A 144,179-nucleotide genomic window follows, 5' to 3' on the forward strand; every position below is an offset into this window, starting at 1 on the left:
GGCACTATATAAATAAACTTTGAGTCTAATTCTTTGCCATATTACAATGGTTTAAAACTAGAGTAATATATATATATATACATACACAGTTTGTGTTGCCAGAAAGATTGGTTCAATTTCACCCAACATTTGAACCAACAGTTCAACAAAATCTTCTCTCTTTGTTCACCATCCATTCTGCCATGTTCAACGAGTCTCCATTAAAAGAATAATAGAAATCAATTAATTAATCCTGCATGTTTTTTTTATCCTGTGAAGAAGCAGACAGAGTTAATCAAATAGATGCCTACTGTAAATTGTTCATCATTGCTCCGGGCAGAAATGTATACAAAACCATGACTAGCTCTACTTAATATTTAAAATGTCAAAGCCTTTCCTCTTCTAAATCCTGTGCCCTTCTGTCAAATGTAACCGTTACTGAACGATTACGATCTTGTTTTACATCAACACTTGCCTTTTGAAAATAGTGTTTTTATTGATTTGTCACAGGACTGCAGTCACAGTAAACATAGCCACGTACTTATTGCAACGTTGTGCTTGTGTATAGCACATCAAAATGAGGAGAAGATAATGAAGATGATCCTCAGGAACGGTTTGTTTGTGGCTGAATGTGTTTAAAGCTCACAAGAAGTTCAAGCGGATACTCCAGAAAATAGGCCGTGCTTGAACTAAGAGAGGAATGGAATTCTGTATATGCAGAGATTATATTCGAATCGGAATTGAGTCAACGTGGGGTCCTCTGAAGGTCTCGCACAATGGAAATCAATTGCTGTATCATTTAAGACAGCGATCGCACTGCACTGAATCACAAATTATCAGAATGGAAACAGCATTTGGATTGACTGATAGATTTGCCCTGTGCACTCACCTGTAAAAGAGTCCATCCTTTATCCCTGAGCCTCACGCCGTTCTCTGAGGTGTGGAAGGGGGCAATTGAATTACCTCCACCCTCTCTGGCCCACAGCGCGTGATATGGGACTGGATTCCATTACACAAACTCTATCTAACCCAGACTGCGGCCTATCTAAACCTCATATCCCTGACAACGCTCCATACATCAGCCACAGGGTAATACACTCTAATAGGCAGCAGCCTCACCCACAGATTTACCATATGACCCGGCTCTCTTTCTCGCTCACAGTGGCTGCCATTTGTTTTGCCTTTGACTTGTAGCCCTGCTTGTATTTCTCACACTTTCTGTTGGCCTGTGTGTCTTTCATCCTTCTTTTCATTTTTGTTTCAGTTGTTGTATCCGTTTATTCAGTCTGGTCTCTTCTTATCTCTACCACTTCAGTTCACTCCCAGTTGCTCTTTTTCACTCCCCGCTCGATTACTGTTCCTCCATCTCTCACCACTTATCGTTTTCAGTGCACTGAAATCCTAAATTATGAGGATTAGTGGATGCTTCTCTTTGAAAGGGTTGTTCCCTCATCCTCACCTACAATATACTTGTATACTATTCAAACCATGTCCTTTTCATCATTGTATGCCTGGTCAGATTTGCTATCTTGTTCAGATAGTTCCATGTCTAAATCAAAGTATGGTCAATATCGGATTATTGTAAGTTATTGTATGGCTGCAACATTTAAAGTGGTCCTCAGTTGGACTGTAGCAAGTAGTGGCAGTTACAGGATAACAGAGAAATTAGCGCAGTGGATTTGGCTCCATGGTGATATCTGTATAAAGTTTGCTAACATTAGCCACCATCCGCTACTGGTCATTCCAGTCCAAAATAAGCCTGTTGAAGCAAAACCACTGAGGGTATGTTTGAAGATTTCCTTTGTTAAATGGAAAAAAGCTTGTTGTGGACGACATCTATATTTAGCATAAGATAATCCTTTATTCATTAGCATGGTATAGAGCGCTGCAGGAGTGACGTATTGTTATAGACAAACTCCAGAAGATCGCATCGCACTGGTTCCCTCGACAAAAAAACGAAGAGATCGTTCCATTGGATTTTGGATCATTGCAGAAAATAAACTCTGTGGCAAACACGAGTTTATGATGCTTGCTCAGCAAGATGACCTTCACAAATGAACACAGCCTTTATTATTTTAAAAGTGCAATCAGAAGAACTAGTTTTTATGCCACTTAAAAGCTTTAAATTCACGAAAGGGGTATCTGCTGACATTTTATATTGTAGAACAAAATGTTAAAATATCTTGAGCTTGTGTTAACCACAGACCTTATTTCAGGCATTTAACCAAAAACCAACTAAACAAACTCATGTACTTCGAGGCTATGGAGAAAGAATGTTTCAGCACAAAAGATTGCTTTGATATCGCTTTGGTCAAATATTGGCATTAGTATAAAATGATGCCAAACCATACCCACCCCCTATAAATAAACATTAGCTTTGCTGTCTGTCTGTGTGCAGGTGTGTGAAAAATAATAAAATCTGTACATGACATATTTTTTGTGCCCCAAACCATCCCTCTTTTCTTGCCTCCACCTCTTTTCTTCCCCGTCACTCCTCTTTTTGTATTCCTCCCCCTTCAGTCCTCTCCCTTTCCCAAGATCCTTCTGTTTCCTTCCAACCTAACATGCCTCTCTCTCCTCCTCCTCTCTCGGTCTTTGATAACATCAAAGGGCTGTGTCAGTACCAAAGCTCAGCTCTACAGTGGAGTGGTTGACCTTGGACGCTCGCTAACAACCCGGGAGAAAGCGAGAGAGTGAAAAGAGACGATGAAGAAGAGAAAGTGAAGGAGAGAGAGATCACACATGTACAGGAATACTAACTAGGGCCCTTTGACTTCCAAGATCAGAAAACACGGACGGAACCGCGGGATTCGATGATAAAAGTGGAACCAGCTGTAAAATGCGGAATGTCGTGGAATTTGCCTAAATAGGAAAGCAATTTATGAAAATCAGGGTTCTCCCTGTACCATTGTAAGCGTCTTTTCACCGCACTTGAGCCAAATGAACAGAAAAAATAACGATGACGCTATGTTGAGGTTTAATTTACCGGCACGCTGCTTCTCTGTGTTGGTGTGTTACCGAGGGCAAGGCCCAGCTCCTCCACACACACACACACACACACACACACACACACACAGTCATGTCGAAGAGGTCCTCTGAAACAGCCAGCGTAGTTCACACTGCAAGACACAGTGTTAGCCGCTATTTTTGGAGCTTCCCAACAGAAGCCCTAGATCAGAGGCAAATTGCCGTTGAATCAGCACTCGCTGGTCAAAGACGCGAGCCGAGAGGCTGTCCGATGTGTCACCTTGCAGGCTAAATAGCTGACTCGGCGGGGAGCTGCAGCCAATGAGAGAGTAAGACACGTGTCGAGGAACTTCTTTGATCAAAAATAAATAAATTGCGCAATGTTGAATTACATCAAATTCATTGATTTGATGTAATTATGAATTCCACATGATTAGAGACATTTTCTGATGACAAATGGGATTAAATCATGGACACAGAATTCAGGATAATAAAACAGAAAACACTAAATTTAGGAAAAAAAGAAAAAGGCCCTTACCAATCTTAAGGCTGGAACATGTGAGGCGCACATGCAGAGAGGGCCGTAAACTGCGGTGAACACACAAGTCAGAAGAATTCACAGATTCATTTGGCAGAAAATATCTTTCAGGCAGTGATTTTTGATTGTAGGATGCCGTTGTCATTGGTCTCAAGAGACCATGTCTGAAGACAGGAAAACAAATCTACTTCACCATGAGGCTGTGGGTTTACCTTCTCACAATAACAAGCTGTCTGGATCTCTGTGTGTGATCGCAGAGGGCAGAAGGATAAGTTCAAATAACATATCAAATGAAAAATTACAAAAATCTTCATTTGTCCCAACATCTATAAAAAGGGTTGTTTTACAAGATTGAATATATAGTGGACGAATTCATCTTAAAAGTCTCAAAACCTAAATATTCAGAGGGTCGGTTTGTTTGGCATAAGTGCTTAAATCTCTGTGCATTTGAGCCAACTATTTCACCTGACACATCACCAACTTTGTGATGAAGTGCTTGCATCCGTGTTGCATCATTAACAAGTAATACACACACACACACACACACACACACAACCACAACCAGGCTTATGTACACACACATGCAATAGTGTGTGTATGCATGCATGTGTTACGGTTAATAGTTACAAAATGAAATGAAAATCCTGAATCATAAATAATGCACCTACATACACTAACGAGCCAAAAGTACTACGTCAGCGTTCTGCAATATAGGAGGGTGCAAGCAACGAACAAGATGTACAGCTGGGGATACATCAGCTACAAAGAAAGAATGATACTAATTCATAGAAAACATCAAACATAACAAAAATACAAATCTTTTGGATTTTTGGACAAATCCGGAGTGAAGATGTTTCTCACTTTTTTTGCAGGATAGAATGGAAGGTATGACTGGCATGAAGTGCGCTCAACAGGTAAGTGTAGGCGGTGTCAATGTAGAGAGATAGGCATTAATCTGCGGGTTTTAGAGAAACTCATAGTTAAAAAGAGATACATTTGGAAAAAATATATATTAATAAATACCTCATATAATTTACAACTCTTTAATGGCTGCGAAGATGCAATAAACTGAATTTAAGTGTCCTTTTAAGAATTGTATCGTTTATCGACAACATACTAAGACCAGACCAGAGCAACATGTTATTCAGATGTGTGGTTCAGGTACATTCGACTCAACACTTATAAATAAAATACATAGGAAGCACAGTTTTGCAGTCTTGTATGAAAGTTTTAAGAGTCAGATGCATCGGGAAAAAGCCACCTTCAGGACAAAAGCTAAAGAGATCCATGGACAGAGCAGTGTGCATGATGCTTTTTTAAAAATCTCGCTTTGAAGAAGACATTGTTTTTCCCCCATCTCCTCCTCTCCTTCCTTCCTCTTTTCTCCTCCCCTTGATGTCAGTGACTCCTCATCGGGGACCACATTAAAACTCAATCAATTACACACATACACACAACTGTCTCTCCATGTCATCCCTGGGCTTAATGCCAGCCTCTCTCTCCCAGTTGCTCTGTGCGCAGCGTTGTCCTCATCTCTCTCATTGTGATCCTGTGGCCTTGTTGGCCCTGGCATTCAATTTAGCTGTCATCCAGATGCATCCCACTCTGCACACGCACACACGGATGGATTTCCTGTCAGGACAGTTTGAGACCAATCAGACTGTGATATTGGAGCATGCCCAGATGAGGGCTAAAGGCCATCAAGGGACCCCCCCACACACACAATGAAGTACTCCCTTTAACCCTGGACCCACACATACACAGAAATGCATGCATGCCAAAAGTTGCATACATTGTAATGCCCCGAAAAAGGCACACAAACACATGCAAAGTCAACTTCAATAAATCGGTTCTAACATTTACCACCAGTGGTTTTAAATTTAAATGCATCAAGCCTGCATGCGTATGTATGAGGATTGGAGACACGTGTGTGTGTGTGTGTGTGTGTGTGTGTGTGTGTGTGTGTGTGTGTGTGTGTGTGTGTGTGTGTGTGTGTGTGTGTGTGTGTGCATGCTAAGTTGCCTTTAGGCGCCATCAGTGTGTCACACAATATGGCTAAGCCCCGGTCCCACAGGAACTGAACAACGTCTACTCAGTTTCCAAGAGATCAGCAGAGGCAGAGAGCAGGAAGAAAAGAGGACGGGTGACAGAGATACAGAGAATGACGGGGACAAAAAGTGAGTGACACAGATAAAGAAAGAGGGACAGACACAAAAAGAGAGTTATTAAAACAGACGGAGAGAAAGACTCAGTGGACACAGGGAATAGAGAGACCGAGGGGTCTCCTGTACACAGCCATGGGCAGCTCTTGGGACGAGGAGGAGTGTACTGAATAATTGAGTCTTGGTTTCTTCAGCTTTGTCACAGAATGATTCATCTTTCAATATGGTGCGACACACCAGGGCAGTAAATTCAAGAGAATCATACAAGACACGTGTTATTCACCACATCTCCACCTAACATTCACTGGCAGTGTGTCTGTCTTTTGTATTGTTGAAGATTTAGCTCGCCCTGGTGTACTTTTTTTCTTCTTCTAATAATGTTGATGACATGCACACAGAGACAGAAGCCTCTCCCTCTATGGCCCAGACTGCTTTTTAATGAAAATCTGTACAAACTACATTACAAAACACCACAAAGAAAATCAGACAAAAACTAAAAAGGACTTTAATTTGATTCTAAAGTTATTGAGCCCTAAAAAGAAACTATAAGTTATCTGTAAACTCTTGAAAACAGAAACTAACAAAGACCATAGCGACCAAATACATCTTCGGTGAAAGAATGTTTTCTTGTTTATATTCTACAATATATTACGGCTGGGCGATATGACAATATATAAAGTCAAAACAATATAATAATTCACAAGTCACTTGGGCGACGCTTTATATTCTGGTCCTTACACGAAGCTGGAGCGAAAAGGGCAAAAAGAAGAGCTCATAGCAAAACAGACATTTCAGGAATATTTGGAGTGCAGGCTTATATATAATGTATACACACATTATTAACAATAAAATCTGTTCTATTCAGATCTGTAATGTTTTATCTCTTTGCTCTGAGCAGCTATCTTCACTTTGTCTCTCCTCCCATCCTACGGCCTATGAACAGCACGAACAGCGTTTTGCTGTGTTGTCAAGGCAGAAAGAAAAAAGCTGAACTTTGGACATGTCTTCTATGGAATGTAGCCAAAAAACTAATTACAAACAAAACGATGGTGGAAATTGCTTTTCAATACATCATCTGTCAATACGTGTAGGCATTTTGTCTGTATCCATAACCTATGATGTAATGTTGGCATTTGAAGTTTGCCAAGATATCTGATCCTGCCAGCTGGTTGAAAGTGCAGATGTGTCTTATGAAGACTTCTGAAGATTATCTTCTGAGGGTACCAAAATCATTAGCAAAATCAGCTTTATTGTCTATTTTACTTTTTAAAAAATAGACACAAATTTTCAATGGGACCATAATTTAGCAAATGGACATCATGCTGTATTGAAAAAGACACGTTTACAATGTTTCCTGAGGTAATAAATCAAGTGAGAAGAAGGGTAATTTTCTCATAGACTTCAATGGAATCAGACTCCTAATTTATGCATAACAAGCAGCTTCATTGGAAGAAACACCACAGCAAAAAAAATATTGTGTAGTTGTTGTTTTTCAATCTAAATATGCAAACATATAAGCATTGTCCTTTAGTATGTTCTAGTTTGCTGTAAAGAGAGAGAGGAGTAGCAATGGGAGGTTTCTGTGGCAGGAAGGTTTGAACAGCATTGGGACGGCCTCTCTTCATCCCTACCATGAACAAAACTCTGAATCTCAAATCAAGTTTTAAACCAGCAGCAGCACTTTAGAGGTGCTGTCAACCTGCAAGACTGAAATTGTGTCTTTTTTTTCACCCAAAGCATCCATGTTCGCATCACTTCCCAGCATGAGCTGTCAGGGTGGATATCATTAATTGAGCCTGCTTGCTGCTATTTACTTGTTTGTGCTGCTTCACAGTTCACTAGCTCCTAATAACGTGCATTAGAAAATGGTTCCAGTGATGTAACAGAGCGCAATGGGGCATTCATTTACAGCCTACCTGGAAAGCAAGTGGTTTAATATAAAGTAAGGACAGGAAATGCATCTGGCTTTATATACTGTAGCTTAAATCTAAACATTAAAATATGCTTTGCTGATGCAGTAAACCAGCCTGGGTCAGAGTAATGCAGTAGGGGAGGTTGAGACGAATTGTGAATGTTAATGAACCTCACGAGTCAGTGTAAAACACTCCTCGAAAGCAGACAATAGCTCTAGAAACCAAATATACCAGCGTGACACGGACCTTTATCCACTCAAGGGAATCAAATTGAATAAAATCAGCAGCTCAATATGGAAATCAGAGCATATGTATTGCCTCCACACGGCTCTCAACATGGAGATGGCTGAGCCGGTGGCTAGCAGCTAACGCGGCTAACAGTGCAAATAATGGCAACAGTGCTGACAGAGCTAACGGTGTTTACCTATAGGGACACCAGAGGGTGGGCGCTGCACTTCTGCAACGACGCCGTGGATCAGCAGTAACCGCCGTATGAACGGTCACGGGCTAGCCCGCAACATGGAGACTCACATGCACTAAAATGCATGCGCAGACAGCCCAGCAAGGGCTCTCAGTATTGAATTTAACAACTTTAAGTATCTACTAATGCTAAAAATGTTAAAAAGCTGTTTTAGTATGGTAAAGACAAATTTATATTCGGCGTACATTTTTCAAAATACACAGTAACGAGCCTCATTGAATTATTGTACAGAGAAAGTTTGAGGCAGAAAGAACCGATTGTCACTACCACACAAACATTTTTCTCTGTTAGTCCCTTTAAAAGTGCTTTCCCTGCAGGTTTCACTCCCACACAACCACCACATATAGAGCTCAGAAGCCCTATACTGACACAACATGTCTCCGCTGCTAAAATGTACTAATGGAAGGTGTTACTAATTAATTATGAGAAACTATTTTTCATTTGGCTCACTGCCACTGCTTTTCTTTTGGGGGGGGGGGGGGGGGTTCAAGTTGACATGATGCCAGTATATTTCCCGTGGTCCCCTTTTCTCTTATTCCATTTTCTCAATTAAACATTGTTTTTCCAATCTCCGTTCCTAATCCACCCCCACGCCTTCCTTCCACCTCTCTCTCTTTTAGCTCTGCAGCTCTAATTAAGTAGGCTGTCTCTACAAGACCCTTGCTGTTAAATCAGTCTCATGTACTTTTTTTCCCCTATTGGATCTGTAGGTGTATGATATGGTATGTGCATATATATGTGTGTGTGTGTGTGTGTGTGTGTGTGTGTGTGTGTGTGTGTGTGTGTGTGTGTGTGTGTGTGTGTGTGTGTGTGTGTGTGTGTGTGTGTGTGTGTGTGTGTGTGTGTACAAATCCCTCCAGGTTTGCCCTCTGAGGTGTGTGTATTTGATTGCATGTGTTCGTCCTGCCTTGGGTGCGGGCTCGAAGCGCTGATTGCCAGTTGACCACGGGCGCTATTTTAAGGCCCAGTTTAATTTGTGGTGATTGATTGTGATAATTAATTTGCCGTAGGTAGATGATTCTGGTAATTAATTTGCTGCAGCTTGATGATTAAGGGTTGCCGGTGTCCCGTTGTGACCGGCACTGTTTGGCCGATTAGCTCCTTTGCTGCCACATTCATTTATTGTTAGAGTGCACCCCTGCTCACAGTTGTAGCTGGAGCCCACAGTCTCCCAAAGCATGTGACCTCAACAAGAAAAAACTTTGGGCGAACTAAAGTCAGCGGTGATATAGAACGCTGACCCTGCAAATGAGAAGCTAAACACACATTGCACACACACATTACTAAGTAGTTGGAACACATGGATAAACTTTGTTTTTAGCCGTTTTCCATACAGTTTTCAATATATTCTTTCAATATGTTTCAGCCCTATATTACAACACAGGCTCTTACAGCGAGATAGAAGAAATATTGCTATTTCTATCCTTCATTTGCCTGGTATTCCCCATAGTCGCTGAAGGATTGGTGAGGTGGAGAGCTACTCCAACCAAATGAGACTCGCTGCTCAAATGAGAACGAATGGGTTTCCTAACAGGGATATTATTAAACACACAGCACTGGTGTTTCAAACGCATTAGTGGGACTGATATGAAGTTGTTCGGCTGACTGGCGGAAACAATGAACTCTGGCTAACGTTATTAATCGGAATCATAAATCTATTTCTCACCCGGTCCATCAAACAATGAGGTAGAGGAAACCAAGCACGGTTTCCCATTAAAACCACGGAATGCTACACAATAGCGTAGATGTTCACACGGATACACACAAAACACAAAGGGAGCGAAATGGAAAGCAAAATGGGAAACGGCAGAGGAGGAATACTATTTTTGACATCTTTGTGTAAGAAATTCATTTATGCATGGCCTAAGACGGACTCTAGTTTATTGGTTTCTTTATTGTGAAATGGATTTCAATGCAGCGCAAAGGAAAAAAATGGAAATAGAGGGACTTCTCCATTTGCATCAGGAAACAGTGTTGAGGCTGTAATGAAATTAGAGCAGGCATTTTGATTATCAGTCTTTTCGGGCTGCAAGGAAAACATCTCCAACAACAAATGAATCATTAGCAAGAAGGGTAAAAAAGCAATTTACTACACTAACAGGCACTGCAACACTCCACGGGAAAGAGTGCTTCACGAGCACTGCTGTTTGCTCCGGGTTTGTACTTCCTCGTGTCTGACTAGTCCCAATCTGTGCGAGCTCTCCTGCAGAAACAGTCCAATGAGCATCCAAATGAGACCTACATGGAGCTTGTGTGTGTGTGTGTGTGTCGGGGGGGGATACACAGGAAGAACACAGAGGAATCAACTAATCTTGTTTCATTAAGTTAATGTAAGTTATAGTTTATTTTATTCATTTCCAAATGTTTTTTGTTTTTGTTTTTTTCAGACCACTTCAGAACTAATAAACATGAAATGATGAGTTGAATCAATGTATTGCCAAGAGTTCACTCAACTCACACAATGATGTTTCTAGCTGAAACTATTAGCAGACTTCTGAGCGTGCATTGTTTAAGTTAAAACTGTCCAGGCAGCCGTTTTTGAAGTTTGCAGAAGACATAAGTGCATGGGTTCGATGCATAATAAGATAATTCATGATTGTTTCTTAACATAATAAATGCTCCCAAGATGAATGTTACTATTGAATTCAGTCCCTACCCCGACACTGCAGTTGTTTCACCTCAATATCTTAAGCTTATTACTGTGAATGCTGATTTAGCATTCATTGTTTCTGTTGTCTTCTCAAGTTAAGTCAACTTACATTTGCAAGGCAGCAGGGGAACTTACACTCTTAAGTTGAACCAGCTTAGAACGGTTTACTGTGTAGGTGAAAGAAAGAGGGACTAGATGTATACGGAACTAATCTGGGGAACAGAAAACATCAGTTTCTGTGAAAATGATCAAACAATCTGTATTAAAGCTGAATGAAAATTCAGAGCTTACTCGATGAGAAACCAGAGACCTGAGAGTTATTTAGGCTTCCATCTGTTTGTATCATCCCAGCCTTGAAGCTACTCAAAATGCATGACTGATACAAAGGACTGACTGAATGCACATTTTACTTGGTCTCATGTCAAATATTGTCATAGTTTCTTATGTTTACCTGTCCTACTAGACACAAAGCACAGAACCTCTGCAATTATCAGGTTTTAGCCCCAATCCGAAAGGTTTGATGTGTTTTATGGCAAGATGTAGCTCTAGAACTGCTGGGCATGAATATGGAAACTGGTACCAGAGATATGATGCTTTTGGTGATCCCCTGACCTTTCATCTATAGCCCCACCACCAGGTCAGGAGTCTACAGCCATAGCAGCGGCTCTGTGAGGCTGAATGATGTCAACAGGATTCATGCAAAAGTTGTAGAGATATTACACTCTTGACCATGTGACACGGTATCTTAATATTTATTGGGTGTATTTCTATAAGTTAGCTGTCGATACTTATGGTCCCCAGAGGATGAACCGTACTTTTTTGACCAACTGACCACAATAAGGCCATAATGTTTACTTGTAAACAAACACAATATCAAATCTGATGAGTGGGTGGATCCCCATGAAGCTTCCTGAGGGTTGACCTTTTCCATTTTGGACACTACTTGCCATCCCCCCGCCAAAATGCCAGCATTATGCAGAGGGTAACGTATTTCATGGTCGTTTCAGCATATTAACCTTTCAAAGTAAATTAATGGTCTCATGGGGATAAATCTTTTTTAGCTTAAACAACCAAATGGCTTTTCCTTAAACTCGGTGTGTAAAATTGGGAATTTTCACAGAATAATTCATTATTATCATTATTAGTATTATTATTATTATGGAACTGACGATGTGATCATATGCAAATGTGCAATAGTACACCAATCTTTCAATAAAGTAATTCATTTTACATGCACTCTTATAGCTTTAGTCTAATAAAATCAAAAAACATGGGAACACCTAGTTATATTTAACACGCAGTCTTCACAGGTCTGTATTGATGTGTTTTCAATCTGAGAGGTTGCTAGAGCATCAAAGGCTGCAAACGATATCACTTCAAAAATAACTCTTCTCACCTGTGTTTGAGGATTCAGCAGGAGGCAATATGATATTTGCCACCTTTAGAAAGCGCCTCAGCTGAACTATTATGCCAAAGTTGGGCCTGCATATTAAAAAGGATTCTGGATTTGCATTTCTTTAGAGTGAACTTCATATGCAAATGCAATTTGCCTTTGTTTCAAATAGAGATTTTCACCAATTCAATAGAGATTTTCACCAACGTATGTGTGGAATACCATATGTTCACCGTCTCCAAAATCAATTCAAGAAAAAATAAATATAATACAATTACAAGACACTACTGCATGGAACACACATGCACAGTTGGATACACACACACACCTCCTCCTATGACTTGATGAGGTTGTTATGATTAATGGAGGTGAAAATCACTTGCAATATAAGAGGCCCATTTGACTCCCCTAACTCTTTCAACACACACCCATATCACATGCTGAGCGCTCAGCCCTTGGTGCTTAATGGAGCCCTCATATGGGTTATTGATCGGGCAGACCACAGCTAGATTAATTTATTCTTCCAATCAAGCTTTAATTAATAGCAGGACACTGGTAAGACCTCCATTAAAAGTCCTGGTCATTACTCACAGCAGGAACATAGAGGAAACCAATAATCAAAACAGGGCTGATTCTCCCTTGTCCCATATTCAGGGCTTCAGCCAGTTGAGTCAAGGACACTAGAGGTGTTGGTTATCTGAAACAAAACTAGGGGAAATTTGACGTTGCTCTTGTTTGAGAAAGACATAATGACAAACCAAGGAAAATATACAGATATATACACAAATATGGCGATAGATAAATAGCTGTATATGCAGTTACACACATACACCAACACACAGTGACTGTGAGAATGAGTGGAAAGAGAGGAGGAAGGGGGGGGAGGGGCGGCAGGATGGAGATGGTTGGGGAAAACAGACAGCTAAGAGGTTGAAATGTGAAAGCTGGAACATTTGCCAGACTGCATTCAGCAGACCATAAATCTCTCATGCTGCTGTCCACGCTCAGAATGATTATGCTAAAAGTGGATATTGGACCTCTCCCTGAAGTTGGTGCCATTAGCGAGCAGGAAGTAAATACTTAGACACGCACAGAAATAGAGAGAGAGAGAGAGAGAGAGGCTTTGAGATGGGCCTTTAGTTCTAAATGTGTGTATGGCGAGGAGGAGCGGATGGGAGGAGGGGGAACTTAACAATTAGCGTTCATAATGAGATCAGGGTTATCAGACGGCTCGCTGGTCGCGGATGATGAAAAGAACACTAATTCAGTTTGTCTCTTCCTCTGTTCCGCTGGCCCTCGCTGCTTGCTAAGGAATGGAGGGAGAGAAAGAGGAAGGGTGGGGAGATGTCCATATTAAGAATAACTCCTATCAGACATGTGCTAAATCATCTCTGCAGTGTAATTTCATTGCTTACATTGGTTACAATAACTGCAAGCTTAAGAGAGCAAAATCCATCATACAAATCTCATTCTCGCCTATATCTGCAGCTCTCGGTCACTGCCAAGGTTTTTGACTCCAAAGCGTTGTTGTTTTTGCCTGTCACATGCCATTTATCTAAAATAAATTATAATAAGACGGCGCAAATGACGTAAACACTTTTCTTTTCTTTCTTTTTTTACCTCTTATTCCCTTGCTTCCTGTTTACGCTCTTATTCACCTGCTGTTATAAATAGTTCAAAGTCTGCCCTGGCTGCACCTCAGTTGGAGCTAAATGAGTGTAAACAGCACTGGCTGGGCCAGAGACAGATGAGTGCCAACGTCGGGGGGAGGGGGGCAGAGAGATGGATGGAGACGCAGACGGAGGAGGAGAAGACAGAAGAAGGGACTTCCACACACTCCTCTCTATAGAGTTCCTCGGGATAAACGGTCTCAGCACGGCCCTCCATGAGCTGAAGCCAGACAGCAGACCCACCACATACAAAAACACAGACCCGCTAATCAGCAGCACGCATGCAAACACACGCACACAAGCAGGCAGAGACATAGTGATGTGTTGTTTAGACTTAAATATATACTTCTTCAGACCCTGAAGTAGAAAGGACATCAGATGGGTGTATTTCCTCTGAAAGAGAGTTTTGTTGCCACGCCCTGCAACACCCACAATCCCATTCTCATCAATGGAGCCTAATCGTTAAGACTGATTGGGAGACATCTCAGTGTGAAAGGACCCCCACACAACCCATCTATCACTAACGCACACGTAAAGTCACCCACACACACACACATACATGCAGACACGCACGCACGCCAGCACATGTGTATACACACACACACACACACACACACACACACACACACACACACACACACACACACAGGCTTCATCCATCACCCCCTGTGGCTGGTCTATCTGAGGTCTCAGTGATTAGTTGTCCTGCCTGGCTGAATTATGATGTTAATAAGTCACCATTAGTTCCCTTGTCCACACCCACTTCACACATGTGAGTAGGAACACACACACACACAAACTCACACAATGACCCAAATAATACAGCTAAGTCTTCTATACGGTCTTGCCATCATATACGTTGATGCTGATGAAATCCCTTCATAATATACGTCTATATACGTCACATAGACCTTTTCCAAGGGAGGTATTTTAATTTGCCCGATGAGGAAAAGGTGCATGGTACTGTATTCCATTCAGGTGAGCCTGATTCAGGGCCCTGCTTTGTGCATGTTGTCTCACTGGCATGGTTGACTGGGACAGTTAATAGAACTGAGCCACTGTTAATGTCATTAGTGACACCTGTGACAAGTCAAAAGGTCTACCATACAACAACTGGACTATACCAAGCTGCGATGACCATAGGGGTTCCTAAAGACCACCACATAGCCTTTTCATTAGAACACATACAGCGCAACAACTTATTCCTTGAGGAAAGGCACACCGGGATGAAATACCCCAGGGCCAAATAAAGAGCAGTGTTGCTGTCCATAGTACTGAAGAACAGGGGGGAAACTTCTGCTGTCACAGAGAGAAAATCAGTACTGAGATCTACTAATGGTAGGCTCGTCGACATAACTCAACCATGCAAATACAGATAAGAGTTGATAGAATTATAATATGAATCCAATCCGTCTCTGTCAATGAGAACACTGTGCAGCAGTAACCAGTAACAACGAGCGCAGCCTCAGATTCAGTAACGGCACAAACATTAACTACACACAGCGTGATTTCTACTCTAGACTTCTATTTAGTCATCTTCTGTTATTGCAATATAAAATTCCTCCTTCTTGGCCCAATTCATGAGATTTTTATATGATAGTTATAGAAATGATGACCAGAAATTCCCCTTTTACATTACTTCTTGTACAGTACTAAAAACAAAACAAAGTATTTGTATTAGATTGTTGTAAAAGAAACAACACCAATAAAAATGGTTTTATATGCACATGTAGTACCAAGCTCTGGTGGCATTGAACAGCAAATACCCCATCTTTAGTCAACATAATATGCCTAAAACATGCGCGTGAACATCATATTCATCGAGGTAAGAAAAAAACAGAAGGGGGAAATAAAGTACTCAGGTCATATTTCTTGGCAGAATGTCTCAAAGGGTCGAATAGAGTAAAACTATTTCACACTCCTTGGTAGTCTACTGAGAGGAAAACCCTGCAAGTCAAATATGACCGATTAAAGACTAACTAGAACTAATGTAAAATACATAAAATACTGTTACACACATTTAGATTTGCTTCCATACCACCAATAGACTCCATTGTGTTTAACAGGGTTGAGTTGTATGAAGTAGACACACGGATAAAGTCACAAGGTAGCCATCATAACAGCAATCCAGCATCTTTGGAATAATGAATAATGAGAGCACAAGTGTAGTCACAGCGAGCTCATCAGCAGATTAAATAGGTAGAAAACACTCTCAACAGGTCACACCAAACACTGCGAAAGAGGCAGCAGCGGCTCGGCGGCCAACACAACAACACAAACATAATGAAAGCTACTTACCGTTTGAAGAGTTGATTCATCCTTCGTATGTGGTATCGCATCTCGGCCTCAGCTTCACCAAACTGACCTGAAATTAAAAATGATGGCAGGAAGTGGGGCAGCCATCGTTCACAAGTCAAAACTAATTCAAACTAGGCAACGTTGTCAGAGCTGGAACATATGTTTAGTAACATGATTCAGTTTTCCTCCGCACTCTGGGAAACGTATGCTAAGTTAAGCAACGCGATGTTAGCATACATATGTAGCTTGTTAGCACAGTCACACAAGTCTATATTTTGCACTTTCCTCTAACGCACACTTACTATTTGTGTCTCCTGGTCTTCAAAACTTCCCCTTTCCCGTGGCAATTTCTTGTGGAAAACTTTCCCGGTGTTTTTGTTTCATCGCTATGTTTAATATCACCACCACTAGTTTACTTAGCTCACCAAACGGGTGCCGTGGCACCAACGGGAAAATATAACAAAACTCTTCTTCTTCTCCATTTAATGGTGACACACGTGAAGGTGCATCACCGCCACACAATGCAGGAGTGTGGAAGTTAAAACTGAAAAGCAGACTATTAATTCTGTCCATATTTAATCGTTTTTTTTGTACGGAGCACTGACACTGGCACCTCAAGAATGCTGCACGAAAACTGGATTAAAATGTTGGTATCATTGAAAGACACATTTTCCATAATCTTACCCTGCCTCAGCACCTTGCTCACGAGCCACCATTACATTTACTAACAAGTATTCTCTGGGATCCACATTCATTTAACCAAATTATTCATACTTTAGTCAGAAACGTTTTTCCTGGCTTATAAGAGATAACTGCAAATATATCAATATTGCACATGAGTCTTAAATACAATACAATGATCTTATTTAATTTGACTTGTTCAATCTACTGCACAGTAGCCATCATCTGAACTGTATGAAGTGCAGCCCAACCCAACTGATAACTGATCCTCTTTCAATGTGTATTCTTAGGTTTGGTATAATAATAACAAGCCTCCTAGGACCTTTAGATCCACCTGTGTTTTTTCTTATGTGCATAGAAATCAGCTGCCTTTAGGTCCGTATCAGCTAAATATTCCTACAGAACATTGCAGTAGGCTGCATATTTAAGAGGCCCACAACATACACCTGTGTTATGTGTTCAAGTTTTAAAAAATGGCCGATATATCATCATCACTCTTAAATATTGTTTACCACATTGGCCTCAAAAGTGTAGAATCAGATTGCCTCTAATTGGCAGTAAATGGAATAGGGCAGCCAATTTCCCCCTCTCCCACTTCTTGTTGCTAATTTGTTGTGTGTCTTATCCTCTTTGTGTGTTTTTGACATCACACACGGACCACAGAAACAAATCCGAACAAATAGCAGCGCTGCTTTTACTGCGATATTGACTTGTGTGACCTTGACCCATTAAAATGCACTAACATACATACTACTAACACTCCATTTCCATTATTTTGACACCTCCACCCTTTCCCGTGTATGCAGACAGAAACATCTAATTTCATCTTCATTGATTATATTTCTCCATCAGCATGTGTTCATTTGTGTTCTTGTGATATCCATGGAAAACCTTCCATCAGTGGGATGACCTTTGATGAGAACCTACCTTCCAGGTCAATAACATTTTGGCCAGACATTGCCCTTACCTAATACCAGCTCTATCTTAGCTCCGGCTAAATCGATACCAGAGAGAGATGGAGGGACAGAAACGAAAGGAACAGTGTGGCCATTAGGGGCTGTAACATATGCAGGTATGCCTAGGTCTTAGAATTAAATAATTAATTAGGATGGGTCGATGGTGATATGTATCATTGTTGTTTGATAAGATATAGCACCATCTGAAGATAGCCCTAGAGAAAAATCTATGCGGTAGGTCAGACTAGACTATTGATTAGCATATATCTTGTAAGCTCTGATGACAACTAAATGTGTGTCAGTGAAAAGTCCATTTAATCAATAGGGAATCCTCATATGCACCATTCTGTTTGATGAAATACTTAATTAACTACTTGGAAGAGGTGGGTCGTGTTCAAGATATCGAGTCATCCAGGGGCTTTCCTGATCCTGTGAGGGGGAAACAGTTTAGTTGCACATTAATACCGAAGTACACCTGGGATGCTCTGCCTGAGCACATCTCTTTTTGTTGCAAATTACAGTGTGTTTCAAAGATACATATTGCAAAAAAATATGACACAGAATCATTAAAAGTCTTTCAAATCTTGTCAATATTCCTCAAAACATCTAAACTTTTCTCTTAGATTCAGGCTAGTTGATGAGTAGGGGCCTTTTGAGCACACTGCCTGGATAGTAGACACTATTATAAACACTACTTGAATTAATTGCGACATATTGCTTTTTAAGTGAAGATTCACATAATCTCTTTTCCATACCCAAGGGTCATTACCTTCCAAAGTAAAGCATGAAAGTATTGCTGACAATATGTACTAGTGGTGGATGTAGGATGCAAATTCCAGACAGGGCTTTAGGGAGAGCCATCTGCTGTTGAGTTTCACCATAATGATCGGCTTATGAAAGCTCTGTCCTAAAATTTAGCTCTATGTATGTAGCAGCAGACAATGAGCCGTCTGCCATCTGGGAAAAACAACAAGTCCGCTTTCCAAATACACTCACTGCTTTGGAAATGGTCTGAAGAGGTTCTTCAAATGACTGTGCAACATACTTGCGAGGGCATGTGCTCTGGACAGATCTATGGCCTTTGGTTCGTATATTTGGAACCAAAGAACAGACTTATCATGTCATGCGCAATATTAAAATATCTGCATGTGTGTATAGTTTTCTCAGCCCACATCAGACTAACCCCATACTTTACTCTGCCCCTCTATACCTCTCACTCGCAGTCTCATGGGGAAGTTTCAACTCTTCTGGCGTGAACATGTTTGAGTTTGAGCAAGGTGTTGAAATTTCAACCAAAGCTGTGAAGCTGTGGGTGAAATGGGATAGTCACTCTAAAGTAAGCCGGGATCACATTATTATTCTTTGATACAGTGTTCGTAAGTTCAGCTGACATAGTGAGTGTGCACAAATGTGTTCACACACAAAAAAAACACACACAGAAAGAAACACACACAAAACTGAATTTCCCTGCGTGAGGAGGTAAGCATTATGCAGCTTCAGTTTCTCTCTGGCACACAGAATTAGCTGAGGTTAATGTCTGCACTTCAGCTTCGAAAGAAAGGGGAGCGTACTGTGCGGGTGTGTGCATAGAGGAGCACTGCCGGGTTGACCATTTTTTCTTCTTCTGTAACTTCATTAAAGAAATATAAAATGGCAGGCCATTAGGGCAAACACATTCAGCCGCCTCTTATTGAGAGATGCTTTTAGAAAAATCTAATTCACCACAAATTGTGTGGCACTCCAAGACTCCACACACACACACACACACACACACACACACACACACACTTCTCTAATCTTCCCCAGATGACTGTAGCTCTGTGAGCTCTGTGAGGGCTGCAGGAGGAGGAGATGGGTGGCACCGCGTTTTCATAATGATAAAGTGGCACCTCAAACATGGCCGTCTGTTCGCCCTGCCTTCTTATTAAACAGAAAGAAAGAGAAGGAGAAAGCGAGAGACCAACTGAGATTGCAAAACAGACAAATTTGAATTTCGCACTCATTTTTCCTTTACCCCGCCTCTACTTTAACAGCCTCCATGTTCTCACCTCTTTCTTCTCGGTGTGTGCTTCCCTCTCTCTCCTCCTCTCCTCGTCTGTGTGAGTTATTAGGGATGAGAGGAAGTCATTCTCCGCGTGTGGTTATTAGTATTGATCTGAGCGCCGTTCAACGGCCGTTTCCTGCTGATTTCCTCTCGTTCCCCCTCCTTCCTTTTCTTACTTTATATGGCCCCCACCCACATCCATCCATCTTAGCTGTGTAGCTGCTCTACAGTGAAGTTTCAACACAGCACTTTGTCTGCTGTGTCTGACTGATTTACTGGATATTGTGGCCTTAATACTGCTGCACACACTCATGGACATACAATTAACTGACCACAAAAACAATAAATTTACATTCAAGCCCAGGCCTGAGTATTTTATTGACCAATAAAGCCTCACACACTCATCCACTTCATTCCTGCTGTTTGCACACCGTGCAGTCCCTCACACACACACACACACACACACACACACACACACACACACACACACACACACACACACACACACACACACACACACACACGTGTATTATTGAAACAATCATTATTTACTATGGGGTCCTCAGACTCTTGTCACATGGAGGCATGCAATACTTTGCCATGGTTTGCTGCTGCTGAGTCTGTTGTTTGCAGACTTACAATAAACAGAATGACATTTCATGGATTGGCAGGTAAAAAGCAATAAATCAGCTGATTGCCTTCTAATTAAGGTAAATCAAAAAATGGCAGTTTTAATCTAGTCTCCCATAGCCAGACCTGCACAGCGCACAGCTCTAAAGTAAGGTCTGGCTCCACACTATCATTCAGGTATAGTGGAAAAAACCTGCGCTGGCATGTTTGTATTTCTATAAAGGCAGGGTTGGTTATCTTGAGAAACTAGCAAGAGTACGCTAGATGTTAAAAATCGTCTGTCCAACAAACCCAGCCTATAGTGTTGCAAACTCTTTTCCAATCAACACAGCTAGCAGCATTAGCTCCAACAATTGCTAAATCTAGCAAGAATGTTGTCAAGTCGGCAACACTGACAGCCGACTCTAACTACAAACACCAATCTATTTGAATGCACGCACATGCATACACATACAATTACACCCTATACACACAACTACTATGAAGGTGCACTGGTAACTCTTTAATATTAATGAAGAATTGTAAATGTCACAGGTTGAAGCATGTGTATTATTGATAGTATTCCTGTCAGTTCTCACCAAACCCAGTGTATCCAGCCAACATCATCCGTCAAGAGCTGCAGACACAAAAAACACACACAGACAAGTATGCACATGTGTGAGCACTGTCAAAATCACACACAGATTGGGAATCAATTAAACTAGATTAGATAAGTGCACTAGTGAGTGTGTGTGTGTGTGTGTGTGTGTGTGTGTGTGTGTGTGTGTGTGTGTGTGTGTGTGTGTGTGTGTGTGTGTGTGTGTGTGTCTGTGTGGTCACTGCATCATTGGCTTACCTCCTTTTAGCCACTGGTAAAGAGCTGACACTGGCCCCTTGACACTCACCAAACACAACCAATTTCTATCCCTATTCATCAACGTTAGGTTGTAACTCTCTAACCTCAACCTTCAGCCGTAACCTTAATCCTGCAACCAATCCAATGGATCGTTACCTTTAGCATATTTAGTGCTATTGGCATGTCCTTCCTCTGTGACCATGTCTATTAGTCTTGGCTAATAGAGCAGCCATCTGTAATGAAGACACACTACATAGTTCCTAATGGCTTGTGGAAGGGATGTAAACAAGGTCAAAAGTAAAAACCAAAACAGCTCATCACAATGAGAAGAAAATGACAGAAAACCATCATCACGGTCAGACTATAACTCGGCTCACAGCAGAAGTAGCTAACACAGCTATTTGTAAAAGGAAAAGGGGAGCAAAAGGCCAGTTCTAGGGGGAAATCATATTGTTATCTACAGTCCAACTTGGCCTGTCCTTGTCGTTGAGAGGTCAGGGAACACAGAGTGTCTTTCCCAAGCTTTGTGCTGCTCTGTGACCAGGAGGACACTGTTTTTAAAAAAGTGCAACTTTTAAATAGAGTCCAGCTTCTGAGGAACAGAACAGAGGCAAAGATAGTCCCTCTTACAGGACACACTGACACAGTCACACAACCAGATGGGGTTTCCTCTTAAATTGAGGCTTAAAACGTTTCTCTTTGTCACTATACCTTTCCTGAGGACATTTAAAGATGTTACATTTTTATAATCCTGCACTTCTAATAATTTACTCTATTGTATTTCTACCTGTTTTCTGTATGTGTATGCTTTATGTTAAAGGGACAGTGTGTAACATTTCGTGGGTTTATTCGCAGATGTTGAAAATAATATTCATAACTATGTTTTAATCAGTGTATAATCACCCGAAACTATAATCGTTGTGTTTTCCTTAGCTCAGAAAAAGCCATTTATATCCAGGGAGGGGGTCGTCTTCCACAGAGTCCGCCATCTTGCACCGCCATTTTTCTACAGCAGCCCAGAACTACCCTGGCTCTAGCGAGAGCTTTTCGCACTTAGCGTTATCTGAAGGTAGGGATGCTTTCCCAAAATCCGGTATTAAACGGGTCCAGCTGCTAGATAAATAAAGATCGTAGTATTGATGTGGTGAAGTGAACCAGGTAAAGTGAAGGATACTCAAGTTTCCGGCAACTACGCTTGTTACTGCATGTTCAATAAAATATTTGCCAGTAAAAAGCCAATACTTTATCAATACATCTGTAAACATGTAAACGAAAGTGAAACCTATTTCATTCGGCCACCACCGCTATGTTTACACAAGCACAGCATGAAGGATTGGCCAAAAGCTTTTTGTCATTTTTTACAACTTCTCTGCCAGCTGAGACAAAGCAGCCAGGTGGACAGAAGACAGGAGGAATGACTGATACTGATGGATGGATGTGTTCTTCATTCTTTAAAACTTCACTTTGAAATATTATTTATTTTATTGACAGTTTACATTTGTTTCCAGTGAGATATGACCTTGCTCCTTTAGTACAGCCTGCTCAAGGGACATTTCCTGATCAATATGATCAAAAACAAGGAGGGAAGAAAGAAGCAGTGGCCCTAATTGGAACATTTACATTTCATTTTCATTCTATGATAAAACATGATTTTAGCACGTGAAAAAGCTGAATAGGAAAACAACAACAAATAAAATCTTCAGTAACAGAGGGTGTCTCACTTGGATGTGAAAGTCCAATCATTACATGACATTATGTTCATATGTATTACATTCTGGTTCCTGCATGTCGCGCTCTAGTTCCTGTATGCTCAGTATTCAGTATATACTATAATAAAGAATACTATCAATCCAGAAACACACATGTCGCTCATTTACAAATATCAAAAACAAATGAACTCTATTCACGTGCCCCATTAGTGTGAAAATCAATATACAGGGACACACGCATCCAATTATCAAGATCTAAGTGGCTGTTATATTTAGAAAATGTGAACCGCAACAAGGAATCTGACTATTTCTGCTATAGGATTTTTTTTTCATGCTCTTGGGCAGCATTGCTCTGGAATGATGACAAACCTGTATAACAGCCTCTTGTGTTCACTTCAGCCTATAGAGCAAAATGCTGAGTTACATATCTGTCTCTCATTTGTGCTCGTTCCCTCTCTGTCCCTCTCTCCCTCCCCCTCTCTGTGACTGTGAATGATATTCAGTTGCACATTAATCCGCCCTGGATATTAATTACGGTCCCCATTAACATTTAATAAATACTTCCCAGGTGGGCTTGCTGCTGAGTGAACTGAGAGCCTTATCAAATATTAGGCCTTTAATTGGCCTTTCACTCCAATGAATGGCTTTTTAATTAGCGTGCAGTTATCATCTCTTCACCAACCACAGGGCTGATCAGCACACGCAGATGTGCCAGTTTTGCTGAGTGAGGGCATCTTAATGACCTGAGGTAGGCCACTCGTTGCATAATACCCCATTCCTGTGGCCAAGGGAGGAAGAGTGCAATCTGTGGGTTGCAGGCCACAGCCAAACACTAAGTGATTGTCTGTGTTATAGCATTTAGATCTATTGGGATGGCAGAGATACAGTTTTTCAGTAAGATATCTGTGGGTGCAAAGGAAAACTCACACTCTCATACTAAAGCAAATGCAACTGTTACAAAGTAGACCAATACAATTTCACTTTTTCAAATTGAGCAATCAGGACCACTGTGACTTGCAGATGTTTTCTTCATTCATGCATTTGCTTATAGTTACCCATTCATTGTCTTTCCTGCTATCCATGCATTAAAGCAGGGAACCACCATGCACTGATTTCCAACCCTGAGCTAAGAAAACACCCTCACTATTGCTACAGTCCAGTTCACCTAACATACATATATTTTATACAATTTATTCCAGGGTTTCCTTACCATTGAATAAGTGCCAGAAACCCAAGGTGAGATTGGGACCTGGTTTAAATAACTTATAACTAAAGCAACTTCATCGGTTATTTTAGAGGGTTTTCAGCAATTCTGACAAAACACTTTTGAAACTGAAATGTATAGATATTGAATTTTGTCACAAAATACCAGCAAACAGCGACTTGGTCTTAAAATATCTGAATCAGCATCCGCCGACAGAAATTAAATATTCTTTCAAAACAAATATGGAGACAATAATGAATTAAATACTCCAACAGTTCTGCCGTAGCCGACTATCACCGATTATTATACACACACAGACCCAGGCACATACACATTTTCACACCAATATGCTGTGAAAACATAGCAGGGGAGAGTGACGGCTGTCACAAACACTTAAAATCACAGAGACACCACCTCGAAGCTTTGGATGTACGCACAAACACTTCCAACATACACACTCACACATACGTAAATCACTCAAAGCCATCTCCTCTGTCCTCTAGTGCTTTGATTAGCTAAGCTAGAGCAGGATTTGTTAAAAAAGCATAAGTGAGAAACACACCCAGGATATATCCTACAGACTTCTTTTTTAACCCAGTCAGAATTCAGCACTACAGAGGTAATTAGGATGTAGTAAGTGCAACAGAAACTGCATTTCCTGTATTGATCAGATCAGTGAAGTTTATGGGATTCTTTCATTTGATGGCGAATACTGAGGATAATATAATTTAATATAAATACATTTTATTGGCATATTCGCTTGATGGAACAAGAGGAAGCTGAGGGCAATGCAAGCAGTTGATTCAATAATAACTCCTATAACTAATAATTATATTCTCTGTATTTTGCCTCCAAAAGGTTTTTTATTAGAACATTAAACCTACAAATAAAGTGAATTCTTCTGTAAACTTTTTCATTGGAGTCCAAAAAGTATTACCAATTCACAAAATTCTGTATAGGTAGATGTGTGCCATGCACATGTATCTGAGCCGTATGTAACTAGAAAAAATGGAATCTTGTTCTTTGTATCTGACCTTGAAATCAACAATACAACCTCCAACACTTTGAATAGGGGCACAGGCAGGTAGCAGTGCATTCTTAAGATATGACTGTGTGTGTGCCATACAGTAACTACAGACAGATCAGTAGCAGGTGCATCTGCAAACCTCTCACCACCAATCTATGGACACTTCTAAGATAAATACAGTAATCAATTAAACACTCTGTGTTTAAAACTTTGAAACTTTAGTGTGACACATGTCCTTCAGACTAGTGGCAAACTAAAAACACATTAGATCATATCAGATAGTTTAAACAGAAGGTTCCTTCTCACAGATGAAAACTCTTATTCTGTATCCTTAACTAGCATCAAGCATGCATAACAACCACGATACAGATTCATGGGATAATGTTCTTGATCCAATGAGCTAAAACCTGTTGGGAAACCAGAGAGGAAGAAGGGATTATATAGGGATGAGTTGTAATCTGGTTTAACTGTTAAAATGATGATGTCCCCATCGACTTGAGTAACAGTTGTTCACTGAAATATCTCGAAACAGAACAGCAGTGGGAAGACATTCCCGACTGCTTTTCTCTAAGTTTAAACCAGGCCAGTTCTTGTTCATATTGCTGCAAATCCACAAGGACGATAAATACATTACAAGATGTCAGTTCCTGTTCAAGAGTAGGTGTCATGTCCTCAGGAAACATTAACCTTTCAGATTAAGTCCAGAGTGACTCCAGTTCTTACAAATAGGTAACACAGTTTAGAACAGTCCAGATCAAATCGCAAAGCCAGCGCAGTGCGGGTTCATTTCGCCACAGGGATTCTTTCTGGAGCTGCTTTCTGTCTCATGTCCAAAAACGGAGATGCTGTTGGTTTGAGGCAGGTCTCAGCTTTATGACTGAAATTATAAAAGGTATGACGAGCTGAGAGAGGGAACGGGCTGAAAGCCACCAGATAATACCTTTAGAATGATAAGAGCTCCCTCTAGAGGTGGACTCGCGCTGCAGTGGACAACACACATCAGTCTGCTCTCTTCCCTCTTCCGTTCACTTTGTTCCTTTGCATTCGATGTGATGATGCAGATTTCCCCTGTTCCAGAGATTTGAATGGTTGATGAATCCTGTAAACAGAGTCTCGACACAACACGGACTGGTGACATCATTGAATTACAGCAGGTATGACATGCTGATATGATATCACACCCACCTTCCTCTCCCTGAGTCCAGTGACTTCAACTGTGATGATCTCACAGTCTCTTGCTTACCTCACAGCTACGAAAACACACCAACACACACACACACACACACACACACACACACACACACACACACACACACACACATGCACACAGCCTTCCTTTGTCCTGTACTCATCCATTTTCTCCAGCAGCTACTTCTTGGCTCTAATGCAGTCTGAGAATGTGTCCGTCAGTCAGACTCACTGTCTTCTCCAATCGTTAGACTTAAAGGAAGGAAAATGCCTTTGTGTTTACCATTTTTTCCAGTTTCCTCTTCAAAGTAAGGATGCTGGGGAGCACACTCACACACACACTTAAATTATTTACACTCTTATCAGCGGTAATGGACCCGTCAATTATATTGCAGGCTCAACCTATAAGTCCTCCGCAAACTTTTTCCTTCCCATAATGAACAACAGCTCCATATTAATGTAATCTGAGACAATGTACATGCTGAATGATAATGGCCATCCTACCTTTATACCATATTACAATCTTCTTTGCTGAGGATAATATCATCTCAGATGATATTAATTAGGCGCTCTGAGTTGAGTCTTCCTGACATCTCTTTTCTACCTTCGTACGTTTCTGTACTTTGCCCTTGTTCTTCCTTCATAATACTAAATGTATCCCCCTTTGCAGGAAACTGAAGCTATCCACCCACAGTATGTGTTCACTCTACTGTAAATAGCTGCTTCCCTTTACCCTCCCAGTGTCTGTCTCCTGACAGTGTCTGTCTCTTTCTCCCTCTCTCTGTTCTGCTGCCCTGCACCCATGCTCTTTCCTCCTTCCACTCTCTAGTCTTTCATATATAATGCATGTTAAACAAACAGTCATGTCAGAGTCACTCAAATGCATGGCTGTCCCCTCGCTGCTGCGCCATTGACCCTGAGAGTGGAGGTTCACGTCTACAGTCAGCTACAGCAAATAGACTGCACATTCTACAGGGGAGAGTATATTTGTTCAAAAAGGTGAAACCTGTTTCATCATATAAAACCAAACCAGATCAGAGAGAGGAGCTTTCATGCAGAATCTCTGCCAATGTGGGCTAATCTTTAATTTTCAAGGAAATATAACAAAGGAGTTGCTTCTGAAGCTATTTGGAGAGTGGATGCTTATTCAAAGGAGAAACGTCTCTTTTATCAAGGATTCTACCACCGCTTTTTTGTAAAGGAGTTCCATTTATGTGCTTGTTTGTTTCTTTGTAAACACATAAAAGTCCATACCCGTGTATTGTGAAAGCGCGTGCAAAGAGATGTTTGATCCAAACAAATGTAGAACCAACTCAATTTTGTCCCTTGAGGTTCAGAGTGCTAAAGACTGTCAGTAATAGCGATTTTCCTTGTCTGTTACTTTACATGTAAATCTTATTTCTCAGTTAAGGCGTGGAGGGGATAAGCTGCTGCGCTGGCTCACTCTTGAATTGTATACATGCATAAATAAACTGTCACACACACACACACACACACACGCACGCACGCACACACGCACACGTTCTCTCTTCTACAAAATCGCAATTTTCCAGGTGCAGAGTTCTGTAGAATAGAGCCAGAGCCACTCATCAGGAAACAGCATTATTCTCCATCAGCACTGTGGAGCGTCCAAGCTATTATACCATCCACCACTAGCATGCACATACAAATGGAGTTTACCACTTGACAGAGAGTGCGATGGGGCCTGAAAAGCACAAGGGTATGAGTGGTACCGCACTCGATCAGTGGCAGAGTGAGTTCATTTTCATATCCCATACAGAAAATGCTCCACTTGTGCTGCAGTGATTTAATGCAACATGACTAAATGCACATTCCACAGGCACATTATACAGCCTTTGGAGTTGAAAGCTCACCAGAGTGTCAACACATGTATATTTTGTTAGATCAGTAGATCACTGCTAGATTCAGCTTTATGTAAGTCTTCACAATGCATCTTCTCAAGATCAAATCTGAACATGCAAATGTAGAGCATAATAAAGTCGTTAGAAGTACACAAAGGCAGATGAATGGTGCATTCCTCTCTTACAGTCTTACCTGGGTGGAAAGAATAAACAATAAGAATAAATGATAGTTCTCTCTACTCTTTCCACCCACTGTAGGAAGAGAGAACTGGATTTATTCAGACAGCTAATACACACAGTGACTCAGAGTGTATACAGTGTGTGGATGAAATGAGCTCGAGAGGCTTTTCCTCTCACACAAAGCAAATATCTGTCCAGGAATAAGATATTGATTTGCCATTTCCCAGAGCTGAAGCTGAGTAAACAAGCTAAGCAGACGTGTGACCGGTGGCGGCTGATAATTGTTGTCCGGTAACAGTCAGAGGCCTTGGGTGCTGTGTATCCTACATCATTCACATGTCCGCACATGTACCTGAAAACACACACACATCTTCTGTTTGGTGGTCATTCAGTGAATCTTTTCTGCTCAAACAAATCAATCAAATATTTATTCCCATGTTAACAGCATTCCACTTCCATGGCATGAACAACAACGCATTTCTTGGAGTCGACATGAATGTTTGATCTTTTCGTTTTGGCTAAGAGGGTCCAGAAGCAGAGAGGCCATTGAGTTTACGGTTTAAGAATTTAAATGTATAACAACAACAGTGAGTGTTTGTTTCTTTTTGAGTTCATTCCAGCGAAACAGCATGACACATACCATCATACTTTTCTCTTCCACTCTCCTTTTATGTTTTTGCAAAGGACATACAGATAGATAGATAGATGGACAGACAGTGGACAGACAGATAGATAGATGGGTGGATGGATGGATGGTAGACAGACAGACAGACAGAGAGACGGACGGACAGGTCTACCTATACCTATATATTGACACTACAGTAGTTGCACCACTAGACTTCTTTGCAACACAATTAACTTCAATATAGTCTAAGGTATAATCTCTGTATATATTGTATAACGTTTTTATTTAACACCACCTATAATTTTGTCCATTTAATATTTTCGTTTTTCATGTGTTTCATTCAAACAGTTATTATCCATCATATTTCCTCTCAGATTGTCTCTGTTCTGCTGTGACATGTGCATCAATAAAGGGTTTACTTTATTACGACATTGTGTTATTTATCCTTAGATAAAATATCTCTGAGTGCCTTTCTCAGTAGCGAGTGCAATGTGCGATCAATTCCACCAGATGTCTCTAAATCCTCACAGCCACGGCAGATTACTGCAATGAAGTCATCCATCCAGTGGAGGGAAGCACAGTGTAATGCTGATGGTCACATGAGCGCATAGTAAAGCGTTATAGGCTGTAGAAAACAGACAAAGAAGGAAAAGCAGCGGGAGTAGTCAGAAACAAGTGATCCAAACCATGTAAACAGAGAAACTGTTTCCCGTATGTCCGCAAACAACCTGCTTCTGTTTAATCGTGTTTTTTTTCTCTATACTCCAGCTGTTACAATATGGTAAGAGTCTTAATGTGAATAGATTTAGTTTGTAACATAAAGCCGTACTTGGTGAAAGACAGTGAAGCGCATCTGGTGCAGATCGACAACAGATGCTGCGCGCACCCGGAAGTCTAGACACAGATAGTCAGCGCGGGACTAATGACACATAAACGCTATTGAAATGCAGTTTCAGAACGTAAATAATATTGTGTTAACGTATCAAACACGTCGTTCTGAAAGTGTTTCTCCTCAGAATATTGTATTTTTGAGCTGTTATTGAATTATTGTAGATTAGTAGCGCACAGTAGTCGGCCTATACATGAACTTTAAATGAAAAACACTGTTATTTATTTTTAGGCTTGACATTCTCATGACGAAGGCTACTTACTTTCACAAACAATCAGTAATAGTGTAAGTAAACAGCATCACTATTAAGACCTCTCACTTGCTGTAGCCGCAATTACAAATGCAAGTCTTTCAAGGATTTAAACCCCATCAGCTGTATTTATAAATGGGTCATAATAACCTTGTTTCAGATGTAAGCATAGTAGCCCAAGATTCCCTCACAGTGTGCTTAAACTAATCAGCAACAAGAGGAATAGACTCTTTATTGGGCAAAAAATGCTGTAGAACGTGTCACCATATCACTCACATCACTGATCAATATCTGTGAAGGTTTCATTGCCTAAAGAGGTACACCATGACCTCATTGTGAGAACCTGAATGTGAAATGTCTGACTCGAGGACAAAAGATAGCTGTTTTGCTGAATTTCCACAATGGAATCAATAGTTGCTTTCACAGTTATTTCAGATTTGCATGTGCATTAAAATAATTCATCATCACTTTTTTTTTCTTATTTTAAGTGACATTCAGTCATGGCTGAGGAACCAGCAGCAGACATCCAACTACTCAGAAGCCAGAAGATCAAGCTGATTGAAATTCTAAGCGCAGATGCCGATTTTGTCCTGCAGCATGCAGATTCTCGCTGCTTGCTTTCTGCTCACGGCTACCAGCAGGTGAAAGCTTGCCGGGTTCCTAGTGAGAAGGTGACAGACCTGCTGGATCACATCATCCAGAGGGGTCCAGAAGCAGCGCGAGGTCTGCTGGAACTGCTGAACGACCAGGACCTGCAGGAAACCTTCCCAATGCTTTGCTTTATTAAGGATGTGCAAGTCAACACACTGTCTTCAGGTAGGACAAAGTCTGTTCAGTAGTTTCAGTAATCTCATGATATAATACTGGTAGTTTCCAATGTTAAATATATAAGTGTTCTCTTAACAAGGAAAGGGTGAACCATCAAGAAAGAGAGAACCAGCTCCTGACTTACAAGAGACCATTCCATCCAAAAAGATCTGCAACAAAGGTGGGTCACACTACACTCAAAGCTATTCCCTTTAAAGCATTGCAGAGAACGTCACCTACTGTATCCACCTCTGTCTCACTGCACAGGACCTAGCTTAGTTAAGGAGAAGCAGCTGATGATCGTGGCTCGTACCATTGGCAGATCTTGGAGGGAGATCGGCAGACTGGCTCTGGACGTCCCCTCTGTGAAGCTGGAACAGATTGAAGAAGACAATTCGGTCCATGTGGAGCGAGTGTTCGCCATGCTGCGCTTCTGGAGAACCCGCCAGAGGGAAAAAGCAACTGCTGCTCACCTGCACTCGCTGCTCAGTCAGAACGACTGGGCGCTGCCACCTGACAGCATTGACTCGCTGTTGGAGACTGACTGAGGCCTCCGCTGTCGGGTACTTGCTGAGACTGCGACCCTGTTTTAACTCAGAATGAGTGTGTTTCTCTAGACTCATTCCATATCAGGAAAAACAACACTTGAAGACTTTCGTACTTTATGGAATAAACCCGGAGTGCCATTTAGTGCCACTGAGGCCTTTTGTTCAAGGTTCTTCATACACAGAGTATGTATAGAAGTTTGTCATCCTGATTGTTTACTGTAATTCTGCTACTATGCCGAATTACGGGACTAAGGACAGAAGGTATCTGGCCGATTGTAAAGCCTTAACCTTAAGATATTAAGGTAAATTATCTTCTTTTATATAGCAGCTTTCATTCCAATAATATAAAAAGAAACTGAGTTTTGTTTTATGAAAGTTCTTTGAAAGAACAGTTTTTTAAATTCTCTGTTCATAGTGTAATGATTATTCTCCTTCCAGTCATATTAAGACGATACACCATGACATTTAAATCATATTTGTATGTTTTGGTTTATGTTTTTCTTAACTCAACATTTGATAAATGTTTGTGAGGGGACATGTGCCTTATTGATCAAAATATATTGGTCTTTAAATGTACCTACTGTTTACCTAAATTAACTGAACCATACATCTTGGTGTGTCTTACAATACAGCAGACACTGCTGTATTGCTCCTCCCATTCTTTTCCCTCCAGGCAACATTATATTTATGGGACAAAGGTCAAGTCTATGGAAACCCATTTCCAGCAGCAATAAATCATCATTTTTAGGGCCCGAGCACCGACGTAGTCGGAGCGGAGGACCTATTGTATTCGTAATGTTTCTTCTTCTTATTATTTTTCATCTTTCATCGCAAAAAGGAGGTGCTTGGGATACTGGAAAGTTTTCGAGATTTGGCACGCAAGCCAGAATTTGTGAAAATTGCAGTCTGATTGGGTTGTCCAGCTGCGTTATGAGTAGCCCCAACATTGGGTTTCACCTAGCTGTATGAAATTTGGTAGATATGTGGAACGTGATGGGGCGTACAAAAAATCCTCTTGGAATTTTCCACTAAACCAAACAGGAAGTCGGCCATTTTGAAGTGTATGACGTTTTTGGACCGTTTCAAGGCATCATACTTTAACGAACTCCTCCTAGAGATTGAACCCGATCGACTTGAGATTTGTTCAGTCTGCTCTTGAGACCTTGGCAGTGAAATGTTACTCAAAGATCAAAAAGTTATTGAACTATGTATCCGTGGCGTGGCGTCAAAAAAACACCATTCGCCATGAAAAAGGAAGTTGTTGTAACTCGGCCGTACATTGTCTAATCTGCTCCAAATCTCTCATATGTCATATCATCCTGACTCAGAACACATCTATATGAAAATTTAGAATCATAGTAAGAGCGCCACCTATTGGCAACTGGAAGTTGTACGTTTTGTACTTTGACATCCTGCTCCTCACAGATTAATCAGATCCCTCTCAAATGTTGCCAGGAAAGCCTTCAGACCTTGATCATGCTTCATTGTGAAGATTGTAAAAAGTTGTCGAAGGGCGGCGACGTGGCGGCTCGGCGAATTTCGATCCTTCGCCGTGAACGAATAAACTGATGTAACTCGACTCCACATCATCAGATCTTTACCAGATTTCACATGTTTGATTAGACTCCAGGCCTGAAGACATCTGCAGGCCAATTTTTGATCATAGTCATAGCGCCACCTACTGGTAACAGTAAGTTAAAGACTTTATACTTTGCCTTGTTTCTCTTAGTAGGTAAATCAGATCAACATCAAACTACTTCCACACAAATATAAGAAGTTCATAATGTCAGTTCATGAAGCTTTTCATGTTTCGTCAAACGCCGTTGCCGTGGCGACGCAGTCTTCGCCGTGAAAAACGAAGGTAATTTTGAGAGGCTAAAAAAGCTCGAAACATAAGCAAACTCTGCACGCAGATTACAAGCCCAAAATGTAGTTATAATATGATAAGTCGACTCGATAGCGCCCCCTACAATATTTCGCCGATGCAGCCCTCGCAGTATGTCACACCTAGATGTATACAAATTGGTAAGTAGGTGTATCACATGTAGACTTAAAAAAAGGTCTTAGGGGTCTAAGCTCTAAACCTAACCAGAAGTCAGCCATTTTGATTTTTTTATGAATTTATAGTGTCGTTTGTGCAATTTCCAGGCGCTCTACTTTAACAAACTCCTCTTAGGGAATTAATCAGATCAGCTTAGAATTTGGTCAGAACAATCTAAAGACCTTAGCAATTAAAAGTTACTAAAAGCTTTAGGTTTCATTGAACAACATGGACTTGGTGTGGCAGCCATTTTACATGGTTCGCAATCATCCATCAAGCTGTTGTAACTCGACTGTACTTTGTCAAAACTGTCCCAAACTTGACACGGTTGTTGACTGTCATGACTTTAGGACTTCTGCATTTCAATATTAACTCATAGTCATAGCGCCACCTATTGGCAACCATGGACGTAAGCAAGATTTTATAATTACAGCGGTCCAAACACTGAACTTATTAAAAGGGTTTGTGGGCACACCATGAGAAAAAGACTTCTCTGATCTAAATATGTGCAAACTAAGATGCTTGGAGAGCAAAAGTTAGATAACAGTGGGTTTTCAAACCACGTCAGTCGACATTAGTATAAATGATCTGTCCAGAGCTTCTACATGAGAATCAGGTTAAATGTCACAATGAATGCTTCAATGCTGTTGTCTTAACTTTCATGTAAGGACACAATCAGGACACTGCAGGGAGTTGAACCCCACCCAGTAAACTGACAGTCTGTTATGTTACAATCACTGAAGCGCATTCACACACATTCTTTTTCTTTATGATCTTAACAGGCTTTCATTTAGGATTATATCGGAGGTACACTCAAAACATTTGAGGCTTAAGACCTGGCAACACGATCTTGTTACGCTGCTGGTCGACGCAGGAAATATAATCTAACTCGTGCACGCAGTGTTTGATGGTCACAGAAACGCACGGCAGCGTCCTCCAGAGTCCTGCCAGAGGTGCTCCTAGGTGCTACTTCAGCTCCCCTGCTGTGTCGACCCCTTGAATGACCAAATGCCAACTGTGTGTCCTTCCTGCAGGTCTGAATGTGAAGGCCCCCTTCCTGCCCTTTGTCTCTACTTGTCATTACATGAAGCCTGGTCATAGTCTTCCCTAGTTTTCTAGTATTTACATACAGTCTAAACACTGATCTGGCTCCCTGTATAAAATGCTTCTTTTTCATTTGTTCTGGGTCAACTCACCGGCTCAGATCTGCTCTGTGAGGTCACCATGTGCCGGCATGCTTTAATAAACTCACAACACCACAGCAACTTCTGAACTGGACTTGAATGATTTCTTCAACACATTCCACTCCAGGGATAGGTACTGTTGTGTAATATCGAATAATGTTGTAACAAATGTCAAACACTGTATCATAGGGATTATGCTCACATACACAGTACAGGACTGAATGGGTTAACCCTCCTGTTATGTTCGTTTCTTAGGTACAGCCATGGTGTTCGCGGGTCAATATGACCCAGTGCATGTTAATTAAATCATCCAAAAGTTGTCAGAAACCAAAAAATCCTAATAAATATAGTTTGTACCTCATCACCAACACCCTTACTAACAATTCAATCAGTATTTAGTGGAATGGAGTAATTCCCCCCTCCATAGATCATAGTTCAATGAGGATAACTCACTCGTTTTAATGCAAAATACATGTTCAAACTATTTTTTAGGTACATTGGAAAAACCTAGATGTAAATTGCATTAGTCTACCATAACATGTATTTTTCTCTAAATTATTTTAAAACTTTATATTTTTCATGGGGTGATGTAGATAAATGGAGATGAGACACCTCTGCTGTTCAGGGTCATATTGACCCGCTCACTCAAAATCAAGCCAAATGAGTCAGAAGGATTGGTATTGAAAGTAAACTTTACTTATGTTTACTTATAGTGTTAAGAAATAGACATTTACAAAAATTAACAAGAGATCAGCACAATGAACGAGGTGTGTGTGTGTGTGTGTGAATACATGTTGGCTCTGTCTTTATAATATTTTCAGCACAGTCTTGGCTGACGTGTGTTGGGTGAGGATGAACACTGTGTTTCACAATTTTTTGACACGAATGTCTCTCTTGGAGGATCAGGTATATCAGTTTCCTCATGTGATGGTTCATAATCAGTATCATAATCTGAATGGACCTCAAGATGGTCTTCATGTTCAGACACATCCTCCTCTATTTCCCTGTGGTCATCAAGGATGTGCTCCAGAGCCTCCAGGGCTGTCATCCATCTGTTTCTGTTGCTCATGTTGTCCTCCAGTAAGCTCCTGTGTTGCATGTATCTGCAGAGTGTAATGTTGGAAGGACTCCCAAGCAACCCTTTCGTATGTTTCTCCCCTCTTCTGCTAAGTGTGGGCGGAGTTTTCCCACGAGAAAAAAAAAGGTTAAATAAATAGTAACTTTCTCGAACAGGTGCGGTAGTGAGACCGCACCTGTGTGTGTGTGTGTGTGTGTGTGTGACACATGTTGGGAGGAGTAAGAAATACTTTGTCTCACATTTTCAAAGAAAGAAATGGTCTAAACTTGACCCTTCTGACCCCTTACAGCCTCCACTTTCGCTGCCGGGTCAAATTGACCCGAACATCATCTCTGTAATATAAACCTGCAGGGGGGAGTTGCAAATACATGATATTTTTTATTTAATTTTTTTCACGTTGATTACCCTAATTAAGGCCAGCAGAAGTTTCATACAGAAAAAGTACTTTGAAATATTTTTTCTAGATTTTCAAACTTTGAAACGGGTCAATTTGACCCGCAACATAACAGGAGGGTTAAATGTACTCAACACCATAATAGGAAATATCGGCAACAGCTACGCTTCTACTGTAAATTAATTACGTCATGTAAGAGGGGGCCCGATAGGAAGCCTCCACCCACACCATTTAATGAGGACAAAAGGAGAACAAAACAAATCATGAAAGAGGCTAAAAATGCTCAAAACATAACAAAACCTGTCAAACACATTTAAAACCCTGAATGTAGTTATCTGATGTGACTTTAATGCTTCAGAGAGGCAAGTCGGCTCGATAGCGCCCCCTACAATATTTAGACGATTCAGCCCTCGCAGTACGTCTCACCTAGATGTATAAAATTTGGTAAGCAGGTGTATCACATGTAGACTTAAAAAAAGGTCTTAGAGCTCTAAACCTAACCAGAAGTCAGCCATTTTGAATTTTGTATGAATTTATAGTGTCGTTTGTGCAATTTCCAGGCGCTCTACTTTAACGAACTCCTCCTAGGGAATTAATCAGATCAACTTAGAATTTGGTCGGAACAATCTCAAGACCTTAGTGATTAAAAGTTACTAAAAGCTTTAGGTTTCATCAAACGACGTGGATTTGGTGTGGCAGCCATTTTACATGGTTCACCATCATCCATCAAGCTGTTGTAACTCAACTGTACTTTGTCAAAACTGTCCCAAACTTGACATGGTTGTTGACTGTCATGACTTTAGGACTTCTGCATGCCAATATTAACTCATAGTCATAGCGCCACCTACTGATAAGCATGGACGTAAGCAGGATTCTATAATTACAGCAGCCCAAACACTGAACTTATTAAAAGGGTTTGTGGGCACACCATGAGAAAAAAGCTATGTCCCAATTCAGGGGCTGCATCCTTCGGAGGACCCAGCCTTCGCGGTCCACGTGGGCTGCGTCCTTTGAGGACCGCGTAGGCTAGACCGTGCGGTCTACGAAATGAGACGGCCTACGCTACAGAGGACTTCCTGTTTGCGTCAACAGCTGTTCCCGCCCCCTCTTGCTGCTCCCGTCGCCTAAAATCCCTGCTCAACAGGATTATATATATATTTATAGTATATATATACATACACATTTATAGTGTGTGTATATATATATCTATATATAATCCCTGCTCAGCAGGATTATAAATATATATACATTAAACTAAACACCTTTTCAGTATATATGCAGCCTCCAAGGTTTTAGTTTAGTGTTTAATCAGTTATTCAATAATTAATTCATAGATCTTTTTCATAATATTGTTTTTCTAAATTAATCAGTTAATGAAATCAGTTACTATGTTAAATAAGTCATTTTCGATCAGTTATAGTTCTTGTAATTAAATGTATTTATCTGTTACTTTATTTCATTTCATTCACACATACATACATACATACATACATACATACATACATACATACATACATACATATATATATATTGCAATCCTAAGGCAGAGGAAATCAATGAAGACAGTTAACATTAACAGCAGCAAAACAAATGTCAGCAAACATGTTTATTAACTTGCAGTAACACATACTTTTTATAATTTACACAGCAGAATATACACACATTCACACAGAAATCCTTTACATGGATGTCTTATTTCAATTTCAATTAATAAAATAAAAAGGTGACATCACAACTGTCATCTCTGTGACAGCAACATGAACACATGCGGAGGATCTACTGGTTGTGTTATTAGTGAAGCTTTATAATGATGAGCTAATGTAACAGTAACCTGAAGTACAGGATGGTCAAATGCAGATATTACAAATGGACTAATGTCTTAATTCAAAGCTACGGTTGCTGAATGTTTGTCCATCGTTCTCCCCTCAGCTCCTGCTCTCTGTAACACAACAAGAACAGAATCAGCAAAACACTCAAATTCAGTGTATTCGTGTGATTAATCTTAACGTTACCGGACTTAAGGTGATATTTCAGGTTCACTACCTATCTACCTGAGCTCACGTTGGTCCATTTATGTTCATGATATGAAGTATGAATCATCTGTAATCATCACAATCTCAGTAAGATATTATTCAACCTCTGAGGTTTGAAAGTAAAGTTATTAAAAGTTACTTTAAGGCTTAACTACGGTCGGATGCAGGCAGCCGAGCTGCCGGTGTTACGTGCCTACTGGTTTTTGAACCTACTGGTTTTCCTTCCGTGCATGTGTTGTGTTCGCTTAAAAGCAGCAGCTGTTTTCTGCCTCTGTTGCCTGATTTGTCACACATTCACAAACATATTGCTGGAGATCTATAAACCACATCTCATATCAATTGCAGGGATTACGATTGTATAAGTGAGCACTACATCACAGCCACGTATGGAGAAATACATTTAAAAGTGAATACTGCCGCGTCTCCAGCTCTCGCATCGGTCGCCGCCATGTTTGTTCAAATAAAATCTTCACCGGCATGCATCTCGGGATGTGCTGGGCCGCGAAGGATACATCAGATGTATCCTTCAAATCTGGGGTCTGAAGGCTGCATTCGTCGGCTGCATTCGAAGGAGTCTTTGACAAACATGCGAATTGGGACAGCCTAGTCGCCGCACTGTGACGTAACCGGTCTACGAATGCAGCCTCCGAAGGATGCAGACCCTGAATTGGGACATAGCTAAAGACTTCTCTGATCTAAATATGTGCAAACTAAGATGCTTGGAGAGCAAAAGTTAGATAACAGTGGGTTTTCAAACCATGTCAGTCGACATTAGTATAAATGATCTGTCCAGAGCTTCTACTTGAGAATCAGGTTAAATATTACAATGAATGCTTCACACTACAATCTAAAGTTACAGAAGAGCTTAAAATGAAAACGGTGTTGAATTAATTAAAGTGTTCAAGTAAAAGCAAATGATACTACTGTTGTCTTAACTTTCATGTAAGTCCAAATACAATCAGGACACTGCAGGGAGTTGAACCCCACCCAGTAAACTGACAGTCTGTTATGTTACTAACCCCAAAGCGCATTCACACACATTCTTTTTCTTTATGATCTTAACAGGCTTTCATTTAGGATTATATCGGAGGTACACTCAAAACATTTGAGGCTTAAGACCTGTCAACACGATCTTGCTACGCTGCTGGTCGACGCAGGAAATATAATCTAACTCGTGCACGCAGTGTTTGATGGTCACAGAAACGCACGGCAGCGTCCTCCAGAGTCCTGCCAGTACCCTCGACGTGCGTGAACGTGCGAGGGCCCGACCAATGCTGCTCGCAGCTTTAATTATTTTTGGAATTTTTATTTACAACAACAAAAAAAGAGAAATTATGAGATAGAGAGTCGAAATAAAAAGACACTTTAACACAACAGCCATAGAAGCAGCTCTACATAGGTTACCCTACATTTGACATATAAATGGATTGTGAGTACATTGAAGACTACTTTAAACGTGTCTGTACAACAGAGGAAATACTTCAATTGTACTATGCAAACTCACCTTTGAACTCATTTTCAGAATAAAACCGATTTTCTATCTCATAATGTCTGTGTGTGTGTGTGTGTGTGTGTGTGTGTGTGTGTGTGTGTGTGTGTGTGTGTGTGTGTAAAAAAAAAAAAACAATTTTTTCTGTAGTGATTTTTTTGTTGTTGCTGGCGGAAATGGGCTTCCATCAGTGGCGGCTGGTGGAAGATTTTCTAGGTAGTGCCATCCAATCAATTTCAGCAAAAATCCCAGTATGATTTAATACAAACAAATTAAGGTATCAAACATGCATTACTACTTTGCAGTTAAATATTTAACATTTATTCCAACACGAAAAAAAAGCAGTAAATTACACTTTGATAAACACGTCAGGACATCTTATTTTTGTCACCCTCACAGGCAATTCAGTATAATATAATAATATATATGTCATATAATAATATTCAATATATATATATACAGTATATATCTATAAAATATAATATATCATGTTTATTTATTGAGATGCCCGTATGTACCTTGTTATAGGAGGTAAAGATCAGGAGAAGTAAACATGAAGTGTAATTAGGAATACTGGTGTTAAATTAAGCTATGATGAGTTTTCACTGTTAATTCACCATCTCAATGAAATTGTGACGCCTCCATGACCAAGTTAAGCAGATGAGACTGAGGACAACTATGTAGAAGAAAAGATGTTCACTTTGCCTAATAAGTAGCTTGACAGAGTTCTCCATGTGTGCCCTGGTGTTCTCATGTTTCCTTACCTCCTCCTCCCTCACTCCCTAACTGTCCGTGCTGGATCTGTCCCCGTTGTTTTAAAAAGCTAAATAAGTTATTAGCATGACTGCATCCCGCTAGCTAGCCAAACCTGTCTGGTACAGCTACTAGAGAAGCTTCGCATGCACTGCTTCCCTTTCCCGCTAGTCTGCTGTCTGATTGTGAGGTCAGGCTGATCTGGGATCAGCTCTTTGGCCTGCAGAATCTCCGCCAAAGTTCTCCTCTCAAACGGGACTTGGAGGAATAGTGCTCGCGCTGGCGCTCGTGGTCGCCTGTAGAGACTTCTCCTGACGAGAACACGCAGCTTTGGGCCAAATCGGTTTGGCCCAAAGCTGAATCTATTTGAGGACGCTGTTTGGCTACATTGTATGTCACTCATTTCTATCTTTAATCAGCAATTGGCTACACTGCTTCACAGTCCTGCCTCCTGTGGGCTATTTCTCCACGGCCCCAGCGCTGCTGAGACATGCAGACAGGCGGAGAGGACGTGCAGGAAAAGCATTATATTTTGTGCCGATATCATATTTTACAAATATTACTGGGTACATTCCATATTTCAAAAACACATTTTTTTTTTTCGTGGCTGAAGGAGGGGTGCTCAAGATGGGGCCACGCCCCATGGCCCTTTATTGGCCAGCTGGCTTGCATACTATTTCCCACGCTACCCCGAAACTTGTTAAGAAGCCATTTTCTGCCGTCTGCCTTCTCAGTACAGCCGCTAAAGGAGAAGAGATGGCAAACATGTTCCCGGTCTCGTGTAAGTACAGTGTGCTATACATGTCTGTTCTTTTTTAAAAACTCTTCTGGCAGTGTTTGTTCATGCATTTAACTGTTCTGACAACAGTGGAAGGGCAGGAATCAGGCGTTCTCCGTGACCTGAATGAGCCTCTTGTTGACCATACAGAGGGCCAACGCTTCCTGAACGATGCCTTTACAATTATTATGGAGGAGGTGCTCTGCAAGGGCACGGACGTCAAGCAAAAGGTCTCGTGCTGCCTAAAAATCACAATGGTGTCAGATTAGAGTAAGTACTCATAAGCCATGTGTTCTTGTGTCAGGTTTGTGAGTGGAAAGAGCCGGAGGAGCTGGCTCTGCTGCTGGATCTGGAGCTGAGGGAAACGGGGGAGCCCCCACACAGGCTCCTGCAGAGAGTTAAAGATGTCGCCAAGTACAGCGTCAAGACAAGTAAGACTGCTGAGACACTGTCTATGGACTATAGATTGTCCCTTGTTGTTTCATGATAAGACTGCTCTGGTTTCTTTCAGGTCACCCACGTTTTCTTAATCAGCTGTTTACAGGAGTGGACTATCATGCCCTGGCTGGCCGATTCCTCACTGAGGCTCTCAACACTAACCTGTAAGAATCAACGTAATGTATAACTAAAGCATGTTATAACTAAAGCATGTAAGCCCATCATTATTGGGTGGATGAAAAAGTCTGTTAAATATGATGCAATATATAAGATAATGTGACCGTATTAGTCTGTGGAGGAAGAAGTAAATGGAGCAATAACCTGGCACAGACAGAAACCCACAAGCCATACTCAACACAGCAAGTTGAGAGCATGTTAATAATAAAAATAACAGGCAAAGATCAAAACCAGGTATGCAAACAGACATGGGGCAGGCAAAATATCAGAGTCTGGATTATGTTACTATTCTAACTCATTGTATCCAAAAATAACTTGCAAAAGGCCCCAAGGACTTAAAAAATATAGCTCAACTGTAAAGTTGCAGATTCAGATTTTACTCACAAAATATAACAATTCTAATAAGATGTATAATAAGTCATTAAACTATCCAGCATCCTCTACCGATTGCACAGAGTCTCTCCCTAGCACAGCTTCACTTGGAACAGCTGTTAAAGAATGTTTAATTCAGTAACATAATGGATCCAAAGTCCACACAGTAAAAATGATTATGGGGCAAAGGTAAACATTATCATGTGTTCAAATGTAATCTTGTAAAATGTTGTTTTGGGTGAGAAACTTGAATAAAAACAGTTGTTGAAGATGTTTTCACAGCAATATAAAATAGATATTAGAGAGGGAATTATGACCTGTTTAACTTAACATTAACTAGTATTGCCCAACAAAAATGTTTTAAGCAAATATTTAAATAAAAGACAATCATTTAGGTGTTTTTTTTTTTTTTACAAATAACTATAGATGAGTGCCATGTATGGAGTGGATTACTTTACTTTCCGCTTCTGGTGTGGTAATGTTTGTTTGTATAAAATGTAAAAAACATTATTTTTGTGTCAATGGCAGCTACACCTATGAGGTGGCCCCAGTGTTTGTGCTGATGGAGACTGAGGTTCTGAGAGGACTGCGGCAGATGGTTGGCTGGACAGAAGGTGATGGTCTTTTCTGCCCAGGGGGTTCTATCTCCAATATGTACGCCATGAACCTCGCACGCTACCAACTTTTACCAGAGGTCAAAAGTAAGGGGCTGTGTGGTCTCCCAAGACTAAACATCTTTACATCTTCAGAGGTAAGGAATGGCCATCAAACAGACAGAGATGTTTGATGACACACACTGTAGTTTATAGGCATTTCCCACTTTGTACATCCTTGATTCCTTTCCTTGCGAGGAAGAGACGCAAGGAGAGACGAGTTAAGGCAACAGACATTTAACAAATTCCTTTTAAAGTGACATCAATAAATGATGACGTGAGTCACAGCTGCATCAAAGATGCTCTAAAACTGTATCCGGCTGCATCAGCTGTTCATTGTTTTGCACAACACTTACTTTTGCTTTAATTCACAACGTGGTATAATGTGACGGAAATGTTCAGATGTCACACACAGACACGTGTGTATATAGCCTACACATGTTTTATTGTGTGAAGCACTGCAAATGTTTGTATAAAAACTACTATATGAAGAAAGAGTGACTTATGATTGAGTGATAAATTATATTATATGCACACAAACACAGTCCTGTCTATCTATATGACAACATGAAATACAGCGAATAAGGGCTACGATCGATACTAATTTGATGTCAGCAGCTGTTTGCGCCTCTAAACATCATGTCACGATTATAGCAGTTGAATTGGATGTAGCCTACATTTAATGTATAAACACAAGTAATATTTTGGTGAAATGTTGTCTAGGAATTCGTTAAGAAAGCGTGTTATGAAGAAAAATGAGAAATGCCCTACGTGTTGTTTTTTCAGAGCCATTACTCTGTGAAGAAAGGGGCTGCCTTTCTGGGAATTGGGACAGACAATGTCATCATAGTGAAAGTGGATGAAAGGTGATGTGTTTTTTATAATAACAGCTGAAACCATTGATAATAAATGAGCTCATTAATTTTCATAATCAATTAAGTGCTTAAAGGTGCATATAAGTGATTCAGAGCCTTAATATAGCAGCAAACAACTATTGGCTATGTAAATATATAGTTGATGTTTACCTTTATTTTTACTTTAAATTTACATGTAATCTACAGAAATAAGGTTTTCACATAGAAGCTTTAAGACAGGGCATTGAATGCTTTTGGCATTTTACACTGCAAGAATTAGCCTAGCGGTTAGCTGACTCTTCCTTACTCATAGCCCCTCTACTCCTACATGGTTTAAGTCCCTGTATCTCTGAATCAGAACCGTTTATTGCCATGGTATGTTGAACATACAAGGAATTTGACATGACGGGAAGGTGCTTAACATTTAACAATCAACAACATCTCCTGACAGAACAACACCACAGTTGAATTTCAACCTGCATGCAAAGTTTCTCAGCCCATCATTATTAACAACAGAGCAGCTAATATTAATAGCAAGTGCAACCAGGTAGCGGACTGCCAAGTGCTGTTTGTAAGCCCCGCCCCCGGTTAAACACAGATCAAGGAGAGGAGTGATAAGAGCAACAGACAGTAAAATATGTTCTGCATCGCAATGCATCTCAGAATCTAAACATTTTACCACCTCTATCCTCTGTGTGTTATCCGTGATGCTCTTTGCTTTGTTGAAATATCTGGGCCGAATGCGCTTGCTTTTAGTATGTGTTCATGTGAGCGTGCCCCACTGACTAGATCACGGCTGCCGCTCTGCAGAAGCGGAGCACCCACCCTCTTCATCAGTCAAAATGTTAACTTCTCTATGTTCTCTTGTGCGCTTCAGAGGCCGCATGATTCCAGACGACCTGGATGAAAAGATAAAGCTGGCACAATCTCAGGTAAATTCACTGACGTTCAGTAACTACTATGATGTAACGCATGTTATGGTTTTACGGTCTCTTGTATTGGTTTTAACAATAATTATCCACAAAGTATAACTAACCATAAAACACTTTGTACATCTTGCAAACCGGAAAGCAGCAGGTGCAAGAAGGCTTTGTTCATTTTCGGTTTGTGTCTACCAGGGTGCAGTGCCATTCTTTGTAAGCTGCACGTCAGGGACCACAGTGCGAGGTGCGTTTGACCCACTGGACCGCATAGCTGATGTCTGTGAGAAATACAAGCTCTGGATGCACGTAGACGTGAGTCATCCTGTCGAAGACAAATCCAAGCTTCTGTTTTATTTGTTCAAAGTTAAGAACATGCAGCGATTTGTCTGTTTTGTTGTGTTTTTCAGGCTGCCTGGGGAGGGAGCGTGCTCTTTTCCAAGCAACACAGACATCTGATGAAAGGGGTTCACAGGTATTAATATGCATGCCAGAAATTGCATGTTTCATTATGAGGAAGGCCACATTTTGTGCCGATATGGTCATATCGAGATATCAACAATACATAACTTATGGTGTGTTTGTTTTTATGTGTCTGTGAAAAGAGCAAATTCGGTAGCCTGGAATCCACACAAGATGCTGGTGGCTGGCCTGCAGTGTTCTGCCTTGCTGCTACAGGATACCACGGTTTGAGGCTACAGCATTATCTGATACACAAAATAAAGGTCTATTTAAAAAAAAAAAATCTTTGACAATCAGTAATTTCTGCTTGTCCTTAGAACTTGTTGAAGAAGTGCCACAGTGCCAACGCCACATACCTCTTCCAGCAAGACAAGTTCTATGATGTGAATCTGGATGTCGGGGATAAGTCGGTGCAGTGCAGCCGCACGGTTGACTGTCTGAAGTTATGGTTGATGTGGAAAGCTGTTGGCTCCATTGGCTTTGCCGAGCGTGTGGACAAAGCTTTTAGCCATACAAGGTAGGCATGCAGCTGGAGCACAACAAGTCTGGCTCTAATCCCCCCCATTTTCCTCATCTTTGCTAACCATCGAGTTATGATCCAAGCCAACAGGAAGTGAAAATATATAACATATCTCCTGCAGATATCTGGTGGAGCAAATGAAGAAAAGAGAGGGGTTTCATCTTTTGCATGAGGTAAGTAAATATCTCAAGCATACTGAGAAAGATGAGGTGTTTTCTTGTTGAAAAATGTTAATCACCTGTGTTTCTCTACATGGACAGCCAGAGTTTGTGAATGTTTGCTTCTGGTTCATACCACCCAGTATGAGGGGGAAGGAAGGGAACGCAGATTACCAGGACAGACTGGCAAAAGTAAGTTTCTGTATCAGTGGACTGGGGAAAGACCATCGTTTTTTAAAATGTTCTGTTGCACACGTTACACACACACACACACACACACTCACACTCACACTCTTCAAGTATGTGCAACACATCTGAATCAAACAGTTAACTCTTTGTGTGTGTGTGTGTCTTTTTGTTCTTAATAAAAGGTAGCTCCAGTCATCAAGGAGCGCATGATTAAGCAAGGCACCATGATGGTGGGCTACCAACCTTTGGGAGACATGGTCAACTTTTTCCGCATGGTTGTTTTCTCTCCGCTGCTTTCCCAGACAGACATGGACTTCTTCATTGATGAAATTGAAAGACTGGGAATTGACTTGTGAGCAAAACCCAACCTACAAGATCTAGAATGCAGGGTTATGCACAAAGCTTTTCATAATAATGTCTCAAATTGTAACAAACAACCGAACTGTGATTTGATCGAGAGTTGTGATGATGTAAGGAGAGATACTAAACCCTGAAATCTGAAGACAATAAACCAAAAAAATAATGAATGAATAAAGGGTCACTTTCTTCATAGATGTCAAGAATAAAATAATTAGGACGTCAATTGAATTGAACTTATTTGTGGCCTTTATTTTAAAGGTGTTTTGAAACATTTCACGTGAATTAAACAACTTTTCACTTTTTTTGAAAAAACTTTTTCACAACTGGAGAACTGGATGTATCCTTTGATATTTCACCTTTTGTCCACGGTACAGTTTCTGAATGAAAGGCTTTCATTTAAGTTCATTATAATGTATGACTGCCTTCCTCAGTGTAGCCTCAAAGAACCAAAATAGACAATGCTCAGACAATTAAGCTACGGCACCCTGTAAGTTTTGAACACCCGAAGTCCTCTAAAATCTGCTCGCGGTTCAACTTCTCCAGTCGGTCATTCTCACAGCAACCAGTCCACTCGCTGGTCCCACAGGCTCATTGAATTCAAAACGTTTAGAGTTGAGTGAGGCTCATCAGCGATTAATTATCTCATGCAGCCCTCACTCACCTCACTGAAGGTATAAATTCCTCAGTGGAGGATGCACCAGACCATGGATTTAGCATGTTAGCCAGACCCAGGGTGCCCCTTCTGTACAGTTCACAAAATTGTGGTTGTGTCACTTAGCTCGCAGGTGGTGGTGCATTAAATCAGCTAAGTTTTCTTACCTCTCAGACTGTCTCTGTTCTGCTGTGACATGTGCATCAATAAAGGGTTTTCTTTATTAAGACTGTTATTTATCCTTAAATAAAATATCTCTGAGTGCCTCTCTCAGTAGCGAGTGCAATGTGTGATCAATTCCACCAGATGTCTCTAAATCCTCACAGCCACGGCAGATTACTGCAACGAAGTCATCCATCCAGTGGAGGGAAGCACAGTGAAATGCTAATTGTCACATGAGCGCATAGTAAAGCATTAGCCAGGTGTATTCAATTAAAATACCAAAAGGTCCAGATTGAGAAAATCTCCTCGGGCAAAGGTCCAGAACATTACAATAATATTATATATATATATATATATATATATACATATATATGGCTCGTACCATTGGCAGACTGGCTCTGGACGTCCCCTCTGTGAAGCTGGAACAGATTGAAGAAGACTATTCGGTCCATGTGGAGCGAGTGTTCGCCATGCTGCGCTTCTAGAGAACCTGCCAGAGGGAAAAAGCAACTGCTGCTCACCTGCACTCGCTGCTCAGTCATAACGACTGGGCGCTGCCACCTGACAGCATTGACTCGCTGTTGGAGACTGACTGAGGCCTCCGCTGTCGGGTACTTGCTGAGACTGCGACCCTGTTTTAACTCAGAATGAGTGTGTTTTTCTAGACTCATTCCATATCAGGAAAAACAACAATTGAAGACTTTCGTACTTTATGGAATAAACCCGGAGTGCCATTTAGTGCCACTGAGGCCTTTTGTTCAAGGTTCTTCATACACAGAGTATGTATAGACGTTTGTCATCCTGATTGTTTACTGTAATTCTGCTACTATGCCGAATTACGGGACTAAGGACAGAAGGTATCTGGCCGATTGTAAAGCCTTAACCTTAAGATATTAAGGTAAATTATCTTCTTTTATATAACAGCGTTCATTCCAATAATATAAAAATAAACTGAGTTTTGTTTTATGAAAGTTCTTTGAAAGAACAGTTTTTTAAATTCTCTGTTCATAGTGTAATGATTATTCTCCTTCCAGTCATATTAAGACGATACACCATGACATTTAAATCATATTTGTATCTTTGTATGTTTTGGTTTATGTTTTTCTTAACTCAACATTTGATAAATGTACAGTTTGTGAGGGGACATGTGCCTTATTGATCTAAATATATTGGTCTTTAAATGTACCTACTGTTTACCTAAATTGTGCCTAAATTAAATGAACCATATCTTGGTGTGTCTTTTGAGATAGCGACTCAGTGCTTCCACTGCTGTATTGCTCCTCCCATTATTTTCCCTCCAGGCAACATTATATTTATCGGACAAAGTTCAAGGCTATGGAAGCCCATTTCCTTCAGCAAAATAAATAAATAAATATCACTACAAAAAAAAGAATATTATTATTTTTCTAAATTTGACTTACAACATCAACTAAAAAGAGAAATGATTAGATAAAAAGTCGAAATTATAATACACTTTAACACAACAGCTATAGAAGCAGCTCTTCATAGGTTACCCTACATTTGACATATAAATGGATTGTGAGTACATTGAAGACTACTTTAAACGTGTCTGTACAACAAACCTTGAAAGGATTTTCAGCAAGAAGCAACTCTGGCGTACAAAGAATAAAACCGGCTTTCTATCTCATAATGTCTCTGTGTGTGTGTGTGTACATTTAAAAATAACTTTATTAATATATATTTTTTTTTGTAGAGATTGTTTATTTATTATTTTTTCTAGCATGGGCTTCCATACTATTCCCTTCCGCTACCACGAAATTAGAAGCCATTTTCTGCCGTCTGCCTTCTCAGTACAGCCGCTAAAGGAGAAGAGATGGCAAACATGTTCCCGGTCTCTTGTAAGTACAGTGTGCTATAGATGTCTGTTCTTGTTTAAAACTCTTCTGGCAGTGTTTGTTCATGCGTTTAACTGTTCTGACAACAGTGGAAGGGCAGGAATCAGGCGTTCTCCGTGACCTGAATGAGCCTCTTGTTGACCATACAGAGGGTCAACTCTTCTTGAACGATGCCTTTAAAATTATTATGGAGGAGGTGCTCTGCAAGGGCACGGACGTCAAGCAAAAGGTCTCGTGCTGCCTAAAAATCACAATGGTGTCAGATTAGAGTAAGTACTCATAAACAATGTGTTCTTGTGTCAGGTTTGTGAGTGGAAAGAGCCGGAGGAGCTGGCTCTGCTGCTGGATCTGGAGCTGAGGGAAACGGGGGAGCCCCCACACAGGCTCCTGCAGAGAGTTAAAGATGTCGCCAAGTACAGCGTCAAGACAAGTAAGACTGCTGTGCTGAGTCACTGATTGTCTATAGCAGGGGTCACTAATATGCGGACCGCGGTCCGGATCTGGACCCAGACGCCGTTGTATCCGGACCCAGGACCTAAAACTTTTAACTCTTAACAACTATTTTTGACAGAGCGCTTCTATTTTAGCCGGCGCAGCTTTTTCAGCCTTAACGGCACTTGTTCAGCTGTGCAGGAAACACACCGACCAATGCGTTGTAAATCACATCACGTGATGCAGCCCAGCCAATCAAATATGGGTATTCTGACATGAAGCGTATCCCTCCGAATGATGGTTTGACACTTAACTGATGATTGTGTAATTTATTGATTAATCAAACAAACAACAAACAACAAACAACAACCAACGTAAGAGCTTGTGCCTCTTCGGGGGGGTACTCATCCCGTACCGTTAATATCCATTTCCAACCGTCTTTCTCTCCGTTCGTTACTCTCTGTCCCACCGTCTTTCTCTCCGTCCGTTACTCTCCGTCCGTTACTCTCTCTCCAACCGTCTTTCTCTCCGTCCGTTACTCTCTGTCCGTTACTCTCTCTCCAACAGTCTTTCTCTCCGTCCGTTACTCTCTATCCGTTACTCTCTCTCCCACCGTCTTTCTCTCCGTCCGTTACTCTCTGTCCGTTACTCTCTCTCCGTCCGTTATTCTCTGTCCGTTACTCTCTCTCCTACCGTCTTTCTCTCCGTCCGTTATTCTCTGTCCGTTACTCTCTCCAACCGTCTTTCTCTCCGTCCGTTACTCTCTGTCCGTTACTCTCTCTCCAACAGTCTTTCTCTCCGTCCGTTACTCTCTATCCGTTACTCTCTCTCCCACCGTCTTTCTCTCCGTCCGTTACTCTCTGTCCGTTACTCTCTCTCCGTCCGTTATTCTCTGTCCGTTACTCTCTCTCCTACCGTCTTTCTCTCCGTCCGTTATTCTCTGTCCGTTACTCTCTCTCCCACCGTCTTTCTCTCCGTCCGTTACTCTCTGTCCGTTACTCTCTCTCCCACCGTCTTTCTCTCCGTCCGTTACTCTCTGTCCGTTACTCTCTCTCCTACCGTCTTTCTCTCCGTCCGTTACTCTCTGTCCGTTACTCTCTCTCCCACCGTCTTTCTCTCCGTCCGTTATTCTCTGTCCGTTACTCTCTCTCCTACCGTCTTTCTCTCCGTCCGTTACTCTCTGTCCGTTACTCTCTCTCCCACCGTCTTTCTCTCCGTCCGTTATTCTCTGTCCGTTACTCTCTCTCCTACCGTCTTTCTCTCCGTCCGTTACTCTCCGTCCGTTACTCTCTCTCCCACCGTCTTTCTCTCCGTCCGTTACTCTCTGTCCGTTACTCTCTCTCCAACCGTCTTTCTCTCTGTCCGTTACTCTCTGTCCGTTACTCTCTCTCCTTGCGCACACAAAACCACTTCCGTCTATTACTCTCAGAGCTGCTTTCAAAATAAAAGCATTTCGTTTTAAAAACAATAAAGACAAACTCAGAAAAACAGGCAAAACATGCAACGAAAAACAACAGATTGCTTGCCACACATGAATTTGGTTATTTACATGACAAGTTTCCTGCCTCCAGTCAGATTTACACACACGGGGGAGAGACGAGGAAAGAGAATGTAGGAGAATTACGTGAGTCAGAGAAGTTATTTCACCTGACGTTCTCCAAAAAGAGAAAAGTGGTCAGAGAGACCAGAGTCTTTAACCATCAATGAACAGACTCGTATAGGTTCATTCTTCCCACTGACAGTTTAAAACCAGTATGTCTCATATGTTCAGAGACCGAGACGATTAATAAAAGAGGTAGTAATGTGAAGCACCACTACAAGAACAACTCTTTGACACTTTGAGAAAAATGTAATATTTTGGCTTTTTTGATTGACATCACTTCACACATGAATGAACTGAGTTTAAAGCTGCAGGACAATTCAGTGAAATACCTTTTTCTAAAATGAAGTAATTTATTTTAAGATGCACATTTTTCAAAAGCTTTATTTTATGTAATTTATTCTTTAATCCATCTCTTATTTTACTTGAAATGAGAAGAACATTTATTTATGTATTTATATGTATTATTTATAATCCATCCAGTTAAATTTGAAAACTGAGAATAATAATTGTTAAAGAAAGTAGCTACACATCAATTATATTTGATTTGATTTGACAGTTGCTGACTACACAGAGACGTGTACTACTACGTTACTACTGCTAGGCTTCTTGAATATATATGGCACTAAATAGCGCAAGTTAGATATTATTGTAATGTTCCGGACCTTTGCACGAGGAGATTTTCTCAATCTGGACCTTTTGGAATTTCAGTTGAATACCCCTGGTCTATAGACTATAGATTGTCCCTTGTTGTTTCATGATAAGACTGCTCTGGTTTCTTTCAGGTCACCCACGTTTTATTAATCAGCAGTTTGGAGGAGTGGACTATCATGCCCTGGCTGGCCGATTCCTCACTGAGGCTCTCAACACTAACCTGTAAGAATCAACGTAATGTATAACTAAAGCATGTAAGCCCATCATTATTGGGTGGATGAAAAAGTCTGTTAAATATGATGCAATATATAAGATAATGTGACCGTATTAGTCTGTGGAGGAAGAAGTAAATGGAGCAATAACCTGGCACAGAACAGACAGAAACCCACAAGCCATACTCAAAACGGCAAGTTGAGAGCATGTTAATAATAAAAATAACAGGCAAAGATCAAAACCAGGTATGCAAATAGAGACATGGGGCAGGCAAAATATCAGAGTCTGGATTATGTTACTAATTTAACTCATTGTATCAAAAGATAACTTGCAAAAGGCCCCAAGGACTTAAAAAATATAACTCAACTGTAAAGTTGCAGATTCAGATTTTACTCACAAAATATAACAATTCTAATAAGATGCATAATAAGTCATTAAACTATCCAGCATCATATTCAAATCGAAAGCTTGAACAGATGTTTAGGAGATTTTGTGCTGATAATGCCGCTTTTTCACTCTTCACTTGGAGTTGCAGGATAACCATTGCGCCACTTGGGTTAATCTTAACTATTGTTGCTTAATTTATGTGAGCCTTCAGTCCAAAGGGCCTTTGCGCAGCCTTCTTCTTCTACCACAGACAAAATGTCCATTTCCAGTTAGACAAAGGGTGAAAAGCGCTGCTGCTCCCAGTCAGAAACATCAGTGAAATATACACTTAGCAGAGCTTATTTCCAAATTAGTGGCTTGTTTTGACATAAATGCCGCAGTTATAAAGAGGAGAGTGGATTTCATTAGTCAAGGTATTTTGATGGCGGTAAGGTTATTCGTTGATTAAGTTAGTATCAATTCATAAAACCGGGGAAATACAGTCTTACTCGAGGGGGACAAACACACCCAAGTCGTGGCTTACTCACAGTCACACACTGATTCACTGGTGGAAATATTCAATAATGTGAACAACAAATTCTAACCTTACTGTTACCAGCACATTCCTGCTTGGGTAAATAATGGAGCTAACAGCATAGCAACATTTCAGAATCTAACTTCATCAGACACGTAGACCGGTTATTTTATAATTCATTCCCATGCATGCTGCTGACAGCTCCTCTACCGATTGCACAGAGTCTCTCCCTAGCACAGCTCCACTTGGAACAGCTGTTAAAGGAGGTTTAATTCAGTAACATAATGGATCCAAAGTCCACACAGTAAAAATGATTATGGGGCAAAGGTAAACATTATCATGATGCAGTGGCGGGCCGTGCACTTTATACCTGGGCCTTCACTGCTGTCCTGCAGCTGAAATACCACCTTATAACCTCATGATGGCGCCACAGCTACGGTTATTATTCGTTTCTAGGGCTGTAACTATATACGTATTCGTATTAAACAGGTCGGTACGAGGCTTACAAACCGAACAATACGTTTGAATAATACTAGTGCATTTGGAAAATGCAGAAGCTTAAATTTAATATAATGTTTTCAGCGCTCACTAGGAGCCAACGGTCTGTGTGACCTCTGAACCGGAACAACAACAAAAACACAACAAAAAACAGCTGGGGCTCCGCAAGTGTTCTAACAACTGGGAGGCTAGGCTAACTAGCTTAACGGGAAAACAACAGCAGCAACACGCATTCTGCTACACACTCAAGGGCCATTCAGATATTAGATGTAAAAAAACGAACCAGTTGACTTACCAAATGCTGATCACATCCTCCTTTCTTTGTTGACAAAGAGTTTCATCCCACGGTTAAATCCCAACTCACAAATCCGTTTCTCCTCCTCCTTCAGCCATTGAGTGTGAAAAAAACAAAGCTAGGTAAAAAAAATAAAACTCTACACCAAGCAAAATGCAAAAAGTATCATAATTTCTTCCATATCTTTCAATTTGAACTCTTACTACTCCGACTAAGCCTCTGCTGTAAGTTTCGTTTCACGATAGTCACATGCTCGCCCACTGACCAATCACAGCACACACTGAATCTCACTGCAGAGCTGCTCCTGAAAACTGAGCTGCACGTAATGATGACGTACTTGTAGGCCAGCTAGAAGGCTCTGGCACGTCAAAGAATACGCCCAGCATGTCAAACTAAAGATCTGATTGGTTGAACACTATGACAATCAACAATATCGTCCCCATTCACTTAAACTGCACATGGATGCACTTGTGAGTCTGTGTATAATGTTTGTGTGTGTATGTATGAAATACAACTTAAACATTTTGTGTGTCAATGGCAGCTTCACCTATGAGGTGGCCCCAGTGTTTGTGCTGATGGAGACTGAGGTTCTGAGAGGACTACGGCAGATGGTTGGCTGGACAGAAGGTGACGGTCTTTTCTGCCCAGGGGGTTCTACCTCCAATATGTACGCCATGAACCTCGCACGCTACCAACTTTTACCAGAGGTCAAAAGTAAGGGGCTGTGTGGTCTCCCAAGATTAAACATCTTTACATCTTCAGAGGTAAGGAATGTCCATCAAACAGACAGAGATGTTTGATGACACACACTGTAGTTTATAGGCATTTCTCATTTCCCACTTTGTACATCCTTGATTCCTTTCCTGGCGAGGAAGAGACGCAAGGAGAGAGGAGTTAAGGCAAGAGACATTTAACAAATTTAAATAATATAATGTGACGAAAAATGTTCAGATGTCACACACAGACACAGGTATATATAGCCTACACATGTTTTATTGTGTGAAGCACTGCAAATGTTTTTATAAAAACTACTATATGAAGAAAGAGTGACTTATGATTGAGTGATATATTATATATATATATATATCTCAGTGGCGGGCCGTGCATTTTATACCTGGGCCTGCACTGCTGTCCTGCAGCTGAAATACCAACTTATAACCTCATGATGGCGCCACAGCTACGATTATTATTCGTTTCTTGGGCTGTAACTATACACGTATTCGTATTAAACCGTTCGGTACGAGGCTTACAAACCGAACAATACGTTTGAATAATACCAGTGCATTTCGAAAAGGCAGAAGCATAAATTGTGGGAAATATAATGTTTTCTGCGCTCATGTAGGAGGCAACGATCCGTGTGACCTCTGAACCGGAACAAAAAAAACCCAACAAAAAACAGCTGGGCTCCACAAGTGTTCTGGGAGGCTAGGCTAACTAGCTTAACGGGAAAACAACAACAGCAGCAACACGCATTCTGCTACACACTCAAGGGCACGGGCCATTAAGATATTAGATGTAAAAAAACAAAACGCAGTTGACTTACCAAATGCTGTTCACGTAAAGACAAACTCCATCCTCCTTTCTTTATTGACAAAGAGTTTAATCCCATGGTTAAATCCCAACTCACAAATCCGTTTCTCCTCCTTCAGCCATTGAGTGTTAAAAAAAACGAAGCTCGGTGGAAAAAATAATAATCTACACCAAGCAAAAAGCAAAAAATGTCATAATTTCTTCCATATCTTTCAATTTGAACTCTCACTACTAAACCTCTGCTGTTAAATTTTGTTTCACGATAGTCACATGCTCGCCCACTGACCAATGACAGCACACGCTGCACCTCACTGCAGAGCTGCACCTGGAAACTGAGCTGCACGTAACGCTGACGTAGTTGTAGGCCAGCTAGAAGGCTCTGGCACGTCAAAGAATACGGCCAACATGTCAAACTAAAGATCTGATTGGTTGAAGAATATGACAATCAACAATATTGTCCCCATTCACTTAAACTGCAAAGGGATTCACTTGTGAGTCTGCAGGCCTGGGGCCTCTCTTCTTACCTAGAGACACAGGGGTGAAATCTGATTGGATAAAAGCTCTACTTAAAACAAGCTGCACTGGACTGAGGAAGACAGTAGCTGTGCAATGAGAAAATAAGATAATGGGAACAATATTTTTATAAATTACAATACATATTTAATATAATATTAAATTATAAAATGGCTATAACTTTGTGATTCTGTTTAGGCCAGCAGAGAAGGCCTTGCAGGCCCTGACGGCCCACCACTGATATATATAGTATATATTATATGCACACAAACACAGTCCTGTCTATCTATATGACAACATCAAATACAGCGAATAAGGGCTAAATGCAAGAGAACGGTCTTATACGATACTAATTTGATGTCAGCAGCTGTTTGCACCTCTAAACATGTCACGATTATAGCAGTTGAATTGGATGTAGCCTACATTTAAACACAAGTAATATCCAGGTGAAATGTTGTCATGGAATTTGTTTAGAAAAGCGTGTTATGAAGCACTACACACAAGCAGTGAGGGGCAGAAAGTTTGATCGTTCATCTTAAATAACTACAAATTATGAATACAAAAGGAACTGTTACATTTGTAGAGTTCTGGTTTGCGATCATTCCACGCCTCTTTTATTTGTAACGGGTGCCGAAAAGGCTTCCGCAAAGGATGCGGCGGTGTTTCCCCGCTCATAGCTCTTCCGGCAAGCTCCGAGGGAGGAGACGAGGAGGCAGAAAAAATCGAGAAATGAGAAATGCCCTACGTGTTGTTTTTTCAGAGCCATTACTCTGTGAAGAAAGGGGCTGCCTTTCTGGGAATTGGGACAGACAATGTCATCATAGTGAAAGTGGATGAAAGGTGATGTGTTTTTCATAATAACAGCTGAAACCATTGATAATAAATGAGCTCATTAATTTTCATAATCAATTAAGTGCTTAAAGGTGCATATAAGTGATTCAGAGCATTAATATAGCAGCGAACAACTGTTGGCTATGTAAATATATAGTTGATGATGTTTACCTGGAGGTGTGAATCTTCACTGGCAATTTACATGTCAACGATTTGATAGCACAACAATTCTCGATGCATCACAATGTATCTTCAATATTTTCGATACATACATGGCTACTTTTTCTAAAGTTAAAACAAGCAGTCAGATAAATCGGAACTCCCTTTATACACTACCGTTCAAAAGTTTGGGGTCATAATCTGATTAAAACCGTCTATCATATAAAAAGTGTGTGTGAACCACCTCAGTACATAAACATTACAAAAACAAAACAAAAAATTTTCTGCAGTGCATTCCAAGTGTTCTGTAATCTACAGAAATAAGGTTTTCACATAGAAGCTTTAAGACAGGGCATTGAATGCTTTTGGCATTTTACACTGCAAGAATTAGCCCTTCCTTACTCATAGCCCCTCTACTCCTACATGGTTTAAGTCCTTGTATCTCTGACAGAACAACACCACAGTTGAATTTCAACCTGCATGCAAAGTTTTTCAGCCCATCATTATTAACAACAGAGCAGCTAATATTAGTAACAAGAGCAACCAGGTAGCGGACTGCCAGGTGCTGTTTGTAAGCCCCGCCCCCGGTTAAACACAGATCAAGGAGAGAAGTGATAAGAGCAACAGACAGTAAAATATGTTCTGCATCGCAATGCATCTCAGAATGTAAACATTTTACCACCTCTATCCTCTGTGTGTTATCTGTGATGCTCTTTGCTTTGTTGAAATATCTGGGCCGAATGCGCTTGCTTTTAGTATGTGTTCATGTGAGCGTGCCCCACTGACTAGATCACGGCTGCCGCTCTGCAGAAGCGTAGCACCCACCCTCTTGCTTGCATTGTAAGCACTGTTAGCACCATCTTGTGAGCTGTTAAGAGGCAACAGAAATGCTCCCAATCGATGATGATTATTCAAAAATCTATGCTTGATGATAATTGTTAGTTGCAGCCCCATCAGTCAAAATGTTAACTTCTCTATGTTCTCTTGTGCGCTTCAGAGGCCGCATGATTCCAGACGACCTGGATGAAAAGATAAAGCTGGCACAATCTCAGGTAAATTCACTGACGTTCAGTAACTACTACGATGTAACGCATGTTATGGTTTTACGGTCTCTTGTATTGGTTTTAACAATAATTATCCACAAAGTATAACTAACCATAAAACACTTTGTACATCTTGCAAACCGGAAAGCAGCAGGTGCAAGAAGGCTTTGTTCATTTTCGGTTTGTGTCTACCAGGGTGCAGTGCCATTCTTTGTAAACTGCATGTCAGGGACCACAGTGCGAGGTGCGTTTGACCCACTGGACCGCATAGCTGATGTCTGTGAGAAATACAAGCTCTGGATGCACATAGACGTGAGTCAACCTGTCGAAGACAAATCCAAGCTTCTGTTTTATTTGTTCAAATTTAAGAACATGCAGAGATTTGTCTGTTTTGTTGTGTTTTTCAGGCTGCCTGGGGAGGGAGCGTGCTCTTTTCCAAGCAACACAGAAATCTGATGAAAGGGGTTCACAGGTATTAACATGCATGCCAGAAATTGCATGTTTCATTATGAGGAAGGCCACATTTTGTGCCGATATGGTCATATCGAGATATCAACAATACATAACTTATGGTGTGTTTGTTTTTATGTGTCTGTGAAAAGAGCAAATTCGGTAGCCTGGAATCCACACAAGATGCTGGTGGCTGGCCTGCAGTGTTCTGCCTTGCTGCTACAGGATACCACGGTTTGAGGCTACAGCATTATCTGATACACAAAATAAAGGTCTATTTAAAAAAAAAAAATCTTTGACAATCAGTAATTTCTGCTTGTCCTTAGAACTTGTTGAAGAAGTGCCACAGTGCCAACGCCACATACCTCTTCCAGCAAGACAAGTTCTATGATGTGAATCTGGATGTCGGGGATAAGTCGGTGCAGTGCAGCCGCAAGGTTGACTGTCTGAAGTTATGGTTGATGTGGAAAGCTGTTGGCTCCATTGGCTTTGCCGAGCGTGTGGACAAAGCTTTTAGCCATACAAGGTAGGCATGCAGCTGGAGCACAACGAGTCTGGCGAAGGTTTTAAGACGAGCAGCAAATTCAAATGATCTAATCCATATGAGGCACAGGCTAATTTGAAAGCACTGCAATTTATCTGTTTTCATGTTATAAGCTTTTCAGTGAGTTTGCTATTTAGATTTTTCTTAATATAAACATTAAGGAAGAAGGATCATTTGGGTCCATGTTACACAGTAGGTTAAGATACTTTTTCTTCATCTTTGCTAACCATCGAGTTATGATCCAAGCCAACAGGAAGTGAAAATATATAACATATCTCCTGCAGGTATCTGGTGGAGCAAATGAAGAAAAGAGAGGGGTTTCATCTTTTGCATGAGGTAAGTAAATATCTCAAGCATACTGAGAAAGATGAGGTGTTTTCTTGTTGAAAAATGTTAATCACCTGTGTTTCTCTACATGGACAGCCAGAGTTTGTGAATGTTTGCTTCTGGTTCATACCACCCAGTATGAGGGGGAAGGAAGGGAACGCAGATTACCAGGACAGACTGGCAAAAGTAAGTTTCTGTATCAGTGGACTGGGGAAAGACCATCGTTTTTTAAAATGTTCTGTTGCACACGTTACACACACACACACAGACACACAGACACACACAAACAAACAAACAAACAAACAAACATGATGGCCACCATCTTCAAGTATGTGCAACACATCTGAATCAAACAGTTAACTCTTTGTGTGTGTGTGTGTGTGTGTGTGTGTGTGTGTGTGTGGGTGGGTGTCTTTTTGTTCTTAACAAAAGGTAGCTCCAGTCATCAAGGAGCGCATGATGAAGCAAGGCACCATGATGGTGGGCTACCAACCTTTGGGAGACATGGTCAACTTCTTCCGCATCGTTGTTTTCTCTCCGCTGCTTTCCCAGAAAGACATGGACTTCTTCATTGACGAAATTGAAAGACTGGGAATTGACTTGTGAGCAAAACCCAACCTACAAGATCTAGAATGCAGGGTTATGCACAAAGCGTTTCATAATAATGTCTCAAATTGTAACAAACAACTGAACTGTGATTTGATCGATTAAGGAAGTTGTGATGATGTAAGGAGAGATCCTAAATGCTGAAATCTGAAGACAATAAACCAAAAAATGAATGAATAAATAAACAAATAAAGGGTCACTTTCTTCATAGATGTCAAGAATAAAATAATTAGGACGTCATTTGAATTGAATTGAACTTATTTGTGGCCTTTATTTTAAAGGTGTTTTGAAACATTTCAAGTGAATTAAACAACTGTTCAAATTGGCTCTGTTCTCTTTTTTTGAAATAATTTTTGCACAACTGGAGAACTGGATGTATCCTTTGATATTTCACCTTTTGTCCACAGTACAGTTTCTGAATGAAAGGCTTTCATTTAAGTTCATTATAATGTATGACTAGGTGGAAAGAGGAAGAGTATTGTACGCAAAGAGAAATATAGTTACATTAAAGAAAATGTATTCAAGTAAAAGAACTTGTGTAAAAATGTCGGCTGTTTGATTAAAAGTAAAAAGAAAGTAGGTAGGTACTGTGTTACATAGAAAAAGGAGGTGGAGGGATGTATAAAAATAAGACATACAAAATGGGATGTTATTAAGTGTCAATTCATACACAAGTGAAAAACAGCAACAAGACCCCTTCCGTCAAAACCAACAGATTGGCATTCTGTAGTCTGTTCATAAAACTGATTATCAATTATATAAATACACAACTGCCTTCCTCAGTGTAGTCGCAAAGAACCAAAATAGACAATGCTCAGACATTCACGAAAATTGTGGTTGTCACTTAGCTCGCAGGTGGTGGTGGTGCATTAAATCAGCTAAGTAAGATAGATGCAGACACACCTGCAGCTTCTGAATATCAATCAATTCAATGTGATTTTATTGGCATGGAAGTTAAAACAAAAACAAAACAATTTTTCCATTCTGATTTGAACACAGTTTATCAAGACTTTTTCATGTGACTTTTGTTTTTACTCTGTAACATATGCTACTTGAAATGTAGTGAAGTGCTATTCTTGTGATAAATAGTAACGTAACGTTTCTTGGATAAAAATAAAATTATCGACTTTTTAACGTTATAGAAAAACGAGAGTATATTTAATTCGCTATTTCCAATGTTTGCAATTAAATGATTTAAATGTCGATTAATAATGTCATCCATGGGCTCACTCCCTCTCAGCTATGGCCGCATATGTGGGTCGTTGAGCTTCGGTCACGTGACAGGGCGTCTGACCAATCGCCACTCGCTCCGGGGAGCACTTCCGGTGGCGTTTCCTGTCAGTGTTTGTAAACTGAGAAAAAATTGGAAGTGCGACAAAAAATAATAACCTACAAAACTCTAAAAATCGAAAGGTAAGTGGTCGCTTTTCACGCGAATTTCCTCCGCAGCTCTTGACAACATTTCACGATCGGCTACGTGTCTGTTTGTAGCCACTGTGGCCGGTGAAGGAGGTGTTATTTGGCGGTCGGCGCTGAGCCTGCACCGCACGCCCTGCCTGGCTGTTGTTGTGTTGTCTGGGGCGCGGGTGGGGGTTCAGTCATACAAGAGTTGTACCAAAACCCAACTCCTGGCTAGCTAGCTAGCAGGTTAGCCCTTTCTGTTTCATTCAGCAGAGCCTCTCAGCATGCTTCACATTGTTCAACCTATTGTCTAAACACCGCCTCCCCCCGTGGGCTCTACATAGTCCCGCTTGATTAGTGGAGCTCATTTGTTCGGAGATGACCGCTTTTTTCAACAGAAACTCGTAACAAACCAACGTTTGCAGGATTAGTCGCTAGCTAGCTCACTTGTGCACAAATGCACCATTTTATAAAACGGCCATCGTGTTTGTTTTTGCGAGATCATAAACCACACGCTTACAAATGAGAGTGACGCACAACCCAATCCGTTTCAGCTTATGGCTAAATAAACGAAAACGTCTTCCACTGAAGTGAGGAATAGGCTAGCTGTGTTTGTTTACTATCAACGCTTTTGTGCATGGGCTGTGTATGTCCATCTGCTGTGTAATTTTAATTCACAGCCTATTTGATGTACATTTTACACACAAAACTGCAATAATCACAATGCCCCCTGTGGTTTATCAGTCAGTGAGTAGGTCTGTGCGTTGTGGTTTTATGTTATTTTCTCTGATTGCCTGGGAAATAATTTTTATATCAAATATACAGCTTTCCAGAGCCATGGATTAACCATTCCCCACTGAGTTTATGGCCATTGTCTTTAATTTAATGGACAAACTGCTTGATATGTTGAGCGGTTTTAAGTGTTTTAGGTGTTCTATGCTCAACTCAAACCAAGAGTTAGTCCTATTTTCCAGATTCATTGTAAGTGTGTAGGGTCTAGAAACAGCTGTGTTTTGTTCTACATTGAAACTATTTGTTGTAACAGCCACACTAAGCATTACAATAGCTATCCCACATACTTAAGGATGCAATAAGTAATGAATGTGTCTCAGTCTCTAGTTCAGTAAGTACTAACTAACTGCTCAAGAAGTCAGACACTTTCTACGGTATTTGGCTGTTTAAATAAGTAAAGTACAACATAAACGCCCACTGACTGAAGGTAATAGAGCAAACATGGAAGATGAGAAAAATGACCATACAAATGTTTGTTATACGTTACAAAAATATATATGCAATGTCTTCGTCTTATTATTAGTTATTTGTACACGATACCTCTTAATTCCAAGAAAAGACGCTTGTGGTGTTCGACCATTATCATACAATGCCATAGAATTGCACCACAGGTCATTGAGTCATGGGCTGCACAACTCATTTTAATTTGATCAGAATCGATACATGGTCATTGTCGTGCTGCCGAGACGTCCCGGCCTACACTTCTTATTCTACAGATGTAAGAAAACGTCTTTGGTTGATACAAATCCTTGCAAAAATCACACCACAAACATTTTAATGTTTTACAAATGATCGCAAATATTAACACAATTGTAATATCAGTCAAAATAATCGCAATTGCATATTTTTTTCAAAATGGCCACAATTGAGTAAATAATCATTGCACCTGTAACCTCAGTGCCAGATTTGATTGGCCAAAATCCAGGTCACTGTATTATTTGAAAACATCCGATCATTGCCTGTATTACATTTTATGATGGCCATAATAATTTAATATACGGTAGATAAAACTGTTTACAGCGCACTTGCTGCTCTCAAACAGCAGCTTTTTTTTTTTTTTTTAATACTTTAATATATTTCAGTATTATAAATGCTTTATGTATTTAGCTTTAGTTAATTTTTTCCCGTTTTCCCTTTTCCCATTCGATGTCATTTTCCTCAATCTTGTTTCTTTTGCTTTCTGTCAACCCTGGAACATGGCATGCACCAAACCATTGGGGCTTTCTTGCCTGAAACCTGCGCATAAGAGTGCTGGACCTACATTTTTGGTCACAAATCCAGATTTGGTGATTGGTAAAAGTCATTAAATCAGTCTGGATTTTCCAGCTCCTCATTGCAGCATGTAAAAATGTTAGCCTCATGTTGTCATGCCTCTACTTTCAGGCTTTGGCCCCAGATGATTTGGGTGGGTGTGGTCTCTTCTGTTACCCCTCATCCTAAGTGAAGCCCCCTCTGTTCCCACAAACACACACGCATTCAAACCCCGACGATGACACACCATTCTAACAACTCTGTTCGAGACCATATGAAATGGGTCAGTGGAAGTCTCTTCACCATCATGTTTTTAGCGTGTACTCCCAATCCTAATGCCAGTGCATTTCTCTGTAACTCCCATTACTCGACTCCTTCTCATTCCCCTGACTCCTCGTCTCTGTGAGGAGTCCTGCGCCCCCCCCCTCCCCCCCCCCCCTCTTTCTGCTCTGACATGGTGTTTGTATTGCCAGGCTGGGTTGCTGGGCTGCGAGGCGGTGCTCTCCAGCATGGCCCTGATGCAAGCCAACAACATCCCAGGCCAAAAGAGGATGATGTCACCGTTGGGTCAAGGGCACAGGTCCAGTCCTGAGAGCCACCAAACCCACTCGCAGCACAGCCACAACCACCACGGACACCAGGTTCACCATGGACAACCCCACCACAGTAACATGGGCCATCCTTCAGCCGGGAGCTGTCCACCCTTGGTATGAGAGAGAAGCCTGTTAAAGCTGTTAGTTCTGACTCTGTTATTTGTTTGCTTTCATGAACAACATTTAAGTTGGTAATTGTGAAATGCTATGGCAGTAAAAATAAACCTAAATAAACTTAAAGCTCAAAAACAGGTAGCTCTAATTCTGTGGTTGGACTCACAAGGACACATTCATTGGAGTTATATGATGTGAATTGTTTCTCCTATGAACTTTTTTTGTATTAGAATATTGTTTACTAAATTGTCATTCATTATGTGTTTAAGCATCAGCCCGCCCTCAGGAGGAGTTCTAGTTGTTGGCAAATACATTAATACCTGCTCACAACTACCCTATAGTGAACCATTTAGTCTATGTTTATGCACTGCGTATAAACGGGGTTGAAGTATTATCCTGTATATGTACCTGTGTGTGTTTAGTGCAAGCTAGCGTGCAGTATACGTTACTTACTGCCGTTTCTTCCTTCAAAAGCTGATACGAAAAGACGGGGATTACCACTCATCAAGAATGATGGATGGAAAGGACATGCAGGCAAACCAGAATATGCAACCCAAGAAGAAGCACAGAAAATCAGGGTCATCCAGCAAAGTGAAAGTGGAGGTGAGGATGGTTACAAAGCCACAATTTTAAGAATACATGTCAAAGTGCAGAGATCTACCCTTGATCATCAGCTCTCTTTCAACTAATTTTGTTGTTGTCGTTAGCATTTACTTCCACAAATCGATATGAGCGATGACAGTTCCTTGAAAGTCCAGAAGAACTTCATCTGTGACCACTGCTATGGAGCTTTCCGGAGTAGTTACCACCTCAAGCGACACATCCTTACACATACAGGTGAGAACTCACAGCGCACGTCTTCAACGTTGTCTTTGTCACTCCTCTACATGTAGTGGTTAGATATGAGAAACAAGGTAGTGTTATGAGATATGAGTCCACTATTCAGCCAGTGAAGCACTCTTCTTAAATTCCATTTGCTTATTTTAAACTACAAAAAAAAACCACAGACTCAAACCATCTTAAATGATTTCAAGAACTAAATTGGGCGTGTACAATTGTTTTAATGTATAGTATGCATGTTTTAAATGTGTTATAATGCCGTATACCTATATCTACCTGTCCCTACTCTTCTTCTTTGTGTGAAAGTTGGTCCTGTGTTAGTCCACATGTGTGTGCAGCTCTTTTGGCCAGGACTCACAAAAAAGACATTAATTCATTTTAAAAATGTCTTGCCTCCAGTGACATATGCCCTGAGACTTGGTATATATATATATATATATATACTGCTAACTGGTCGGCTTGTGTTGTTCACAGGAGAGAAGCCATTTGCTTGTGACGCGTGCGACATGCGGTTTATTCAGCGTTACCACCTGGACAGACACAAGAGGGTGCACAGCGGAGAGAAGCCGTACCAGTGTGATCGCTGCCATCAGGTTAGTTAGCCGTGGTTTCAGTATGGCTTATATGCTTCACATTTCCATTTTGTACTTTTAGGTTTCTGAATATTAGTCAGGATCAAACAAATCCATCTGTCAGCATTGTCAGTATTATTACTCTGCTAACTGAAACGCACGTCTTTCCTTGCCTCCAGAACTTCTCCCGGACAGACCGGCTGCTGAGACACCGGCGCCTGTGTACAGTGGGGATGAGCAAAGAGGAAAGCCAGTTCTCACAGGATGCATCCGCCCATCCAGCTTCCTGGAGCCCCCTACAGCCCTCCAACAACCGTCTGACTGTCTGACCCTCCGCTGCCCACAGAGACCCTACAGACAGCAGCCTGCAGCTCAGTAATGTCACACGTTAGAGCTCAACAGTACTGTAAGCTGAAAACAGCGTTGCTTAATCACAACCAAACTTTACTTTTGCTCTCGCCAGCTCATTCACAGAGCTCGATAATGGATTTTTATATTTTTTTAATCTACTGTTCCATTTACAACCCAGACAAAAGGGGAAGGACTAATTCATGAGCTTGGACAACAGGTCTTGGTACTATGGCAATAACTGAATTAAAAATGCACACGTCTCCTTTTATCTGAAAGGTTGCAGGTATTTTTTTTTTGCTATTGCTGCCGAGGGATTGCAAGTATTTTTGACTGCGTTGACTGTCACCGTATCGCGCAGCATCTCTTAGGTATCCTGTTGACCTGCAAACAACCCCAGTGCTGGCCTCTACTCCATGCGGACAGTTCACTAAAGGACACACACACACACACACAGAACTGTGTCGCTTCTCAGTGTTCAACTTCTCCTCATTTTGTGTTCCTTACGCTACTAATTCTGCACCAGCTACTGCTCAAAGGTCACAGCAGACTATTGGGCCCTATTCAATACTGAAGGTGTGCGTAACACTTCTGGAATTCAATTTTATGTAATTTTTTTTACAACAGTGATCTAAACATGAATCGGGCTTATTACAGAGTAGAATGCAACTGGTATTCCATTTTCCCTTCATGTAGAAGATCACCTTTTTTTAAAAATGGATTTCAAATAGTTTCTTACATGCTATTCGCCTCACTGTAAAACTGGATTACAGACGCAACCCTGTTGGTGATGTGTACAAACAGGTGGAAACACACTAAAAGTTAACTAGATGCTCCTGAAATGTAAAATGTTCAACTAATGTTGGCATTAGTTAAGTTGTGTAGCGACTGTTGGCTTACAATCCTCACTGCTCTACCTTGTTTTAAAGGGGTTTGTCCTGACTGTCTATATATTACACTGTTGAAATACAGGTTTTGTAGGAAGAGCCGAGGTTTTTTTTATGCTCCTTGAAAGAAAAAGAAAAAAGAAAAAAAAAAAAAAAAGTTACTGAGCTTCTTTATCCTTTAATGACTGGATGTAGAAACCGCCTGTCTGTTGAAGAAATTAGAAATGAAGGTGCCTCTGTAATAACCCCCTCAATATAAATTGTTTTTACTGTTTCTCTGTTCCCAGAAACCACTGTCAGTCTTGTTCTTTTCCTGCTCAGCGTTTATAGATTTTCCTGAATTTGAAAACGTCCGTCCTTTCAAATGTATTTTGGTAAGTGAGGCGGGACAGCGCGTGATCAGAAATCCTGGGATTTACCTGAAAGCCCTTGAGAGTACGTCAGCACTCAACTCAATTAAAACTAGTCCTAGGCCTACAATTAACTTCAGCTGAGGTACTGGGGGAAATGTGGTGCAGATTAGTCAAATTCAGAGCCCAGATCAATTCAAACAAAGTATTTTTTGGTTCATCCCCGGAGTCCGAGAGCTCTCCTCTGTCTTGACCTAACTGAATGTGATCTGAACACAGTGCCATGTCATTTCATCTCCAGGTTAACCGTGAGCGTCTTCAATGAAGATGATGAGCTGTGGACAGGGGAATATACGGTCCGCGTGGTGTTTTGTAAAGTGATAACCGACATGATGTTATTTTAAGTCAGACTGTAAACACTGGACTGAAGATGTTAGCTCAATTGTAGAGGATCGTATTGTAGACTGGTACTTCTGTTGCTGTCAGACTTTTAGATTATGTAAAGGGAGTTTGGGGCCTACCACTGAGTTGACTTTTTATGAAGTTAATATATATTTAAATTGTATTAGGGGTAGAAAATAGTATGTATGGGACCTACACTTCAAAAGAAAATCAAAGTATTTACAAAGTTATAATCCTTAGTCTGATGATTTCTTATGACAACTGAAAAGTCATCTCTCAATTTGCTATTAGGAGTAAAATAAAAGCTGCCACTCTTGCTTTTGTTAGTATAGCAGCCATGATTAGTCAGCATATTTTTTCTTTTGCATGTATTTGTTGGATCTTCTATACATTTTGTTTTGGAAAGGAGTTTTTTTAAATGTGAGCCCCACCTTTTTTTTTGTCATTTCAGGGGTGAAGTGAAATCTATTTTGACTCAGTCAATCATTCTGTAGTGAACGGAGTTTTAGGGCCCCAAGTCTCAATAAAGCTGTTACACTTTTTAAACAAATGCTTGTTCAAGTCATTGTGAGCCATTTCAGCTGCTTTCCACTTATGTCAACGTAAAATGAGAAATTCAATTACTTTTCAAATGGCTGTAAATACTTCCTGAATCTTCTGAACTAGAAAGACTGCAAAACATTTCAGAAATATGTAATGCGCCAATCTTGTCAGCAGATGGCAGCCATGACTACATGAGGGGCGATATTCTCTATAGCGGGATGAAAAAACACCAAATAAATGTTTTCCCATATTCGTGGAAAATGATCACACAATACTATAAAAAAAACAACTAGAAGGAATTAACATAAATGGGATAAAAGCAGATAGTCCTCACTTTCTATTGCTCCTCTCGTTTGTTGTTATAATAAATGAAATTGGAGAACATGGTTGCTACACATAAACGAGTGTTGGGAGGCAGGTGTGTGGAAAACAAGCAGCGAGATCGATGCCAAAGGGGGAACTCCTGCCTCCACATACATTTGGCATTAATACAAAGTTTGGGTCAGAAGAGCGTCGATCTACATTGAAACGGGTAAATATCACATTATATACTGTAAATCATTTTGGTACAAGCCACTTAATAACCATACACTGTATGAGATGATGGCAATTACAATGTGTACTTGAAATTAGGCTTCAAGTTTTACCCAACTATTCTAATCTACTTTTCAAAAAAAATGGATTGTCTGAAATAATGACAAATCTCCTTGAACCAAAGTCGTAAAACGGAGTCCTTTTTTTCCTGATCATTCAAAACCCAAATTCAGTGATTAATTCCCTCTTTAATTCCTTAAATAATCAACTAGCAATACAGTTTTATCATATTGGTCGTTTTATACAAAACCGAGACGGCACCACAAGAGGGAGGTGTATCCCAAATGACTGTGTGTTCACAACCTTCCTCGAGACAGTAACAAACAACAAAAGACGTTACTTGCATTGTGCAAAGCCAAGTGTTCTGTAGCTTTCAGGGGCTTTGGCTTTTTGGTCATCGTGAAAGCGGAGATGATCAATACAACTCGTTTCGTGGGCCAATCACTGATATCATGGCCTGGAGTTGGTTGGGAATATATGACCTAGATCTGAAGTTGCATTCCACTCTTTGTAACTTGCAATTCAATGTTAAGTGTAGGTCCAAACAGTCCAATTTTATTACAAAACGTGGAAAAAATATCAACCACAGTCAGTCCTTCAAAGAACTAAGATTTGCTATAGGTGTTGGTAGAATGAAGAATTAAGTAAAACTGGGTAATTAAACAGTTTTAACTGTCTGTGTGGCGACAACACATTCTTTCGTTAAAAGGGAAGAATTTCTTCGAGTACATTGCCCCGTCATTCTGACTGCGTAGGTATCGCCACATCGGTCTTACGTTAGGCGGATCATACCCTTTAGCACCTTCCTCCTTGCTATTGACCAGTTCCTTAATTAAAGCATTAGGATCGGCAGGATGAGATCAGCATCAAGGCTGCTGGGAGTGTGCGCCTTCCCCCATGGGAGACATCCCCTCCCTCTGCAGCCTGATTTACAGCACCCACAGGCCCCTGGCACTTAACAATGGACCTCTTTAAGTGAGGTAGATGGGGAGGCGACCAGAGAGGGGGAGATAACACTCCATCTTCATACACAAAGTGCTGAAATCATCTAGGTTCGAAATCATCTCGGCGAGACAGACTGATCATGGAGTCAGTCCAGAGTTAAAGTGTAGGAGTGTTGCCTTGTGCTCAGTCTGGCTCACTCCATCAGGGAGGAGAGCTCTGTTTAAGAGTGATGGCCAACTCTCTACGAGCTCACCTCTCCTGTCAGAGGGATACAAAAAAATAGGCTCTCCAAACAGAAATTCCCCCCAACTACCAGTACATCTTAGTTGACTGTGCATACTGTGTTCTGTAAACATGTGGGTGGTTCAGAGGTTTACAAAAACAAGCGCTCAGAAGCAGAAACGTTCTGTCTCCTACAAATGTTTGGATGCCCCCCCTGATCAAATACACCTCAAGCTCACGGCAAATGATTGAAACCCTCCCAACAATAGCTCCTGCTATCTGCCTCTCCCCGAGGTGTGGGAGAGCCTTTTCATCTCAGGCTTTGATTAATAAAGGAATCGCTGGTTGGTTGAGGGCAGTGACCTGCCCCCCCCCCCCCCTCCCCTCGACATCCATCATGCCTGTGACAGCCCACCTCTCTGTGTTAATTAGCGTTGATATTTAAGCTGTCTGAGGCGTTCCATGGCCGTCAGCGTGGTGGTGGTGGTGGTGCTCATCATTAAAATTTAAATTCCTCTTTCCGGGTTACTCCCATTTCCCTGGACACCTCAGTGAACACGTCCTCAGACATTCACACGGAGGAACAGGCCGAGTGTTTGCTGCAGGTGGCAATCAAGACACGACAATAGCTGAGAGCACAGCGGCTGCTTTACTTTAAATGAAAAACAGAAATGCGAAGAGTTCTTAATTGAATGAATCAACTGTGAACATAACCCTCACATGCATTTTAATGTTAACCCAACTGTGTCAGCATTAATGTAAAAGCATCAATTTGACTCATCGCACTTGCTCAATAACTATTTGATATTATATTAAAGAATTTGCCATAAATCTAAAGTTCTCGTCAAACAATGAGCAGTGAAAGTGTAAAGGCATTACTTATTAATGATTACCAAATATTGTAATATTCTCTTATACTGGGGGCTATTATTCAGAAATAAATTATGTATGTAGCTGAATATTGGTCTGCCTTATAACGCATCCTGCACCAGTATGAGAACTTCAGCGATTTAAATGAAAGAATAGCCGGGTCAATTGAGGGGCGTCTTAGCAAACGGCAACCATTTCACACTAATCTGAGATGGAAAAAATGGCCTCCAAAGTGTACAAAGTTGGCGTACTCACAGTTTCCAGTATTTTTGTTAGCGATGCCAAAGTTTAATAAATGTATGGAAATTACTGACGGGACATCAGCCAACCTCCTGCCTCACAAAACATCTCTGACGGCGAATGTTCGGTCACATCCTGCTTCAGACTGTCCCATATTCAGATGTCTACCACTACTTTTCTAATTAGTGTAACTCAGCAAGATTAATTAGCCTCTGCATATCATTCCCAGTACTACAAACTATATCACAGAGGAGAAGAGAAGTGAAAGCCATCATCCATTTGACTGGTAACAAGGGAAAAGTAAAGTTTGGCCTACTTACGTGTTGTGATACATTAAAATCATGAATATTTATACATTCAAACTAATCTCCAGTCAAGTCAGAAGTTGCATCCTGAATCTTCTAAATTCACTTCATGCATTTTTGGCTCAATCGCACGTATGGAATGAAGCCCGAGAGATTTGAGAGTGGCGGTAGTCTGGTTAGGGAGAACGTGGAAGCAGAGGTACAAAACAGGCTGGAATCTTTTGAATAATGGATGTAAATAACACATTAATTCCATTTAGTTGCTTCAGTTTCTGGGCGTACACTTATTTCTGATATCTAAGTGACAGCAACGTGCAATACTGCACTGGACTGCTAGTCCTCAATTCAAACAATCACTAAAACCTCTACATCAATTAAAAACTATTATAATATACAGCACTGACAAAGAGAGCAGCCCCGGAGGCTGCTGGGTGCGAGGGCCTGCTGCTCCACCATGCACACCTATACTTAAGGTCTGCAGTAGTATGCAGATTTAATTTAAAAGATCAAGTTCAGTTGTGCAGGACCTTGTTGCTGAGATTTATGCGGCCACACAGGGTAATCCACATTGCCCTCAATAGGATGGACTTCCCGGCACCCTGCCGACTGAGTAAACCAACAGAGGTGTGTTAGGCCTCGACAGGCACATTAACATGCCTTGGCCTTGCGCCTCCCTATTAATCTACAGCTTGTTGGGACACGGTTGGGCCGAGCTGCTTCTCCAGGGAACAACCTACCAGACACAACAAGGGTCCGTATTTGGGCTTTAGAGGTGCTGGATGCTCTGCACTGTGGAAAGACATATTTATCTGGGAAGCCACAACCTTTCCAAAGACCAGAAACACATTTAATAAATATCAGGAGCTATGTTAATTAAAACCACCCATCTCTTCTCTAGTATACATTTATCGGAATGCACATTGTTCACCACCTCGAAGCCGTAGATTTCATAGAACCTTTACTAAAAATGTAATTTTGCCAGTCCAAAAAGAGTTACAATCATATAAAGGTTATACTACAAACAGCAGAGCACACATAAAGCATGATTCTACAGAAAAGACCTCAGTGAAATGGTTAACTCTATACAAGTATATTCCTCCCAACCTCTTCAAACACACCGCCAAACTATCCGTCATTCCTCTGAGTTCAGAGGGATCATGTCTCTTAAAGATGAAAAACCTGTTTTCTTTCCCTTACATGGCTCACTGTCAGAGGGCATGTGTGTAACCCCAAGTTATCAAGTTCATGAGAAGGTCTCTGATGAAATGATGCAATCTCACTTGACAAGGAAAGTCCAGGGATTTCCTCTCTCTCTCTTTATTTCCCGACAATTTTCCACTTGAGCAGACGACCTCAAGTGTGAAGTGAAAGAGTAAAGAGAGGGATTTGATATCCAAGGGAAAGGAAGCATGAATTCACTCGGGGTTGATAGACAGGGCAGTGGCAGCCATGCTTTTCACCCTTAGAGGTTTCGGGTTAAGGCTGTTAACAGGGCCTCGCGCTCTCGCTCTTCTTGATCTTGTCAGGATAAACTGTCAAGTGGATGAAGAGATAGGCCGCAGATAGATGATGGCGTTGCACGAATGCTGGAGCTGCACTGAGCAGATACAGTAGTCGGACGCCAAAGTGACTTTGGCAGTGTGCCGCTGTTGATCAGCTGTGATATATATGTGTAATTTACTCAGTCACTTCTGACCCTAAAGTCAAGCAAAAACCTGGTGAACATTAAAGATGAGGAATGACAGAAGAGGAAAAAGACAAATGCACATTCCCATGCAGGTAGAAAAAGCTCAAACGAGAAGCAAGATGTGACTGGATGCATGCAGACTTGCACAATCACACACATTTTCCATTCCTCTCTCTTTGCAACACAACTGAATTTATGTCTTTGGCATTAGCAGAATATTTTGTGAACTATTGAAAGCATTTTGGGGATAGACACCGAGCAATTTATACCATCACACATTTCTCTCTTCTCTCCGTCTTTGCTCCCAAGAAGGTTTCTTCTCCTCTCATGACGTCAGGACTATTATACTCCAGCGCACCTCCCTTCAGGGATACGATTTTACGATTGCAACCTGACACCGTTTCTGTGTCCTATAAGCGACAGAGCTGTAACTCACTTCAAAGGCAGAAGGCATCAAATCACAGTGCACCCATAAATTAACCTGTCAAGTCTTGGCCAATGAGAAGGCGGCATTAAATCTCTGCTGTCATGCTGGCGGCCAATGGAAAGACGATGGCAGTAAATCTGTCAAGGCCGCGTCTGTTAACGGTGTTGTGGTGTGGTTGGGGAATCCACGGGGAGGGAGGGGAGAAAGTGAGAAAGAGTAGATGACAGAGGAAGGAGGGAACAAATGGAGGGTTCAGAGCTATGCAACAGAAAAATGCTTTTCTTTACATTCTTCGGTTCTGCTGCAAACCTGCATACACACATGCAGTAGTAAAACAGTGAAGCGTTTACAGAGGATTTTTTTCCCAGCAAAACAAGACCAAACGTGGCCATAAAAAAAAAAAGGAGAAACAGACATGTTTTCCTAATGGATGCAGTGGGAGTTGAACAACCAGGAGAAACACTCATAAAGCTTTACGGGCCAACATGGCGGTGTCTGATGTGGACTGTGTACAGTGAAGATGACGAATGGCTCTCCTTTGCATCCTTTTGAGACCAGAACCTGGTGTTGACTGTTGACTGTTGATAACATCAGTAATCTAGTAACCTCTGACTGTTATGACACAGCACCCCCAATGGCAGCGACAGGCGCCCAGCTACACGCTGCCCTCTGGACTACAGGGAGGGACCAGTCGAGCACATCCAGAAACCAGATGTGCCCCAGTTGTGCAGCTTCAGAGGATGATGGAGTTGCCCCTACGGCAAAGCAACTCTGAGCAACTACACTATGGCCATCGAACCACAAAGAAACACAACATGGTACTGCTGCATCTAACCCCTACCACCCTTTGACCACAGAGTCTTTTCACATCCACTATCACTCTTCTAAAGCATACGTTCAGTAAAGAGTAATGCACTGCACTGGCACAAGAGAACTGTGGGGGGGAAACAGCAGAGGGAAAACACATCAGGTAGAATATTTCCTCGATTAACAATGCCCTTGGTGGTGCGCTTTCATTATCCTATCAAAGTTGAACATTTTCATGTCATAAATCTTACAGGTATCATAAAATAACTGGTCGTGCAAAGGCAATGCTACTCCAAACCAAAGGAAAAAAGCATTCCCTTAACAAAGCCCACAATTTTTTTTCTTCACCAACCTGTAACGACATCCAATAAACCAGCCACATTTGTGGTGACATTTTTATCTTACATCAACCACAAAAAAACTAAACATTAGCATCAGAATTTACAGTCATCTTATGTCATTACTATGAATACTTTTTTTTCTTCGGAAACATAAACAGCGCGTTGAGTTATTGCGAAGGCAGGCAGGAGTGCAATGGTGGAGGTGTTGTTTTTGGCTGGCTTTTCCTGTAGTGGCCATGATTCTCTGTTCTATGGGAATCCATAAACAGACCCAGAGAGGGCAACTGGAGCCATAAACCACGTCAGCCTGCCGAGATGCTGCTGAGGCAAAGGGAGCAGGACTGGGCTCACACCTCCTCTCTGCATGCACACACACACAATTATATGCGCTTTGAGCAGCCTTTAATCATTATAAACATTTCAAAAGTATCTAATGATTCTGCGGGTATGAGGGTGGTTGACTTTATCTTGAAAAATGAGAAAATGCAGCTCAACAATAAACAACGAGCGGTCTGATCTCATGTCGTTTTTCCTGACATTATGTTAATATCATTATGTTAAATTTATGCATTATCTACTCGATGGAAATGTGAAAGCAGTAGAAGTAAAATGGCCTTGTTAATTTTAATACACTGGGTCATTAAACATCATGTGGGTCTTGGCCTCTGTCCGGCTCGGACAATATAATGACACTTCCTTTAATATGTTTACTGTGCTGCATCCAACATGCTGTCATTGGTTGTCCCCGGTGTTGTTTCTCTTTAGCAGGGCAAGCCATTGGATGGGTGCTGAGGCCCATTGACTATGACATAAAGACTCTGTAAGCTTACTGATGATGATAATTTATTGACTCTAATTCACACAATCCACTCACACACATACACACAAGAGAAAGCGAGCGACTCTTTCACTGTATGCATCGATCAATTACAAGGCTCTAGCCCACACGTCTCTGACAATTTTACTGCATGTTATGTACAGCATGTCAAGCCATGGCGTTTCAAACGGTTATACTCGTGCCTGTATAATTAATATAAATTACCTCGCTGTTTTTTTTTTTTATGATGGTGCAACTGTAATTAGCGGATGAAAGCAAGTCACTGCGCCCCGGACGGTGCTGCAGGGCAATCGAGATGAAAAGTGAGGCTCTGGACAGGCACCTTGGGTGGGATCTGTTTTAACCCTCTCCCTTTCCCACCGGGCCCTCGCTGGGATCTCATCTAATCACATTTATTGCCGTCTGCTTCTGCTAACCTCGTCCTCTTTAACCTTCATGTTTGCCTCTCCCTCACTGTAACCACACACTGAGACAGAAGCTCCTCATTATACCAGCAAACTAGTGCGATAACAGTAAACGGGTGCGATAATGGAGTCCATTTAGAATGATTACCATTCCCTTTCTTGCTGCTCTCTCTCCAGTAAAACCCTTTGAAAGTAGCATCAACATGGCCTCCATCCATGCTATCTCTGCAGCAATAAAGAGACACAGATTCAGGGGCTGAATCAAACTGACGCAAAGCCAAGACAATAGGTCCACAGGTCAGAGTCAATAACAGTTTCATTGACTACACTCCCCTCTGTTATGTGAAAACATCAACCCACACGCATGCATCCAGGCGTGAACACACACATTCTGTTGCCTTTTTGGTATCGGCTGTTGTTGTCTGTTAACTGGCGTTGAAATACAATATGCAGAGAGCTGTTCCTCGGGTATTTCATGTGCAGTAATAACTGACATCAAGTAAGCCATCTGCCCCAGAATAACTACAATGTAATTTCCTCATACAAATTTTAAAAAAAACAGCTCCACAAACCCTCCAGAATGTACAGAATAAATTGCAGTATTTCTGTGCCTCAAAATGACTGTTTTCCTTTGGGCTATTTTCTGTACGAAAATTTTTGTGTGGTGCAATAATTGCAAGATTTAACTGATTATTTGGAAGAGGTGTGAAACGTCCCTGTCTGGCAGACACACGGGTGAAATGCTCTGATTTACATTCCGCATTCTGAAAATCCCCAATCTGTGTGATCTTTTCCACAAACTGCTCCGGGCCAAAGACATCTCTACATCAAGAGCATTCACTCCATCGGCTTCTCACTTTGATGCCTTGGCCAAGTGACTCATTTAGGTATAGAGAGAAAGAAACAAAACAAACTTGCTACAAACGGTAGCTAAATTACCTTTTACTCAGTCCAACAGACATGTCACTGCATGCCAATTGCAGTAGATGTTGGCGTCCGATTGTACAGACAAGAAAGGAAGGAGACATGATCTGTAATACCGACCTAATGTGGTTCAAATTAAGCATGGTTGGATCTGTTGGTTGCACACCCAACACAAATCTCTCCCAGGAAAAATACCTTCAAGTGTTCATCATGAGAGCATATGTAGCTACCTGGCTGGAAGAATGCAGATAGATCATTTCTACTCCTGGAATATGCATCAGGTACCAACATGATGTAGTGCCCTTTCTCACATCCATTTCTCTCTGTAGTGTACCCTTCATTTGCATTACAATGAGAGTACGGGGTTAGTGTTTGAAGGTGGGTGTGCATACATCGAAGCACACAATTCATGTGGCTCTCTACAGAGCAGAAATTAATCAAGTATGACTCCATAAAACTTATCCGCATGTCACAGCAACATAGTACAGTGTAAGCTCCCGATCACAGCGGCATGAATGAGTCTCCTCCCCACTCTGCCTTCTTGTCTTCAGTATTTATGAACCTCAGCCTCGCAGTTTGCTGCAGACGCCAGGAGATGGAGCACTTGCTCAAGCGTCTCTGGCTCTTGCGGAGATCTTTGAAGAACAAAGAGCGCACAGCATGGCAGCTCTGGAAAAAGACAACTCTTAAAAACCTGCTACATTTACAGATAGAAAAAAGTACGACAAATGCTTTTAAATTATAGAGTTCACGTCAATAACGCATTCCTAAAATGAATGGCAATTAATGGATCACGGCTGTTCACATATTGGTGTCAACAAATATTTATTGTAAGTATCTGATGAATGGAAGATCCCCGGACAACATGTATTCACAACATACCTTTGAGATTGTTGGTATGACTACAGTACAAGTTGTACACCTTTTTTTTAAATCACAATATTCATGTAAATCATATAGTGCCTCAATACTTTGTACAGTAAGATGACGGTGCTGTCAAAAATTATTGTTCAAGGATACACGTGGAATGTTGCAACAGGCTATGATGAGGTTTAGATACGAGACCGACTCACTGGTATAATTAACACCTAGATGCCTTAATGGGAAAACAAACTAACAAAACAGGCAGTACTGGAATGTACACCACTTCTTATCCTCGTGTTGATTAGCTCATACAAATGCAAGTCCGTGCAAAAAATAAAAAATAAAGAAAAAGATAGGAAAATGAAACTTTGTCGAGCACTAATCCTGGGAGTGTGACTGGATCAGCCAGTGGTACTCCTTACAACTTCAATTGAAGGAGTGGAAATCAGAGGAAAAGGAGTATGCGGATCAGTGCCACAAAGACTGGGCTCGACAGCGGCTCACTGGTGGACTGGTGCAGCGGGGACTTTACCGGAGAAGCGACCACTTGATCTGTTCTTTGGCAGACTGAAGAACCTGCGGATGAAAACTAGGTTTGAACCGAGCAGATCACTCAAATGACAAAACTTTAGCAGCGGGAGGGAAGGGCTGCGTGAGAGCAGAGGAGCGCTCACATGCACTAAAAAACATGAACGAGAATCATAACCATAAAGTATGGGGATTGGGGAGAGCCATTAATCCTGGCTAGATGAGGGATGGTGGTAGCCAGTCTCAGGCCTCTTAAATGACAACATTAATCAAGAGGAGCTCACACACACACAGACACGACTCATGTAAGAACCAAACGATAGGAACCACTGTTGGCTACACCGACACCTTTACAATGAATAACTTTTAGTCATGTACACTGTTACTCATAGAAGATAATGCAATACATGAAAGGGCCTAATTTACTGAGGGACACACACACACACACACACACTCACACAAACTACAGGAGATGGAGGACATAAGAAAAAATAATGCAAGTGATTTTTTTCAGATAATCTATATTAAGTCGTAAATTAAGACGTTATGTTACAAATATTTATTGTGTAATCATGTTGGAAAATCAATATAAATTTGAAAACATCTTAAACACTGGCATTGTTGAAATGCCGTGTTATTTTACACATTATCGGACCACCACTGTGGTCACTCAACACATTCTTGAAAGAGTCTATTTTTTGGAAGTCATATATTATGTCTGTAGCTCAGTAGGAGCAGCTGCCCAAGTAGGTGATGAGCAAGGAGCAAAGACAGCATGTATGAAGTGGAGAGGTGACTCAATTAGAAAGAATAATTACATTAATAATGTTAACGTATCAGAGGCTGTTGTAAAGATGGATGACAACTTTAAAAAAATCGAATTAAATGCATTTTATTTGTAAGGTAAAGTGTATTTTTTTCTTTTTCTAAACTTTGTCGTTTACAATGTTTATTTTTCCTTTCTGATCACCACGGCCTAGAAAAACAAATGTCAAAAGTCTTGTCCACTATTGTGCCATGTGTGACTTGAATGAATTACTTTCAGGCACGAGCCTCTAGAGCAGCTTTGTATCTAAAAGTTTACCGAAATCCAAGCAATAGGTGAACATTGACACGATATAAAGTAGGTCTCCAGAGCGGTTTTATGCTGCACCTTTTCACCTGTGGTGCTGCTGCAATATGGTGATCAATTTGATCACTCTTTGCTGTGTTTTTCTTCATAAAAGATTTTTGATTGATGGCCGTCCATCATCAAAAGGACATGTCATGTGAAAATTAGGAAAAAATATGGTTGTGTTTTGTTCCGCCCCTGAAAATATGACGGCTTAGACTTGCGTGATAAAGTAGGAGTAGAGGAGAATGACGCTATAACAATGCCCTTGTAGTCATAGGTTCTGAATTAATGAGCTTTAACAGTCAATAAACTAATGGAGCTTTAAAACTTTATAGCAGAGAGAGATGCAAGGAAGGTTTTTCTCACCTGGGTGACTGTCTGCTCTGTCAAAGGCACATCATCCCCCTACAGGAACAATTATGTTACGTTAGTATCAGACATAACCAACATCAAACTGTTGCATATTTCTGAAAGGAGAGGAGAGGAGCTTACTCTGAGAGCCACACGGTGCACAACCTGTTGTGGGTCACTCTCCAGGATCACCCTGCAGTAGGCAGCAAAGAGACGGACCAACAATTATTAATCCCAGAGACATCCTGCTCTTTTTTAATAAGACTTAAAACAAGTTTCAAGCTGCTTACCCTCCATCTACAATTTCATCCACAGCCAGGAAGAGCCCCTCCATATTCTCCAACAAAGCCCTTCTCTCTACATTCTTTCTACGGAGTAAAAAAAACACAACAACCATACATGTCAAGCTTAACTTTCTAGACATCAGGAAAACATTTGCACAAAAAAAAGTTTTGTTGGAAGTTTTGCAGAAAAATAACAGCTGTCAAGACGTACCTCAACATCTGACTGAGCGAATCAAAAAGGCAGTTTAGAACAGCCATCAGCATTAGCTGTTGAGGATAAAAGAATATATTAGATTCTGTTCATGTCTAATGAGCCCACATCGTTATTCTATCATCTGGAGAAAATCATTCAGGAAATAGCATGTGTGGAATCACTTGTTATGGTTTTTACAATATTTCTTAGGACCTCGAGGCACATCGTTTTCCAGCTAAGACGAACTTGTGTCCGTCTGTGCAGACTCGACTATTGTAGTTATAAATAAAGAACACATCGAGAGTATAAATAACACCCGATTTCATGATGGATGAAGTTCATTTAATTATTTGTTAAACATAAAAGAAATATAGACAGATGAGTTCACATTGACACACATTATCATTTAGTTTCTATAGAAACATGTACTGTATACCACAATATTGGTTTCCCAAATAATCCCCAAAATTCTGAGCCTTGAGGAAACACTGTTGAATAGCACGAAAGACAACACATTCTCCAGTTAAGTGAAAACATCTCTGATCAATTTAATTATGTTGTTTTTCAATTTTAACACCAAACTGCAGTTGGTAAAAAGTTAAAATAAATTAAATGACTACAGAATGGACCGTGCAAAATTAAGACTCATTTAATAATGGTTTGTTATAAAATCCTAAAATTAGGCTTACCTCATTTTCATGGGAACTTCCAATCACATAAAAGAAGAGGTCTATGTTGCTCTTGTAGACGACGGTGAGGCCTTCGAGTAAAGCTATCTCACCTACAGACACACAGAAAGCAACCAAAGCGTGTTATGAGACGTACTGAGGGAGGAAAGCGTCTTTAATCTTTAACGTAGGAAAGATATCTTACTGTCCGTCCTGTGTGTTTTGTTGAATATGTTCTTCTCAAACGCCTTCTGCTCTTTCACCGTTGGGTACGTGTCATCATAATACTGTAGATGAATGTAAAGTGAAGACGTTATTATATGTTGCCATGTAAACCTATAACCCAAGGCCCAATTTAAGTTGTTTGAATTTTAGTTAATAGAATAAGGCTGGCGGTATTTAATATTTTTCTTATCGTCAACAAATCCAATAAAAAGACCAAAACCAACAGCGCATTAGTCAATCTCTAAATACTTTCCACTGTCGGTCTGTGACACTGTGCAATTAAATCTATAACAAACAAACAAACAAAAAAAGTAAAAAATGTTGAAATCAACGAGCACTGTTGATGCATGTGTCAGTATTTGCAGCGTCAGGACGGTGAATTGACTGAAAACAAACTGCAGTGCCCGTGACATGCTCAAGGTAATATCAGGTGATATGTAAAGAACATATCACCTGATGCAACAGTGTGGATCTTTGTGTGCTTTAAGTAGTTTTGAAGTAAAAACTGCAGTCAATGGCACAGAGGAATGAGCTACATTAAGTTTTGGAGTCAGAGACAGTACTTTAAAGTTGGTTACATTTGTTATTGGTTACAAGTTCAGCGGTAGGGTTGTAAAATATTCAAATAAATCCATTAATTTGTTCAATACATGCAAGAGAAAAATGCCAAGTGGTGAGTCAGCGAGCTAGTAAGTTAACTAATGGGGTACTTTGAACTGTTGTGCGGACATTCAATTGTTTTACAACCAAGAATGAATGGAAATAAGTTAATCAAAAGTGTAATGGGAGCATGCTGAGGATTGTAATTGTTCTGAGTTCTTATTTAATGGGATGCCGGAAAATGATCTACATGTGACAGAAGAGCTCGCTGCTGAATTCACCACATGGTTACAATTCAATTAAATGGACTTTTTAACTTTTTAACCAAAACACACCTTAAGCACAACTTTACGAAAAAAAAGTTTTTTTTGTGTGTGTGTATTTAGGCCCCTACACACACATAAAACATACTGTGTATATACAAATATTTAAAAGAGCATAGAACACAATACAATAAAGCAATATATATAGTTACTTTATTTTGGTTTAGTGGGAATGAGGGTAGTGCAAAAGGTACTGTGGTAATGTAAACCAGGGCTGGTTTTAGTGTGCGATTTGTTGATAAGGCGGAGCCTTTTAAAGCAGCTGGCCCAGGACCAAGACGGTCTGTTAAGAAATGTTTAACTAATAATGGTAACGTGGATGTACAGTTGTCTCTATCGTACCTTGGCATACAGCCTGTCTCCATCGTTGTCCAGAATCAGAACAGCTTTGACAGTGTACAAGGATGGTTCCTGTTAAGACAGAAGACGTTAAGCACCGACTCAATGTACACGAGTATCATTTAACACACGTATCGAGAAGTCAACAATCGAAACATTAACTGCTAACATAACATGAAACTTTGGCAGGACGGCGGTGGATGCGCTAACAAGGGATGAATGAAAACACAATCCGATCAGAGTCACCAATTGAACACAAATAGTAATAATGACTGCTCGTTCGCGATGACACAAGACATGACACTTCCACATCACCGACATCACTTCGTGTGTAACACAACGTTACACGCGAAGCTAACGTCTCTGAGGCCAAGTTAGCTTGTTAGCCAACAACCGTTTACTTTAGTTAGCTCCCTGTCGAGTTAACTCCACAACTAGATTATGAAGTTTCGAGAAACAACCACATATATTAATGCGAAGAAGTTACAATTAAAAGCCTGAATGACACATATACTGTGGCATATGAATTCATGCGCTAACATTACCAGTATTGGAGAATCCATCTTCTTTCTTGTTAGCAAACTAGCTAGCAGACTGCGGCTGCGCAGCGGACGCGTCATGAGTACAGTAAATAAGGCGCTTTCCCATTGGCTGATACAGAGCCATGCGTACTGCGGACTAGGTCAAAGAGCTACTACACAGCGCGGAGCCAGGAAATACAATACATTAAATGTATGCCATTCAGACTCACGAGTATCTGTAACACATGTGTCCCTTCAGTGGGCAAAGTTGCAACTTGATAATGTCATGTAAAGTCAAACATTGTATGTTGTCCTCCACTAACTTTATCTCTGTATTTTTTCTGTCTACTGCTAGCCTACTGTAAATTAACATTACAGCTGTCCCCCTTACCCTGTTCCTTCTATCGTGAAAGTAAAACATAAAGGTTATTTGTTCTGTAATTCCCAGATGTAGATCCCCAGCAATGGTGCCTATATAAACTCTTTTCTACATATTCTAATGAACTACAGTAGGCAATTCAGGTTAATGTCAGAGTGTAAACCTCTACTATGGGCCCTAAACCAATCATTATCATTATTGACTGAACACTTTTTTTCCACAGGGCTGCATGGTAACAACAAAAAACAATCTTCTCATTTACAAGCCTTGCTAGCTTCCTTGTACTCATCAACATCTTTTTTCAGGATCCTCCTACATTTAACCAACCCCAATTATCTTCGTTGCCACTTCTGGGAAGCATCTGGAAACACAGGCTGATGGGGATTTCCCTGTATCTCACTCCATGAATTACATCACTGTTCGGCCTTACTGTAAGATATTTTTGGACTTGAGTTTGAAATAATACGGGAATTTGTAGGCCTACAGTTTTGAAAGCAAGTGGTGCACAGCTATTATTTCACTGCAAACAGTATATGGTTAAAAGCTACAAACTATACTGAGATGCATTCATAACACCACCACTGCGGACAACCATGAAATGTTGCAATACTGCACTATGTTTACACAATTCAGCCACTAAGATTTCAAAACTTACCCGACCAGAGAGGAAACAGTATGCTGCCTTGAACTTGCTCACACTTAGACTATAGGTTAAAAGATTCTTTGATGCCATTATCATGCCATCTCATTTTAAACATCGTACAAATTCATACCTATATGTGTTTGAAAATCATCACTGTTAAGATTATGCTGGGAGAGTTGGTGATGGTGATGAATGAAAGTTGAATGATGAATCAACATTTGTGATAAATTAACATGCAAAATGACTGGCCTACTTCTAATGGTGCTGGCTTGAAAATGGAATTTCACTAACTTTCTTTTAAATAGGTTGTGTGCACTTCATAGTTAAAGGACCTTGAAGACTAAAGCATGAATGAGACATAAATCCTCAAAGCACGAGGTGAGGAAACTGTTCAAGTGACTAATAATGCAGCTTAAAGTTCAGCAAATATTAACCATCTATTACTGGATCTGTCAAATGCTCACGAAGATTAAAAAGTAGAAATGACTAACAGCAATAGATAGAGAAATGAAGTAATGTGCTGCTCCCCTCTTCTCAGCTTTATGCCAGCAACCACAGCAGTTAGCAGTTCCCTTCCGAAGAACCAAGTGCTACTTTTATCAGCATTAAGCAGAGCTTCCGCCAACCAACATCCTCCTTTCCTTACCTTCCCTCTTTGTGTCTGTATTACAGACTTGACTGCCTTATCGCATGTATGCAATGACCTATATATATACACACATGCACACAAACAATTTTATTTTCTATCACCAGTAATATAATATGCAAATGCTTTAATAAAAAACGTAAGGATAAAAATAATCATAAAATAATTAAGAAATACAATACTGTTGTTACAAAACATTATCTTAATCTTAACATCTTGAGATAAGCGCCCATCTTATTGAGACATTCAGAAGAATGATGCGGCATCTTCAGGTTCCTCATTTGGTTTCAGGTGGCGATAACTATCGTGACAGACGTTTTAAGAAACAATAATGGAAACGTTATCTCTGATTCCGATCAACATCTACAGTTGCTCTGATGAATGTGTCCAGTAAATCAGTTTGCATCCTGCTCATTTGAAAAAGATCACAAATGTACAAATTAAAATAAACATCTCAATATTGTCCACAATAGAATTAGGAAAGTATGTGAAAATGGGTATTAGCATCTACATACTGTAGGTGGACCGAATTGAAAAACCCTTTCCAGTTGACTACCACGATAAACAATTGCACATATGACCATTTTTATGTCTTTAATTATTTTCAGTGTTGTTTTTATTGAAGCCGAATATTAACAATAGAACAAAAATTATAATGTAACTATTTTTTACACTTCAGATAGTTTATCAGTAAGTAAAGAAATAATACTCCATCTGCCCTCTCTTTTTTTTTCCTTTCCCAGAAGCTGACTCCAAAAATATTCCCTCTTTGATACCACAACCCAAGGCACACATTCATTTTGTTTAGTAGTGAGGTGGTTTTCCACTTTATGTCTATTACAGCCTTTTGAATGTTAAAACAAAACCAAAGATGCCACATATCTTCATCTTTAATGAACAAATAAGATGCTACGGAAACACCAGGACTCATAGCGGAGGTGGGGAACAATCAAACGGACAAACATATTTAACCCTTATTCTCTCATTTAATTTAACACACCCTAGTATAAAAGTCAGTGGTCATTAAGAGCTAAGTGAGTCAACTGTGGGCAGTTCCCAGCCAACGTGTCCGGTCTATTTTTGACGTAGAGTTGTTCGTAGCATCGAGGTGCACAGCAAAGAAAAGGCTGACAGCCCTGAGAGGTTCACGCAAGCTGGAAAGCAGAGATGTTAAAGACTAATTGGAGCAAACAAACACAAACAGGGAAAGTAGGCGTAGACCTGGGAACTGTGTCCAGATTCGAAACCATTGTGGTCGCAGTAATAACAGGGTGCTCTTTGGCATGCTGTGGCAGTGGTTGAGGCAGGGGCTGGGTGCTAGGAACTTGGGTTGGGAAGTCCCTTCTTTGATTCCTGGTAGACATTCACCTTTCTTGACTCCGTCAGCCACCTACTTTTTCCATCTTAGAACAATGACAAAGAAAACATGGAGATTTATGTCTTTGTGGGATGTGATATTGTATTGGGTCAGACAAAACCCTCCATGTTCTCATGGTTTTGGAATATACGGTGCCTTACTGAAACTCAATTTTTGTTATCACAAGCTCTAAAAGGTACATTTATTCAATAATAAAAAAAGTCAAGTTTCAGGTCAGCATTCAGAGCAAACATTCTCATCAAGTACCTTAAATGTATTTGTCGCCACACTCTTTGTGTTCCTGTATAACAAAAAGCCCAAAGTTTACTTGAATTACCACTGTAAGTGTCTAAAAAGACCTTAAGCTCAGCTTTATCTTTTTAATGTCAAGAATGCTTCTGTGAATCACAAAGATCATAAGTGTTTTTATGAACCCACGATAAAGACTATTCAACCCCCTGTACATTTACCCTGTATTATTATTTAATACATTTAAACATATCACCTGTGTTATTAATAAAGAGGGTGAACCCTTTCAAATTATTGAAAATATTGTATATGTATGTTTATTGGAGATTTGTTTAGACTCTCAAGTTATTTTGTTTTCTGTTTAGCAGTGTAAAAAAGTTATTCACTAACTGCTATTCAAGGAAGAAAGTTGTTGCGACATCTGTTTTCAGCTTTACATTTCTGAGAAAAAGAAATGATATGCAGTCCGATGCTTTTTAGCATAAACTGCTTGCATTTGCTGCACACTGCCGTTGTTTTATGTGCAAATGACGGACCGGGGATCCCTTGTATATGCAAGTAATTCTACAAACATGCATTTGCGTCCGCTTGTTTTACAAAGACAAAATATATCCTCTGCAAGGCTGTAGCATATGTTGTAGTCACGCAGCCAGGCAGAATTATAGGACGCATATTTCAGTATGTCCATCAGGTGATTTAATCAACAAATGCTTTTTAAAAATGAAATCTATCCACTACGTTGTACGCATTACACACAGCAGGGGGTATTTTACAAAGCATGGAATGTCTTGAATATTTTATGTGATGCCGATTAGATCCAAAATCCTCATTGTCGCTGTGAGACAGGCTGCTATATCTATCACTGTGCATAAAGATACATTGCTCTATGGAGCAATAACTATGTAACATCTCTACTGTCAGTAATTGTGTGAAAGCTGTTGCACAATAGAGTTCTACATAACACATAGTCTTTGTGAGTTCACTGCTCACGGTGCTTCAGATCTGGGCAATGAGGGGATTTTTTCGTGAGGGATTTTAATGGTCACTTGCTATGTAAGACACGCTCCCCTCCATTCTCCCCCTGCTCCTCTCTCTCCCTTGGCGGTTGCTCTGCCAGATAGAGGAACAATGTAGTCTTTCTTACCTGTCGGAGGGTGTACATTCCATCTCTGCTAAACTAAGTCTCAATCCTGCCTCCAACCCACTCCTGCTTGAACAGGGCCCTCACTGCAATGCCAGCTCCAGGTGCTCCACATCACACTCCTCATACCTTTCGTTTTGGAGGATTTGAAAGGACACAGTTCTTGTACGGTTTGGCCTGGACAGAGACAACCATCCGGCTACTTTTCAATCACTTTCAGTCTTTTTAATCTGACTGTTTAATATGTATAGTCATTATAGAATTTAAATCAAAATTGCATACAGTTTTTTTTATTGTGTTTTGTAAACATCTGCCTACCTCAGTGTCGACTGACAATGATTGTCGTGGTGTATGTCAGACTGTTGGTTTGTGGTTTGTCATGTGGGCAAAAGGGAAATTTGGAGGTTGGGGTGCAAGTGTGCTATTAAGGTTACAAGAGTACAAAAAAAATGTGGTGGGTGCTTTACAGGAAGATTGCGTTTGTCTGAAACAGAGCCATCCCATTTATGCCGGTGGCTGTATGAGTAGCTGAGCAGAGAGAGAGCGAGAGAGACAGTTGAAGAAGAGAAAGAGCAGAAGGCCTTATTTGTTTTACTTTAGAAGTCAGCCACACCACATCATCTGTGAAAAAGAACAGATTCTCCTTTTGTTCATTTTTTTCTTTTCTTACCACCAGGATTGTGCTTCACATCTGAATTTTCTTTACCTCATCACCTGCTGAAGAAGCAGAGAATGTTGGCCAGGTATGTTCATTCACATCACCCTTCTTCTGATTTGTCAGATCTTTTCTGTTGCAAAGCTACTGCATACTAAGAGATTACAATGTTCCCACTTATATTTAATCTTTATAGCGGTATATTTAAGTAGATGTATCACTTCAGTAATGTGATATTACACATAATCATATAACAAAGTGAGCTATTGAACGATGTAATTACATTGTTTCTAAAGCATTGAAGTTGTAAGTAATAGAGTTGAAGTAATAACACAAAGAAACACTTCATTAGCAGTTTTATCCTGCTGACTTAATTTGACTTGATTTTAGCAACTTCTTTTTAACTGACTGGACCAGTGAAATTTGACTGGTGATTATGATTTCTTACAGTAAAGGAAACAGCCTTAAGAAACTTACCACAAACACAACGCTGGTTATCGCAGGATATAATAGTTGTGTTTCAGAACCTTTAAAAACTACAAAATAATTCACACACGACAGATGATAGCAAATAGCCTTACAGGCGGATGCCATTGAAATAATACGCAATATTACAAATTGTATGCAAACAGTTTGTTTTGAAGGTCAGGAGGAAATTAAACGTGTATTTCAAATCTTAGATTAAAAAAGATAAAACACATGTTTGTGGATTCCACCATTACCAAGTAGAAAGAATTACTTGTAAAATACATGTCTTAGACAGAAATATACCCCATTTTGCAATAGTTTAACTCATTGAACCAGGTCTGTAATCTGTGACACCTCAGTGTGACAGCCTGTTGTTTGATATTCCACTCCAATTAGCCTGACTTTGACTACTCATTTTTAATCAGCTTTTGAATTTGAGATAATTCTAACTTCAAAGGTACCTTCGACTGAGTCATAACCACAAAGCAGTTACTGCATTATTGTCAGTGGAGAAGCTTAAGGCTGCCACCTGGGGAGATCCCATTTATTGAAGAGAAGACTCCCGTTTGTTCAAACATATTTATTGGCTCAACTCAACTCAAAATTGGGAAAGCAATACAACAGGTACATATCTGAAGCTAATTTGCAGCCCCATCCTTGGTTTCTCTTTGCAATTTAATTAATTTCATATAAACAAGCAGATTCAGGATAAAAAGCAACAAAATAGGTAAAACTAAGTGTGTGTATTGTATATTTTAAAGTGCATAAATTCAATAGTGATTCAGTGTCCGCTTCTCTGTTGGTGTTTAGGCAGCTGTTTCAATTGTGTGTTGAAAACTTTAAATTCTCATTTTTAACTCAAGTGGAATATTTCCAAAATTCTGAAAAACAAGTTGGAGATGCTAAAACGTTAAACTACTACTAGGCTACTGACAGAGTTTAAAGATTACTGCCAACATGCAAGCCATACACCAACTTTTCCAAAGCGCAGCCATCAGGCCCCAGTGTGTCTTAAAGAGAGCGCTGTTTTCCCGCAGATTGTGTTATCAGGGGTTGGCATAGCTGCACCCGGGACAGCTGTTGGGAGGAGTTAAATCAACTGAACCCTTCATGTGCTCCAAAAGAACCTACAGAACACCCAGTCATTTATTTAGCAGCAGCGGGTCTACTCCTATGTAATGTGCTGTATGTATTAGTAAAGTGTGTTTGAACGTATGGTGTGACTTAATGGCTCGCAGATACTACTTTTATTTTTTTTTTCTTTCTTCTTTCTGGTGTGAAGTTTAGATGCCGGGTAGGTAATAATAACTGGTTTGTGTGTCTTTGCCAGGTTGATCTTTTGCAACAAAAGCTTGTCCTGAATGTGTTCCACGGCCAACTATGTTCTCCCTCTGAGGAGAACCTGTGAGGTAGGTCTGGCTATGAGCTGGGAAGACAGAAACCACCACAAAATAATCTGGATTAAAATAGATTTATGAATGAGGTTATAATTTGTCTTTTCTTACACAAGGTATTAGCCACTCCAGGCAGGCTGTGTGGGGGAGTGTCCATGTCAAATCCTTACCCTGGTGCCAGGTCTCATGGAGCCCCTCAGGACACAGAGATGGATGTGGCTTGGCAGGAGCTGATGGCCATCACAGAGCTGCAGGTAACTCTTCAGCACTGACACACTGTAAACATCTATTTTTATGTATGGCAAAAGGCTACTATATGTTGTGTCTATTCCCGAAAAATGCCAATGTTATCACAATATCTCATGCTGCGTTATCATGGAGAGGCAGTTTATTTTGTATGAAACAAATTACTAAATCCAACATGTTTCATTCTAGTGGAATAAATACTTCCTCTTTTCACGTGTTGCTAACTGTTGAAAAACTAATACTTAGCTGAGGAAGGCAACAATGGCCCATTTGAATGATGGCAGGATGAAGAGATTGTGAGAGGGGGCAAGTGCTGCATGTTGCTAGCGGCCCCCTGCACCGCACAATAGCCATCTGTTTCCAGGTGAAACCTGATCACATCTATGAGAGCCCTTCATAGGCTATGGGTGGCATGCTGAAGTGGGGGCAAACTGTGTTAGTGAGCCAGATGAAATGCGAAAAATACACTATTCCACTAATTAATTCAGAGTTCTTGCAAATTTGATTATTGCCTTCAATCTTTTTATTGCCGTTAGTGTGACATGTACAGTGATGTCCCGGTCATTCATAACTGGCCATGCCGCATTTTGTTTTTGTTGCAGGAGTTTGAAGTCTCCAGTGCAGGCTCCTATGAAACAGCACAGTACCAAAACATGGAGCCCATGGTCCCTATGGGAGGCTATGAGATGGCTCAGTCCCACTCCGAGACTCCTCCTGCTGCCTGTGAGCTCAGCACTGGTGCCACTTACGATGGATGTTACTCTGAAGTGGTGCCCGTCTGTCATCGTCCAAGCAGCAACGCAGAGGCAATGTACGGACACCCTGATTCTCAGCACAGTCAAAGAATGCTCCCCATGTCTTCTCACACACAGCCCTCACACACGGCTCTTAGGGAACAAATGAACATGTCCGGTACCAGCCAAGGGCACAGGAGGGCCAACGCTTGTCTCGCTCAGGATCTACGTCGGCACATGCTGTGGACTACACACGGACAAAGTTCACACACTCGCCCGGGTGATGATCTAGAGTCGGACTCTGGTCTGTCCCTGGGTTCTAGTCCACCTTTGGCCTCCCCAGATAATCCTGTTGGTGGTGCACCAGGTTACCAGAGTGTAGACATAGGCATGACTTATAGTGATGGAGAACCAGACAGCATGGCTGAACACGCCAGAAGAGCACATGTCCATTACTCAATGGACTACCAGAGTCCGTCTCACTCATATTCACATCCATCTTATTTTTCAACACAACCGACTTTATCTCATACTCAACCTCATGCTCTGACTCGGTCAGTGAAACAGCAGGGTCAGACATCTGCTCTGGGCAACCCGCACATTGACTCTGGAGTGTCCAGCAGAGGGAGCTCACAATATAACATGTATGCAAAACCACAAGGAAGTAGCTCCCCTCCAGGTCCACTAAGCAGAGATGAGCGGCGGGCCGTGTCTTTGAAGATCCCCTTCCCAATGGAGAAGATCATCAATCTACCTGTGGATGACTTCAATGAGCTCCTGACACAGTATACTATGACAGAGACTCAACTAGCACTGGTCAGGGACATTAGACGGAGAGGGAAGAACAAGGTGGCAGCTCAGAACTGCAGGAAAAGGAAGCTCGAGAGCATATTTCACCTTGAAAGAGAGCTGAACCAGCTGCATGCCAAAAGAGAGCACCTGGCACAGGAAAGAGTCGAGTTCCAGCGCAGCTTGGCTTTTATTAAATGTCGCCTTACAGACCTTTATTCAGAAGTATTTTCTCACTTGAGAGATGAGGATGGACAACCATACTCAGTAGATGAATATGCCCTACAACAAACACCTGATGGTAAAGTTTATTTGGTACCTCACTCAACTATGCAAAGAGAGCAATGCTGATTAATGGACAGCCTCATGATTTCACTCCCCTACAGAATGAGGCATACTGCCGGATTGTGCCAATCGACAGTATATTGACTGAAAGTTGTGTCACACATGTCTCATTGGACACCTTTCCCCATCCTACAATTGACTGAAACCACACCAGTTATTTATAAAAAAATACTTTATTAAAAAATATAAATAGACACTGCACAGCAGTCTTCAGATAAAAAGCACCAGCATGATTGTTCAGGAAACCTGTAACGAAAAAAAAAAGTTAAATAAAAAGGAAAACTTTGAAAAAAAAAAAACGTGAAGGTTTTAATGAATGTACCTGATTTAGCCATTGTCACTGAAATGAAGTCAGGTTGTGAAGACCAGGGAGTTTCCTGAAAAGCAGAAACACAAAATAAGTAAAGTGCTTCTTTCACAAAAACATCATTTTTGTTCACAGCATGCAATATGTTGTAGGGCCTCTATGCACAATTAGGAGGCCAATTTTACCAGTGAACATAGGCGTAAGTCATAATAAAACTTGTTTGCACAAATATGTCATGTCATTACTGGGCTACACAACTTACTACCAGCTACATGAAAAAGCAAGACATACTATCAGTAGTTGAGAAGTCTGGTCTTACCTACAGAAAGCACTTAAGCCTTTTGGAAGCTGCTGCCTGCTAGCCTCAGGCTTCTGTTCTCACTCTCCCCTGCTTCAATGATCCTGGCGACGGTTTTGCTACTTCTCTCCCTCAGCTGGCTTCCATGACTAGCCTCAAAGACTTTGCATGTAAGCTAGCATCCTCCAGTTGATCTTTGCAGAACTCAGGGTAGTCTGTACCAAGTGGTGGGCTCTTTATGGTGGAAGTATTTGTGCACCACTTCTCATTCCTCAACCAGCATTGTAAATGCACTTACTCATGATGTATATGGTGAATAGCGCAGGGCTTCTCACACATCACATGGATTCTTTGGCTGCTTGTATTATGTGAAATATGTCCCTCATCCCACAATGTGCAACACCTGATAGTGAACCCTCCCTTTCCCAAACCACTCAAGAGGCTAACAACACTTTGTAAAAAAACTGAAAGATTTGTTTATTTCAGCTTGGATGCAGTTACAAATAAAAACCAGACTTTAAAGAAAAACAATCTACATAAAACCTCATTGGAATGCTTGCTTTCCCAAAAAACACAGTCGATGAAAAAACACAAAACGTTTAAATGAAGACCCTCCATGATTTATCTACTGTACATCTCTTCTTGCAGCAGCTGTAACCTGTCACAACTGTTTGGCTGAGCAGATTTAGGAGGTAAACCTGCAGCTGCCCTGTCAATTCGCTTGCTCTCCTCTCCTTGCTCTCCTCTCCTAAGTACTCAGTCCTGTTGAACAATACGGAACAACATTGTTAACTGTGCACTGACTTCATATGACCTGACATCCAGAGTGATTTGAAAAAAATGTGTTATCTACACTTAACGAGTCCCTGCAACTACAAACTCTGGTTTTAAGAAAAGATTAAAAAGGTCAGGACGTGCCAGTGAACACTTACCACTTCACATTTCAAAAGCGTCCTGAACGGCCATATCCACCACCATTGTTTGAGCCCCCTCCATAGCCGCCACCGCCGCCGCTGCTGCCACTGCTACCTCCACCACCTGGGAACAAAGGAAAACTTAGCTTACAGAAACTACGCTAAATGGTAAGCATCTTTGCATTGCCCTTCCTCCAGCTTACCGAAGTTCCTGCCAACTCCGCCGCCACCACCGCCGCCAAAGTTGTTCTTCATTGGGCCAAAGTTGGAGGCCTGGGGGTCGTAGTGGCCCATGTTGTTGTAGCTATTTCCACCGCTGCTCCCTCCTCCACCACCTCCACAGTTACCTGTGAGAATTTGCAAGCAGACCAACAGCTTAAGTAAAATCACATCTTGAACACAGAAACGTTAAGTTACGGCGAGCTAAAGCACTTACCATAGCCGTTGCTGTCATAGCCATTTCCTCCTCCATAGCCGCCGCTGCCACCTCCTCCACCACCACCACCGCCACCTCCTCCTCCACCCTGGTTGTAACCTTGGTTATATCCTCGGTTGCCACCATTGTTATATCCCCCAGGACCGCCGGGACCTCCTCCATAGCCTACAACACAAATATTATGTTAGTGCTTTGCCATGCAGCGACTGTTGAAATAATTCAACCCACGCAGACAAAATTGTCGGGGGGGGGGGAAACTTACCACCACCACCGCCTCCATTACCACCATCACCTCCATTGCAATTGTAAGGACCGTCTCCATATCTACCCCTGCCTCCTGAAAGAGGTAAATAAAGTTAGGCTTCAGACACTTGCATATATAAAAACAATGGATTATTATGTAGCCCCATCATAAAAGAAGTCTTACCCTGATTGAAGCCTCGGTCATATTCATAGGGCCTTCCACCACCACCACCACTGCTGCTGCGGCCTAAACCATAACACAACCATTACTTCTGGAATAGTGTCAAACTGCCCAGGGTTTTAAAAACCACTGCCGAGAAGTTTGTATAAAAAAAGAGTTTACATCTCATACCCATTCCTGTAGTCTGCATTTCCTGCCTTGTAAGAGCCTTCCTCACCTCACAGTTGTGAGAGTTGATTGTGTGGTATTTCTGGACTGTGGGACAAAGAGATGGTTAGTGGCCATTCGAGACAGGAAGGTCAACCTGCAGGAGAACAGCGAGCATTTGTACTTACTGACAATCCTGTCGACTGAGTCGTGATCATCGAAGGTCACGAAGGCAAAGCCCCTCTTCTTTCCAGTATTACGGTCGGTCATGATATCAATGACCTCGATTTTGCCAAATTGTGTGAAGTAATCTCGCAAGTGGGACTCCTCTGTATCTTCCTTGATGCCCCCGACAAAGATCTTTTTCACGGTGACGTGGGCACCTGGCCGGTTTGAGTCCTGTGAGCAGAGATATTTGTTACTATGCACACTTTCCTTTACGCATACTCAATATGTCAAAAACATAAAATCCAACATACCTCTCTGGAAACTGCTCGTTTGGGTTCAACCACTCTTCCATCAACCTTGTGGGGGCGGGCAGTCATGGCAGCATCAACTTCATCCACCGATGAGTATGTCACAAAGCCAAAGCCCCTTGATCTCTTTGTGTTGGGATCCCTCATGACCTGGAGGAGGAGGAGGAGAATGCAGTTATTCCCAGTGTTGTCCACTAGCGTGCCAGCATGTATAACCATGTCACAGGGTGATCGTGAAACCCCACTTACCACACAGTCTGTAAGGCTCCCCCATTGCTCAAAGTGAGCCCGCAGGCTTTCGTCTGTGGTCTCGAAGCTCAGACCTCCGATGAACAGCTTGCGGAGCTGCTCCGGTTCACGTGGGACCTGACGATGCAACAATGGTCAGTAACATTAGAGTACAATCACCAGCACTGACCGGAGCGCCGGGTGCCAAGTGGCGCACGACTACATCAACAATGAACCGCTTCAGAGCGTACAGCGCGGTAACGTGAGGCCTAATAGTTTATGAAGCCAGTCTTGCGTCACGTATCAAAAAATCAGGACGTCGCCGCCATTACCGTCAGCGGACAGGCCTGGTGATAAGTAGCGCTTTTAGCAACAGTTGGACACAAACACTTAATGCATGCGTGTTAAATGTAGTGCATTTGCATTTAGAATAGTAGTACTTAAGACAAGCATGGAGTGAAACTCGTGAATTTCGCACGTAGCTGGAGATCAAGAACAAAAGGGCCACGAGGCCCAGCTGCTGTAAAATGGCGGATTTACCAGGCTTGATATACAACGCAAAACAACGCCTCGCCTATTCGCAATGGCTTCAAATCAACGCCTTTTTTTAGGCGCACGGTTTTTGCAGGATAATGGCCCAAACGGGTTTCCAAATGCGATACTCACATCTTTCGACATGTTTGCGGGAGAATCCTTGAAGACTCCTTGTGGACTGACCGGAGAAAAGCGATCTGCGTCAGACGAGCCTAGCCTGGATCCCAACAGTAGAATAAATAGCAAAGGAAACACCTCTTTCACACAGCAATTGGCCCAGTTGTTCCCGCTGCAGTCTGTCGTCTGCCTTGGTTGAATCTGGATTGGTCCAAATTCAATCACTCACCACCAGCCACCAATGGCGTGGCGGTAGGCGGTGCATTTCGCAACCACGGCGATATTAAGATGGATGTTGTTAGAAGCCTGAAGGGTTTCGGAAGACAAATGTGTGAGATATTGAGTATTGCATGTGATGCAAAGCGGGCCAAGGCCACGAATGCACGGAGCAAAAGCCCCCAAAATCATCACATCTTAAATGATTCAGATGCTTGACTTGTGCAGGTGTAGCTGCGCCTTTCTCGATACAGCAACGTCAACACACCTTTCACTACCGTAACATAAATACGAGTGTGTCTCACGTTAATTGTAAATCGTGTCACACACATTTATATTACAATAAACACGTTACAAGCTATGTAAGGATGAAGTTATACTCGTTGTAGGAGCATATTCGCTCGGCAAAATATGTGGGTCATCAGCTGACCTAGGGGCGGGTACCTTCATTGTGCGTCTTTACCGCGCGCTTTTTACGCACAGGCAAGCGCACAGCACCTTTATGTGATCCGGGCTATATGCTAAAGTAGCTCCAGCGTTGGCCTCAAAAGACCGCAGGTCCACAAAAGACACGCGTTATCGACGAAGTTAACCGGTCTGACCGACGATCTACGCGTCCAAAGGGTAGGCAATTGTCAACACAACGCGCAATGCTGCTGCTCACCGTTCAACAATTTCGATTCTGTATCAGTGTTAGCTGGTAGCTAGTAGCCGTTGAGGCGTTAGCTTGCGGGCTAACGGTACCTGCTTAAGCAAGTTTGCCTTTCGTGCCCATTGGGTTTGGTAGTTGCTTAGCAAACACAACCTCATGTCTTCATTTCTATGTGCACGTATTACGTTTTCTGACAACGTTATCTCATTTGAGCGAGTGGACAGCCACGGAGATGTATTCATCCAGCCTGTTAGTTTAGCATGTTTATCAGTTTTGTCGTGCCTGTTGCAGATTGGAGTAACGACAATGAAATGATGTTGTTAGTTGATCTACGACAGGAGCCCGTCTAACGTTAGCTAGCTACAGCCTGATTCGTCTGGGACATATTATCCATATCCTCTTTAACGTTAGCTTCTCCATCGTTTTCCTTGTACAGGAAAGTGCCATTGGCCTGCGACCGCGTAGTGTTCAACCAACAAACTTTGCTATGGGCAAAAAGTCTCGCGAAGAAGACTCCTCATCATCTGATGAGGAAGAGTATGTTGTGGAGAAGGTGCTGGACAGGAGAGTGGTGAAAGGCAGGGTCGAGTTCTTCCTCAAGTGGAAAGGATATTCAGAGTAAGTTGTTTTCTTTGCCAGTATGCGATGCAGTCTTGCACTAACACCGCCACAGATTATAAACTTACGTTACCTAAACGCCATCAACGAGGTGCTGGGCAATAGTGGAAATTATATATCGCAATTATTTCATATTTTTGGAGTGTATTAATGGGTAATGCGGGCTAAATATCTGTTGTTAATGTGGATATCATTAGCCAAGCCTGCAGGGACAAATTCAACATGCACATAACGTTACACTCAGTAAATTACATCTGTTTACTCTGATGCTGCCCCAAAGACTAGGACATAATAGATACTGAAGATGAATAGATGCATGACAGTGTCATGGACATCTAGGGCTAGGCATTATGGCTTCTGTCATGATATAGGTCATTTCATATCATGATAACGATATATCACAATATATGATGTTTCTGGTAGTTTAATAAAGTCTTATGACATAACCACATGGTAAAGCCTATGTAATAAGACTTTCTGCAATTGAATTAATTTCTGAAATTATAGAGAAACGATACATATTTCCAGCTATACCCTGACTTCATACATGCACCGAAGTGCAGAGTAATCAGATTAAGATAACCGTTGAGTGTGCTTGTTATTATCAATTTTGACGACGCGTATCCCGATATATGATTCAATCCCGATATGATTCCATTGAATGATGACGATGATATATCAAGCTTGTTAATAAAATGATGTGATCCTCTTCAGAAAACACAACACCTGGGAGCCAGAGAAGAATCTGGGCTGTCCTGAGCTTATTTCAGAATTCATGAAGACTTATAAGAAAAGCAGCAGCAGTGGCGGAAGCTCCACGCCCAGCAGTGGGGCCAGCAAATCAGTCACAGCCTCCTCGGGTCGCACCAAAGACTCCAGTAGCTCGAAGAAGAGAAGCTCTGATGATGAGGAGGAGGAAGAGGAGGAGGAGGAGGAAGAGGTGGAGGGTGGAAGTAAGCCCAAAAAGAAGAAGAAGGAGGTATGTAATGTGTTGGTGCTGTAGTTTTATCATCGCAAATTAAGTCTGCAGTGGGTGGGGTATCATTTAGTTTTTTATAGATACTTTGCACATGTGAAGTTGACTAAAAAGTAGCTTTCCACTCTTGAAAGAAACGATGGATTAGCTCTTGATTAAAACCTCATTGAGACCCCCGTCACAGCTGATGGGGGTCTTATCTTAGAAGAGAGAGAAACTGTCTCTTTTATGCAAAGCCTCTGCTAGTTTTCTTTGACATGCAGCTAACTTATATTGATTCAGTGGGTTAGGAAATGAGGGAACATTTCATACTTTCTCTGTTGAGCGATTCATTTTAAAGTTAATTCTCTGTATTAAAAAAAAGAATGTAGCTTCAAAACCAGCACTTGTGTCATATAACAATAACCAAAATGTAAGACTCTCTAGTCTAATATCATGCCATTGATATATTCCCCAGCCCTTCAATAATCACTATTTTAACAAAGTGTAACTCTGACACCGTATGTATTATATACAATTCAAATAGTTTGAACCCAAAGTGTTGCATGCCAGGGTAGAGGACGGTTGTCACCCTTTTTTGCTCAAATACTATAATAAATATCTAAATATATTCATTTGTTTTTCAGTCCAGAAAAGCTTAAGTGACCCTCGGTCATTATTGAACCAAAACGGTCTCTGCATTCAGGCTCTAAATATTGAGTTAGTCTGTTTTTCTTTGGGCCAGTCCATAGTATAGATGAGCTGATATTCATGTAATTCTAACCCAAAGCTAACTGTCTATTTCTATCGTGACGTTTTAAGGTTAGCTTTGTTTAAGGAACCCACCTGTTAATATTCCAGCTTGTTATAGGCTGCCTTATTGTGCACTTGACTCTGAAGGAGGAACCTGTTCCTATTTAAATCTGCACACATTTTTCTCCTATTCTTGTGCAACGCTTGCTCAGGGGGATCGTTGTCTCTTTCTTGTCAGTCTGGTTGAACCATGTACAAAACACAACTATTCTTTTACAAACTCTTCATACAAAATAGCATCTCTTTGTGTGGAGGACAATTCAAAGATATAGAGCAGTCCTTTCAGCCACCTGACTGTAACGAATAAAGGGTTTGTGGCCGGCGAGCCCAACCTTTTGAACGTCAATGTGTCTCAACGCCATTAGTCTACAATCCAACGGTTGTTTGTAACATACTCCAGTGTTTTTTGTATGCTATATAAAACACCTTTCTCTCTTTATTGTCCTCCAGGAGGACATTCTAGTTGCACGTGGCTTTGAGAGAGGACTGGAGCCAGAGAAGATCATTGGAGCAACTGACTCATGTGGAGACCTAATGTTTCTTATGAAGTGGTAGGTTTTTCTTTATCTGTTCATCTCCAAATTTGCATGTGGAACATAGTTTGTGCCCAATGTTGTTGTGTGAAATGTAATCACTATTCCAAAATACAGGAAGGTTGTCATAGTGCTAGGCGGTATACCGGTTTTAATTTCCCGTATGATATGAATTTTTCACATACAACTGCTGTCACTCTTCAACAGGCGGCTTAATAAATTGTTTGATTGCTATGAGAGCTGCGGTCGGAGCTAGTTTTCTTGTGTGTATTGAGAGGGACCCCTAGTCATGGTCATTACTTTATAACAATTAACAACCCACAACTAACGCTCTTTAACAGAGCAAAACACCACGACACAACAATCTGTGACACATAAACAATTTGTAACACTAATAATTGTACATTTATAAAATTTCACCGCCGAACTGCATGCTGGGTACAGCTCACTCGCCTGCTAGCGCAACAGTCTGCTAACAGCTGGGAGAGGCTCCGTCCTCCAGTAATGTTACATTAAAGAACAGAACAGATTGATGCAGGGTGAACAAAGACAGACCGGAGATGCACCGATAGAGTTTGACACATATGCAACGCTGATTACCGTGTAACATGTGTGGTATTTGTTATAAATGTACGTTGGTACATAGAGGGTGATAAGAAGCTGTACATGGAGGGACTTAGGACCCAGGGCAATGTAGGTGAAGAAACAGGAAGAGATAGAAGACACACCACACAAACAGCTGTTCACTGCTCATCATGATCCTGTAGAACAGTGATTCTCAACTGGTGGGTCATCGTGGACCCGTTTTCAGTGGGTCGCGGGCCTTTGCCTTACACAGCAGAGTTATTCACGCTCCTTTCCAGCATTTACGGCACTTGTTCAGCGCTGCAGGAAAAATACAGACCAATCACGTGATGCAGTTTAGCCAATCAAATGAGGGTATTCTGATACGTTTCCTGACTCCAGTGAGATGTACCCACACCGTGACACAGGGAGGAGAGACAAGGAAAGACGTCACAAACCAGAGCTCTTATAATGATATATGTGAAAGTCAATATCTGAATAATCTCTTCAAAGAATCAAATTGTCAAAAGGCCACAGTCCTTAACCTTTACGCTAAAAACACTGGTTTAAAGGTGTCTGCTTAATTAGTAATACTGTGATACCGCCAGAATTATGCAAAATACTGTGATACACACTTTTGTTCACACTTTTGTGCACTAGGTTGTCATTTAAAACATGTACTAAGATGACTAGCTATTACATCAAGGGCCCCCCGAATCAGGATGTTCACAGTGGGCACAGTGAAACCAGTGCATTGACTTTTGTATGTTTATTTGTCACACTTGTGGTTCACTGGTACATGCTTTTTTTGTTGTGCCCCTAGTTTTGTGGAAAGGTCATTTTAAGACGGCTAAAAAATAGAAGACATATTTTTTAATGAAATCCTTATTGAAGATATGTGGTTCTGTGGCCCGTGTCTGTACTCGGACACACTGGCTGTTTTTCTGAATGTTCAGGACGTCTCAAGTAGATGTGCACTGAACTTTTCTGCAGCATTCTAATCAACTGCATCTACAAATAAATGCTTCAGATACCACAAGAGATTTGTGACATGAGCTCAGGGGTTCTAAACATCCTCCACATTAAGTTTTAAGATTGTAACTTGTTACGGTAAGACTTTAGATGGGGAGGATAGTTTTCTGTATGAGAAAGTTTAATTTGTGAAAATTCTCATGGTTGTTTTCTCCTCAAATTCTATTCTTCTAATTATACATATGCCTCATAAGTACTCTGCGTCGGTGTTTCCACTTAATCAGGCACTTGGTATTCACATTTCCTCTGAAAAACTGGAACAGCGCTGGTGTCTAAGTGTTGACCCTTTGGTGCTGCGGGTGTTTCCTGCAACAGTTTCTATCTGTGCTGCTGCTGCTGCTGCTGCTGCTGCTGCTGCTGCTTGTGACCTGTCGGGCATGATTCTTTTAAACGGCAGCTCTGAATGTGCCAGATTGCCACTGACAAATTACCCATTAGCAGCACTAATAGCCTAGCTGTCCATTCGTGTACAAACAGTAAGCCACACCATAAAATTTAATGTCATTACATATTAGCTAGATGGATATATGTGTAGTACCTCGTCACTCATGCCCGACCAAGCAGCATTTCATGGTGAGGCAACAGTTGTACCTTAGCTGATTTGGTCATTAACTATTTTGAAATGAATGCTTAAAAAATCTATAGGAATATAAAAAGGAAACTAAATGTAATCTCGGCGCATCCCAAACAGATTCACAAGCTCCATCTGCCTACTTTTCCTGTAAGCACTATTTATAATGTGTTATCATGATTTGTAACTGTTTCGGTTTTGAAACATTATCCGACTCAAATTATGAAAGATAAGCAAATACTAAATTACACTGAAACACCCAAAACATAATTAGTTTGACTGACATGTTAATGCCAGTTTCATTTAAGTCTTAATGGCCTTTTTTTAGACGCAACGCGACAGCGGCGTCACTGCAGTCTGAAAACAATTATTTCCAGTGGCTTGTCCCGCGCCACTGCAGCTTTTCAGTCGTCCAGCAAAGCACAAGTGTGCTGAAGCCAGCGGCTAACGCAACTCCAACCAGGTTCTGTCTGACAGGACCTTAACAGTGGGGGGGGGGGAATAACGTTTATAAAAGCATTCACAAGGACCGCTAAATTATATATTCCCTGATTTAACAAAAAGAATAATTTGAAGTTAAAAAGTTTGTACGAAATGTCACAGCAATAGTGATAATTAAAATGTGTGCAATGTAATTAAAAGAACATCCAGACGTGTGTAGGAGAATGTGTTTATGATGTACACTTTTCTAACATATTCTAATGTATTGTTAGGTGCCATCTTTGACGAGCTCCAAGACAGAGATGGTACATGTATGGAAAAATGGAGTGTATTATCCAACTTCATCTGGTCCTTCATCTCTTGCAGGAAAGACTCTGATGAGGCCGATCTTGTGCTCGCCAAGGAGGCCAATAATAAGTGCCCACAGATTGTCATAGCCTTCTATGAGGAACGTCTCACCTGGCATGAAGACAGTGACAAGAAGGAGAAGGACGCGGTCACAGCATGAGTGCATCACCTCAGGAGGAAGCCGCACCTCCTCCACTGCAGGGACAACCTTGAGTCAGACATTTGTCACACCCAAACCTCCCATCTTTGCTCTTCACCATGTCCAAACAAAGACAGCGAACACAGTCGTGTTATCTCCATCCATGCCCCATTGGAGCACAAAGGCCCCAGACTGCTGAGCAGGATCCATCAGACAGGAGGGGGAGCTGTAGCAGACATGGGTGACATGCTACTGGGGAGGGTTTCTGCTGTTCTGTCTTTGTATTCTGTTCTTTCCTTTTTCAATGTCTTAACATATTCATATTTTAGTGCTCTCAGAAAACGGTTGTGTCAGTAAGGTATGTTGCATCTCTGACCACATGAAGCCATCTGTTAAAACGCAGAACATAGTCCAGAGTTGGTGAAAGCTGTGTCAACTGTGAGCTTGTCCCATGGCAGGTGCACCCCCCCCCCCCCCCATCATTGAGTCTGTATAGGCAGTGCATCTCTTTGCTCTAAGAACACCACTGAGGATAAAACTGTAGTATTAAATATTAAGGAAGCAACCACCGCAGCGCTTTCCTGACTGCATAATCACTTCCTTTTTAAAAACTTTTTATCTCTTGTCGATTTTTTTTCAGTTTGTCCTCTCTACCGGTACATAGCTACTCAATTTGCAAACTTGCAGAAGACACCGGCCAATATGTCTTTATAATGTTGTGATGATATCCGTGTTCATTTTTTATGAAATTGTCATTTTTATCTCTTATTTCCAAGTTTAAACATGTGAACGTTGTGTGGTGTTTTTTAATTGCTTTACCCTATCACTAGTTCAAGAAACGGACATAAATAAACAGGAAAATAAAATGTTTGCTCACTTCTGAACCTTTTTTTTTTTTGTATTGTTTGTTTTAAAAATTGCATTGTTATCTTTGGACCAGTCTCATGTTCACAGGTTAGACAATCGTCACTGTATCCACATGAAATGAAACCAGCATCAATCACCCATCATTGGGGGGCTGCCACCTTGTGGCTAAAAGATGGAAATCTTTTTGACCAAGTGACCATTCTCTCTGATGACAAACCTGCAGTTTTAATGATATTATGGATCTTGTTAGTTAGGGATACTTCGATAGTTTTTTTTTTTTTTTTCTTTTTTTTGCAGTGTAAGTGTGAAAAGAAAATCCACCTCGCAATTAGAGTATTTGTTGTTTATCATTGTATTGTTATTTTGAAACATTAAAACCAGTTTCTGATTGGATCATGCATATTCTGTTTGATTGGGATGAGTTATTTGATTTTTCTTTACCTTAAGTATTCAAGTTTTTTAGAAGGACGATGTTGCTACCTGACAGGCGGAGATCAATTCCTCTACAAGATAGATGTTGGTTTTGTAGTTTGGTCTGCTGTGCTCCAACATGGACTCTTTGGACCAAATTTTTGCGTCACAAGATCTATTTTTGTTTCCATTTATTTGTTGGCTTTAATCAGCATTGTTAATGAAGACCGTGACCTCCCCTTTCATACATACAACACATAAATAATGTCCCTCAATATCACTGGTTATGGTTTTGGTGTAATTTTCTCTCATTCAAAATATTTTGTCATTTCAGACCCGTAAGCTCTGAATTTTTTAAAAGTAGACTATTTCTTGTGTCAACTAAATGTTACAAATATCTGTACAGTAGCACCCTTTAATAAACATTTTCACTGTTTTTGTCAGTTGACTTTTGTTTTAATATGTGAAAGGAATGTCTGCAGCGAGATAAACTACAAATGTAAACCTGCAACCCGTGAGTAAATAAATTCCTGGGGGCCGGTAAGTTAAAAGAAAAAAAAGTCAAAATCACTTATTTAATGGAAATTCTTTTGGATGAAATGAGGGATAAATAAACTACTCTGGTCTTCAGCCCAACACCAGGACTCAGGATTTCCTCATATAAGGAGTCAAAAATAACCATATGCCCTGGGTGATTAATAAAAACCTATAAGTCACAAATATGACACCAAAGCTGTCAAAACAGACATTTTAATGTTTTCTTTGTTGAGGGAAATGTTTAGAGCATCAGATACTCTCACCCTGCAGATGGCGCTGTTGGACAACACCAATGCAAAAGTCATAACTAAATTTTTATGCCAAGTCATTCACAGTTCAAACAATGAAACACACAAACATGAACAACTCACAGATGAATCTTTTCTAACCAGCCTTTATATATTATTACACATCTTTAAGAGGGGGCATGGATTCATGTTGTGTTTACTGACACACATCCCAACTCTCTCCAGGACGACAATTAGTTTCTTCGTCACTATATGGCTCTTCTTCACATGTATGTCCACAAACTCGTCCGGTTGCAGTGAGGCATGCAGTGTTCAAACTTACAGATTTATTTCAAACTCTAGTGGAGATTCTAGAGACACCAGATACGGCATGGCTATTAAAATAGTACGATGCACTATATGGTGGTTACAGTGATACTTTTAAACTGCTTGATCGTTATTATTAATAGCCACTTAAAGCTTTTGTAATCATGGCCCCATAAAGGAGCTATATAGTATAAATTATCCTGTCAACAGCAAAAATAGTTTAATGTGTTTTCAGGCTGAAAAGGGTCTATCTATCAATACCTATGTATTTAATTTTTTTTAATTTTGTTGGGGGGGGGGGGGGGGGGGAGCATTCTATGTCTTTATTAGAAACATTATGTCTCATAGACATGAGGGTAGAGAGAGAAAGAGATTGAGAAGGACATGCAACAAAGGTCCCGTGCAGGATGCGAATCAAGGACATTATGGGCCATGCATTGTCGGCACCTTATAGCCCCTGCAGGCCATTGAGGCACCCCTTTGTTTGATGTAATGATGGAGCCATAAAAAAATGCAGTCATTGTAAGCACCGCATAGCTTGAATAACAAACTCAATAAACAGAATATGTAACAATGTAATATGTGAGAATTTCTTTCCCCCTCAATTAGAAAGTGACTCAAAATATAACAAGGAGGGAGCAAAAGCATTCAAAATGTAAGGAAGTGCCTCCATTTTATCACAGTCTGGCCACCATGCAAAAACAGGAAATTAATTGTTTCTTATAAATAGAAAAGTGTCTCTGGAATGGGGACCAACTGCAGTATCAGTGATAAACTGCAGTAAAGGTTGAGTCTAATCCTTGTTCTTCTCTCACCACCCTCTTTTTCTTTCTTACTGCCTTTTGTAGTGACTCTTTCTCTCCCTGACATGCACACACACACACACACACACACACACACACACACACACACACACACACACACACACACACACACACACACACACACACACACGCACAAAGTGCGGCTCAGTTAAGTGATGGAATTTTCCTAGCAAAAAGGCTTTTACACTCCAAATGGAATGCAAAGGTCACTAGTAAATTTCCAGCCCCTGGGACCATTAAGCTGGGCAAAGGGAGCGAGCAGCAGGCTGTTTTATGGAGCCTGGAGCTGTCTGCTGACAAACCCAGGCCAGTATTGGTTGGGAAAGCCACAGTGGCACTCATGGGAGCTCTGCCTGTGATCTGTGTGGCAAATACTGATGTAGAGGTAATTCTGGTACGCAGTCGACTGACGTGCAGAGTGACGCTTCACCAAATCTAAAAATCTAAATTAGGAGAATCTGATTCCAGCCTCGTGCAAAATACGTGTAGTGTACTAGTGTGTACTTTATGTGTGGCAGAGTCAGTCAGGAGCTGTCTGTTCTTTGTTTAGCTAAGAAGGGCTTTTTTTTTTAAAGTATACATTCATAGGCTTTGGACAGTGCACTAAATAATTAATAGATATTTTGAAAATATACCTAACACAGCAGTATTTATCTTAATTAGAGACACAAATACTGCTTTTCTTTTAGCCAGGTGTGTCTGCTAAGTATGTTCTTTGTCCCAATAGGGATCATATGTGAAAATATAGCTACACTTTTGGTGTAAATATATTCATTCATTTATGCGCATCCGCTTCGCTGTACTTCAAACCTGGTCCCTTCTGTACCAGTAACTTCTCGTGCAAATGAGTTCCTCAGGGCGCTGCCCACGGCAGAGGTGGGTCGTCTTGCAGCACATTACACCAAATGAGTGTCGGGGGAGCTGTGGAGAGGGAAGGGACTGCTGCAGTGGGCCTCATCAGTGCCACACAGCTTGTTCAAGGATACCACTGAAACAGCAAACAAATACATGTGCGCTCACACAGATAACACAAAAGCACAGCGCAGAGTACTACTATCCTATATATGAAAGAAAAAAAGAGTTGTATTCTTCACTTAGTGTCCCAGGGAAACTGTGAAAAATGTCTCTAAAAGTGGCGTAAGTCATAAGTATCACACAGGCCGATGTAATTTGACGTGGCCTTTCCTCGTGCTGTGATCATGGAGGCACAGCTGCCCAACAGCTGTGCCTACATTTTCTTGTTGCAACCAGATAAAATGTCTGCAGTGATGACTGGTGCATCATTTCTCCGCACAGTGCACTGATCTGTGTGAAGGTGATTGCGATGTGATGCTCTAATTCGGGTGGCTATCACACTTAATGTGCAGTAAAGCCACATAGACAAAGCTTCTTCGTTCTAAATACCCCCTCCACTGCACCACTGCGCTCCTCGCCAACCCTCTGCTGGCTGTGTTTCCCCTTCACCCCCCACTCCTCCCTTCATCTCCTCTCCCCACCAGGGAAAAGAGTTATAGCTGCCATAAAAGGCAGGTAATGCATTGTTAACTAATTCTGTCTGCTCAGAGCTGATATATCCTCTGCTCTAAATCTCTGCGCTTCCAATAAAATGCAAATGCTAATGCTTGCCCTCCATGAGCTGATATCATTTTTAACAGGCCAGAGGTAAATGCTAGAGGAGGGTGGGGTCCTGAGCCTTCATGGTACATTCTGATGGAAAGAAGACCTCCAGACCTGATCCACACACCACTGGCCAACAGCGTGCATGCATGTAGGTGTGCACATATGGCTATAGGTATGCACATGAGACTAAAGCAGTACATTTTTTTTATCATATGCGGGTGTATGGCAGCGGTTAACCTGTGATAAAACCAGTATGGTATCTTTGTTATTGCGAAGCCAGCATTTCAGTCAGCACCCATTCGCCATCAAATAACACCAATTTGCCTGTGGTTGTAATGCATCATATTTCCATGTTAATAGTATTGTCATACTTCATGTAACCCTAGGCTTCTAAATATTGATCCACTTCTAGATTTTCAATTATCCTGTGCCGTTTTTTTCTGCCATCTGGTAAGGACCAGTGATTTGTGTTCCTTCATATCTGGAGGCCTGTCCTGTAATTAGACCATAAATTAATTTGCAGAGAGGAGAGTGAGCAGGAAAGATTGAAGGCATTAAGTAAGTCCTCGATGGTTGGAGACGGAAAATAATAGGAACCCACAGCGCAGTTTTTTATTCACTAGAATAAGATAATTGGATTACAAATTCCAACACCATAACTTTTCTGCCTCTGCATGTGTCACTTGTTTTTCTTTCAAGTATTTAAAACCATGCTGCTGCTAATGATTGCTAGTAAGTCAGTTCTTCAATAAATGGCTAGAAATCATCCTCTGACATAATTATACCTAACTACTTGCAGTGCAGCAGCAAAACGATTAGGAAAAATGGAGCATATTAGTGTCAAAATGTGTGTGAAACTTTGCAGTGAAATGTGCTGTGAATCCATCAGTGGATTTGAAATGACCCCCCATGCAGGCAGACAACAATTGTACGCTTCGAACCTAGCTCTTATTTACAGCACAGCTAAAGTGGAGGTCCTAAAGAAACATCTTGATTGATTTTAAATTGAGAGTATATGCTCTCCTGCAAGATTAGCTCATTGTCCCCTGCTGCTAAATTACACATAGTGATTGGAGCTGTCGCTGCACAGTGTCTGAGCACTACAACTGCTGCTCTCTTTGCCATGTGGAAATTCACATTAGACAAGCCTAAGTTACTTGTTAAAGCAATTGAGAGAGATAATATGGAACTAAATGGAAATGCTAAATCAGCAGGATCTGAGTTTAAAACACTGTACTTAGACGACAAGATGTTATAAAGGGAGGGAGGGTGAAGTTACAGTAAGCCTAGAACAACAGTCTGTCGACGTAAAAAGGCATTCGTGTACCTGCTCTACATGATACCGGTGTTACTTAGGCAAGGCCACAGCTGCCAGCACACTCTGATCATATCTTGTGCGGCTTGAGAGGCAAGGTCAGCCAACGCAGAGCCCACCTGCTCCCCCATTCTCCATCACACAGTCCCTCAGCCCAGGCCTCCCGGAAGAAACATGCCTGACTGCTGCGCTACTACAGACAGCATGTGTCCCTGAATTTATGATGGCGACTTATTGTCGGCCTTTCCCGTTAAAAGTCATCTTGAGTTTCCCAGCCTAGCAGTATGTGGGGTGAGCGTTAATCCATTAACATTCGGAGCAGACACGTACAGAGCCTGGCTTTCTGCCAGCCCTGAGCCCTGCCAGTCTTTGACCCACCGCTGACCACAACGCTCTCCTGCTCCTGCTCCAAGCCGTAGCCAGCCTCGACATAATACAGCGCCATAAAATATCTAATGTTACACTGTATATGAACACAAAATATTATACGCTTGAGGTCCAATATGCAAGGCTTCTAACAGAGTGAGAGGAGTCCAGCTGCCACAGCCTCTTTTTGTACAGAGTAGGGGGGAAGAAAATCACATCTGTCTTCAGAACTCTACACATCTTACATTTTAATCGTATGTCAAATGAACATTAAGTTTCAGTCCTTTCTATTTCCATCAAGGATTAGAGTTCAGAGAGGCCATGAAATCCTTAGGATTTTCTGTGGTGGTATTTATTTCAACAGGAGATGTTGAAGTTCATATTAAGTGATCCACAAGGAATAGCTCTGGCAGAACTCAACATGCTGCAAGGCTTGCCCAGGCCTCAGAATGGAGAGCTTTCAACAAAATGGGCCGGTCTGCTACTGGAGGTGGCTCCTGGACTGATTATAATTTTAGTGGCTTATAAAGGCTTGATAAATACTTTATAAAGTCACGTTGCATAACAAATCTTACACATAAAAGCCGGCATAGATGTTACTCAACACTGAATAAAGGGGCTCTTGACAGGTTCTTGAATAGGTTTTATAATTCAATATTACAGCCACCATTCTTGTAAGGGCTCCTGTCATCTCCCGGGGCCCTCGGGATATATACGTTAAACACATATTCAAGTGGTCACAGTCTAGTCCATTACACTGATTAGCAGTAAACACATTTGTAATAAAACTTAGTGAAATAGAGGAGGATGGTCTGTGCGCTGATTCATGGTCGAATCTTGGTGAAATATAAAGTGTCTTAGGTGTCATACTTCTGAGGGCGCGGGAGTGATGCAGGACTTTACTTACAGGATCTGTAAGGCATACAAGACAATTTATCCAAACAGCTCACGTCTAAACATGGAGTCCTTCATCTCAAACGTTGGCCAGAAATAAACCTAGGCAAAGCAGTGTGACAGGGGTCCAGTAAACGTGGGATAATTTGAAAGGCAAAGCAGACCAAACAGATGTCTTTTCAAAACATAGACACTTCCTACTTCTATTCCCTGCTCTCTGCTGTCTAGCCCCCGCTTTACCTGACTGTCCATTCCTCTTACTCCCCCTGTCTTCTAATTTAACTGCTCTTGTGTCACCTGGTTTTAAATCTGTTCCCTAACCAAACCACAGATTACATAAGCATTGTTGGAAGGTTTAATGGTGCATTTTAGTACAGTTCGGTTATTAGAGGAAGAAGAGCAGGATGAAGAAGAAGAAAGGCTGGTTCATGTGTTTCCACTTTTGACCTCTCCACTGTGGCATGTACACACCTGGTTCTGTTTAGAAAGCTGTTTCTTTGGAATAGCTGACGGCAAAGCAGCTGGTAGTTTTATCTGCATAGAGGTCTACATGTGTACACCACACATCTCTCTAAAAGGTTATTCTGTGTGCGTTCTGAAATGTGTTGTCATGTCAGTATAGTGAAGTAGGGTACACTGAAATGCAGGCGCAAAGACTCATTGTCAGTGGTGATCCAAGCAACCAGTGAGTATCCAAGTTGAACCCTGAAGGCAACAATCTTGTTAAAAAAGAAAGTTTCATGAAGATGTTAACAGACCGAGAAAAATAACCTTTGATATTTTTGGTTAGCAGGGCTGCATCACTTCAAAATGACATCTTTAAAAGGCATATTTTAGGCCAAACTATGTGAAAATGTATGTCAGATGTGTTGCCTTGATGACTTGCAGGAAAAAGCACGGCCACCTCAGACTTGGAGCTACTCATCTGTTTCTTATTGGAGGAAGTGATTCTGGCAGGAAGGCAGAGGCAGCAGATGAAGGCGGGCTAGAAGGACGGTAAAAATAAAATAAAAAGGTAGAGAAACAGGAAATGGCAGTGTACCCAACTGGGTCCACTTACCATCTAGCCAGAACCCCCTGGCCACAGCCTACTGGGCCAGCGGTTTCCGTCACCTGCTGCTTATGGTTCCCCCACATAAACCCAGGTGCTCCTGAATAAAGCTCTCTTTCTCAAGGAGCAGCAGGGAGCCGGAGGGAAGGCTGCACGCCGGAGGGGCGGTATTGCTATATCAGAAACTCTGCCTCCTTGTGAGACCATGTTCTGGAAAATATTGCTCCAAATAAGCCTAAGCAAAAGGGGGCAGGGAAATGAGGATTTCCATCAACCCCCTGCTAATTCAAAGCTCCATTCCTTCATTTGTTTAATTCCGTCTTCTAATTAAAATAAGCTGGACCATTCAATATAAACTTGCTGCATCTTTTTATTACTGTTTTCTACCTGGGTGAGATTAGGCTAATATAAACCTTGTCCACAGGGAAGGCGACCCTCGGCCCTCCCCAGCTCCTCACTGCCCCCTGGCATCTTGAATAGGAGCTGCAGCAGGTGAGCTGATAAACCCTAGAAATCATTCCCGACTCCAGTCAGAGCTCTTTACAGTACCTTCAGCGCACCCTGGTGATGGATTAATGCACTGTTGTTGTCATTTTATAGCCATTTTATTGCACTGGTGCAATTTACCAGGCTTTATGTGCCTCTGCTGTCCGACGGAGCAACGCGCAAGCGCATGTGGCCAGCATTCCAAGACAAAGGCCATTGCTCACCCGAACACTGCGCATGCGCACCACACGACCACCGCTCAACACAAGACACACACATACAATCTAAATCAAAAACACGATTCATTCAAACACGAATGGGTCACTATTCAAGCGAGCGAATGAAAGTACAAGTAGTGAATCTTTTAGCTTGCTGATGGACTTCAGATTCACTTCAGTCAGTTTCTACTCTCACCACCGGAGGGCAACATCACGCCGATGTCCTAAAGCTGCAGCCTCAAGCCTCAACACACAGATCTCAAACGCATAATCATGCATTCTTCCGGTTAGAATCTGGTAATGCCCGAGGTCTATAAGATAAAGTTGGTTGCATTTGTGTGCAGATCTAGCAGAAGGGATAGGCTACTGCAGTTCCTGGAGTTAGCCACGAATTCTACTCAATGCATTTCGCACAGGCCCCATTTCTGGGCGAGGTCGGCTTTATTTTCTTCACAAAATAGTCCAATTTATAGCAGCCTAGATATTTTCTGACATTTTAAATGTGCTGCACCGATAATAAAGACACACATATTTCCAACGACCGTCATTTAACACTTACAAACCTAATAAAAGACATTTCTGGTGTTACTGCTACATAATAATTAAAGTAACCTAAACACACAAGCAAACAAAAACACACACCCACCCACAGCACTCACTACACACACAAACACACAGCCGCTGATCTGAGGTCGTTGTTGTAACATGTAGAGCAGTTTGTCAAATCTCTTGCCAAACTATTATCTCTCTCATGCAGTCGAAACAACAGCGGTATACCCACAGCCAAGTCCTTTGGCTAGAGAAAAAGGCTTAGTTTGTTTTCAGTTTAACTGTCTTTATAACGATATAATAGATGTCATTATAACAGTAAACTATCATTTTAAATCTATGTCAATAACAATACACACAAATGATTGCCTACTTTGGTTATTTGAATCGCTCATGTGATATTACATGTATGATTGACACAGAAAGTTATCTCATATTAAATTTTGAATTATTATTGTTTATTTTAAGACCAAATGAACACACAATTATAACAGGTCTAACAATGAGTAACATATCAAGTGATCATGGTGGGGAGCAGCCACAAGAGGGAGCACAGATGCTGCTAAATCCAAGGGATGTAACTGACACTTACAACCACAAGGCTGCAACCATAAACATTAAAGAGATACATCATTGCACGTACCCATTCTACAAATAATTACCATTGCAGATACATATCAGCAGCTATGAAATTATTTCAACATCAAACAACTTCAACAACTCCCATTCCTGCCTTGAAATGTATTTCATGTCTCATGTTGCGTGTTTGGTTTAGGGGCGTATGTGAAAGTATGCCTGTGTGTATATTTCTTTCACATTTGCAGTGTAAAGCACAATCTTTGCAAGGACCTGTAACCTCAGAGTCTCTTACGCCCAGAGAGGTGCTGATCCATCACTCTTAATGGAAGAGGATAAGTTTCAGCCAGTGAAAGAGAGAACAGACAAAGGAAGGACGATTTATGGCAGACGTAGAAGTGGAACTCTTGGCTGTGGGCCTTGATCTGAGCTGGGCTGTGGCTCGGCTCGGCTAGGCTACGCTCCGGGCCAGGGTCACTCACATGCACACACACACACACACACACACACACACACACACACACACACACACACACACACACACACACACACACACACACACACACACACACACACACACACACACACACACACACACAAACGGACACAGGTCCAGAGAACTTCAATCCCTACAACACATCCCCAAATCCAGACCGTCCTCTTAAGCTTTTGAAGTTCCCCTGCCCCCTTCTATCTTTTCCAGTGAGCGGTGAGCTCTGAGTGCTGAAATATGGAGTGGAGACCTGTTACATGTTTGCTTCAAGAGATAGCCATGGTGTAAATTATGTAGGAGTCGCTGGCCAGCCTTATTTATGAGAGGCCTGTCAGGTGTTTAGGTGTTGGAGTGAGATGTGCGGCTTAAGCCGTTTACTTCACTGTAAATCAGGTCATACAGGCCACGTCTGTTTGGGTAGTGTGTGTTTACACGTGTGTGTCTGTGTTAGAGGCCTTGTTTTTGCTGCGGAACTATGCAAGGCTGGGTTGTGATAATGTCAAGGCATAGGTGTTACTGCGTTTTTACAAATGTGAGGGCGCGTGCGTGGGTTTGTAGGTCTGTTTTGTCTGGAGGCCATCACGGTCGATACAGATGGGTTGAAACATTAGCTATAGTTATAGTTATTATGCTGTCTGACTTGAAAAGTCATTTTTATAGATCCCCTCAAAACCTACACCTGCCGACACCATTCTACATTATGAGAAAACATGAAACCTACTCAAGACTTTTCCTGTTTCTTTTGTGATGCCCCTGTCTGTCTTTATCTCAGACATGTAGAGGCGGATAGCTGTGATGTAGCCCTTCTGAGGACATCAGATATCACTCAGCAGGTAGTTAGAGCTGTCACTGAATGACGGATAATGGCTCGTAGACATAAGAACTGCAGCAAACAGGTTGCGTAGACTCTGTATTTGTTACCATTATTCCCCCACAAGGTGCCGCCTATAGTGTGAGCCATATCTCCCCTTCTGTTTGCATCCTCTAGTTCGGCCTTGTCTTGGCACAAAACAATGGCATGGGACTTGGCTCAAGCATTTTGTTCCCCCCAAGTGGGAGAGCGTCAGTCCTTAAAGGGAGACCAAAGGGAAAAGGGAGTGGAGAGTGGAGGAGAGATGAGTCGAGTTAAGGTTGAAAGGGGTTAAGAACATGAGACAGAAAACTCTGGAGGGAGATCGAGAGGATAAAATGAAGGGGCGGAGAGGAGGAGAATGAGGGAGAGGAAGAGGGACAGAGGATGATGTGCTGGAGGCAGGTAGATCTGCATTCTCTCCAAACACAGCATAGGCCTGTCTTAGGTGTCTCTATCCCAGCAGCACTCAGTGGCAGATTTATGGCCTCTCTTTGTGCATGTGTGTCTATGCATGTGTGTGTAGGGGCAGTAGGGATAAATTGAGAGTGGGAGACACAAGATACAAGAGAAAGAGTGTAAGTGAGTAGAGGCGAAAGGCGGCAACCAAATAGCAGCCATGTTGCATTCCATCGATATCACAGTCCCCCCATTCCCTCCAAATCTCTGCCATATTTCATCCGTCGTTTCTCCCTTTATCCTTCCCTGCTCTCCTCTCCTCTCCTTCTCTGTCTCATCACCCTGCTCTTCACTTGGCGCTCTTGGCCCTTCCATTGCTCTGCTGGGTCCCAGGCTGTAAAGCCCTCTCAGGGGGAAGGGTGTAAATCTGTCTCCTCGCCTCAGGAGATTTCCTGGAGCTCAGCAGACTCAACAAAGCCTAGCCACTGTGGAGGACCAAATGTTTCACTCACACACACACACACACACACACACACACACACACACGCACACATACACACACACAAACACCAAGAAATGTATAGACCTAGAAAAAACGTGTGCAGATTATACATATACAAAAAAAGCCAGCATTCACTCACATGCTTGGCCTTGTTTGGAAGCTCCTGTGAAAACAAACAGGTATGCTTCTTCCTTGTCTAGCCGAGTGCCTGGGAAACCAGTGTTTGTATTTGTGTGTGTGTGTGTGTGTCCACAGGAGACCCTGCCCCCAAACCTTTTGTCCAGAGGGGCTGTCCAGACAAGCTTGTTGTCTCTCTTTATTTTCTCTCATCCCCCCTTCTTTTTTCTCCACCTCCCTCTCTGCTTTATTACACTTGATTCTAAGCGCGTCCATTCCTGAGATGGCTCAGATAGCAGCTGAAGCTAAATTGCCCGTCATAAAGCATCTGCAATAGCAATGGAGCTCTCGGGGTGGGACTGCTGCAAGGGGGTCCAAGGCGGTTAGGGCTCACTATGAAAATACAAGGTCCTCTTTTTAATCTTTAAATGTGGAATATGAACTCTGTTTCAACATCCACAAATCATAAGGCCCTTCCTTAAACATTAAACGATTCTGTTGCATGATCGATTTCCTGAGTGCCTCCTAAATCAGTTTTATGCATATAATATTCAGGAACATTTGGCTATTTGAGTGTGTGGGTTTTGGAGAAAAGTGACTGAAAATCAAAAGTAAAATGATCTAATGGTATTTCGGGACGCTGAAGATGCTTCTGCATGATACTACTAATTACTCACACAAGACAGGCTAGTTAGAGTGAGATGCTGTGATTTATGGGGAGTCATATATTTGGCTGTGCTATGTTCCTGTCAAATGGTTGACAGATAGATGACGGCTGGGCTGCAATCGGCCTTCCTGTTTGTATCTTTTCTCATGTAACAACAAAGGCACTTCCCAGACTTGGCTGTAGAGGGTGCACATGTGAAAGTGCGGCCTTGTGTCAGTGGGACAAAAACAGATTCTTCACAGGAAGAAGAAACGAAGCGGAAAGGCTGAGGAAGTAATTGTTATGTGGGAAAGGCAAACTTGCAGGGGAGAGAGAGAGAGAGAGAGAGAGAGAGAGAGAGAGAGAGAGAGAGAGAGAGAGAAATCTGGTCAGATCAGTTGTGTTCCCGCAGGGCTCTGTATTGACTCATCTCTGAATCTGCCTGTGTGTGTGGCATTTGTGGCGAGAAATGTTTCATCATCCAGCCAAAAATAATCCCCTGAACTGCAAAATGAATCCCAACAAAGATTCGGTGCAGTCAACACAGCAACGTGGCCAAAAGATCGAAAGATAGAGAGACAGAGCTGTAATGTATTCAAGTGGGAAAATCCCCATCTGCTTCAGACGGCTGTCTACAGTGTGTTCGTTCAAAGCTGTTATGTTATTGCCCTGGAACTACAGAGAAAGACAAGAATTCCAAGGGCCAACAGGAGCAAGACAGGGCCAGCAGCCTGCTTGGCAGGAGCCCCGGTGTGATCATCATGTATGGGAGAAGTGACGCCCCTGACTCCTGCCTCCTCCTGCCTCCCAGCTAGCCTTGCACTATGACAGATGAACCCAATGACAGCAGGACGCAACAACCTGCAATTGAACATTCCCCTGTGATCCGTCAATGTCCGTGATGGTGTTTCACTCTCAGAAAAAACGCACAGGGACACGGGTACCTTCACACACACCCTCACATTAAGTCATTCCCCAAGTATTAGAAGAATCATGGCCCGCAACGCCTTCTCATACTTGTGAAATGCCTAAGATACCTGTTGCAGATGTCCTTCGAGGCTTGCGAGGTGGTGTGCGTGCCTTGCTCTTGTTCCGCATGGGGTTCATTCTCTCAGTTTGAAATAGCTGATAATTGCAGGCTAGCTCTATGGTGGAAACAAGTTGCATTGTACAGTGTGTCAGCTGGTCCACTATTTGTGTTTGCTGGATGTCAGTTCTCTGCTTTGACCACAAGGTGTCACCTTGCTCACAAAGAGCAGATGGCTTCAGGCATGATAGGGGCTTTATTTTCCGCCTTGGTGGCAGTGCTATGGTGTATCACTGCAAAATGAAATAGGGAAAATCAAAATAGGACATAAATGTGTTTGCCACATACAGGGCTTAATGAAGTCAGCCTTGCCAGTACATTAGGAACAAAGGCAGCAGAGAGAAAGGCAATGAAGGACAACTCACAAACAGTTCCAAAATAAAAAGGGAGATAAAGTATGAATGGCGAGCCTCCTCAATGAAAAACAGTTCATCGGTTGTCCAAGGGGAGATTTATTTTCCAAGCAACTGGCTTTTTATGGTCAAGCTCCTCCACACTGGCGAACAGCAGTGCGTTGTAATATGGCATGTAAAGAATGGGATTCAATAGAAGCAGTCCTCCATTTGTCATATTTAAGGGGATAGAAAAATGACTATTGGCTGCCTTGTGCTTGAACCGCTCAAGCTGCATTTTTGTGTGTGCAAAATGGAGGATGAAGATGAATGGACTTCATACATGACTTTGCACAGCCAAACTATCATGTCATGTCATATAACTTAAACCAATAGCTGGTAGCTTATCATTATCCTAAGCCTGGAGCAGTAGCTAGTGCTTTGCTATGTTTCAGTGGAAATTATAAAACAATACGGCTGTCTTCACTTGGTTGTTGCAAACTAATGATTGCTTGGCTTCACAGCCATAAAAGCATGGTGCAAAATTAATTGTTTCAATCAATCAATTGGTCAATTTCATAGCCATCAAGCCTTGCCCAAGATCATGCGCTTTCTCTATACCCCTCTCCTTCAGGATGAGCCTGGAGAATGCCAGATAATTGATGGCCTCTGTGTGTGCTGCATACATATACAAATACTTTACACACATGCTGACAAGCTTACACACTCAAGAAGCAAACGCATACAAACATGCACATAGACATGCACGCTAGCACACACACGCGCACACATTCCAAGCAGACGACACACAGCAGGGGGCGGATCACGTGGGGAAGCAGGATGAGCAGAGGGAGCTCTTTGGTGTATGCTAAGCATGCCGGTGACACATGCAGCTAAACATAGCACATGAAACACGACCAGCAATGATAGCCTTTCTGCAACTTACGTGTTGTGTCCAACGTTCTACATGTATGCATTAAACGTGCAAATGTACAGGCAAGCTATCATGCTTACAAGCACACACTCGCGCGTGCACATGCATGCCCGTGCACACATGCACATATATGCATGCACACTGAGTGCCAAGTGCAGAGGCTTGTTGTTAGCGTGTTGTTCCTGTGCTGTGGCTTGTGGGCCTGTCTGCAGGGCTGATCGATGATCTTTTACTGCTTCCCCAGGATTATCGGTCGAGTTCACTGGGAGGGGAAGGCAATTCATCAGAGCACAGCGGAGAGAGAGAGAGAGAGAGAGAGAGAGCGAGAGCGGAGAGGGGACAGAGAGAAAGGGAGAGAGGGATGGAGGGAGAGCGAGGCGTGGGGGGCGTCGGTATGAAAATGGAAGGAAATATGGAAGAAGGCAGGTGGGAGGAAAAACAGAGGGAGAGGAGAGAGGGAAGGAGATTGGGAGAATAAGGAGAGCAAGATGGAGACAGAGGGGAGAAGGAGGAGATGTACAGATGTGCTTGTGATATCGCTTCACCTGGAAATGTATGGAAAAGATAGAGGAGCCGACATAGATGAATATCACCAGATAAAGCGATGGAGTGTCGGGGCAACCTCAGATTGAACCCTCCTTATACTGTATATTCAACATCAAACAAATATGTGACAGTACATTGTGGAAATAGTTGGAGTAGTGCTGTTTTTATTGCAGTCAGATGTTGTGTTTTGCATTTAGATTCATTTATTTGACAGCTGAAGAAAAAAAATGTCTGTCATTTGCAACCACACTCTTACAGATGGCAGGGTAGTATCTCCGGAATTATTGTTCTCTTGCTGCTTGGCATTAACTGTAGAAATCCTTAATAGTCTATAATCACATATAATGTCACACTTTGAATTAAATCCTCAACATATAATATGTCAAACATGAATAATTGTCATAGCTCACAAGCAAAATACAGATGGAACCTCAAGGCAAATATCACACATTTCAGCCCTTTTTTTTGTTTGATTAGCATGGTTCTGCAACAGAGAATCATCTCGCCAGACTGGAACACCTGCAGAAAAATTCGTTGAGCCAACAGTTAGCTCAGCTCCCAGAGGTCTCGACTATGTGTGCCCACATTGTAACACAGTATTACAGGGACCATAACACACGTGTTCCAGCTCATTCAGCTCCCAGAATGGAAGGAGGAAAAAAACCAAAGTAGAGGTGATTCAGCATCACCAGCTTCACCTTTACTGAGGGACAGATGATGGGGGGGGGGGGGGGGGCACAGATGAAGTCTGAAACTGGCTTTTGCTTTTCAGGGAGAGGGGCAACACAGCCAGTCCACTTCTCACAGAAACACATTTTCAGTAATCACATTACTGACCAATGACAACGATGAGAAACATGAAAGTATCAGTTACACTGTAGAGAGTAGTACTTTGTTCTAAGCTAATCTTTATGTGTTGTGTAACATTATGTTTATTATAATATATTTTAACATCATTTTAAATTCTGTTTCCAAATACGTCTGCCTCTCAATCATTTTTTTTCCTTTGTGTTTATGACACCCCATCCCAATTCTTCAATTCTCCTCGCGTCTCACTCAGATAGACAACCACTTCTCTCTCTCTCTCTCTCTCTCTCTCTCTCTCTCTCTCTCTCTCTCTCTCTCTCTCTCTCTCTCCCCCCGCGCTCTCTCTCTGTCTCCCCCTCTCTCTCTTCATTGATGGATGGACAGATCGTGTATATCCAATCTAGCAGTGCTCCTGATGCGGTTAGGGGCTGTGACAAGTCTCCGGGCGGGGGAACCGAGCGGAGCGCAGCGGAGGAACGGGGTGACGAAGAGGACACGACATCTGGAGAGCATGCAGAAAAAAAAAGATGCTGCAGAAAGAGAGAGACTGTGTAAAGTGTCTGCATAGCGCCCTGAGCGTGTTTGTGTTTATGTGTAAACAAACGTACACCCTCTGCCGTGCCCTCTCGGCTACTGTGTGGTCTCAAGTTTGCAGTCCTGACCGGCTGGCTCGTGCACTCCTCAATAGCCAATGATAATGACAAAGATGGACAGAGATTATGCGTCTGATTGCGCTGACATATTGTGTGTATCAGATGGAATAGGCAGTGTTAGAGTCTCTCCTCCATAGCTACTGTATGGACCACAGAGTGTTTGGGATGGAGATTGATTGTATGGTTGGATGTTGACATTCACTCATACCCATGAGTTTCAGGGTGCAGTTGCACACATTAGACACTAGGGGGTAATGTTATCCTCACAGTGTTCCAAGGAGCCACTGTGCTCTCTCAATGAAAATGTGGCGACAGTAGAGGGTGATTTCCTGGTTCATATTGGCAGAAGGGTTGATGATAATGTATTATCACAGGTTGCAACATTGCAGGTGATGGTGGTGTGCGTCTGTATGTGGGGTCCATCTCCTCTGTCCCTCTTTCCTGGCTACACTCCCTACTGATGCTTTTTCTATCTCCGTTAAATATTTTTACCAAACCTTTCAAGCATGCTGAAATGGAATACTGTTTGAAAATAATTCAACACACACTTTAAGGGTGAACTAAATTAAAACCACATTTCACCTTTGAGCGGAAAAATGTAGATGGATGTCAATTCTTTGTTTTGGGAAATTGCGGTTGACAAACGCTGATGAACAACTGCATACTTATGAAGGCCCCCAGGTATGAAAGCACACAAATCTTCAAGGTGAGGAAGTTGTGTTCTGAGCAAACCTATGACTGTCTGACCTCTCAGAGTCAAAGAGGTCAGGGGTCAACTCACTTGACCCCCCCCTCGACCATATCAATCCCTTTGACTATGTACTGAACACACAAATAACTCCCTTCACACATACCTTTACTCTCCCTAGACGGGTTGTGCACAGTAAAGGAGAGAAACACTTTCTCATGTGGGCCCAACACACATTCACACAATCAATAAACAAGAAAGTAAAAGTGATTGCGAATTCACCTCCCCCCCTGTTTGAGACAGAGGGGAAGATGTCTCCTTTCCTTGTCCGCTGCCCCTTAAACTCCTCAGCTCAGCATGCATTCATACAACCAAAACACAGTAATAAAAACACATTCCAAATTATGCAACAAAAAAAGTCAACACAATCAGCATTCCACCTCCATTTTAAAGACAACGGGCAGAACAGCAGCCATTTTCTAAAATGTGGAATCGCCACCCATACCCCCCCCCACCCCTTGATAGTAATCAAATTTGGTCTCATCTTTTCATTTTCTCGTCTCTCCTCCCCATCTGTGTGGTGTAACTCCTCTCTTTCTCATTCTCTCCCTAATCATTCCTCACTGTCACTCGGCAGCTCTGAGCCATTGACCTCCGACCCCCAGGCAGGTTCACCAGCGGGTCAGGAGCCTGGCGGGGGGAGACGGGGAGAGAGGAGGGGTGGAAGGTCTGTTATTGGGGGATGCCAGCTTCCTCCTTTGGCCATGGATACAGCCTTCACTGCTGCTGCCATAGCAACTGGACGAGACGGCAGAGGGAGCAGACTGCCGAGAGCTGCTGGGATGGAGCTCTCTCTTCTGTGATCTGGCTGTAACCTCCATGGGCACTCGCACATGTCCACACACACAGTCACACTCACATGCACACAAAATGACAAACTGGCAGACACACACAATCCCATACGTGCCTGCAAAATCTAATCAAATTTCTTATTTGGACTGCCAGGCTGTGCTGGAAAATACTTTTTCAAGTTACAAGATTGATGGGCATTCCATGTTGGCTGCAATTAATTGCTGCATAATTAGACTTACAAGTTATTTATTGAAGCAATTTGGAGAATACAAGAGCCTGGGGATATATAAAACCCATTTGATCACGAGCCGCATAAACTTTAAAAATGTCTTCTTACAAGCATTATTTGGATAGAAATTAGCAATACAATCTCCCCCCAAAATGTTTCCCATGTTAATAAAATGATAAATGATAATAAATCTGGACTAAACTGAGTGATGTGCCGGAAGCCTCACGAGGTCAAATAAAGGTGAGAGTGAGCAATGCAGTTCATAAAAATAATACGATAGAGGTAGAGATAGGGTCTTGTGCACATGTTTGGTGCATGCAGGTGTGTGCAGCTTTGAACCAGCATGCTTGTCTTGGAAAGCCTCAGGGGGTTAGGGCTCAGTCCAGGTGGCGTCCCACTACAAACAGAGATGTTACAACACTCTGTTGCCGCTTGATATGAATTATCTCTCATGACTCTACTACCCTTATTAAATCACACACTGTCTATATTTCTCTTTTCTGTTTTTGTGTCTCAGTTTGTCATCTTTCTGTTGTTTCACATATTACACTCTTTGAATTTTCTATATTCATCCCTTGAAACGTTCATTTCATTTTCCTAATCTAACTTTTACTCACAGCGCTCTCTTCGGTCTCTTCCTCTCTCTTTCTAGTCTTGCCTCACCCAGTCTCTCATAGCTCAAACAAATATGATAAATGAAGCTATTGGTGTCTGTCAAGAATGAGCTGTGATCAGAGGGCCTTTGATGTTTGACAGCTTTAATCATGTATCTTGATGAATCGATGTACAGTAATTTTCACTTCATGTGACACTGTTTTGCTAGTGAGCACATTCTTTTCTTGGTGCTGTGAATGAAACTACTATTGAACTGCGTGTGTTTTTTCTCTCCCATTTCTCTTTACTTTCATTCCTATGCCTTGCATGTTTTGTGACAATGTCAGTGCACTTAAGCCAGCGATTTATCTCAAGTGTTTCAAGAGGCTCTTATCAGTTCTCTTTGTAATAACGGGATGAACTACTTTTAGTGGCACATACACACTCACTAACACACAGGCTGTGCTGTGGACACACGCATTTGCTCACCAACACACCCAAATCTGCATGCAAGTCATTGTATGCGTATATCCATGCTCCCTCACTCACAAATAATACATTATTTTAAAACAATAGTAAGAAATGTTGTGTTTATTGTATGATAATGCAACAAATGACAAAAATCTAAAACATTTAAATCCTTTCCAAATGTATTATTGATCCTCGCTCCGAGAGAGATGACCTTGTATCATTAATTGGTTTTAGGTGTGTGATTCAGCTGTGGCCTGGCTGGTTAGATACTCTTGCATTTGGCCCAGTGGATAAATTCCAATCACAATGTGAGTCAGGCAACTCAGGCTCAGTCTGCTCTGTGTGCTGTTCCCTCACTTCACCAATAGGTGGAGCTATGTACATGAAACAGACGATGAGGTTGCTATGGTCAAATGCCCTCAAGCAGCAGGAAGAGCTAATGAAATTGCCAGTGTGTCTGTGTCAATTACGAAGGGTCAACTTCATAAGAGGAATATAGGCCCACATCATATTTGCACCTGTATTCCCTAGCTGTCCCTGAACCACAAGCAGAGCAGATCCAGAGAGAATCCTCTTAGTATGGCAGTCAGATATTCAGGCTGATAATGATATGGAAATGAAGGTTTTCATAAGCACACAGTCTTATGAGATATTAACCCTTCTTTACATTCTATAGATAACACCTCCGTGTGGCTGCTTTGAGGGATGAGCTTTGCCATTTGTAGATCTTGGTGAGATGAATAGCGGAGTGAGGCTGATACTCTTACAGTGCCGAGCCGCTATCTTATCACTTCCTTTTATCGGACTGATAAAGAAAATGACTTTGCTATAGGTGTGCAACTCTTCAAATTCATTATGAGCCTGCTCAGCCTGGTGACTATCGACACGGCTGGGAGTGTGTGATGAATGCAGGGCTGTCTGCCGAAATGCGTGTGTAGTCCATGGTCATGACACACTCCAATGGGAGACTGATAGGAGATGAAGATGTTATTGGAGGTGTGACGTGGAACCGAGACTGGTGGCTGGAGGATCCCTGAGCCTTCTTGAATTGAATGCAAATGCAAATGTTAAAGGTTTATTTGGGTACATACAGTATAATGCTCAGGGAAGCTGGGGACTTAGACTAGTCGTTTACATGTATTTAATCAAGAAACTTGGAGGAAAATGTGCATAAATAACCAACAAGATTTATTTGTACAGCTTCTCATAAGGGAGAGCATCACTTGTAGTTTAAAGTTAGGGAAAGAAAAGATTGCTTGCAGGCTCTTCAATTCTTTACTGTTAGAAGGCCTCATGAGGGTGTTTTACCAATGCCGAGGGAGTGGGAACTGTGGTCACTAGTTGGCACAGAAATGAATACCCCCCCCCCCCCCCCCCCCCACACACACACACCCACACACACCCAACCCACCCCTTCAAGAGCACACACTCACCTCAGCCTTGTGTTCAAAGGTAGTTAGATCAGCAAAACAAATGAGTCAATGAAGGAGGTTTGGAATTGTCCCTGGAGGAGCATCCATCTCAGTGGTGAGTGGCAGCTCTGTCAATGAGCGCCAGGGCAGTAATGCACTGGTATTTGGAGGGCGAACTGTGTGAGTGTGTGTGTGTGTGTGCTGTTATGGAGGATGTTGTTAAGTGTAGCTGAATGGGACTGTATTGCACCCCAATCAGAGCTCTGTCTCCTGTATTAACATTATATGGAGCCTGGTCACATTCCTCTTTCCTGCCCCTCCACTTTGCCTGCTCTGCATCTGGTAGAAGGTATCTCTGTCTCTGTCTCCACTCTGCTCATAATGGTCCATAATCCCTACCGAGCCGACCCGGCGGTATTGCAGAATTTACAGTAATAATGAGGACTAATAGAGGCAATATCCATCCATTTGACCACTAAATCAGAAATGTTGCTGAGGTAGGTGATTAATGTAGTGTTCCCCCCCAATTTTCAGAATCATAAATGATGGAATACGTCTCTTAGGTCCAGATTAAGCTCCACTGTGAGCTCAAAATCCATGTCCATGTGGAATCCCTTTTGAAATACGGTCTTGAGTCACCGTATTTGACTCAATTCCTCACAGTTTTGGCGTTTTGCTGATGCTGTTGAATAGAGTAACTTGTAAGTGCTAAGATACCCTAAAACCTACAATCAAAGACAGTGAAGAAGGAATCATGATTGTAAAAATGTGATGCTTTTACTGACAGGGCAGAGCACACGAAACTGTATGGAGATGGTGGGGATTCAGTGCCCTGCTCAAGGACACTGCAGTAGTGCTGATGCGTATTGACATAAAGCTTGAACTCTCAATCGCACTCTGTTGTGTGCTCCTGTGGTGGAAAGTAACTCAAAAAATGTCCTCAAGGGTTGTAACTTTTATTATTGATTCATCTGTTGATTATTTTCTTGATTTTTAGCAAATATTTACAGTCATAAAACAGTGAAAAGGGGACAAATAATCAATTGTGAAAATAGTTGCCAAGTATCTACTCATTCATTATTTCAGCTCTACTGTTCTTGTACAGTTGTCTCTTTGCACTTTACCAACCATTTTATGCCACTTCATATTTGTACTGCAGTAAATTTATTCGACAGCTTTTCTTACTTTGCAGATTCAGACGTTACATAAAAACATACAATCATCTTCTAAAATGTGATACCACACTATAGAATAAAGTAACGTCCATTAAATTAAACTGATACAAATATTAGCCCCACCTCAAGCAACAACATCCAAATACTGCTTACACGTAGATGCATCATGACAAATAATCCAATAACAAAATGTATACAAATATGTGTTCAGACTGTCAGAGGTGTCATTCCACATGATCAGTACTTCGGTACATCAGTACAATTTATATGTAATACTTTGTCCGGCAGAATTTAGCATTCAGGACATTTAGAGCTTTTATTTGCATTGAGGTTACCTCAATAGATCTTGGTAATTGTATGTAAAAGGTCAGAATACCTCTAGCACTAGTGTGTTCGTACAATTATGTCATCTCACTGCCTAAGACAAGAGCCAACGAGTCCTGGTTCAGATGAAACCTGTTCTTGTAAAAACACACCATAAACGATGCATAGGATACTTTTGTAAAACTCTGCAGGAAAGTCTCTCTCGCTGATTATTGTCTTGGCCAGCACTCAGACAGCAAAAGCCCCATGCCTGCAGCAGAATGTGCCCTGCAGAGAGGAAGTCCTCGCCAGTCTCCTGCATTAGTGATGCCCCTCTGCCCTGCAGCTCCACTCAGGGAGCGGGAGGAGACATACATGGCCGTGGCTTCTGCACAGCTGTCTGCAGGCCGCAGCCACATGGTCGCACTGTAGACGCTGATGCTTCCCAATGAGTGAGTGAGGAGGAGACATTAGTGCACAAGCAGACACATAAATGGCACCGAGATGAGATCAATTAGACAGAGAGTAAGGTTGTTAGGCCCCTGTATGGCCAGTGGTCAGAGTGCAATGCTTGTACGCTGTGTCGTGTCAGCTGTCAGTGTGAGAGCCTGTGTGTCTGTCTCTGAGTATTTGTGTGCATGTGCTGAAATTAATGTTGCTGTGCCCGCATGAGAATCTGCACATTTGAACACCACCGAGGTACAGTAAAGCAGCATTTCCTGAGGTGAGTGTAAGCTCGGCAGGGTCAAACCTGCTACAATACCTTGTCGTGTTTGAGTCCCCGGGGCTGCAACGCAGGGTGGTGAGTAATCGTGCTGTGTCTGTGCATGCGTTGTCATTGATTTTGTCTCGGCTCCTAGCTCCCCCAATTACCTCCTACTCCAGGCTGCCAGTCCCTTTGCTGTCAGAGGGGAGGCAGGAGACTGGGGCCTCGGCGAGCTGTTTGTTTACACTGCTAATTGCTCCTGTTGTTTCCTTTCATTAGCCCAGGCTGAGCTATTGGACTGCCTCACACAACTAAGTGCTCTTAGCCTTCTGGTCCCCCAGCCTATAGTAAATATTGGCGATGTATACAGCGTCTCCTAACATATGGCTGCAGAATGGAAATTATGGGCTCTACTGGTGCAGTAGAGTGTTATATACATGGAGCACTGTGCCGCTCCAGTTGTGAGTTACACTGTGGTCTAAACTGGAGTAACATACAGAGTTGGCTACATTGATACCAATTGAAAGGGAAATCCTAAGCAGCTGCACTCTGGCTGACACTTACACAACTTCAACTGAGTCTGTTGTTGATGTTTTACTACAGTACATGATGCAATGTCTACATGTGTGTTGAGTGCATGCATTTATACCCATGCCGTATGTGTGTTTGCATACATGCATGTGTGTCTGGCTTGGTTTATGTGAATTGTGAATCAAAGGGTTGCATGCCGGAATGAGTCTCTGTGTCTGCAGTGCCCCCTCCCTATACCCCCCCCTCCACACACACACACACACACACACATGCAAACGCAAAACCATGCAGAGGTCCACAGCATCTCAGCACACACAGCCGTGGCTCCTTAATGACTGCCATCCCTCTCTGTGCCACATTATTAATTAGCTCAATGATCCTTGCCGATGGGACCTGCACCGCGGATTAGAGCCCTCAGCACCCGCACCCCTGGCTGCTGCTGCTGCGGGGCCAGAATAGGTGAAGCAGGACTGGGGTGGGGGTTGAGAAGTGTGTGTGCATATGTGTGTCTTTGAAGGTACTGTACAGTCTTTTTCAGTGAATATAAATGTAATTGCTTGCTTCTTTTTTTATCTGTGTGTTCCCCACAGGGCCTCTTGTTAGTCTCTCTGTAATGTTTGTGTGTGCGTGTGAGCAGAAGGGGTCAGGAAAGGGAGCGGGTGGATAAATCATGTGACCATGGAGGAGGAAGAAGGGTGGGTGCCACCTGGGCCAGCGCAGTGTGCAGCATGTTCAGCTCCCCAGTGCACCACAACTCCCGGCACCACCACACTCAGCAGCATCACAAGATTCATGGACTGATGCAGGTTCCCAGTGCCACTGATCCTGGCTATGTTCTTAGTTACCACATACAGTGCAATCTATCTACAAACAGTAGAATCCATCGCACTCCTCAGTCTTCTTGCCATGTATAATTGCATGGGTGTTTTTCCTCTGTGTGTTCCCAAAAATCCAATAGTTCATCAAGGACTTAGTCACTGTGGCATGCAAATTTGCATTAATATTTTTGTCAGGAGAGAAAAAAGGAAAGAGGTGAGGGAGGAGAAAAAAGGGAAACAGCCTCTCCAGATGCCTCACAATTGCACTGAGCAAATGAACATAAATGTCACTGTCAAGCTTAAATGAAGAAAAAATGTGTCACGGCAGCAAACTGTGCTGGAGTTGGAGGACAGCAGGACATGTTTTGCATATGAAGAGGTGAATGCCCAAGGAGAGAGAGGGAGATGCTGCACCTGTAACAAATGACTGTAGCCCCCCCTCCAAAACCTGTGAGCAAAGTGTAAATGTGATGTTGTGTGTATGACAGACTTATTCTTAAAGTGTTGAAAGAATAAATACTTTCAATCTTTTTGACATTGTAGGAGAGGAATAATCCAACTCAGTTTAATGGACCAGAGTCCCACATATTCAAAACATGCACATATTTGGATCACCAGTGGAGAAACATCAACACTTCCTCTGCTCTGCATGTCTCCTGTGGTGCAATTCTAACTCTGCCCATAGCGTCTGTGACCGTAACAAATGTGCACGGTGCTGGGTACTAAGCAGTAAAGTCAATGAGGAGCTCGAGCATGCGTGAGGATAGATATGCAGGGCATGCAGTCGCTCCAAGGTGACAGTGAGGTGTGTTGTGATTATTGACTGTATGACCTCGCGCTGACCCTGGCTGTGAGCGAGTAAAGGGCAGGGAGTTAGTGTGTGCTGCACCGCCTGTCATGCCTGTCAATACACTGATGAATGGAGCTGGCGGTTATTAAAGCAGAATTAGAGCGGGGAGGGGGGAGCGGGATAAATGATGGCGCAAATGGTTGTGCAGTGGAGACTGTGGAGCCGGATGGCACAGCATCACTGTCATCAGTCTTTATTACCCTCCAGGGAACAGAGGGGGAGAGACAGGGAGCGGTCAGCGCCACGCACCCCTCCACCCTCCACCCTCAGCCTCCACCAACACCTAGGTTGCACCTCCACATCCCTCTGCTGGCCAGACATCCAACTAATCCTGACACATTATAGCTGGATACATACCTACACGTCGACTCAGGGCATGCATAGACTGCAGCTTTTCTTCATTCCTATCAAGAGCAACACATTTTGGTATAAGAATACTCAATACCAATAGGTGGAGACACATACGTGCAGACACGTACATACACAAACACTGCCTCTATTTCATTTTACTCATCACAGACTCGCTCTCTCTCCAGGCTTCTCTGCTTTGCCCATTCCCCTCTCTCCTGTTTTCCCTCCTCCATTTTCTCTCTCACTGAGGGAGTGGAGGACCCCCACCACAATCAATCATGGCGAAGTCACAGAGCACAGCGGCACACTCAGGGCACAGCGCTGATAAGCTGGTAAGAGAAGAGAAGAGAAGAGACGAGACGAGACGAGAAGAGAAGAGAAGAGAAGAGAAGAGACGAGAAGAGAAGAGAAGAGACAAGAAGAGAAGAGACGAGAAGAGAAGAGACAAGAAGTGAAGAGACGAGAAGAGAAGAGTCGAGAAAAGAACATACGAGAGGTGGAGAAAGTGGGGGGCTGCACTTGGATGGAGGCTTGGAAGAGGGGGAAGGGTGTGCTGGGTTCACTACACAGTCAAAGAGTGGGCATGCTCTCTCCGCCAGGGCGGGTCATGAATGGATGGGTGAGCTAATACCATTGGTGAAGCCCCTATGAGGCCCAGCCCCTCACCAGAGAGCTGTGCCTGCATACAGATGTGAGCGTGCCATTGATATTCTCCCCCTGTGCTGTTGCTCCTGCTCCGCTCTGCTTCTTTTTTCCTAATTAGAGGTTTATTTATTGATACCCTAGTTAATGTCTCTCCTAATTTTGCTATAGTTCTGTCTCCATTACACAGGAGATTCATTTGCCGCAGTGTTCAGAGCAGTGCCTCCACTAGTTTGTGGGCACCTCCTAGCTCACCTTCCTCCTAAATCTGGCCCCTGCCCCACCTCACCCACCTCATCCCCAACCCTACCTTAGTATACAGCACCTGCCAGGCCTAAAACCAGTTGCCGGATATTGTGAAAGAATCGTAAATGCAAGAAGCTCAAGTCAGAAGATGGTTCTGCTCAGTATTTTTTTAGCAACTAGCATCTCTATAGTGAGGAAATAGTCCTTCCAACAACTTCAAGGTTGGGTGGTCAGTCATTAATTTGCATTACAGAGCCTTACATGTTATTCATTCATTATAAATTCATTATTTTTTCCTCAAGAGTGATTCCTAGGGTGCAGCATGATCTAGTTGTTTTTGCTGTTTGGCCTACTTTGTTATTAAAGACATATTTTGGTTGAATTTATGACATCTTCTGCTTGATAGCAGAGGAATTCAGCATTTTCTAGAATAAAAATGCAATTTGATATCTTTTAAGTTGTCCTTACGAGAAACTCCTGTAGTTTACATGTTTATTGTTGAGGATTATGCTTTTTTTATGTAAACTCTCCGGGCTCTAGGACACAGACCATCATCATCTGCAATATCCTTGCTACAAAATAACAATCTGGCAATCTGACTCTTTGATCTTTTAATATGCCCCACACGCTTTGTTTTGAGGTAAACTTTCTCACACATAGGATAAATTATAGTTACAGCTTCAATATCATGATGGCTCACCAATGTTACGTTTTGGTGAATATAACTATGTTTCTGTTTCCTGCAAGTCATTTTGATCATTAGTTATAATTTGTTACAACGTTACCAAATGTTAAAGCATGATAATGAAAGTGAAGTGAATTCTGGACTTCTTTGTAGTTGACACGCACATTGAATGACATCTTGGAATCTAACTGGATCACTAATCATCAACCAATGTGGTTTCGGCAAGTTTAGCCATAATAAAGTGACACAAAGGTCTCTTACAATATATCCATTATGTTTATTTAGTGATGATGAAATCTCAAGTCAAGGAGACTAAATATCTCCCAAACGATCCCCGAAACAAATTCAGATTCAGTTGACTTCAGGATTTCACAACACAATTTTCTAATCTTCGGGCTGAATCTTGCCTGACAAGATGTATGTAGAGTAGACGTTCATACACCACCACCACCAACTGCACCCAACCAAGTATGTCAATATCAGCTGATTGGATCATCCCTCTCATTTTGAACCCACTCTGTGTCACCCTGCCCATCTCTTCCAGCTGCTACTTCAAGCCCAGGTGCTGCTGCACTGACTAACTCATGGATCACAATCAGCCCCCTCGTTCAACCCGGCAACATCCCTGTCAGTCTCTTCTGTCTCCCCAGGGCTCAGTCTGATCCCATTCCAGCCATCACACTGACTACAGCTGCCCCTGGCGCCACACTGGAATTGGATGGTCTGATGACTAGTGTGAATGGTCGATAACTGTCCCTGCTATGTGCACAAGACAATGCAACTTACATCCTTGGATATCATCCTTTGGTTGCAGCGTATTGTTGGTTTTCCAAATGTTTCAATAGATTAGGAAAAGATGCTAACAAGATATAAAAGCAGTTCATTCGGGAGTGTCTTTATCATAATGCTCTAATGCCCTTCAAATAGGGAGGATGAGCTTTTGTGCAGCAGGCCTCGACACCAATGGGTTAACTAATGATGGCATTAGTGTGTGTGTGTGTGTGTGTGTGTTTGTGTGTGGGTGTGTGTGTGAATGAGTGACTCTACGTGCGCATGTGCTTTGTGCGTTAGTGTCTGTGTGCTATCATTTGTGTGTATGTGCCTTTCACAGGTGATCAGTCAAGGCTATCCACTCAGTCCTTCTCTTGCAGCCCCCTCATTACAGCTCACTATCTCCTCTAAACACCTGCAGTCCCAGAGCCCACCTTCAGCTCCCAGGCCCACACGCTGCCTCTTTTTGTCCCAGTGTAGAAAGAGCCTGCCCATCACATCAATCTACTGCACTGTTTATATTTATGTACAGGAGAGAGGCTAAAAAAGGCCCCTCTTACTGTGGGCTTTATTGACTAAGCATTAAGCGGACATTATCAGGCGATAGCCTAGTTATTTATGAGGCGGTGATAAAGGCTGCAGGACTGAGTTATGTGAGAACCAGGAGCAGGATGAAAGCTGCTCATACAGCAGCACTGATACCCGACACTTGCCTCTCTCTGTCTGGGTAGAGAGGCACGGCAAATGCGCCAAACGGAGCTGAAACATTCAAGGATTTATGGGCGGTAAATTGATGCTCTCCATAGGTCAAACGAGGGGCTGTTTATCTGGGTTTCATTGTCACTGTCCTCGTGGCGTGCGCCGCAGGTACTGAAATTTTCATATTTGCCTCAGGCATGTAGCCAAAGAAGGAGGAGGAGGGGGGGGGGTCTTTAGGTGTGGTATTCCATTGACCTTCTGAACTTAGATTTGAATTTTCAAAGCAACACAGTGCTTGTGCTTTTGAGATGTTGTCATAAATTGTGCATGACAGAATACACTCCTCCTTAACTGAGTATTGTGTATTCCAGTGGTATGCAGTAACCTTACACAAGAGGTCTGAGGCTGTCTTTGTCCTTAAGTGGGAGGGTTGCATGTCTCTATGTTTCCGGACTGACATTTTGCTGCACACCCCAACTACATGTAAACTTTGATTTGGTTTGACATGGATTTGTAGTATAGAGCCTGAAGCAACTTTACGTCTTGTGTCACTTGTTTCTCGTCTAACTCCACAGGTACACACCTTCTCGCTGACACTTTTATAACTTACATGGATCTCAAACAAACTGTCAACAGAATCTTTAGCAAACATCCACGGCACCATCTTACCCAGCCAGAACCATCTTTCTCCTCAATAAACCAGGTCAACAAACAAAAAGCAATTATGTTGGGCAGCTGCCGCCTGGGAGTGGGTAATTACAGCGTGGTGTGGACAGCTTCATTCTAAACAGGTACTAAAAGCATCATTAATCATCCTCCCTCTGACGCCTAGCCCTGGTCATGTGACACAGGCTGCTGATGAGCAGGGGTGGGGGATCCGCCTTAGGGAGGTAGGAACAAGATCTGATTGGCTCCTTCCAGAAGTCCTTTTAGAGGTCAGCCAGTCAGCAGAGATGAACTGCCAATGACCTTGTATCACTTGACCCCTGAGGGCCCAAGGGTCACTCTCTCATATCAGTTGGAACGCAGGCAGAGGAGAGGCAGGAGGAAGACAAATGACACGGAGCGAGGGAAGAAGAGGAGAAGAATGGCGCGAGGGAAAAGGGAAGGCACACAGAAGGTTTGTGCGGAGAAGCACTGGGAGGGGTGAAGATGAAAAATAAAACAGTATGAGGTTTGATTGAGCACCTGGTCTTCCCCTTTTGCATAAAATGGCTGACAAAAAAGTGTTTTTATAGCAGCAAGGCCAGTCCTGATGGCCCCTGCATCCCCCCCTCCTCTCACTCTCTATTCCTTTCGCTCTCTTATTTTCTTCCTGTCCATTGCCAAGCTGTTGTCAGGTTGGCTGAAAGGTTAATCATATCATCTGAATCTAATTTGTGAGGACCAAAAACATCTGTATGTTTGTTTTTCTAGTGTTGATTGATCATAGTATAAACAGCAAAATGGCCAGAGATTGCAAAATGTGAACACAACCTTCCAAATCAATTTAATAGTACACATTTTCACTGAACTATTTGCCTGTGGCGCCCCTGCACATACTGTGTTTTTTAGGTCGCGAAGCCGGCACAAGAATCAATCCTTTCCCTGATGAAATATAGCCAAGATGGCGCCTGACAGCGACTTGATTGAGAAAAGTTCATGAACTGTTCCCTCACTGAGCACAGACTGACATGGATGGCTGATTGACAGATGAAACACAAAGACACATCTGAAAGACAGAGCGCCAACGTCCTCAAACTGGTACCCATCCCCTTCCCCTCTGTCCCCCCTCCACCTCGCCCCTGTAGCCCCCACCCCTTCAACTCGGCTCCCCTTCTCCTCTCTCTCCATATGTCTGTGAATCTGTCACTATGGCAACCTCACCCCAGTGGCAAAGGAGGAGGGGGTTGCCTTCGTTCAGACAAATAAGCGTTGCAGGGCTCATTTATGATGGTTTCTGTAGGGATTATAATACAATGATGAGAGGTCAAAATGTGTGTACTTGCACACATGTTCGGACATATGAGTGTGTATGTTTGAGCCTCTTCAGAAGACTGTGTGCCGCAGGTCGCTGAGCATACGTGGTAAAGCTGTACTGTAAACATTTTGGAAGGAAAAATATTTTTTTTTAAAACATATATTTATTTCAGTCATTTTTAGTATATTGCAATTTTCCTCTGGAGACAAACTGAAGAAAGCACATGCAGCATGCCGCCACAAGACTGGTGCCATTAAATCTGTGGATTATATTAATGGCATCATTAGCATTGCTGGTCCTAGGTTATAGCTGATGTCTCAGATGCAGTATCAGCAAACTCTATAAAGGCGCATTCTATTGTTTTCCCTTCATTTTATGCTTGTCTGCTACTTTTGAAAGGGCAATTCAAACTAGTGAGTAAACAGAGCTGCATGGGAGAGGTCAGAGGCCCCACACAATCAGATATGTAGCAGGGCCACCTTGGTTGATTTTACTGATGCTGCATGATGCCACAGGAAGATACTGTATATGCACTGTACATAATGATATCCCACACTGCTCCGACACAGCACCAGATGTCTCAGGAAACAGGGAATTTTCCAATGCAACAGACTTGCAACCTTGACACTGTTTCACCTCTGCGTGCACCCCTTCTCACTCTTTTCTCCCTCACATCCCATCCTCATGATACCTTACATTGACTCAAAGCCCCCACCAAACACACACACACACACACACACACACACACACATACACGTACACACACTTTCAAGAGCAAATCTCCCTTTGCAGCCAGAAGTGCTGAGTGCTGCTGTTTGCTTTGTACACAGAAATTCGCTGAGGCTGTAAGCTGTCCCCAAACATCTGCTCCCTGGAGTGGAGCAGGAGAGCGGCAAGGACTGGATTGGTGCGCATGTTGTTCAGTGTAGCTCTGTCAGAATGTGTTATGAATGGATTTGTATGTGCGGGTGTGTGCATGCGCGTGTGAGTGAACAATTATTCAAATAGGTGCTTTGTATCTTTTTGAGCGCTTTATTAGTAGCACCTTGGAAACAAAACACATATTTGTGTAATTGTACACATGACATCCACATATGCATAGGCACACACACACACACACACACACACACACACACACACACACACACACACACACACACACACACACACACACACACACACACACACACACACACACACACACCCACACACTCACACACACAAACAGGTGCACTTCATTTAAACTTTCTTGATGCACAAATTGTTTGCTAGTCAAATATGTGAATGAGCCCGATCAAAAAGACTGATTGTGCATGAAAGTCTTTGCAAATAAAGGAAAACATTAAAATCAGACGATCAGAAAAAAGGAAGGAGGGCATTCAAATGATCTGTAATTACAACAACAACTGAGCTATTTATAAGTGCTTCACTTAGAGTTAGAAAGAGCGTCACTTGAACAATTGATTTTATTCCCCTGAGCACCGGTGAGGATATTACATGCATATTATGCATTAAGTTAATTTTAGGTCAACTCAACATTAATTACAATGAGCTCAGAAGAACCCACTTACATGTGTTAATTTAAAACGTAGTGTAAGATATGCTGTAAGCTGCATATGTTCTCTCATTGCTCATGCCAAGCAGGGCTCCTCAGGAGAATTTTAACAGCTCCGAACATCAGCTAACTTCCAAGAGAAGACAGTACAGAAGACGGTCAATAGCCTCATTCGTGATGAATTAATACATGTTTTAGTTTAATATCTCAGTGTTTTATCTAAAAAAAAATGTAACAGGTAACTTAACTTTGACAAATCATGTTTGAGCTATTGCACTTTATTATATATATGTTTCTTATTGATCTAAATGAATGAGTTAAATAAAGTAGATTTTGGAACACATTTCATTACAATAAATTATTGCTGTACAGGAGAGGAAAAGAAAAATAAAGGTGAAGAAAATTCCAACTTGTTCAATGTCACCACTGTTACCTGCGGCAGTAATACATTTTCAGCTGAGTTATTTTGGTTTTATTTCCCTTCCATTTACCATGTGTTTGCTCATGTATAAGCACAGCACAGCTGTCAGTCTTGTGGAGCAACCGTACATCTTCAGGAAGGAATTACAGAAGAGCACAAATTCATCAGAGTAGAGTCACACTCAAATGCTTTCGAACTAAATGTCAGGTCTGAACAAACAATGCAGTTTGCCTTTCATCAATTGAGAGGCAAATGTTGAAGCTGCCACAGAATGAAATTAAAGTGATAGTTCACCCAAAATAAATCAACTCTTCTTTTCACCTTCACATCATACCTATAACTCACATTACGTTTTTTCTCTCCACACATTTTCTCTGCTATTTTAAATTGTTGTGCATTTCTAAGTGGAACTATTATACAGTAGAAAACTCTGATGAAGTACGTTTGGATTTTAAAAAGTCTGACTGCACACCTGCTGCAAACATCCTCTGTGCACATCAAAACCTGTAACTTAATGCCCTGTGGCAAGGGAACATATTCGCACAAGGTGATGAAAGAGTTTCTGATAAGGTCAACTTAACACACTTCTTAGTAACATGGACATAAGGGACCATTTTTACATTCACAAGCTTTATCATCACATTGTTTCATCATCATTGTCCTCATCCTCATCCTCATAACCTTCACAAGTACACACTTATTTGCATTAAAAGAAGACAGACGCATTAGATTGTTTTGTTAAGCCTTCCACTTTGTGCTATTTTGTTTAGAGAAAGGAAACCTTAATGGCGTGTATTTTGTTTAAATGCAAATGTAAAATAAATTGGGCTTAACACATTTTAAGTCTGGCTTGCATGAAAAATTATTTGTAATTAAACAAAACTTTAAAATGTTTGCACTGTCAAAAGTTCCTCTGCAGACCTTTATACGTTTGAACTTCTATTCCTTTCTAGCTTTCAGTTCAAATTAATGAGATGAACATTATAAAGGATATTGTTTAAGGGGATTAATGTCTAAATTCTTCCAAAATTATTCAAGGCAATATGCATGAAATATATAAGCAGCAAGGGTGTTATGAATAGTTGCTCTAAATTTTGTTTATCCGGGCTCTGACATGGAATCCTATTAAGTGTTCAGTATGCTCAAGTAACTTTAATTTTTCAACTTTGCAATTAAAAATAGATCTGTGGTTTATATCCAAAAACCTATTGGGTGAAAAGACTCTTTTATCCAGTTTATAAAGTAAGCCAGGAGCATGTTTTTGGGCTTATTAAAATAAGAGATAGGGCAAAAATTAGGTTAGCTCTCGGTGTAGAAAAAATGCATTATGTAGCTTGGAATTATAATATGAACAATTATCATATGGCCTAGTCGCCCCTCTATTCAGCTGGATGAAATATTATTGTGTGGACATAGAGACCCACCACCAGAACAAAAGCGTTCAGAGTTGTTGAAAAAAAGAGAAAACGAAAGAAAGAACGAGAGAAAGAAAGAGAGAGGGAAAGCTCAGACTTCGAGGTCATCCAAATTAATGGTGCATCTTTCTCTTTCTGAGCCGCTGACCGGGTCATCGTTGTCCCGAGGCAAGACAAAGGTCAAGAGGTGAGAGGTGAACGCCGGTGTAACTGCATATATTAGCGTGAAGGTGCAACCGTCTCTTAATTATATTCTTATTTTACTTACACAAATCCCAAAGAGGACACCTGTTAAATGTTTAAAACGGACCCAATTCATTCATTTTGATTATCGCTTTGTATTTCTAAGCGACACCCAGCTGCTTTAGGTTTATTTTCTTTGTTGTTGTCATTAACATCCGCTTTGGATCTACTTACCTTCGCATCAACTTGCAAACACCGCTAATTGAAAGCTAAACAAAAATATTCCCTTACATGGAATTAGTGTGGCTGATGGCCTCATATCTTGATATTAGAATAGACATTAACATGACAGAAACCCATTGCGATACCGGGAACATAACAGTGTTTGTGGGCTGAGTTTACAATCATTTACTTTATATGAGATGAGATGTGAATCTAGAAGGAATATTTAGCAGCTGCTACTGGGGCCACACAATTTATTGGTTGATCTGCAAAACAGCACAGACAGCGTTTTATTGTCTGCTCTCCCGCATGAGTGTTCAAGCTAAATTATCATTTTCTGATGCATGTATCGGTAATAAAAGACGCAACAACTCCCGACCGTGATTTTGCTACATTCCATTAACATGCAGTTACAGATGCATGCAAATGCTCCAAGATTTGTGCCTCAAATAGATGGATCACCACGGATCAATACTCTTGATAAGAACGATCAATAAATCTATCAGTCAATTATGGCATTTTAATCTTTCCGTGAAAGAAAACCTTAAAACCGGACAAATACACAACATTAAACAGCATTACAGCTCTTTTAAATTAGCCTGATCATTATCTGCTACCAAGTTTAAGATGTTATTTGTTTACAGCAGGTGCATCTGACTTTTTCCTCAAATATTCGGAAATAAACAGCTTTTTAAAGTAATTAAAAAAAATGAAATCTAATAATGCTGCAACTTCAATTGATTGAGTAAGCAAGTAAATCAATCCTGGTAAAAATGTATTTCCAATAGAATAAATATGATCAAATGTACATTAAATAAATAAAAATAATTCTTATTTTAAACAAATGTAGGAGACACGTGTCCTGTTGAATAAATATTCAAGTAAAGTCAGCTCCTGGATAAATTGTACAGAATAAATAAACAAATAGTCTGCCTCCGTTTCTATGGACAATTAATATAATTTTGTGTCCTTGTTTTCATAGGAGCGCGGTGCAATGACTTGAATTTTAATATTCAAATCAGCACCAGTCTGAAGCCGAGGGAGGATGACAAATTGTTTTGATCCGTTCTTGCATGACGGAACTTGCCAATGCGCTTCTTGCTATAAGAATCCATCGTGGTAAGCAAATACAGGTGAAGCCTGATTGAAACCGATGCAAAAGGGAATCAAAACATCTGCAGGCAGGCGCCCTTGCATGAGTAAAAGAAGCTCCTGTGGTTCAGGAGTTCAGGGGCAGGTGTTTTGACGAGGACGGTCCAGGAGAAGGGTGGGTGTCCAAAGTGTCAGCGTGAGAATGCGGAGCCGCCGGCCCCGGGTCTGAGAGCAGCCCGTCTCTCTGTAATTTCTTCTGCTTCATGCGTCTGTTCTGAAACCAAACTTTCACCTGCGTCTCGCTGAGCTGCAGAGCGCTGGCGACCTCCACCCGCCTGGCCCGCGTCAGGTACTTGTTGAAGTGGAACTCCTTCTCCAGGTCGGTCAGCTGCTTGGTGCTGAAGCTGGTCCTCGAGGCCCCGTTCACCGTGGGATGGTCAAGCGTGCAGATGCTGCTGCTTCCAGCCTCGACAGCACCGAGGCCCGAGCCAACAACACTGAACCCACAGGTCATGTGCATCCTGGCTGGGAACAGAGGACATGAAAACAGTCGTCAGCTAGATCAATGAGGTTACAAAACCCTTCTGAACAAAAGTATCCACGTCCTTGTCCAGGAAATAAGATTAGATATTATTCCAGAATTGAAACAGCAACAATTCTTGTATAATAAACTTCAGTCAAGGTTACATATATGTTTTAACTTTTGTATAAATCAACAGAAAATAAATAAAATAGTAATTACAGCTGTATACTGCCTGGTAATTTGTGTGATAATGAGGAATACAACAAAAAATGTATAAAAATCACAGGTTTTTTTTTATACTGAAGAAATTTGTTAAAAACATATTGAAACATTCAAAATATTATCTACAAGAAACTGATTTGTAGGACCTGGCCCTGTGCCAAATAGTTGATTTAAAGTCTTCACCCAGGAGCAATTTCTGTCTGTATAACAGACGTTTTTCACTGAGGTATCAACTTTAGCAGTAGCCTATAGGCACATTGTAAGATCGTTTGCAACTGTCAAACATGTGGTTGGGAAATTATGTTTTATCTAATTGAACTCAACAGAAACACCTGAAAAGTACAATGCAATCTCATGCAACAACATTACAAACTACAGCCTGAAAAATGATTTCGATAAGATTTGAACGTTTCATGTTCATTTTGTAAAAGTCTTGCCTTTAAAGTCCAAGACAAGTTCACCAACTAGTTAAGCTAAATTTGTCGATGTGTATTGCAGATGTATAGAAAAGTTGTCAAGGAAATATTTGGCGATTCAAAACAACTTTGTATCGTTTACAGTCCATTAACTGTATTCATCAGAATCGTTAATAATTTGCCTTTAGGTCTTTCAGTGTCAATGACAGTTTAACAGTTTACAAATCCTTTCGAACACTGCATTAATGACAAATGCCTCCATTTTTTCCTCTGAGGTTTCTGGGTCACACATTAAAGTATCATCTAAGCTACTTATGTGCAATGAATGACAGGAACCGCAGCTATATCTTGATTTTTCATTGCTCACATTGTGGGTAAGTCGTCAGTGTGTCTTTGCCTCTGAGAAAATGTGCTGCTGCTGCATAATGGAGTCAGTGTGCCAGGTGTAGAGCAATGCCTCCCACCACAATTCATGGAGAGGAAGGTTAACAGGCCTCTAGCCACTTGAAAAAGCATAGCAGACGGAAAGGTCAGTTATAGGATAAATGTCGACATCTGTGTTTTAAGAAAATGAATGTCAAGGTAACCGAGCCTGAGAATTAGAGGGCAGTGAATATGAAGAACCAATACAGAGGAAGTGTACGTAATTAAGAACTTCAGCTTTCAGGAGTGCAAATCACATGCACATTCTGATTAATGGCACCAAAGATAATAGAATTGATGCCGGCCAGAAGGCATAAAAGAATCAAACTAAATATTTGAGAAATGACTTGCATGCTTAAAAATAGCCAGGCAGCAAAGGGAATGGAAGGGCCTTCCAAGCCAAGGAGAGGGAAGAAGAAAAGAGATAGATCGATACACATTGCCTCAGTCATCTGGGCATCCAGCCCACAGTAATTCAGGTGCTGTCAAAGCATAATTGAAGAATGACGCACTGGGAGTATATACACTGAGCCAAGAGATCAGGTTACTGCAGGTCTGTGGAGGCCTTTCAACATGGAAGAATATACGCAAGACTTTGTTTTGTGCCAAAGCCAATACAACCTCCAGAGGAAAGCATACTTTCACTAATGACTCTTTTACAAGTTACACTATAGCGCTAATGAGTTACTCCTACAGATGATCCCCTTCAGAGAGATGCAGAAGGAGGTTACAAAGATGCAAACGGTACTGCGAGGAGATGTGTGTGCGTGGGTGGGTGTGAGCAAATGACTTTCTCAACTGCACGGATTTGGTTCATGAGTGGCTAATGTGTTTTATGAATAAAACGACTCCTCGACCAGTGAAATGTGTTGTTGTCACCTTTTGCCTCCCTCATGGTGCATCATCAGAGAGATTCCCACTCACCTAGATCCTGAAGTAGGAATTAAAAAGCTAGAAATTGTAGTTTTGTGTTTGTTGCATGTTAAAACGTTGCAATATTTATGACAAATCAAGTTGTTCATGTCACCTTTTCTTCTCATAGTAGCAACATTAGTACAATGTTTACATTGTCCACTAATCCGAATTTCATTTTTTTTGTCAGTTTATCCTTTCTGCAGGATAATCAAATTTGGTATTGTCATCCATTGCCTCTGTGATCGAGCCTTAATCCAAAGTGATGTTTCACAAGCTGTATGAATGCACATCATGAATGAACATGAGCGAGGTAATCAAAAGCTAAAAATGTAAGCTTAGTGCAGTCAAATCAAAGGTGTTGATGTTACATCTTGCGCGGAATCATCAGAAATAATGTGTCCACATCATGTTATGAACGTGAATGTTGCTGCAGCGTTTGGTTTGTCGTCCTTGCAGAGGAGCTCAGGCCTTTTCACCTCAAACAGTCTGCCTCTTTGGTCCCTGAACATTTGGGTCAGCAGCACACTTACAGGAGACAGAGATTGTGCTTTGGGGGGGAAAAAGGTTGGACCACCATTGTAGTCAATCTTCGTCCATGTAAAATTTATGAAACCCAACCCAACTCTGGTAGCCAGTCAGTCAACTGACATTATTGATCAAATGAAGGATCTATAAGATACTATCACTCACATAAAATTGAGGATTGATAGGCATTTTTCACATTAGTAGGCTATTGGTATTTTTTTTTAAGCCTGGGATGTGTATTCTTCTGTGGGCTCTCTGCCCAGGACTCATCAGTCAGGGAAATGATGATCTGTGACAGCAATTATGTTAAAAAGGTGGACACATGTAAAGGTGCTGCAAACTGAAATCAATACACAAGGGCTTTCATTACAAACAGACAACTAATCAATACTCAGGGAGCACTCCAGCTTACAAGAGTAAGTTTTACTCAACTTCCTGTGAGTCTCGACAGCCAGTGGTCTGTTGCATTATTCAACGGCTACTGGTTAGTAAGGGCAATTGTAAATAATTGATTATTTTCCAGTTGAATATACAGTGAGGCTAAGCAGGCTTTTGACTGTTCTCCATCCTTATTGTGTACAGTCTAGATCCTGCTTGTAACAGTAGGAGGAGCGACAATGTTAAATAAACTAACAGGCTTACAGTAACATGGAAACGTTAAGGAAATAGTAACCGAGTCCTCATGTGCATATTCAAATGCAGCGTCGCCTAAACAGCTAGTACCGTCTTCCAAACACTTTGATCTGCTTTTAAACATGGAAAATTATTTATTTTTAAATTCAACTTTATTCTTGGTGACGGAGGAAATGGTGAACGGTGACGCACAAAACACGTCAGCTATTTGTGTCCTCTTTTTTTTCAACTTGAAGAGAAAACTTCGACCAAACTTTCCCAACTATGAATGGAAGTTCTCCAAAGCTTAAAGTTACAGCAAGAACTCATTTATCCTGAATACGTTAATGTATCAAGGTTAATTTATCCCTCCTCTCGTGCGCAGTCTCCCTTGACAAAAAAACTTACCCGCCCGGTGCTGACTCCTTCTTACTCTCATCCACTCAAAAGTTTTACTGCTTACATCCATATGAGCCACGTTACAGTCCGAGCCAGCTGAACTCCCCATGGCGACGTGAATCTCGGGGCCATTACGAGAGTAGATTTGAATTTCCTCGGCTAGTGAGCCAAAACCGGATTGTAGAGTTTCGTTGTTATTTGACGCGCAGTATCCGCGTCCTGGAGAGCCCTGCCCCTGCGCCCTGCACCGCCAGGGGACACGGGACGAGTGGGGGCAGGCCGGTGCCGTGAAGCCCTCGAGAGTCTGGCATGCTGGAGGAGGAGGGCTGTCCAAAAAGGTGCAACCGTTGGAGAGAGTTGAGTACCGGGGATGCGGAGTATTAATTCCTGAGGCGACTTTCACCTCCAGTTTCCCCTCCTCATCACGACTGCCTAGTTCAGGATGCGTCCTGCCGTCCAGGTCCCGGTTTATGACCTTTTTTGCTCGGCGGCAGCCCGTGAACAGAGGGCTACTCTCCCCTACGGCCGTTAACTCTTGATAGGAAGTCATTATCACCTCTCCCCTGCATAATCATTGGACGGGGTTGCACTTCATGCCCGGCCTCTCATGCATCAAAGTAACGCATGGTCAGGCGGCCGGACGACCGTGGGGACATTCCTTAGAGGAGAAACAGCAGTCCCTGATTGATGGAGATGACGTGCCCTCCTGGTCTCGGCCAATAGCTGGACATCTCTGTCATCAGAGAGGACAGCACTGATTAAACAGAGTTGAGAAACTCTCTTTAGGTCAACATTTTAATGGTGTCCGAGCACAAAGAGTTGCACTATGCAGGCCTTAGCAAAACCTACACACAACTTCAAAACCAGCGAGGAAGTCAATCATCATCAGCAGACACTGAGGCCCGTCATGGGCCTCTCACCTATGCAGACAGGTGGGCTACGCTGTCATACGTTTTTGTATATTGCAGAGTTTTCTGACCCCAAGAGAAATATATTTTGGGTCAAACTCTGGTATTTTGATTATTTTTCATGACAACAATGAACACTTCTTTTTCCAAAGAATTAGCATAATATAGGCCTACATTGATGCAGCTAATGGATTATGCAAATTTGGGAAGGCTTCTTGAAAACCCGAGGCCCTCTTTAGCAAAGGGTTTAGGTCATGTGAAAGGCACACTTAATGGGTTCAGAGGTCGTGACAGCTGGTATTTAGAAGTTCAGTGGCAGCAGATTTGTAATTAGCCTCGAACAAATACAAAAAATGTCTCTGAGCGGAGATCAAGAAGTTGTAACTGACAGAGAGGACGTGTTTATCTTTAGGTTAAACTAGCTCCTCTGCTGGATTAGCTGGCCAAAAACAACAAGGCGTGTTCATTTATACAGAGTCCAAAAATCTGTTTTTTGAATTTTTTCTTTCCCACATGGGTGTGTTTATTCAGTCATGAATCATCATGCTAAACTTTTCATGTGTGCAAATAGCGCTGCATGCTGCTATTCAAACTGGATTGACATAAACAA

At 41.7% G+C, this 144,179-nt stretch overlaps 9 protein-coding genes across 9 annotated transcripts; 6 read left to right on the forward strand and 3 right to left on the reverse strand.

Annotated features, from left to right (window-relative positions):
• The first annotated feature begins 29,638 nt into the window (after positions 1-29,638).
• Positions 29,639-32,236, forward strand: LOC306712443 (uncharacterized protein). The gene is made up of 4 exons (XM_079181731.1): positions 29,639-29,773; positions 30,620-30,947; positions 31,039-31,119; positions 31,206-32,236. Exons 2-4 carry the CDS (start codon positions 30,632-30,634, stop codon positions 31,484-31,486), a joined length of 678 nt encoding a protein of 225 aa, XP_079037857.1. The 5' UTR covers positions 29,639-29,773; positions 30,620-30,631; the 3' UTR covers positions 31,487-32,236.
• Positions 32,237-41,214: 8,978 nt separating this feature from the next.
• Positions 41,215-46,335, forward strand: LOC306708303 (cysteine sulfinic acid decarboxylase-like; the record flags this gene model as incomplete). Its single annotated transcript, XM_079176110.1, has 14 exons — positions 41,215-41,239; positions 41,327-41,466; positions 41,541-41,667; positions 41,748-41,838; positions 42,752-42,974; positions 43,663-43,742; positions 44,608-44,662; positions 44,849-44,965; positions 45,061-45,125; positions 45,256-45,337; positions 45,430-45,629; positions 45,754-45,805; positions 45,893-45,982; positions 46,162-46,335. 14 exons carry the CDS (start codon positions 41,215-41,217, stop codon positions 46,333-46,335), a joined length of 1,521 nt encoding a protein of 506 aa, XP_079032236.1.
• Positions 46,336-48,977: 2,642 nt separating this feature from the next.
• LOC306712435 (cysteine sulfinic acid decarboxylase-like) lies at positions 48,978-59,910 on the forward strand. Its single transcript, XM_079181719.1, has 14 exons — positions 48,978-49,012; positions 49,099-49,238; positions 49,313-49,439; positions 51,827-51,917; positions 54,144-54,366; positions 56,406-56,485; positions 57,633-57,687; positions 57,874-57,990; positions 58,086-58,150; positions 58,281-58,362; positions 58,455-58,654; positions 58,957-59,008; positions 59,096-59,185; positions 59,432-59,910. Exons 1-14 carry the CDS (start codon positions 48,988-48,990, stop codon positions 59,603-59,605), a joined length of 1,521 nt encoding a protein of 506 aa, XP_079037845.1. The 5' UTR covers positions 48,978-48,987; the 3' UTR covers positions 59,606-59,910.
• Positions 59,911-60,932: 1,022 nt separating this feature from the next.
• znf740b (zinc finger protein 740b) lies at positions 60,933-67,705 on the forward strand. Its single transcript, XM_079172724.1, has 6 exons — positions 60,933-61,018; positions 63,523-63,756; positions 64,231-64,359; positions 64,464-64,593; positions 65,071-65,189; positions 65,348-67,705. Exons 2-6 carry the CDS (start codon positions 63,559-63,561, stop codon positions 65,495-65,497), a joined length of 726 nt encoding a protein of 241 aa, XP_079028850.1. The 5' UTR covers positions 60,933-61,018; positions 63,523-63,558; the 3' UTR covers positions 65,498-67,705.
• A 9,411-nt stretch (positions 67,706-77,116) lies between these two features.
• copz1 (COPI coat complex subunit zeta 1) lies at positions 77,117-82,401 on the reverse strand. The gene is made up of 9 exons (XM_079168786.1): positions 82,337-82,401; positions 81,795-81,863; positions 80,510-80,591; positions 80,326-80,417; positions 79,655-79,710; positions 79,450-79,527; positions 79,301-79,352; positions 79,175-79,213; positions 77,117-77,742 (listed from the first exon to the last, which is right to left on the reverse strand). The coding sequence occupies exons 1-9, from the start codon at positions 82,352-82,354 to the stop codon at positions 77,695-77,697; spliced, it is 534 nt and encodes a 177-aa protein (XP_079024912.1). The 5' UTR covers positions 82,355-82,401; the 3' UTR covers positions 77,117-77,694.
• Positions 82,402-89,060: 6,659 nt separating this feature from the next.
• Positions 89,061-91,419, forward strand: nfe2 (nuclear factor, erythroid 2). Its single transcript, XM_079180995.1, has 3 exons — positions 89,061-89,259; positions 89,361-89,498; positions 90,093-91,419. Exons 1-3 carry the CDS (start codon positions 89,212-89,214, stop codon positions 91,362-91,364), a joined length of 1,458 nt encoding a protein of 485 aa, XP_079037121.1. The 5' UTR covers positions 89,061-89,211; the 3' UTR covers positions 91,365-91,419.
• Positions 91,420-91,516: 97 nt separating this feature from the next.
• hnrnpa1b (heterogeneous nuclear ribonucleoprotein A1b) lies at positions 91,517-95,384 on the reverse strand. The gene is made up of 12 exons (XM_079181006.1): positions 95,255-95,384; positions 94,610-94,726; positions 94,364-94,510; positions 94,073-94,283; positions 93,909-93,992; positions 93,741-93,803; positions 93,576-93,650; positions 93,314-93,478; positions 93,081-93,224; positions 92,896-93,001; positions 91,681-92,725; positions 91,517-91,604 (listed from the first exon to the last, which is right to left on the reverse strand). The coding sequence occupies exons 1-10, from the start codon at positions 95,264-95,266 to the stop codon at positions 92,907-92,909; spliced, it is 1,113 nt and encodes a 370-aa protein (XP_079037132.1). The 5' UTR covers positions 95,267-95,384; the 3' UTR covers positions 91,517-91,604; positions 91,681-92,725; positions 92,896-92,906.
• A 563-nt stretch (positions 95,385-95,947) lies between these two features.
• Positions 95,948-103,381, forward strand: cbx5 (chromobox homolog 5 (HP1 alpha homolog, Drosophila)). The gene is made up of 5 exons (XM_079174039.1): positions 95,948-96,079; positions 96,544-96,725; positions 97,440-97,704; positions 98,944-99,044; positions 102,001-103,381. Exons 2-5 carry the CDS (start codon positions 96,595-96,597, stop codon positions 102,140-102,142), a joined length of 639 nt encoding a protein of 212 aa, XP_079030165.1. The 5' UTR covers positions 95,948-96,079; positions 96,544-96,594; the 3' UTR covers positions 102,143-103,381.
• Positions 103,382-135,659: 32,278 nt separating this feature from the next.
• hoxc1a (homeobox C1a) lies at positions 135,660-143,211 on the reverse strand (the record flags this gene model as incomplete). The annotated part of the gene is made up of 2 exons (XM_079167612.1): positions 135,660-139,151; positions 142,671-143,211. 2 exons carry the CDS (start codon positions 143,209-143,211, stop codon positions 138,754-138,756), a joined length of 939 nt encoding a protein of 312 aa, XP_079023738.1. The 3' UTR covers positions 135,660-138,753.
• Between the last annotated feature and the right edge of the window lie 968 nt (positions 143,212-144,179).

Source organism: Pholis gunnellus (assembly GCF_910591455.1).
Source record: "Pholis gunnellus genome assembly, chromosome: 2".
NCBI classification, from domain to species: domain Eukaryota; kingdom Metazoa; phylum Chordata; class Actinopteri; order Perciformes; family Pholidae; genus Pholis; species Pholis gunnellus.

What these genes read in the sequence shown, in the direction of transcription:
- hnrnpa1b (XM_079181006.1), bottom strand. An exon ending in GGAGCCTTACAGACTGTGTG is followed by an intron (nt 94,511 to 94,609) that starts GTAAGTGGGGTT and finishes CTCCTCCTCCAG; the next exon opens with GTCATGAGGGATCCCAACAC. An exon ending in AACGAGCAGTTTCCAGAGAG is followed by an intron (nt 94,284 to 94,363) that starts GTATGTTGGATT and finishes CTCTGCTCACAG; the next exon opens with GACTCAAACCGGCCAGGTGC.
- LOC306712443 (XM_079181731.1), top strand. Translation starts at nt 30,632, where the DNA reads ATGGCTGAGGAACCAGCAGCAGACATCCAACTACTCAGAAGCCAGAAG. An exon ending in AGTCAACACACTGTCTTCAG is followed by an intron (nt 30,948 to 31,038) that starts GTAGGACAAAGT and finishes TCTCTTAACAAG; the next exon opens with GAAAGGGTGAACCATCAAGA. An exon ending in CAAAAAGATCTGCAACAAAG is followed by an intron (nt 31,120 to 31,205) that starts GTGGGTCACACT and finishes CTCACTGCACAG; the next exon opens with GACCTAGCTTAGTTAAGGAG.
- nfe2 (XM_079180995.1), top strand. Translation starts at nt 89,212, where the DNA reads ATGTGTTCCACGGCCAACTATGTTCTCCCTCTGAGGAGAACCTGTGAG. An exon ending in CTCTGAGGAGAACCTGTGAG is followed by an intron (nt 89,260 to 89,360) that starts GTAGGTCTGGCT and finishes TTCTTACACAAG; the next exon opens with GTATTAGCCACTCCAGGCAG. An exon ending in TGGCCATCACAGAGCTGCAG is followed by an intron (nt 89,499 to 90,092) that starts GTAACTCTTCAG and finishes TTTTTGTTGCAG; the next exon opens with GAGTTTGAAGTCTCCAGTGC.
- znf740b (XM_079172724.1), top strand. Translation starts at nt 63,559, where the DNA reads ATGGCCCTGATGCAAGCCAACAACATCCCAGGCCAAAAGAGGATGATG. An exon ending in CCAGCAAAGTGAAAGTGGAG is followed by an intron (nt 64,360 to 64,463) that starts GTGAGGATGGTT and finishes TGTTGTCGTTAG; the next exon opens with CATTTACTTCCACAAATCGA. An exon ending in AGTGTGATCGCTGCCATCAG is followed by an intron (nt 65,190 to 65,347) that starts GTTAGTTAGCCG and finishes CCTTGCCTCCAG; the next exon opens with AACTTCTCCCGGACAGACCG.
- copz1 (XM_079168786.1), bottom strand. An exon ending in GAAGTTCCCATGAAAATGAG is followed by an intron (nt 79,711 to 80,325) that starts GTAAGCCTAATT and finishes TATCCTCAACAG; the next exon opens with CTAATGCTGATGGCTGTTCT. An exon ending in GATGAAATTGTAGATGGAGG is followed by an intron (nt 79,353 to 79,449) that starts GTAAGCAGCTTG and finishes TGCCTACTGCAG; the next exon opens with GGTGATCCTGGAGAGTGACC.
- LOC306712435 (XM_079181719.1), top strand. Translation starts at nt 48,988, where the DNA reads ATGGCAAACATGTTCCCGGTCTCTT. An exon ending in GCACGGACGTCAAGCAAAAG is followed by an intron (nt 49,239 to 49,312) that starts GTCTCGTGCTGC and finishes TTCTTGTGTCAG; the next exon opens with GTTTGTGAGTGGAAAGAGCC. An exon ending in ACCAGGACAGACTGGCAAAA is followed by an intron (nt 59,186 to 59,431) that starts GTAAGTTTCTGT and finishes TCTTAACAAAAG; the next exon opens with GTAGCTCCAGTCATCAAGGA.
- cbx5 (XM_079174039.1), top strand. Translation starts at nt 96,595, where the DNA reads ATGGGCAAAAAGTCTCGCGAAGAAGACTCCTCATCATCTGATGAGGAA. An exon ending in AAGTGGAAAGGATATTCAGA is followed by an intron (nt 96,726 to 97,439) that starts GTAAGTTGTTTT and finishes GATCCTCTTCAG; the next exon opens with AAAACACAACACCTGGGAGC. An exon ending in CTAATGTTTCTTATGAAGTG is followed by an intron (nt 99,045 to 102,000) that starts GTAGGTTTTTCT and finishes CATCTCTTGCAG; the next exon opens with GAAAGACTCTGATGAGGCCG.